Consider the following 144,179-nt stretch of genomic DNA (forward strand, 5'->3'; position numbering starts at 1 on the left):
TGCAGTCACAAAATCCTACCCAGCCAGCCTCTACACACCATCTCTATCCAACCCTACACTCCATGTGGGGATATAATCAACCCACCCATCCCTACACTCCAAGAAGTACCGAATACGGCACTAGACAGTAATTTGCAGCTGAACTGCCAGTAAATTAGGCTCGAGGCCTTTTAGTACACTTCCTCTAAACAATATCAACCCCCAACCCAATGCAATACAATATACAAATATGACATTCTATAACATGGTAACAGTACATACATTATCGGTTCAGTGAAACATCATCATGCTCGATATCATGTATACATATAAATCAATCATATAGTCATTTCATTCAATTAGGGGTATAGGTAAGCTTACCGACCCTACAGTAGTTTCACAGTCGTCTTAGGAGACCCGTGCAACCTTGGCAACAAATATAGTGAAAATTGGCTCAAACGCCCATGTTATTTGCCCGCGTAGGTCCACACATACTTGTGGCCCAAACTGACCAAATTGGCCTTAGCTGTGTGGATCTCACAACACAGCCCAGAATCCCACACGCCCATGCGGCCCATACGTCCCAAATTGGCCTTGGCCGTGTGGATCACGTGGCCTACCTGGCCATGACACAGCCATGTCTGGTGCGTACGGCCTGGCCTCGTCGATCACCCACCCGTGTTGTGGCACATGGCAGTGTGGCGTCAACAGAATGGTTTTTGGCTTTTTTTAAAACCCCGTTTTCTGCATTTTCGGGTATACACCTATTTTCAATTGAAGCTAAAATGATCCCTGAGCACTCTTGAACATATTTTTGACCATCCAAAACCAATTTCAGTTATTTAAATCGATACCAAACCTAATTATTAAGAACGGACAATCCCAAATATTTCTGACAACTCATACCTTGAACGCACAATAACAAAATCCCACTTCTTCAGCACCTATAGGAACCCACAGCCACCTAAGGGTCTCCTAAACACAAAATAATTCCATTAATTATCGATTCAAGAATACCAAAACTAAAATATGCTTACCCAACTTACCAAAACAGATGAAATCGATGTTTACACCCAAAGAGACAATTTGCAAAAATAAATAAAATAAAGAGAGGGGGAAAAAAAGAAAAAACGGTAAAAAGGTAGTGCTAACGTCAGAAATTTTGAGAGGGATAGAGGAACTAAAGTTTTGAAAAAGAAAAAAAGAGAATACACTGATAATTCCTATTTGACCAAAACTCTCTCGGCTAAACAAGCAAAAATAGACTCCCACGCTTGTGCAGGGATTCGAACCCCAGACCTCCTACACTCCATCACACACTTTAACCACCAAACCAACAAGCCCATTCTGATATGGTTTTACAAATACTTAAACTAAGCCTACTAAGCGGGGTTTAAGCTTTATTCAGAAAAATAATAGAATTTAGCCAAATACTTGGCTTGAACTTGGGACCTCCCACACACACCTAGAACAACCATTGAAGTAGATACACAGTTGTGCCAAAAATTTACAAAAGCCAAAAAATAAATTTTTGGGGCGTTACAATCAAATAAAATTTGGTTTAACAATTATGGACATCCATTTGATGCAACTCCTAATTTTTTGAAGCTGCAATAACTAAGAAAGCCTGAACAATCACCATTTTCGCTACAAGTTCGAAAGTTTCATTATAATCAATACACTTTACCTGGTGGTTACCAAAAGCAACAAGACGAGCTTTAAGTCTCTCAATACTTCTATTGGAGTTATATTTAATCTTATACACCCACTTACTACCCAATTATTTCTTTCCAAGAGGAAGTTTTTCCACAGACCAAGTGTCATTATCCTTTAGAGCACAAATCTCCTTTTGCATAGCATCACAACATCCTACATCCTTCATAGCCTCTTTAAAAGATTGTGGCTTGACCCTTGCAGTAATAATTATAAGAAAATTTAGGTGTTTCACAGTAAATTTGTCATAATTAACTTAATGCACTATAAGAAATGGAGTACCTAAGGAAGGCTTTAAAGCAAGTGATGTGAGAGATGAACTTTTCTTTAAGATAGTATAAGTGACAAAGTCTCGAAGCCTCACAGAGGGAAATTTCCCCCTATGGCTGTAACAACCCGTTTTTAGTCAAACCAGAACAGTAGTTTTGGGACCATAAATTTGAGGTCAAAATATTTATTTTATTAATATTTTAATGTCTATAGCATGTTAGTTGTGACGTATAAAAATTTCGTTAAGAAATTTAATTGTTTGAATGCTCAATTTGATAAAAAGGACTAAATTGCGTTAAGTGTAAAACTTGAGTTCTATAAGTTAAAGGGATCTAATAGCTATGAAATTAAATTATTGGAGCGTTTATGTTGTAATTATACCACTAATAGCATGAGTGGACAATTATGGACATTCTATATGTGTTTTTCAAAGGTTATAATTAAGGTTAAATTAGTAAATTAATAAAATTAACTTAAAATTAAAGGAAAAAAATATGTATCATCTTCTTCATGTTATTTTTCCACCTAAATTAGAAGGGAGAATAGCCATAGCTAGGGTTTCTTGGTTCGGCAATTTCAAGTGCTTCCATGTAAATGATTTTGAGCCCATTTTTAATGATTTCTATGTTTTTGGAGTTGTTGTAGCTTAATCTAGCTAGCCCAGTGACTAATTTGCAAAATTATTAAAGGTCTAGGGTTTTACCATTGATGAATATGTGTCTATTTTGATGTTTGATGATAGAAAATGAATAGTTGTTGTTAGATAAACAACATTTGTTAAGTGATTTTGAATGAAATTGCAAATTAGGGATTAAATTAGGAAATGTGAAAATTATGTAGTAAATGTGTGAAATAATGAAAAATATGGGCTATTATGTGTACATATATAATTCGGCTAGCATGTTTGCGGGTTAAATTATATGAATTTGTATTTTTATGAGCTAGGGACTAAATTGTAAAGATGATAAAATATAATGGGTAAAAGTGTAAAATTTCCATAATATGAATTTTGGGATTGAATTGTATAGAATGAATACTAAATCGATTGGATTTGATTCATTTAGATCAAGTTAAGCCTCGAACGAAACTAGACTGGGGGAAAGATAAAGTTTTGGAATAGTCGATCCTATAACGTCGTTTTTGTGACCGAGATAAGTTTGTATGTTTCATAAGCATTAAATTATAGGTGTTTGAATGCTTAATTTATATAATTGGGACGATATGACACTATGAAATTTCTCGACAAGTTATCGACAATGTATAAATCCCAGTTGAACCTTAGGAATCGATAGGATACAAATGATATGTCATTAGAGGTTATTGTGTTTTGGGTGCTGGTCCGTACGTTCTTGTGACAGCCCAAAATTGACCCTAGTCGGAATGTGGTTTCGGGACCACAAAACCGATGCATAAAAATAATTTAATGTTCATTTTGATGCTTACGGTATGTGTTAATTCGTGTGTGACACTTTTGATGTTTGATTTAGAGTTATAAATGTGAATTTCACTAGAAAAGACCTAGTAGAAAACTTTGAAAGTATGATGGGGAAATGTGTGATGACTAATTAAAGCATGCATGCAAAACAATGGCCTTGCATGTCAAATATCCCTCTTTTATAAGAGGTGCCGGCCATGACAAGGAGGATGGGCAAAACATGTCATAGACATGTTTTGTTGGTGCATTAGGAAGAAACATTAAACTAAGGGGTATGGGTAATAAAAAATGAAAAAAAATTGTGTGTGAAGGCTTCTCCCTCCCCATTGCCGTGTATTGAAGAAAAGAAAAGAAAAAATTGTTCATCCATTTCATTCTCTCTTGACCGAAAATACTAAAGAGGAAGGAAGGAATTTTTGCTTCATGTTTGGTTTGGAAGGGATTAGGAAGAGATTTGGCTATACTTGCATCAAGATTAAGGTATGTTTGAGGTTGTGCCATGAGATTCATGCATGTTTTTAGTTGCTAGCTTGATGTTCTTATTAGCCCATGGTTCAAATCTTTGCTATGTCATGGGAATGATATTCGCCAAAGTGGATGTGGTGTTAATGCCATTGCATGCTAAATATCAAGCTTGATAATGATACATGCGATGGGGATTGAGGACTCTTAGATTTTCTTTTAGCATTTTTGAATGAGATGCTAAGTTCTTTGTTAACCATGACCAAATTGAAATGGTATGGTGTTGTGGTGTATTCGCCATGGTATATCCATAAGTATGTTTCATGCATGTTGCATGGTAGGTAAGATTTGAGCTTTGGATATGTGTTTATATTTGGATATAAGCAACTTGAGATTCGCCCTTGCACCTACATGAATATATGTTTGCACATGATGTATTGGTATGACATATATACTATTTCAAGGTGTATATTTTCTTGTGATGATGTTTTGGTTATGAAGTAAATGAGAGATGTGTATTGAGCTACAATATGTAATGTGTTAGTTAGTAAAATGTATGCTGTTTTTTTGTGTGGTATTAAGTGTATAATTGGCCTCAACATGGACATGCATATTCGCCACATGAGGGGAGTTGGTGTGCATGCATTCGGTTAGAGGCAAGCATATTGATGCCTATTCTTGGCTTGGAAAATTCGGCTAAGGAGAGAACTAACTAATGTGTTGAATTCGATTCGTGATTTCATGCACATGTGACTCTAATGTCTAATGTATATAAGGGCTAAGTACCTTGAGCTTCACTTTGATGTTTGAATGAATTGTATTGAATTGCTTGTTGTGATTAAAAATGTGCATGACCGTTGTGTATTTGAGCTAAAGGATGGCCATATGACCATTTAAACTCCTTGTCATATTCGGCCATAAGCTATCATAATGAGATTTTAATAAGTTAAATTTGTGTGAATTAGCTCAAGAGCTTAGATGACCACATTTGGATAAGGGAAAGGAAAAAGTGATCGAATAGCCGTCGAAATCGCTCGACAACATCCAAGGTAAGTCTTCGAGTAATGACCCTACTTGAATTATATTGAAATCATGCTCCTTGTGTGTGGCTATTGAGCCGAAATTGTAAAGGTTTGATAAATATTTTGTGTTTGAGCCTTAGTAACGAAAATGAAATATGGATGTGTCGTGATTATTGATATATGTGTACATGAGCATTTGAATGATACCCGGCAAAGTCCCAAGGCATTTATGCTAGTGATTATATCCGGCTAAGACCAAGGCATTCGTATGAAGTTGTTATATCCGGTTAAGACCAAGGCAATTGTGCAAGTTACTAAATCCGGGTTAAGACCAAGGCAATTGTGCTTGTGGTTATATCCGGTTAAACTCAAGGTGCGTGACTCGAAATGAGCAATCTTGCTGTAAAAATTTCAGTTTATACACTTGTGAAAATTCCAGCAATGAGGTATGTTCGTATGTGCTTGAATTAGTTGAGTCCTTACAAGTAAGTATTCGCCGCTTGATAAACGAGCCATCGGCCTTTGGCTAAGTTGTTCTTTTGTGTATGAACATAAAGGTCGGTAATGTGAAGTAAGTATGATTATGAGAATGTGTATTAATAAAGCGATTCATTTAGTTATGTAAATGTAATACTTTAGTCAAAGCTGATTTCATTACTTGAGACTTACTAAGCATTAAAATGCTTAGCCCGTTGCTTTGGCTCTCTGTTTTATAGATTTTGCTCGTTAGCTATCGGATTCGGGATCATCAAGTCGAAGTCATCCACACTATCAAAGCCCCATTTTGGTACAATTTTGGTTGAACTTTGAAATGGCATGTATAGGACTACCCTTTTGTTGTAGGTCATGTACCTTTCGGTTTGTGTAAACTTGGATAGCCATGCGAAAATGGCTTATATACGCTTTTAGCATAGTACTATAATCGTTTGTATGTTGATCATTATGAGGTATGGAATGGTTTTGAAACGATTAGCCATTGGAATGGTTAATCATGATCACACTTTGTGCTATGTATGCAAAAAGGGCCAATTGAATCATGGAAATCATGAAATAGGTAAAGCCTACCTTAAAGGCAGATGCTGACAGCAGCAATGATGTGGATGTGAAAAATCACTAAAAATAGTAGGAATGGTATTAAATAGTGAATAAATTATGCAAATGAACCTTGATGAATCTACTTTCATATGGAAGAAACGAAACGGTCATATGAGTTATATGTTAAGAGATATTTAAGTTCTCGTGAAACAGGGCCAGAACGGTTTCTGGATCCCTTGTTCCGACTTTGGAAATTCATTGTAAATTAACCAGAGATAATTAGGAGTCATACCATATATTTATAGATTCCTCTCTGAGTCTAGTTTCTATAGAAACAAACAGCATCAGTATTGAAGCCCTGTACAGGGAGATATCCAATTCGTAATGCGTGAAGGTCAGAGTAGTCGAACCCTGGATTAGGGGAGATTTTAACTAATAAACTGTACTAATTGGCCCGACGAAAAATTCTAGAAAAAAAATATGTTGATGGATTTATGAGTCTAGTTTCAGGGAAAAATTACGAAACTGATTTTCGAGCTTTAAAACTCAAGATATGATTTTTAAGGGGACAGTGATGCAGTAACCAGCTAGTCTGGAAAATTTTTTTATGGACTGTGAAAACAATTAAGTTAAGTCTGTGTGCACCTTGTGTTCGATTCCGGTAACGGACTCGGGTATGGGGTGTTACAGTTCTACCGGTGGCTGAGTTTTTCGGCATGTGTTGAGGTTACTTGACAGCTTGTGTAAGCAGTACCATCTAGCTATGCCTTGACCGTCAGCTTTTGTGAGCAGACCTAGTGATAGCTCGAGATGAGCATTTGCATATAAGATATGAGATTGAGATGGTTTTGACCATGTATTGGCACTTAGGGTGCGAGATTCCCGAGTATCCGATATTATTCCAAATGGTTCAACGGGCATATTAATGATATGAAAAGGTAAGAGATTGATACGTATCAACCATATGAGCATTGAATTCATGAAATTTATGAGTTTCATGATTTACTATGTGGATGAATATATGTTAGCCTAGTGATTAAGTTGAGTTGTAGCATATTTTGTTTAAAATACTTAAATTTTGAGTAAATGGTAAGTTATTCTTATTAGCCATACAGGCTTACTAAGCTTAATAGCTTACTCTATTTACTTTTTCGTGTTTTATAGTGATTTCAAAGCTTGCTCAGATTGGGAGTTATCCGGGATCTCATCACACAATCCAACCGTCATTTTGGTACTTTTAACTTGTGTACTTGGTTATATGGCATTTATAGGTGTTGTAGTTAATATGGCCTATAGGTTGGTAATGTATTTAGCCAATTGATTTGGCTTGTAAATGATGTATGTTTTGGTTATGTGTATAGCCATGTGATTTGGCTCATTTTGGTAAACTTGGTTATGTATATATGTGTAAATGGCCTTTTGTTATGTGGTTTATATTGGCTTTGTGAATGCCCTATTGAGAATTGCTAATGAAGGTAACAAATGGTTGAACTTGAGAATGAATTAGCATGCTAATTATTAGGCAAAATAATGCATATTTGAAAGTGAGGTATGTTTTGAATTGGCAAATTATGATGTTATGAGCATTACGGTTGTTGGTATTGGAATAGTATGATTTTGGCTTGGTGGAGATTGGTTTGAATGCCTATTGATAATATGTTTATATCATATTTGGTATGTGTAGGTGAATACAAGTTTGGGTGAGAAAAATGGATGGGAAAATAGCCTATTTTTGTCCACACGGGCAAAGACACGGGCATGTGTCTCAGTCGTGTGTCACACACGGTTAGGTGACATGGCCGTGTGTCCCCTAGTACTTAATTAGAAACTAAGTCAGTATCTCCACATGTTCCAGCACATGGGCGTGTTACTTGGCCGTGTCGCATAAGTCAGTACACCCTCCAATTTTCACATGATCTAGCACATGGCCTGGCATATAGGCATGTAAGGCCATTTAGAAGGGTACACAGGCTAGTCACACAGACATATGGTTGGTCGTGTAACCTATGTTAGAGAGTTACACGGGGTAGGATATGGGTTGGGACATGGCCATGTGATCCCATTTCATATGTCCACATGGCCTATGACACGGGCTTGTCTTTGGCCGTGTGAGACACACAGCCTGGCCACATGGGCGTGTGTCCCCTGTACTTTGGCCCAAACCACTTCTAATGCTTGTTTTTGGCCACGAGGGCTCGTATTAGGGACTATATGATTGTATTTGAATGATGTTTGTTTGGATATGATAATTATATGATTGTTTAATTGATAAGTTTGGTAATACTCTGAAACCTTATTCTGGCGACGAATACAGGTTAGGGGTGTTACAATTGGCATGTTTCAATTTTGGTGCATCATTACCCAAAGCCCTTTATACCACCATGTCATAGGAGGAAGAAAAAGATACCACAACTGTTAGAGAACTCGCAGGTGGCGAACTCACAAGCTGTGGAGTAGTAAGTGGAGGAACTATCGCAGGTTGTAACACCTCTATTTCACCAAAATATGCATAAAAAATTACGTCTACACTCCCTTATGCCAGAGCAGCATCGTTAGGCTCAATGGTTGTAGTATTCTGATCCAAATACGGAAAAATATCCTTCAAAAATTTCACATCGTGGGACAGAAAGAACTTCTTAGAATCCAGATCATATAAATACCAAACCTTTTTGCCAAAAGTGTACAGAAAAAAGCAAACTTTCGACTAGCAAATTTATCACCCTTAAAACGTTGATTATGAGCAAAACATAAGGAACCAAACACACGAAGATCATCAAACAAAGGAGGGCTACCAAAAAACATTTCGTAAGGTGCTTTATTGTGAAGAAGAGGTGAAGGAGTTCGATTAATGAGATGAGAAATAGTCAACACACACTCTCCCAAAAAGATATATGCAAATTTCCCTGGAAACACAAAGTATGAGTTACTTTTAAAATGTATTGATGTTTCCTCTCCACTCTCCCATTTTTTTTAAGAGTACCAACACAAGATGTTTGAAAAATAATTTCATTTGCAAGAAAATAATCTTGGAGAAAGTTAATTTTGTCCCATTATCACTTCTAACACACTATATTTGTTGAGAAAATTGACAACCAACCATAGCAATGAATGACATGAAAACTTTGAAAACCATTTTTTTATTAGCCAATAGATATATCCAAATAACCCGAGAGAAATCATCAACTAATGTAAAAAAATAATGAGATCTATAAGATGGAGTGTCATAAAACCCCATAAATCACAATGAACTAAATCAAATTTACAGTGGCTTTTTGTTCGCTAATTGGGAAGTTATTTCCAGTTTGCTTAACACGATGAAAAATTTCACATACTTTATTCAAATGATCTCTAGAGTTACTAATATAAGTAAGTAACTTTAGTACTTTCTCGGAAGGATGACCCAATCTTCTATGCCAAAGTTCCAAAGAGGATAAAGCTTCAACTAAAATCGCTTTGACCATTGAAACTTGCTGGAAGCAGTAAAGTCCATCCTATTTCTCACATGCTCCAATCAGCTCCCTCAAATGAAGATCTTGAATAGCACTTATGTTAGTAGAAAGTTGGACAAAATAGTTTATATCATTATTCAACTAGGAAACTAAAATTAAATTATAGTTTAATTTAAGAACATAAAGAACGTATTTTAAGTGAATTTTCCCCTCAATTTAACCATTCCTTCTTGTGTAGCCACCATTGTTTGCCCATCAGTGAGTCCTACGGAACATGCTACAACATCTCTCACATTCGTCAAATACAGATCACCCGTAACATGATTTGAACATCCCGTATTAATACTCCAATTATTCTTGGACTTACCATTCAACCGAGTGAAAGTTGATTGTTTGTTACCGAACACCACCAGAAGAAACTGCCATTGCTCAACGATAAAACCAGGAAGTACATTGGTGGTGGTGGTGAAGGAGGAAAAGACTCGTCACAAGTCATTTAGAATGATGAAAGAAAGAAAAATTTTCAAAAACCTTGCTCATATGCCATGACAAGAATAGGGTAATCTCCTGAATTTTATTAATAGACCTTAAGATAATATCCCATAATAATATCCTATAATATCCTATTAGGAATCATATTGCTAAAAGATAATATCCCATAATAATATCATAACAATAGAACTTGAAAGCATGAAATTTTTTTTTGAAAAATTTTCTAAGAAATATGATGGAGAAGATAAGGAAAAAGCTTAGAAAATTTAGGAAATTTTTTTCCATATGCGGTGCAAAAGATGGAAAGAGCATGTATTTAGCTACCCTAATTTTTACCTTATATATTAAACTAAAGGGCAAAGTACACCAACAGTCATTGAACTTTGGTTCTAATAATAAAACAATCACTCAACTTTCAACTCAATCACTAAACTTTAGAAAAATAACAAACCAGTCACTAATGTTATTGAAAAGCGGAAAATCGTTACCCACTAACGTTTTCGGTTATAGGCCTAATAGAACAAGTGACGTTGCCAGTTAACTTGCCACGTTGGACATGGCTACAGTGGAAGCCCACCAAAGTTAAGAACCCTAGTTGGGTAGTAGAAAAATAAGAGAAGAAGTAGTAGAAGAAGAGAAGAGACTGTAAAATCCCTTTCAAACTCTCCAACGACCCAATACAACCGACCCCACAAACAAACCAACAGCACCGATGACAAGTGCTTTAGCCACCACCACTTGAAGTACCACTAAACCCACCGAATCATCCGGTATAATCACAACGGCTGCCAATGCCGCCACTAAAGCCAACAATGCAGCAGAAGCTAAAGCAAACCAAGATCCTTCACTTTATTGAAAAAGTTGAGTTTCTCTATCAATTAAAGGATGAAACCAAGCTCCTCTGCCTTCATTCAAAGCCCAGCTTTTTCGAAGTTGCTCAGAACTTTTCTCTTCTCAAGTTTCTTAAAGACAATCACTTCTATTTCTTCACTTCATTCGTAAAAAAATCTCTGCTCTAAACCATTATTTTTCACATTATGGGTTGTATTTGTTTACCTGAAAATGAATAAATAAAAGCAAATGAAAAAGAATTGATGGAAAATTTTGTTTCATTTTTTTCTTGGGAACCAAACAGGGGGTACCTTTTTTTAAGAGCCATGGAGAAAATTGTTAATGGCTTTTTGGAGGGAGAAAAAAGGTTAAATTGGGTTTTTTGGAGGAAAATAGACTTATAAGGTAAGAGACTAGAGATGGTGTAGAGACTGCCATTGATAATAAAAAAGACTTAGAGAAAAAAAAACAATGAAGAAGATTGTGGGAAAAATGGACGGCGAGGATGATTTGGATATGGATTTAGAGCAAAAATAGAGGGAAGCACCAGGATTAAGTGAGAAAGGAGTGGTAGTGGTAGCGAAGGTGACGATGGTGAAGAAGTAGTGGAGGGCTAAACTCTTCAGTGTTTGGATCTCGAGAAAATCAACAGAGAAAATGAAAGAGAAAACTCAAATCAATAGTGATATCTCCATTTCTTCTTTTTTGCTTCTTCTTCTTCCAGTAGCTAGGGTTATTAAATTAGGTTTCCACCATGGCTAGTTAACGCCTAACGTGAGTAGTTAACGTGCCACACCAGCATCTCCGTTACGGCTCTAATGGAAAATGTTTACTGTGATTGATTTGCTATTTTTCTAAAGTTTAGTGACTAAGTTAAAAGTTGAATGATTGTTTTTCTATTGAAACCAAAGTGTAGTGACTGTTGGTGTAATTTACCTTAAATTAGATTACTTGTTTTGGGCTATTTACACATCTAGTGTTTTCTTGTTTTCTTATTCAATTCAGTATTTCTTTTTAGCTAAAATTTCAAATATTAAGGATTTATTTATTATTAATATCCATCCTAATCCATCAATATTGTTTAGTATTTATTTTCATCTATTAATGTGTTTTTAATTACTAATATATTTTATTTAATAAAATTGTTTTGGTTATATTTTAAATGCTGTTATAAGATTATATATCATTTAATTATTAGAATAATGTTTATAGGATTTTGCTAGTACTTTTGCTAGTACTTTGGCAATAAATATAGTTACATCAAAAGCTTGTAGTTAATTTTTACATAAATATTAATTTAAATTTAACATGTGAAACAATTTTTTTATATTATTCTATATTAAAATAAACCATATTCTAATTTTAAAATACTAACACTAATATTTTTCATCATAATATAGATTGTTTCTAACCAAATCAATGTAGTTTTGAATATTAATTTATAATTTATTTAATTCAATTTTATATATTACTATAGTCGTTAAGTATCTATTAAAAATGTTAAAGTACTTTTAATTTATTTAAATGTTAATTATAATTATTTTGTTTCTTATTCATGCTTGTGGTTTAAGTTTTGAGTTTTGCATTCAGATTTAGGATATTAAGTTTCAATTCCAAATTCGATATTATTATATTTATTAATGTTTAATAGTTGTAATTAATAGCTTTTAACATAATTATCATTAGTATTTATCTTTTATAATAAATTTATTTGTATTTATTTTAAACTCTTCAATATTTTTTGAGTCTAGTTTCTATAGAGATAAACGGGGAGAAATGGCATCAGTATTTAAGCCCTGAACAGGGAGATATTCAAGTTGTAACGCACGAAGGTCAGTGTAGTCGACCCCTGTAACATGGGAGACTTTAACTAATAAACTGTACTAATTGGCTGGACAAAAAATTCTAGAAAAAAATATGTAGATGGACATATGAGTCTAGTTTGAGGGAAAAATTACGAAACTGATTTTTGAGTTTTGAAACTCCAGATATGATTTTTAAGGCGACAGTGATGCAAGAACTTGATTTTGTCGGAAATTTTTTATGGATGTGAAAACAATTAAGTTAAGTCTGTGTGCACCTTGTATTCGACTCCGGTAACGGACTCGGGTACGGGGTGTTACACAAACCCCTTAGTCAAATGTGTTTGGGTTGACAAAGTCTGCAAGAATTGTCTATTAATGAATCAGGATTTCTATTTTCTGGCTAATCTGATGTTGTTGCCATTCGATGAATTTAATGTGATTTTGGGTATGGATTGGCTAACGATGCGTGATGCTATAGTGAATTATAGATGAAAGACAATTGAACTGAAATTTTATAATAATGAGACTATTAGAATTGAATCTAATGATTTGAATAGTTTTCCAGTTGTATCTCGTCTATGTTAGCTTAGAGATTTGTGAGAAAGAGATATGAAGCTTATCTTGCTTATGTACTTGATACGAAAGTGACAGGAATAGAGATTGAATTAGTACTAGTTATGTGCGAGTATCGAGATGTATTTCCCGAAGATTTACCTGGTTTACCACCTATCAAAGAGGTTGAGTTTGGTATTGAATTAGTACCGGGAATAATGCCGATATCGGTAGCTCTATACAGAATGGATCCGACAGAGTTAAAAGAATTGAAAGTTCAGTTGCAAGAGTTGACAGATAGAGGTTTTTGCTAGATCGAGTTTCTCTCCTTGGGGTGCACTAGTGTTATTTGTGAAAAAGAAAGATGGCGCGATGAGAATGTGTATAGACTATCGACAGCTCAACAAAGTGACATCAAGAATAAATACCCATTGCCACGAATAGATGATTTGTTTGATCAGTTAAAAGAGGCAACAGTGTTTTCAAAAATTGATTTGAGATCGGGTTATTACCAGTTGTGAGTTAAAGACTCAGATGTGCCAAAGACTACATTTAGAACAAGGTACGAACACTACAAATTTCTTGTTATGCCTTTCGAACTATCAATTGCACCTACTTTTTTTATGGACTTGATGAACCGGATTTTCAGGCCGTACTTAGACTGATTTGTAGTTGTGTTTATTTATGACATTTTTATTTACTCTCGTGATGAATCTAAGCATGCCGAGCATTTGAAAATCATGTTACAAACTTTGACAGATAAACAATTGTTTGCAAAGTTCAACAAATGTGAGTTTTGGCTACAAGAGGTTGGGTTTCTGGGACATATAGTTTCAGTATTAGGTATCCAAGTTGACTTGAGCAAAATTTCTACGATTATGGATTGGAAGCCTCCGAGAAATGTGTCCGAAGTCCGTAGTTTTTTGGGACTAGCTAGCTATTATAGATGATTTGTGAAAGGCTTCTAGATGATTGTGACTCCGATGATATGATTGCTTCAAAAAGATGTAAAATATGAGTGGTCAGAAAAGTGTCAGCAAAGCTTCGAGCAGTTGAAAGCATTATTGACAGAGCTACTAGTGTTAGTTTAGCCTGAGTCAAGTAAAGAATTCGTAGTTATCTAAAATGCATCGTTAAAGGGCCTGGGTTGTGTTTTGATGCAAGAAGGCAAAGTTGTAGCTTATGCGTCGAGGCAGTTGAAGCCGCATGAAAAGAATTATCTGATGCACGATCTAGAGTTAGCCGTGATAGTGTTCACATTGAAGATTTGGCGTCATTACTTGTTTGGTGAGAAATGCCATATTTATACCGACCACAAAAGCTTGAAATACCTGATGACTCAAAAATATTTGAATTGGTGACAATGGAGATGGTTAGAATTGCTAAAAGACTATGAATTAGTGATTGACTATCATCAGAGGAAAGCGAACTAGTTGCTGATGCTTTGAGTCGAAAGTCCTTATTTTCTTTACATGGTTTGAACATACAATTAGCTTTGTTTGACTATGGTTTGATAGTAGCCGAGTTGAAAGCGAGACCATTATTTCTACAGCAGATTTTTTAGGCTCAAAAATTTCAGTGTGAGTCGAATTCTAATTCAGAGTTTTGAATAGGGCCTGATGGCTATTTGATGTTTCTTGATAGAATATCTGTACCAAGAAATTCTAAGCTCATTCGAAAGATTCTAAGCGAAGTACATCTGGAAAGCATGAAAATGTATAACGATTTGAAACAACTTTATTGGTGGCACGGCATAAAACGAGATATCGCAGAATTTGTTTTGAAATGTTTGATTTTTCAGCAAGTCAAAGCTAAGCATCTAGTACCTTCAGGTTTATTACAGCCTATTATGATTCCTGAGTAGAAGTGGGATAGAGTAACAATGGATTTCGTCTCGAGTTTGCCCTTATCTCTGAAAAAGAAAGATGAAATTTGGGTTGTTGTTGTTGATATATTGACGAAATTAGCTTATTTCATTCTGGTACGTACAGATTTCTCGCTTGATAAATTAGCTGAGTTGTATATTTTCAAAATGTGAATGGTGTTTCCCTATTTATTGTTTCGGATAGAGATCCAAGATTTACTTCGCGATTTTGGAAAAAATTGCAAGAAGCTTTGGGTTCAAAGCTGCATTTTAGCATTGCATTTCACCTACAAACGGACGGTCAATCTAAATGAGTTATTCAAATACTTGAGGATATGTTGCGTTGTTGCATTCTTGAGTTTAAAGTTAGCTGGGAGAAATATTTGCTGCTGATTGAATTTGCTTACAATAATAGTTTCCAACCGAGTATAAAGATGGCACCGAACGAAGCTTTATACGGTCGTAAATGTCAAACATTGTTGTACTGAGTGAACTCAGCAAAAATAAGATTCACGGGGTTGATCTGATCAAAGAGACTGAAGAAAAAGTGAAAGTAATTAGTGATAGTTTGAAAGCAGCATCGGATCCACAGAAATCGTACGCAGATTTGAAACATAAAGATATTGAATTCTAGATCGGCGATAAAGTGTTTTTTGAAAGTGTCGCCATGGAAAAAGATATTGCGGTTTGGTCAGAAAAGGGAAATTGAGTCCACGATTGAGCGGACAGTATGAGATTACTGAGCGAGTTGGGCCAATAGCATATCGACTATCTTTACCATCTAAGTTAGAGAAAATACATAATGTGTTTCATGTGTCGATACTTCGACGATACCGATCCGACCCTTCACATGTCATTTCCCCAACCGAGGTTGAATTTAGTCAGATTTATCATACAGTGAAGAACCAATTCAAATTTTAGCTCGTGAGATCAAAGAGCTAAGAAATAAGAGAATCGAATTACTGAAAGTATTATGGCATTGACACGGGAGTGAAGAAGTTACATGGGAAGCCGAGGTTGCTATGAGAAAATAAGACCCGAACCTATTCACTGGTAAGATTTTTAGGAACGAAAATCCTTAAGGGGGGAGAATTGTAACAGTCTATTTTTGGACAAGTTAGAATAGTGGTTTCAGGACCACAAATCCGATGTCAAAAAATTATTTTAATATTATTTGTGGTATTTACAGCATGTTATTTGATATGTGTGAAAATTTCGTGAGCTAATTTTATCGATTGGTTGGTTAATTTGATAAAAGGACTAAATCTCATAAAGCGTAAAACTTGTGTTCTATTAGCTAAAAGTATCTAATAGCTAATGAACCTTAAAGTTAAGGTCCTTAAGTGGTAATTAGACCAATGATTGCATGAGTGGACCATTATGGACAACCATTAACTGATTATAATAATTTTATAATAAGGTTATTTTTGGAATTTGATAATTAATGATGAATTAAATAAGACAAAGCATAAAAATTATTCTTTTATCATCATCTTTGGATGAATGAATCATGAAGAAAAGCTATTTAGGGCTTGAAAATTTCGGCTACTTCAAGATCAAATTGTAAGTCCATTTTCGTTTGGTTTTTAGTGATTTCTATGTTTTTGTCATCATTGTAGCTCAATCTAGCTAGCCCGTACCTTTATTTTTGAAACTGTTAAAGATTTTAAGAGTTTCCATTGATGAGTTTGTGCTCTTTGGTGTTTGAAGATGAAATCTGAATTTTTGATGATAGGTTTTCATGTTTTGTAAAGAGATTTTTGATGAAAATGTATAATATGGATTAAATTGTGAAATGTACAAATTGTGTGGTTGAAATGTGAAATAAATGAAAGTTTTGGGCTACTAGAGACCTATATATAATTCGGCCAAACATGGGTTTTGGTTGAGTTGTGTGAATTTTGTGTTTTGTGAAATAAGGTGTAACGTCCCGATTTTGGGCTTAGTCGGAACAGTGGTTTCAAGACCACAAATCCAATGAGAAAAATTCCATTTTTATTATAGTTTTATGGTCTGCGATTTCACGGAATGATTTCGTGAAAATTTCGTTCGAAAATTTCGACGTTTGGGCACTCAATTTAGAAAAAAGGACTAAATTGTAAAAAGTACAAAAGTTGAGTTTTATATGTTAGACGTGTCTAATTGTCACGAATTTTTAAATGGGAGGTCCTTAAATGATAATTAAACCATTTTATAACTTTTTGGACAAAAATGGCCTTGGTTGGGTAAATTTTGAAAGAATAGTAAAAAGGGCATTTTGGTCATTTAGGGGTAAAATGAATTAAAAGACAAATTTGAAACCCCCAATGTGTCCATTTCTTCTTTCTACAGCAGAATGTACCAAGAGAATAAATGTTTAGGGTTTGGCCAAGCTTCCAAGCTTAATAGTAAGTGATTCTGAGCTCCGTTTTTAATGTTTTATGTATTTTTGAAATCTCGGTAACATGATCTGCTCATTTCTATTATTTTGAGCTAAGATTTATGTTTAAAAATTTCCCCATGAATGATATACATGTATTTTGATGTTTAATGGTAGAATATGAAGCTTGAAATTGTGTTAAACAACTTTTGCTAAGCGATTTTACGTGAAAACAAGTAAAACGACATAATCGGTAAAAATACCAAATGTTCATAAGTACATGTTAGAGTGAGAATTTGATGTTGCCATACAAGGGAAAAATGATCAGCATGTCATAAAACATAAGAAAATAGGAAGAAGTTTAATTTCTGAACCTTGGGGCAAAAGTGTAAATATGCAAAATTTTAGGGGTCAAAATACAAATTTGTAAAAATATGATTTTTAGACCCATATGAATAGTGTGACTAATTAGTAGGCTAAATGTGATATTATAGATCAAGGAAATTGAGATTTGGGCTTAAATCGGGAAAATACAAGGTTATAGACTAGAATGGTAAATTGTTATTTCTGGATCCGAGGTAAGTTTGCGTGATTTAATAAGCCTATTATCCATGATATTATTGATATACATGAAATATAATTTTTTATAATTGTATTGAATTTGATGTTAATAGAAATTTGATGGGATATGATATTTAAAAGAAATTGGTGATTACCGAGAATATGAGAACTTGCATATGTTGCAATAAAGGTTGTCCCTAAAGGATAATCTTTTGATCTCATTATGAAAAGAAAATGTATGCCTTGTGTGTACAATGTGAAAAGTGGTAGCTTCGACTACCTGATCAGTGAAAAGTGGTAGCTTCGGCTACCTGATTAGTGGAAAGTAGTAGCTTCAGCTACTTGATTAGTGAAAAGCGGTAGCTTCAGCTACCTCGTCAGTGAAAAGTAGTAGCTTCGACTACCTGATTAGTGAAAAGTGGTAGCTTCGGCTACCTGATTAGTGGAAAGTAGTAGCTTCAGCTACTTGATTAGTGAAAAGCGGTAGCTTCAGCTACCTCGTCAGTGAAAAGTAGTAGCTTCGACTACCTGATTTGTGAAAAGTGGTAACTCCAGCTACATGATCAGTGAATAGGGATAGCTTTGGCTATCGAATGTGAAAAGGAAAGGTATACTTTATGTGTACCACTCAGAAAGAAACGAACACCTCAAGTGTATAATTGGAAAAGAAAAGGTCCATCAGAAATTCAATAATTCAGCGATAATGACATACATAGTGATATAAAGAAAATGGTATGATAAACTCATCTATATTTAGTTGATATTAATATGATGCATATGATTGTCCTGTTTGCATAAGTGGTTCTACTAAGAGATAGCACAGGTACGTACTCGAAACTCATGAGTACATGTTTGACATGTGAAATGAAATGGACTTGTGAAGTGCAAATGAATGAGTGATATTTATGAGAATAATTTCTATGACAAGCTTGTGATAATGATCATTATATTGTACCAAAATAGGTTTGGACAACAACATTGGTCCGACTTTGAAAATCCGCTAAAAATATTGGAAATTGATTTTGAAGTTAATAAATTATGAAATTAAATCTTAATATGTCTAGTTTCACATAAAGGAAATGGTGAAAGCAAAAGAATCATGTATCATGAGATATTTGAATTCTTGTGAGACAGAGTGGAGTGATTCCAGACTCCCCTGTCTCAAATTTGGAAAATCACTAGAAATTGTAAAAGGATAATTATGAGTTAAAATTCATATGAATGAAATCCTTAACAAGTATAATTTCAGGAGAAAGAGATGGGAACATTATCCGAGTCTTGTACTATAAGATAATTAAATTTTAGTAAAGAAAGGTCGAAGTTGTCAAACTGCAAAATAGGTGAGACTTCAAATAATAAACTGTACTTATTGGCTGGACCAAAAATTCTGAAATTTTTATGGCAGAGAGATATATGAGTCTAGTTTCTGGGAAAATTTAGAGATCTTAATTTGAAGTTCCGTAGCTCCATATATAAATGATTTTAGTGACTGTGACTTAAGAAAACAACTTAACCAGAACATGTGTAAATGTACAATTGGGATAGTTTTACAATGGAAAGCATGTTAGTAAATTGCTTATTATTTTCATGCGAGCTTACTAAGCATAAAGCTTACCCCCTCCATGCCATTTCTTTTAGTGTTGTCAGGTTAGCTCGGGATTGGAGAATCTTCGGAGGCAGCATCACATTATCAAGCCAACACCTTGAGAGTATAAACAAGTATGCTAGAATTATCAAGTGAGTGGCATGTATAGGGACCTAGTTTTATAACATGTGTTATTATAATTTGGCCAAATATATTGGTCTTTAGTGAGCTAATGATTCTGAGTTATAAATCCAGCTATTCATGTTATGTCTGATATTGGTGATGTGCATATTCTTGTTTGTCATGCATGGTTGGTAATATGTTATGTGTTGTTGTGAGAATGCCATGCTTGTGTCTTGATTGTGGATATATAATTACTCAAATATGCCATGTAAATTGCTATGAAATTGCCATGTGAATTGATTGGAAAATAGCCTTGAAATTGTCCACACGGATAGAAACATGGGTGTGTATCTAGGCCGTGTGAGACACAGGGCTTAAGCTCATAGGCGTGTGCCTTGGCCATGTGACCCTAACTTGTTCATGACCAAATGGATAGAGAGCTCAATGGGCACAGGACACGGGCATGTCCCAAGCCACACGGACGTATGTGACCACATGGCCTAATTCCACATGGGCGTGTGACTCTCCGAAGTAAGAAAATTTAGATAAGTTGCCTAAAGATTTTCAAAGTTCTTGGTTTAGTACCGAACCACCCCAATGTATGTTATAGGTTTCGAAGACCTATATAAGGGACGATATGCATGTGTTCGAGATGCTTTAATTTTTGGTGATAATTTTGTGGCCCAGTTTTGCATGTTGTGAATGTTTAAGTCTGGTAACGCCTCAAACCCTATCCTGGCATTGGATACGGGTGAGGGGCATTACATTTAGTGGTATTAGAGCTATGGTTAAGTAGGTTCTCAGACAAACCTAGCATGTGTAGAAGTCCATCTATACATGCCACCGATCCGTGATAGTGTGATGTCTTCCGACGCGTATGAGAGCCACTTTGTTTAGACAAAGGTACTCTCTAACCGAACTACATCAACCATGTTGAATGTGATTCTAAAATATTCAAGTAAAGTATAGTCATGATGAACTAAAACTTGGAAAGGTACGAATGAGGATTCATGAAATGTGTACATGGTGAAATGAGCTTATTTATGATTACTAGATAATTCCATGATGTATATGATCGGTTTATTTGAACAAATGCATGTGTTTGAGTAACTTATCAAAAATATTGATAAGGTGAATATTCATGTATATTGGTTGGGATGATTATGATTGGTAAGCTCGTATAACTTGAGTAAATGTATTAAATTGCTTGGACTGATATATATGATTGTAATGATATGCATACGATGATGTATAAAATGAAAGTTTAGACTGTGATATACTTATCCATGTTTGTTTGGCCCTTATATGATATTATGTGCTTGACTTGTCTGATTTAATGAATGGATAAGTAATATTATCTAGGAAACATGGAAATACATGTATAAGTACACTTGTTTAAATGAGATAACTGGAAAGTGAGTGTAAAATCAATATGAATGTTAGTTACTCAAAATGAATGACGTGATAGAGATATGATTTGTAATATCCTGATTTTGGGCCTAGTCGGAATAGCGGTTTCGTGACCACAAAACCTGAGATAGAAAAAATTATTTTATGATTATTTTGAGGTTTATGATATGATTGCATGATTGTGTGAAAATTTCGTGAAGAAATTTTATGCATAAAGTGCTTAAATTGAAATTAGGGACTAAATCAAATAATTTGTAAAACTTGCATTCTAGAAGTTTCTAGTATGAAATTGTTTTGAAATATTAATTAAGAGGTCTTAAATAGCAATTTTACCAATTTCTAAGTCTATGGACAAAAATTGGACATGGATGGAATTTTTGGAAAGTTTAGTAGTAAGGGCATTTTGGTCATTTAGGGGTAAAATGAATTAAAATACAAAATTAAAGGCCAATTTTGCTCATCTTCAACCCCATGGCCGAATATAGCAAGGAGAAACCATGGCTAGGGTTTTTCAAGCTTCCAAGCTCGATTGTAAGTCCGTTCTAGCCTCGTTTTAATGATTTTTACGCTTTTGGAGTCCCTAGCTCGATTAAGCTTATGCTAGCAATAATTCAACCTAGGGTTCATATTTGGAAAACTACCCATAGGTGAAATTTGTGTATTTTGGTGTTTTATGATAGAATATGAGGTTTTAAATTACGTTAGACAACTTGTACTACTCGGTTTTAAGTGGAAACGAGCAAAAGGGCTTAATCGGTAAAAATACCTAATAGTCATAAGTACATGTTAGAGGGAGAATTTGATGTTACCATAGAAGGGAAAAATGATCAGCATGTCATAAAACATAAGAAAATAGTCTGAAATTTAATTTACGAGATTTGGGGCAAAAGTGTAAATATGCGAAAGTTTAGGGGCAAAACTGTAATTTTGCCAAAATATGATTTTGGGTAAATTTGAATATTGTGAGTCCTAATTAGACTATATTTTAAATGATAGAGCAAGGAAAACTAAAATTCGGGCTAAAATGGGGAAAATACCAAGTTGTGGATGAAATGGTAAAAGTAGCCATTTTCGCATACGAGGTAAGTTCATATGTAAATGTTGGTAACATAGTTATTATTTTAAATGTTTTAATGTTATTTAAATGATATGATAATTATTATGAAATATTATACTGTGATAATTGTTTGTTAATATGTCAAATTATGTGATATACTTGGAAAATGTGAAATACTACCGAGTATCGGTAACGGCATTCCGTAGAAGATGGTTGAGACACATGATTGGGAAAAAGGTCCCGTTGAACCCTAGGAATGGATTAGGATACAAATGACATGTCACTAGGATATTTGGGCATCCGAACTCGTTGAGTTGAGTCCGAGTTCACTTATGGATGTGAATGTCCGAACTCGTTGAGTTGAGTCCATGTTCGAGAGATGTAACTAGGCATCCGAGCTCGTTAAGTTGAGTCCGAGTTCACTTATAGATGCGAACGCCCGAGCTCGTTGAGTTGAGTCCGAGTTCACTTATGGGTGGGTTACATGGTAGCTTGGCTACATATGTGGCACTTATGTGCAAACTTTCCATGTATCCGAATTATATTCCGATGTGTTCAACGGGTAAAATTCTACTCAAATGGAGGAATACTTGAGATGAAAGGGACGTATTGGTAAGTGTTGTGAAATGAATACTTTGAACAGGTATGTACTTAACCCTCAGGTTGAAAACTCGATATAACAACAATATGGTAAGATGATAAATGAAAATATGATATGAATATCTCGGTGATGATTATGCAAATGATGTTTTATGTTTGCGTATATAGTTGTGTTACTTGCTATTTGCATGTGAGCTTACTAAGCATTTATGCTTACTCCCTCCTTTTCATTCCTTGTAGTGTTGACAAGCCAGCTCGGAAATCGGGAACGGTCGGAGGCACACTCACACTATCCGTATACCATCTTGGCATAATGGCTTGTATATTTTGAGTATGGCATGTATACCATTATAATCATTTTGTATATATGGTCTTATGATATGGTTATTTAGTGGTATGGAAATTCTTGGTAATGATTAACCATTGGAATGGCTAATCATGATCATATTTGGTGTTATGTATGCTAAATTGCTAGCTAATCCATGGAAACCATGAAATAGGTAAAATTTACCATAAAATAGATTCGCAAACAACAAAATGATGTGAGTTTGAAAAATCATTACAAATAGTAGAGATACAATTAGATGATGAATAAAATATTGAATTGAAAAATTATGAGTCTATTTTCATATGGATGGAACAAAATATATATATGAGTTATATTTTATGAGATGTTTAAATTTTTGTGAAACAGGTCCAGAGCGATTTCCGGATTCCCTGTTCTGACTTTGGAAATTCACCATAAATTGTTAAAAGATAATTATAAGTTATGATTTATATGTACAGATTACTTATTGAGTCTAGTTTTATTAGAAATAAACGGCATATTCATTGAAACTCTGTACATGGAGATATCTGATTCGTAATACAGAAAGGTCAGAGCAGTCGAACCCTGAAATAGGGGAGAATTTAACTAATAAACTGTACTAATTTTCTAGACCAAAAATTCTAGAAAACAATTAGTAAATATATATATGAGTCTAGTTTTAGGGAAAATTTACGGAATTAGATTTCGAATTTTGGAACTCGAGATATGAACTTTTAAGCGACTGTGACACAGATTGCTAGCTTGACTGAAAATTTTAAAAATAAATTGTTTGAGCTGTTTAAGTAATGAATTAAGTCTGTTAACACCTCGTGTTTGACTCCGGCGACGGTCTAGGGTATGGGCCGTTACATTTGGTGGTATCAGAGCAGTTTAGTTGGTTCTCGGACTAACTTAGCATGTGTAAAAGTTTAGCTATACATGCCACTGATCTGTGATAGTGTGATGTCTTCCGACGCATATGAGTACCATCTTATTTAGACAGGGTACTCTCCAACCGAGCTGCGCTGACCATGTTCAATGTTATGTGAAGGTATTTGAGTAAAATTATGATTATGATAAGTCTCGGTTCAGAAAAGTATGAATAAAAGTTTATGATACATATGTGATAAATATCCATATTTGCTTAATGCTTATATGATGTAGTGTATATGGCTTACTTGATAAGATGAACGGAATAAATAGAAAGTAGTAGAGGTATGAATAAAAGTCATAATATTATGATACGAATGAAAATGTCCTTGTCTTGATTTGGACGTCAAATGTTGATGAATGCTAATGATATATAATTTTTATAAGATAAAGGATTATAATGAAATGAACTTATCTATGTTAAATTGTTGGATTGAATTATATGATTGTAATGATATGTACATGATGATGCACGAAACGAATGTTGTGATTGTGATGCAAATATCTATGTTTGTTTGGCCTTATATGATGTCATGAGCATGAATTAATTTAATTAAATGAATGGATAAGTAAAGCTATCTAGAAAACATAGAATGTATGCATAAGTATATTGTCTAAATGGGACAATAGGAAATTTGTGTAAGCCAACATGAATGTTGCATTGCCTGAATGAATGACATGATTTTGATGATGTTGCTATGATGATGGAAGTTGTGTCATATGTGTATGTATAAGAAAGTCGAGTCAGAGGTCCTACAACCCCTCCCCCTTATCGAAGTGGTACTTATAATGGAATTTCATGAGATTTGTATTGAATAAGTTTCCGGTTGAGAACCCAAAGAGTTCAGTGATAGAATAATTATAAGCATGATCGAGATTGAAAATGAGCTGATAAGTAAAGTCGAGTCAAGAAAGTATCGGATTGATATAAAGATTATTGGAATTATGCCTTCGTCCGAGTTAGAGAAGGAAATTCTCTTTGGTAAATCGAATTACTCGGTGCAAGGTCGAGAAAAGTGTAAATCAAAATTTATTCGAACCGACCTTCTCTAGTGAATGGTTTAATATAAAATTTGTGATGGCGAACTAGTTGGGGAAATGATATTTGAAATGTGAACTATCCGAGTGTGACAGATTATGACCGGACAGATTTAGCGATCTCTTTTGAGATGTTCTATGTGTTTACCCATTCTCAGAAATATTTCTATGGCTATTGATCTTTTGAAGAAATTCTTGTTATATGGGAATGTCTTCTAATTCTAGTGTTGGATGAAAACATTGGTACTCTGACTAGTTTATAATTTATATTGCTCTATTTCATCGGGTATTCTATTCCATTTCGTCTGATAAGAATTGATGAGAGAATACATATGATATTATGATTCTGTTTCTTCTACTTGATGCTTCATCTGATATATATGTATGGGAAGATATATTGTTCTTGTTATATTTGATTCCAGTGGGATTAAATGATGTTTTCTTTTGGACTTTCTTTCTTTGAAGAATTATCGTGGTATTCTGTATTTTCTCTATGAGTTTGGTTTTCGATTCTCGGCATAGTATCGTATCTTGGATTTCTTTATTCGGTTTTCTTGTTATCTTTGTTCTATAATTTGTCAATTATGACTCATGTTCAAGTATCGTTCTTCATTCGTGATAATCATGTCAAATATGACTATACTTCTAATTTGATCTTGGTTGGTAATGTGGTGATTTTAGTATTGGGATTTTTTTTCTAATTTCTGTGTAAGGATTTGACATCAGTAAAGGCATAGGTGATAAAAGCGCAAGTTTCAGTCGGTATGGTGAATTATTTATTTGAAAGATTTCATGTGACAATTATGTCAGGATTATTTTTCTCAAGTCTGATAATATAATTTCATTTTTTGTACTGATAAAAGAGTAAATAGTCTTAACGAGAAGTGTATATTTATTAGAAAGAGTTGGATATTAGTTAAAGTCACTACGAATGATAAGGTTTTCGTCTTGTGAAAGCTGAAAAGTTTAGTACATGTTGACAAAGTTTGGATAGATGAGAATATTGGTAACCGAAGCGTCTGAACTAGACTAGTCTACATTGAGTAAAGACTTCCTAACTTTCAGTAATGTACCGTTGTATGAATTGTGATGTGTTTCAAGACAGTGAGGTAATGTGATAGTTTAGAGCTTTCGATGTTACATAAAATCGGAGTTGTTAAAGGGGTTAAAGCCGAGCATTGGAATCTATCAAAATTATCCTTGTCAGTGTTGATATTGGGATGGAAATGAGAAGGATTATTGTTGAGGCCATATCAGAATTAATTCCATAGCAGAAAGAGGAAAATGTAATGTATCCTATTGTTAAATGTTTAGCGAGATCTATAAATCATATCTGTATTGAATGAATTCCTACTCATCAGATTCATCAAATTTTAGGTCTCTTTGATTGTTGGATTTCTTGGAATTCCGATCTCCATTAATCAAGTTTAGATCCGAGTTTTATGTCATGATATCATGGGAAACTGAGAACGGTTGAAAATTTAAGAACAGTTGAGAGTTGAGACTGTAAGCTTTCAGATCATATGAGAAATTAAAGAGATGTATTGGAGGTACAACCAAAGTGAAAGTTCTTCGGCACCGAATATGAGATTAAAAGTGAAGACCACTTTTCTGGTAAGATTTTCGGGGACGAAAATCCCTAAAGAGGGGGAGAGTTGTAATATCCTGATTTTGGGCCTAGTCGGAATAGCGGTTTCGTGACCAAAAAATCTGATATAGAAATAATTATTTTATGATTATTTTGAGGTCTATGATATGATTTCATGATTGTGTGAAAATTTCGTGAAGAAATTTTATGCATAAAGTGCTTAAATTGAAATTAGGGACTAAATCGAATAAATTGTAAAACTTGCATTCTAGAAGTTTCTAGTATGAAATTATTTTGAAATATTAATTAGGAGGTCTTAAATAGAAATTTTACCAATTTCTAAGTCTATGGACAAAAATTGGACATGGATGGAATTTTTGGAAAGTTTAGTAGTAAGGGCATTTTGGTCATTTAGGGGTAAAATGAATTAAAATACAAAATTAAAAGCCAATTTTGCTCATCTTCAACCCCATGGCCGAATATAGCAAGGAGAAACCATGGCTAGGGTTTTCAAGCTTCCAAGCTCGATTGTAAGTTCGTTCTAGCCTCGTTTTTAATGATTTTACGTTTTGGAGTCCCTAGAGCTCGATTAAGCTTATGCTAGCAATAATTCAACCTAGAGTTCATATTTGGAAAAATACCCATAGGTGAAATTTGTGTATTTTGGTGTTTTATGATAGAATATGAGGTTTTAAATTATGTTAGACAACTTGTACTACTCGGTTTTAAGTGAAAACGAGCAAAATGGATGAATCGGTAAAAATACCTAATAGTCATAAGTACATGTTAGAGCGACAATTTGATGTTACCATAGAAGGGAAAAATGATCAGCATGTCATAAAACATAAGAAAATAGGCTGAAGTTTAATTTACGAGCTTTGGGGTAAAAGTGTAAATATGTGAAAGTTTAGGGGCAAAACTGTAATTTTGCCAAAATATGATTTTGGGTCAATTTGAATAATGTGAGTCCTAATTAGACTATATTTTAAATGATAGAGCAAGGAAAACTAAAATTCGGGCTAAAATGGGGAAAATACCAAGATGTGGACGAAATGGTAAAAGTAGCCATTTTCGCATACGAGGTAAGTTCATATGTAAATGTTGGTAACATAGTTATTATTTTAAATGTTTTAATGTTATTTAAATGATATGATAATTATTATGAAATATTATACTGTGATAATTGTTTGTTAATATGTCAAATTATGTGATATACTTGGAAAATGTGAAATACTACCGAGTATCGGTAACAGCATTCCGTAGAAGATGGTTGAGACACATGATTGGGAAAAGGGTCCCATTGAACCTTAGGAATGGATTAGGATACAAGTGACATGTCACTAGGATATTTGGGCATCCGTACTCGTTGAGTTAAGTCCGGGTTCACTTATGGATGCGAATGTCCGAACTCATTGAGTGGAGTCCGAGTTCGAGAGATGTAATAAGGCATTCAAGCTCGTTGAGTTGAGTCCGAGTTCACTTACGGATGCGAACGCTCGAGCTCGTTGAGTTGAGTCTGAGTTCACTTATGGGCGGGTTACATGGTAGCTTGGCTACATATGTGGCACTTATGTGCAAACTTTCCATGTATCCGAATTATATTCCGATGTGTTCAACGGGTAAAATTCTACACAAATGGAGGAATACTCGAGATGAAAGGGACGTTTTGGTAAGTGTTGTGAAATGAATACTTTGAACAGGTATGTACTTAACCCTCGGGTTGAAAACTCGATATAACAACAATATGGTAAGATGATAAATGAAAATGTGATATGAATATCTCGGTGATGATTATGCAAATGATGTTTTATGTTTGCGTATGTAGTTGTGTTACTTGCTATTTGCTTGTGAGCTTACTAAGCATTTATGCTTACTCCCTCCTTTTCATTCCTTGTAGTGTTGACAAGCCAGCTCGGAAATCGGGAACGGTCGGAGGCACACTCACACTATCCGTATACCATCTTGGCATAATGGCTTGTATATTTTGAGTATGGCATGTATAGCATTATAATCATTTTGTATATATGGTCTTATGATATGGTTATTGAGTGGTATGGAAATTTTGGTAATGATTAGCCATTGGAATGGCTAATCATGATCATATTTGGTGTTATGTATGCTAAATTGCTAGCTAATCCATGGAAACCATGAAATAGGTAAAATTTACCATAAAATAGATTCGCAGAAAGAACAAATGATGTGAGTTTGAAAATCATTAAAAATAGTAGAGATACAATTAGATGATGAATAAATTGAATAATTATGAGTCTATTTTCATATGGATGGAACAAAACAGGTATATGAGTTATATTTTATGAGAAGTTTAAATTTTTGTGAAACAGGTCTAGAGCGATTTCTAGATCCCCTGTTCTGATTTTGGAAATTCACCATAAATTTTTCAAAGATAATTATAAGTCATGATTTATATGTACAGATTCCTTATTGAGTCTAGTTTTATTAGAAACAAACGGCATAGTCATTGAAACTCTGTACAAGGAGATATCTGATTCGTAATACAAAGAGGTCGAGCAATGAACCTCAAACAGGGAGACTTTAACTAATAAACTGTACTAATTTTCTGGACCAAAAATTCTAGAAAAAAATTAGTAAATAGATATATGAGTCTAGTTTTAGGGAAAATTTACGGAATTGGACTTCAAGTTTTGTAACTCGAGATATGAATTTTTAAGCGACTGTGATGCAGATTGCCAGCTTGACTGAAAATTTTAAAAATAAATTGTTTGAGCGGTTCAAGTCATGAATTAAGTTTGTTAACACCTCGGTTTCAACTCCGACGACGGTTTCGGGTACGGGGCGTTACATGATTGCTATGATGAAAATTGTGTTACATGTATATGTATATGAGAGTTGAGTCAGAGGCCCTACGACCTTCTTCCCTTTACCAAAGTGGTGTTTTGTAATGGAAATTCCTGAGATTTATGTTGAATGAGTTTCCAGGTGAGAAACCAAAGAGTTCAATGATGGAATGGTTATAAGCATGATTAGAGATTGAGAATGGGTTGATAAGTACAGACATGAGCTAGAAAGATATCAGACTGACCGAAAGATTGTTTAATTTTTGCAACATCACAGTTAGCGAAAATGGTTAATTTTGGTAAAACGATCTATCCTGGTATGATGTCGAGAAATGTATTGATTGAAATTCCCTCATGAATTGGTTTTCTTAATAAAGGGAATATTATGGAATTTAGGACGGCATAAATAGTTAAAGGAATCATGTTCGAATTATAAAATGTCCAAGCATGGTAATTACAGTGAACAGTTTGTGATTGTCTATTGAGATATGGTATGAGATTATCTGACACCGGAAATATTATTGAGGCTATCTAATCCGTGATGAATTCTTGTATTATGAAAATGTTCCCTGATCTTAATGTTAGACGAATGTGTTGTTAGTCTGATTGGATTATAATCTGCATGGTTTTATTTTTCTCTAGTATTTTGTTATACTTCGCTTGTTGGGAATCGATGAGAAATTGTGTATGGTGCCATGATTCTATTTCTACTGATCATTGCTCTAATTGATTTTATATATATATATATATATATATATATGAGAAGCATATAGTTCCGGTCGTATTTGTTATTAGTGATTTGGAATGATGTTATTCTGGATTTCTTTTCTTTGAAAAAAACCATTGGGGTCTTTCATATTTTTATGAGTCTGGTTCTCGGTCTTCTGATGTAGTGCTGTAAATGGGATTTCCTTATCATGGATTTCTTTATCTTGGATTTCCTTATTCTGGGCTTCTCTATTTCAGATTTCTCTATCTTTGGTTTTCTAGATATTTTATCTTGTAACTTGTTAATCATGGCTTGCATTTAGAGCATGACCTCTAGCTTGTGATTGATGTATATAAAGAACAAGTATGACTATACCTCTGAATTGATCCTAAAAATGTGGTGAAATTTCAAGTCCCAATGTGTATGGTGGATTTCCTTTCTCAAGTAAGTTAATCAGAGTTAATGTATTTAGTTGAGGTATCAGTATTACTTATGCTAATGTATTTGTTATGGTCTTCAATTGGCATGATGAATGAATTTGGAATGATGCATGTTGAATTGTTCTGTTGACTAGAAGAGAGAATTTCTTGAAATATCAATTACGGATGAATATGGTTGACTTGATTGTTTAATCTGTATGGAATATATGTTTAGAATTTAATGAGATATGCATGCTTAAGAATAAGATTTTATTTCTTCACAGGTAAAAAGATGAATAGTCTAATTAAGAGGTGAATGTTTCCTAGAAGAATCGTATGTGATAAGAAGATCTGATATTGATAATGTGAAGATAATTTGGGTATTTAAAAATGCTGAAACGATTATTGTTTATCTTTGAGTACAAATTCTTAAAATGTTGAAAATTTAAAGATGTATAGCAAGAATCATCAGAATTATTTTTGTAGTTTGGGAATTAGAATGGAAATAGAAAAGGTTAATATGGATTTTCTTGTCTGGATCATTCCTATCCTTGTTTGGGAATTGATAATGTGTAAATTATGCTGGTATACCCGAATGTCTGCTCACCAAATTTATAGAATTTCGTGTCTTTATGAATTTTCAATATCATGGAATTTTAATCTCCACTAATCGGATTGAGATCCGAGTTTCATATCATGATTTCTTTGGAAAGCCAGAAGAGGCTTGAAATAAAGAATAGTTGAAGGTTGAATTGACAAATAATTGGACTGTGTGAAATTATAAAGAGTATGAGGTTGAGATGAACTGATTAGTTTTACTATTTGAATCCAAAAAGATTCGGGTGAAAATGTATATTTAACATGATGGTATGGATCGGACTTTTGAGTACATGAGCTTTCTGGTAGAGATTAAGTTTCAGTAAAAGTATTGTAAAGTGAATATCACTTATGACTTTTGTATGTAAAATTTAAAGAGATAGGTAGTAAAAGTTTAGCCTGAGTGAAAGTTCTTTAACATCAATTATAGGGTTGAGGAATCCAAGTGAAAAACCAAAACCACTTTTCTGGTGAGATTTTTGGGGACAAAAATCCCTAAAGGGGGGAGAAATGTAACATCTCGATTTTGGGCTTAGTCAGAACAGTGGTTTTGGGACCACAAATCTGATGAGGAAAATTTCATTTTTATTATATATTTATGGTCTACGATTTCACGGAATGATTTCGTGAAAATTTTGTTCGAAAATTTCGACATTTGGGCACTCAATTAGATAAAAAGACTAAATTATAAAAAGTGCAAAAGTTGAGTTTTATATGTTAGATGTGTCTAATTGTCACGAAATTTTAAATGGGAGGTCCTTAAAAGATAATTAAACCAATGTATAACTTTTTGGACAAAAATGGCCTTGGTTGGGTAAAATTTGAAAGAATAGTAAAAAGGACATTTTGGTCATTTAGGGGTAAAATGAATTAAAAGACAAATTTTAAACCCCAAATGTGTCCCTTTCTTCTTGCTACAGTAGAATCTACCAAGAGAAGCCATGGTTAGGGTTTGGTCAAGCTTCCAAGCTTAATAGTAAATGATTCTGAGCTCCGTTTTTAATGTTCTATGTATTTTTGAAATCCCGGTAACATGATCTGCTCATTTCTACCATTATTTTGAGCTAGGATTTATGTTTAAAAATTTACCCATGAATGATATGCATGTATTTTGATGTTTAATGGTAGAATATGAAGCTTGAAATTGTGTTAAACAACTTTTGCTAAGCGATTTTACGTGAAAACAAGTAAAACGACATAATCGGTGACAATACCGAATGTTTATACGTACATGTTAGAGTGAGAATTTGATGTTTCCATAGAAGGGAAAAATGATCAGCATGTCATAAAACATAAGAAAATAGGAAGAAGTTTAATTTCCGAACCTTGGGGCAAAAGTGCAAATATGCAAAAGTTTAGGGGTCAAAATAAAAATTTGTAAAAATATGATTTTTGGACCTATATGAATAGTGTGACTAATTAGTAAGCTAAATGTGATTTTATAGATCAAGGAAATTGAGATTTGGGCTTAAATCGGGAAAAGACAAGGTTTTGAACTAGAATGGTAAATTGCCATTTCTAGATCCGAGGTAAGTTCGTGTGATTTAATAAGCCTATTACTCATGATATTATTGATATACATGAAATATAATTTGTTATAATTGTATTGAATTTGATGTTAATAGAAATTTGATGGGATATGATATTTAAAAGAAATTGGTGATTACCGAGTATATGAGATCTTGCATATGTTGCATTAAAGGTTGTCCCTAAAGGTTAATCTTTGATCTCATTATGGAAATGAAATGTACGCCTTGTGTGTACAATATGAAAAGTGGTAGCTTCGGCTACCTGATCAGTGAAAAGTGGTAGCTTCGGCTACCTGATCAGCAATAAGTAGCTTCGGCTACCTGATTAGTGAAAAGTGGTAGCTTCTGCTACCTGATCAGTGAAAAGTAGTAGCTTCGGCTACCTGACTAGTGAAAAGTGGTAGCTCAGCTATCTGATCAGTGAATAGGGATAGCTTCGGCTATGGAATGTGCAAAGGGATAACTTCAGCTATCAAATGTGAAAAGGGATAGCTTTGGCTATCGTATGTGAAAATGTTAGGTATACTTTGTGTATACCACATGAAAAGGTTATGTACACATTGTGTGTACACTTGAAAAGGAAAGGTATACTTTGTATATACCATATAAAAAGGAAATGTATACTTTGTGTATACCATATGAAAAGGAAGGGTATACTCTGTGTATACCATATGAAAAGGAAAGGTATACTTTGTGTGTACCACTCAGAAAGAAACGTACACCTCAAGTGTACAATCGAAAAAAGAAAAGGTCCATCAGATATTCAAAAATTCAGCAGTAATGACATACATAGTGATATAAAGAAAAATGGTATGGTAAACTCATCTATACTTAGTTGATACTAATATGATGCATATGATTGTCCTATTTGCAGGAGTGGTTGTACTAAGAGATAGCACAGGTACGTACTCGAAAATCATGAGTACATGTTTGACATGTGAAATGAAATGGACTTGTGAAGAGAGTGCAAACGAGTGAGTGATATTTATGAGTATAATTTCTTTGATAAGCTTGTGAGAATGATCATTATATTGTACCAAAATAGATTTGGACAGCAGCATTGGTTCGACTTTGAAAATACACTAAAAATAGTGGAAATTGAGTTAGAAGCTTAATAAATTATGAAATTAAATCTAAATGAGTCTAGTTTCACATAAAGGAAACGGTGAAAGAAAAGAATTATGAATCATGAGATATTTGAATTCTTGTGAGATAGAGTCGGAGTGATTCTAGACTCCCTTGTCACAACTTTGGAAAATCACTAGAAATTGTAAAAAAATAATTATGAGTTAAAATTAATATGAATGAAATCCTTAACAAGTATAATTTCAGGAGAAAGAAATGGGAACATTATCTGAGTCTTGTTCTATAAGATAATTAAATTTTAGTAAAGAAAGATTGAAGCTGTCAAACTGCAAAATAGGGGAGACTGCAAATAATAAACTCTACTTATTGGCTGGACCAAAAATTCTGAAAAATTTATGGAGGAAAGATATATGAGTCTATTTTTTGGAAATATTTATGGATCTTAATTTAAAGTTTCGTAGCTCTAGATATAAATGATTTTAGTGACTATGACTCGAAAAGCAGCTTAACCAGAACATGTGTAAATGTACAATTGGGATAGTTTTACTATGGAAAGCATGTTAGTAAATTGCTTATTATTTTTATGCGAGATTACTAAGCGTAAATCTTACCCCCTCCTTTCCATTTCTTTTAGTGTTGTCAGGTTAGCTCGGGGTTGGAGAATCATCGGAGGAAGCATCACACTATCAAGCCAACACCTTGAGAGTATAAACAAATATGCTAGAATTATCAAGTGAGTGGCATGTATAGGGACCTAGTTTTATAACATGTGTTATTATAATTTAGCCAAGTATATTGGTCTTTAGTGAGATAATGATTCTGACTTATAAATCTAGCTATTCATGTTATGTCAGATATTGGTGATGTGCATATGCTTGTTTGCAACGCATGGTTGGTAATATGTTATGTGTTGTTGTGAGAATGCCATGCTTGTGTCTTGATTGTGGATATATAATTACTCAAATATGCCATGTCAATTGCTATGAAAATGTATAAGTGTATGTAGGTAATTAAGGGTGACAATTGGCTTGGAAAATAGCCTTGAAATTGTCCATACGGATAGAAACACGGGTGTGTATCTAGGCCGTGTGAGACACACGGCTTAAGCTCACGGGTGTATGCCTTGGCCGTGTGAACCTAGCTTGTTCATGACCAAATGGACAGAGAGCTCCATGGGCACAGGACACAGGCATGTCCCAATCCACACAGACGTGTGTGACTACATGGCCCAATTCCACACGGGCGTGTGACTCTCCGAAGTAAGAAAATTTAGTTAAGTTGCCCAAAGATTTTCAAAGTTCTTGCTTTAGTACCGAACCACCCCAATGTATGTTATAGGTTTCGAAGACCTATATAAGGGACGATATGCATGTGTTTGAGATGTTTTAATTTTTAGTGGTGATTTTGTGGCCCGATTTTGCATGTTGTGAATGTTTAAGTCTAGTATCGCCTCAAACCCTGTCCCGGCATTGGATACGGGTGAAGGGCGTTACATAAGGACTAAATTGCTAAAAGTGTAAAATTTTAGGGGCTAATGTGCAAATAGGCCTAAATATATGTTTTGGACTAAATTGAATGAATAGATGATTAAATAAGTTAATTTTAAATATATTTAGATCAAGAAAGGAGAAATACAGATTTGGATCGAGGTAAGTTTGTATGTTATAATTTTATTTCAAATGTATTTTATGTACTTTGATATAGCATGAATTGTGATTATGTGATTACGGACAAGTTCGAAAATGATTCGACAAAGATTCGACAGTTGGAATCTCAGTTGAGCCTTAGGAATAGTTTAGGATACTAGTGACATGTCATTAGAGATACCTTGAGTTGGCTTCAGGCCATGATTTAGCACTTGGGGTGCAAGAGATACCGATTTGACTTCGAGCCATGCATATCGGCTAATTTGGCTTCCGGCAATGATATCAGGATTTCAGATAAGTTAACTTGATTTGGATTTGGGCCATGATATAGGTACTTATTGTGTGAGACCCTTGAGTATCCGACTTCTATTCTAAATGGTTCAGTGAGTAAATGAAAGATGGGCACGTATATAAGATTGGTAAGAGATGGTACAGGTATGTGAATAAACCATATTAGCTTTGAATTGAAGAAATGATTATGAAAGTATATAGTTTTGTGAATGAGTACTTGAAAGGTTTGATAGCTAATGAATGTTACATATTGATTTATGATTATGTGATTGCATTAAAGTTTTCTCATACGAGCGTACTAAGCTTAATAGCTTACTTTTTTTTAATTTTTCCCGTGTTTTATAGTGATATCAAGCTAGCTTGGATTCAGGTATCATCAGAGATTGCATCACATTATCTACCTATCACTTGGTACCTTTGAACTTTAGTATCTTAAGTATATGACATGTATAGGGACATTGAATCATGTTGTTTATGTTTTGGTAATGATGTTGGCCAAATGAATTGGCATTGTAAATGTTTATATTTTGGTTTGTATATATAGCTATGAGTGATGGCTTAATTTTAGTATACTTGGTATGTTTGAATCATGTGCATATATATATGTTTATATCTTTTATATTGAGTTGGTTGTGATGATTGATGGTAATAGGTCTCATTAGTGTTAAATGATTGATTAGTGAATGTTAGTATGTTTGTGAAATGAGGCCAAATAATGTACAATTGGGTTTGGTTATAAAGTTGCTTGAAGCAGTTAGCATTGAGTATGTTTTGAATGAGTAAAACATGAGTTTATAAGTATGTCTATGGTTGATATTGAAATGGTACATTTAGACTTAATTTGGTTGATTTGGATGGTATATTATGTTCTGGTTTGATGTCATTTGTATAGGTGAAGTGTATACCAAATGAGGTGGCACAATGGCCAGGTAAATAGCCTATTTTTGTCCTCATGGGCGTGTCTCTCATCCGCGTGTGACACACGGTCATGTTACACAGCTGTGTATCCCCTAGTGTTGAAATTGAATTGAAGTCAGTTTGCTCCACACGATCTCACACACGAGCCTGTGACTGACCGTGTAGTACAAGTCACTATAACCCCTAATTGGCACATGGCCTAGCACGCGGTCATGTGAGTTGGCCGTGTTGCATAAGTCAGTATGCCCTACAGGTTTGACACGGCCTAGCACACGAGCGTATGTGGCCACTTCAAAGGGCATACGGGCATGTTGTTGGTCATGTAACCCAAGTCAACATGTATGCCCTGTTTCAAAGGCCTGAGACACGGGCGTGTCTGGAGCCGTGTGAGACACACGGCCTGCTCATACGGGCGTGTAACCCCTGTATAGTTGAAATTTTTCTAAGATTCCCAAAATTTTCATATGTTATCGGTTTAGTCCCGAACCACTTCTAAAGCATGTTTGAGGCCTCGTAGGCTCGTTTAAGGGACACTATGATTGGTTGTGATTAAATTTTATTTGAAGTGATGAATTATATTTGAAATGTGTATTTAAAAGTGTTGTAAGTCTGGTAATGCTCTGTAACCCTATTCCTGCGTTGAATACGGGTAAGGGGTGTTACATTATCACTCAAAAAATCCTCTATTTTTTTCCATGAAAAAGACCATTGTCTCCTTATATATCTTTCTTGTGTAAGTGTCTTTTACTTTTGTTTTTCTCTTTCTTTCTTTTTTTTTGTAGTTTATTTACTAATTCAAATTTGGAATTTTGTTGTTAATTTATTGATTAAAACAATATTTTTTAGCCCTAAAACACTCACCTTAAGCCATCCTAGATAGCCCTAAATTGCCATTGTGGGGGTGTTTTGGTGCCCCTAAAACCCTCTTATGTGGATGCCGATTAGTAACCTTTAAAATGTTGTTTTTATGCTATTTTCCAACCCTTTTTCTTCCTCTTTTTTTCAAGCCTAAAACAATTCCTCAACAACCCCTTAAACCCTTCCTTATGTCACAATAAAACAACCCCTATTTGTGCCGTCCACGGTGGTGTGCCGCCCCTTTTAAGATCAGTTTGGGTTGCTGTATTATCACATTCGTAGCCCTTTCTAGAAAATAAAATTTTTTGTTTCACTCTTCTAATCAACCTTAAATGGTGTTGTTTTTAGGTGTGTTTGATCCTTTCCTGTTCGATAATCTGGAAGTAGCTAGTGGGTAGTGTAAGTGCCGAAATTAGTGAAAACTAGTGTCGTATTGTTTTCGCTTAAAGTTGTTGTTTTGGTTGAGTTTTCCTAAGGGCTTTTAAAAATTTTTAATTATTTATTTTTGGTATAAAATCGATCATAGGTGTTGATCGTAATATATCAGACCAATAGTAAAATCAAAATTTACTCGCACTCTTGTTCGGTGTTGTTTCAATGTAAGATTGTTTGATTTAGCGAATTTGGAAATTTTTTTTATTGAAACATTTAGGGGTGTTTAAAGGCTGATCCTAAGTGTAAAATTAACATTTTAATGTTGTTTTTGGATAAGCGACCGTTTCCAGTTGAAGGTGCGAAAGTGTAGTTTCTTTTTACAGTGTAGTGCTGTGAGTTACGAAATAAGGTGCGAGTTTAACTAAATAAAGTTTGAATAATAATACAATTATGAGTATTATATATTATAACATGCACTAAAATGTGATTAATTATGTACTATGAGTGTCCTTGGTGATAAAAAAATTCCTTAAATGGATTATTACAAAGTAAGTAATTCTGATCTGTTAAACCCATAATGTCACCAATATGTTTGAGTGTTGTATTATGTTGGGTGAAATTGTATGTTTGACCTGACTCTCATGATATGTGATCATATGACAATTTGTGATTTAGTAAATCTGATTTTATGATGAAACATGTCTATTGTTCTGTTATTTTCTATTTTGATAAGAATGTGAATAAAATCCATGCCTATTATTTCTTTTAACACAAAAATCTGATTTGCATGTTAAGCATGCCCATTGTATTGTATCTGTAATAAAATCTGATCGCATGTTAAACATGCCCTCTGAAATTTTTCTGTTTCAGTATGTGTAAACTCTAAATTATATAGTTTCTTTTCTAGTAGTTTTTACCACCTTTTTACTTGAAAAATAATACTAATCCCAAGTATTTGTTAATTAGTTAAATGATTTTTACTTATATTCTGACAATGGACATGAATTTATAGAATATACAAATTTGTGCTTTATTATGTTAATTTTGTGCATAAATTAGATTATTTCATGTTATTTATCAATGTGTTATATTTAATTAATGAAGTGGGACCATGAAGTTGATTTAATAAAGAGCTTATTATTATTTTTTCATGGGCATGAGGAATTTTTCTTTCACTTAGTTCGGTCCAACACAAAGGGGTTCGGCATTTACGTCCATATATGACATTATAATGTGCCATTTTAATGCTCGATTGGAAGATATTGTTGTAGGCAAATTCAACTAAGGGTAAATGTTCTTCCCAACTACCTTGAAATTCGAAAATACAACCTCTTAACATATCTTCCTATATTTGAATCACCTACTTGGATTACTCGTCAGACTGGAGATGGAAAGCCGTGCTTGTAACATCCCGAATTAAGGCCTAGTCAGAACAGTGATTTTGAGAATAGAAAATCCGAAATAGAAATAATTATTTTATGATTGTTATAAGTTTTATAATATGTGTGTATGATTGTGTGAAAATTTCATGAAGAAATTTTATGTGAAAAGTGCTTAATTTGACTTTATGGGCTAAATTGAATAAATTGTAAAACTTGAATTCTAGAAGTTTTTAGTATGAAATTGAATTGGATATTTAATTAGAGGTCCTTAAATAGTAATTTGACCAAGTTCTAAAAATTTGGACAAAAATGGACATGCATGGTAAAATTCCAAAGAAAGGCTTTAGGGGTAATTTGGTCATTCAGTGATTAAATGGACTAAAAGACAAATTAAAAGCCACAATTTGTCCATCTTTTACCCCATGGCCCTGTGAACCAAGGAGAACACCATCGCTAGGGTTTTCACGCTTCCAAGCTAAATAATAAGTGTTTCCAAGCCCCTTTTTTAATATTCTTTGCATTTTTGAAGTCCCCGTGTCATGATCTACTCATTTTGACCCATACTTTTAGCTAGGGTTCATGTTTAAAATTTTACCCATGCATGACATGTTAGTATGCTGAATATTAATGGAAGAATATGAAAGATTGAAATATGTTTAATAACTTTTACTAGGTGATTTTTCATGAAAACACCTGAAAAGGACAAAAATGTAAAATTTGTAAAATGGGTAGTAAATGTGTGAAATGAAAGAGAAATGTAGGCTACTACAAGAGTAATAAAGGTTCAGCTAGGCTTAAAGTACAAGAAAAATGAACACATTTCATTTTACGAGCCAGGGCTAAATTGTAAATATGTGAAAGTTTAAGGGTAAAAATGAAATTTGTAAAAGTATGATTTTTGGGTCAATTTGAATAATATGAGTAATAAATAAGCTATATTTGAAATGTTAGATCAAGAAAACTGAGATTCGGGCTTAAATTAGGAAAGTACGAGATTATGGACTAAAATGGAATAATTAGTTGTACTCGGTTTTGAGCTAAGTTCGTATGTCAAAAATAATGCGGTGTTATACTTGAATGTTAATGGTTGATATTACTTGAATTGTAAGTACATGTGTGAATAATGTGACAGTGTGGTATGTTATGTTGTGTTAACATTATGTGATAATTATTTTATTACTTATTATGTATTCTATGCCTAATGGTAACTTTGTAAGTATGAATGATATTGGTTGTTATCCACGACATCACAAGTAAGTACGACAACGTACGCCTTATGCGAGTGAGGAAAATCTCGTTTGAACCTTAGGAATAGTCTAGGATACAAGTGACAAGTCACTAGGAATTTAAAAATCCGAGCTCGTTGAGTTGGTCTGGGTTTGTGATATGTATGAGGCATCCGAGCTCACTGAGTTGGTCTGAGTTCATTATGGATGCGAGCATCTGAGCTCGTTTGAGTTGGTCCGAGTTCATTATGATGCGATACATGTAATTAGGTTCTGGGCAATGGTCTTGTGTGTCCTACCGATGGCTAGGTAATCCTTAAGTTGGTCGGATACCTGACAGCTTCTGTGAGCAGCCCGTACACCTTGACTGATAGCTTTTATGAGCAAGCCCGTAAGTAGCTCCTTTACGAGTGTTACATCTTATGAGGTAGTTTTGGCTACGTATGTATATGTGGCACTTATGTTCAAGTTTTTTGCGTATCCAATAGTATTCTGAGTGTTCAACGGATAGTTCAAAGAATTATTTGATGATAGTCCCAAAAGGATATGTCAAAGACAAGAATGAATATGTGAAAAATGTTGAAAGGGTACAGGTATGTACATTAAGCTTATGGTTATTGAGATTTTGAAATGTCGAGACCTTGGTGAGCTAAGATGTATGAATTATGATTATGAATTTTGTTGCAATATCATGCTAACTTACATTGTGTAATTGAACATGGAATCTATGAAATGGTGAGTTCATGAGTAGTTGAAAATGAACTTATGATAGTTATCATCATATTGCACTAAAACAGTTTTGGACAACAGTAGTGGTCCGACTTTGAAAATCCACCAAATATTGTGGAAATCGAATTATAGACAAAATAAGATATGAAATTAAAAATTATTTAGTCTACTTTCACATAAAGGAAATGGTGTAAGCAAAAGAATTTCATATCATGAAATATCTGAATTTTTGTGAGATTGCGTCAGAGTGATTTCGAGCTCCCTTATCTTATCTTTGGAAAATCAATAAAAATTTTACAAAAATAATTATGGATTAGAATTCATATGATGAAATTCTTAATGAGCCTAATTTCAAGAGAAACTGATGAAAACATTATCCAAATCTGTACTATGAGATAATTAATTTTTAGTAAAGAAAGGTCAAAGCTGTCAAATAGCATAACAGGGGTAACTTTAAAGAATAAACTGTACTTATTGGCTTGACCAAAAATTCTAGAAATTCTATGTTAAGAAGATATGTGAGTCTAGTTTCAGGGAACATTAGCGGATCAATATTTAGAGCTTCGTAGCTCAAGTTATAAATAATTTTGTGACTATGACTTGAGTAGACAACTTGACTGGAATATGAGCAAATAGTGGAATTATGTGCAATTTCAAATGTGTTGCCATGAGAACATGTTGTAAGAATTTGGCAAACGCACGTTAATAAATTGCTTATTATTATTTTCGTACGAGCTTACTAAGCTATAAAGCTTACCCCTCTCCTTTCCATTTCTTTTAGTGTTGTCAGGTTAGCTCGAGGTTGAAGATCGTCAGAGACAACGTCACACTATCAAATTATCAATCCTGGGTATTAATAAATCTTAAGTGTTTTCAAATGAGTGGCATGTATAGAGACTTAGTACTTTATGATGTGTGTTTCATGATTTGGCCAATTGAGTTGGGTTATAATGATTCATTTGTATAGAGCCATGAGATATGGCTTATATTTGATCATTGGGTTGTAAACCTAATTGATTTTGCATGACTATTCTAATGTCTTGATGATGTGCATGTTATGATGGCTTGTTATCGATGGATGTATGATATGGTATGCATATTTGATGGATGAACTTTGACCAATAGATGTGACCATATGCTTAGTATAAAAGTGTAAATTTAGAGTAAGTTAATGATGATAATAAAGATGACAAGGCCAAATGAATATGGTTTGGCATGTCTAGACTTGATATAGAATGAGTATGAGAAACACAAGTATGATGACACGCAAATGTTATGTTTGTAACTTAATTGAGGATGTTTAATCACTAAATAGATGCCATGTTATGTGCCTTTGATGTTGTATAAGTGTGTAAGGGATTAAGGTTGACCAAGGCTTGGAAAATAGCCCAAGTGTTAACCACATGGGCAGAGACACGGCCGTGTGTCTTAGCCGTGTAGGGGACACGGCCGTAGTACACGGGCATGTGACTTGGTCGTGTGACCCTAAACGTTCGCTGATGTCATAAATAGAGAGTTACACGAGTTGAAGACACAGGCATGTTCTAAGCCACACAGGCATGTGTGAGACTACACAGCCTACCCACACGGGTGTGTGGCTCTCCAAAACTAGAAAATTTCCTAAGAGTTGTAAAAAGTTTGTAAGTCTCGATTTAGTCTCGAACCACCCCCGATGTATGTTATGGGCCTTGTAGGCTCGTATAAGGGACAATATGCATGTGTTTGAATGTTTTTGAAATTGTTGAAATTTTATGGCCTGGTTTCACATGTATGTGTACATTTAAGTCCGATAATGCCTCGTATCCTGTCTTGGCATCAGACACGGGTAAGGGGTGTTACAGTGCTAAAATCCAAGTGGCTTCCTAACAACACTCAAAACTTTTTCCAAAATCAAGATGTGAAACGGGAATCTTGATATGAAATAATCGATATAAGCACCCCGTGCAACCTCACTATCTCCGAAAGGTATAACTTACCCTACTTTTATAATGAGTAATACTTACAGATAGGTAAGAAGTGTGCAAACTTAGTGAGCCAGTCTACTATCACCCAAATTGAATCTTTCTTAGTGGGTGTTAAGGATAACCCACTAACAAAGTCCATTGTTATTTGTTGCCACTTTCACTACTGTATTTTGATTAGTTGCAATAATCCAGAAGGGAACTGGTGTTCAACTTTTACTTGCTGACACGTTAAGCACTTGGCCACAAATTCAGTTACATATCATTTCAATCCTAGCCAGCAGTACGATTCCTTTAGATCTCGATACATCTTGTTTCCTTAAGGATGCATGGCATAATGGCTAGCATGCACTTCCTAAAGTACAGTTTGTCTGAATTCATTATTATTCGACACACAAAACTTCCCTTGAAAACATAAGATGTCATCATTAAACTCAAAATCTTTAATCTTTTCCTCTTTCACTTGCTTAATTTGGAGTAACAGAGTTATATCTAAAGGTTGTTTAGCTTTCATCTCATTGGCTAGGGTAGGTTTCACTTGAAGTTCTACTAACAAGCTTCTATCATCCACTAAACTTAACCGAGCAAACATCAACATTAAATCAGTCATCTATTTTTTGCTTAGCGTGTCTGCTATAACGTTGGCTTTCCCAAGGTGGTATACAATTACACAATCAAAGTATTTTAGTAGCTCATTCCACCTTCGTTGCCTAAGGCTAAATTCTTTTTGGGTGAAAAGGTATGTAAGACTTTTATGATTAGTGTAGATGTAACACTTCTTCTTATACAAGTAGTGTCTCCATATCTTTAGTGCAAAAAACTACTGCAGCCAACTCTAAGTCATGAGTTGGGTAGTTGCACTCATGCTGCTTCAACTGACTGAAAGCATAAGCTATAACCTTACCTGTCACACCCCAGTTTAGATGGGTTCAAGGATAAGGTGTATAGTAGTGAAGGAATCTATGTTTGGCGGGTTGGAATTCACCCATTTGCTTTTTATGGCATATATTTGTGGGTGTATAGTATACGCCGACTAATTCAATGGATATTTTATTTTGGATTACTTTGATTAGTTAAAGTGGAAAGGCCTCAACTAGACAAAAAGAAAAATTATGATATGATTTAACGCAATGTATAGTACCCCCAATTTTCTTTAGTATTGTTCTAGTTGGGTTGTGAAGTGATTGGTTAAGAATTAATTGAATTGATTGTCGTAATATTTATTATGTAGGATTTTAATTGTGTTTCTTTCGAAGTTTGTAGGCCAATAAAAGAGACAAACAATAACTCAAGTGACACCTGTTGAATTTCTGTAAGGGACATTGGATCATATTTATGAGATAAGAGTTCTAAGAGGAGTTTTCTTTGGGTTTTAAAATGTTACTCTTTGATTCTTTTCTGGAACCAATTTCATTTCTTCTTTCTTGCATTGGAAACTTAAATTTTTGGATTAACAAGTGCTTATTCTATCTTTGGGTAAGTATTACAACTCTGCATGTTAAATTCTAAAAGAGAAAGTCTGTAAGGAATGTGTGAATAGTAAGATGTAAGTATAATGTTTTTCATGGGGGTTATAAGTGCTTGAGATGATGGTAAGTTGTATATGAATAAGTTTTTAATGGTTTTTCTATGTTCTATAAGTAATGGTTATTACTACTGGTTCGAAAGAGATGTCTGAGTTTGGAGTTGAGAACTCCAGAAGATGAGTTATGGTGAGTCTTCATTTTCACTCTTTATTTTAAATTCTTCAAATCAGAAGTATGTTTATTTACATACATCAATGGGGTAATAATATTTACAAAAATTGGTAAGGTATGAGTATAGAAAAGATGAGAGAAGTGTCATAAAAAAATATAAAGTTTAGTTAAAAGAATGATGTTTGATAAGCAGACAAGTAAGGTCTGGTATGTGAGGTGTATGAGCTAATAGAAAGGCAATCTTTTGGATAACTGAATGTTGAGTTCAAATTTTATCGTAAAGCCTCTGGTAGGGTAATTTTAGTGCTAACTAGATTGTCATATCATAGTATGAAATCGAGCATAAGGCCACGAGGTAGATGCCCATGGTAGCTTGGTATGATTTAGAAACTTTCATGGTGTAGCCATCAGTAAGAGGAAGGCTAGATTTGTAGAACATGATACATGAACGCACATAAGACCATGTGGTTAAGACCTATGGCACAATATGAAATGATTGTATGTATGTTCATGGTGTAGCCATCGATAATGTATAAATTGAAATGGCATATCATGATACATAAAACTCTGTATAAGCCGATGAGGTAGAAACCCATGACACTTTCTGTGAAGTCTACTGGGACAGTAAACACGAGATTTTGTATGATGCCTTTATGGCGTATTTTGTTTGACCCTTGATGGGTGGTCTATCTTGTGTGTTTAGTAAGCTGTGTATATCCGTCTTTATAGTGAAATGTGAATAAATTATGTTAGTTCCATAAAAAGTTTGGCTGAGGTTAGGTATTGATAAGTTATGATTTAGGAGTTGAGTAAGATTTGTGAAATAATTGAATAAGTGCTTGCAAAGAACTGTGTAGCTGTATGATAATGAAGGTTTCCGTCATGAAGACTTGACAGTGCTAGATATGGTTATATTTGTAGTTATGAGCGATTTAAGAATTTGTCAATGTGAGATCGTCTGTGTTATGAAATGATTGAAACAAAGTTACTTGGAATCAATCATATCGGGTTTATGTTTTGATTGTAATGATATTTTATGTAATCAAATGAAGTCTTAGTTACGGGTATTCTGAGTATCCATGGTTTTGAAAGCAAATAATGATGTGAATATCAACAAATAAATCTATGAAGTAAGTTATCAGTATGGGTTGTATGGTATCGAATCAGGGTCTGATTTGCATAATGGCTTGGTGGTACTTGGATCTACATAAGTATTCACCACATGTGTATGTGTCCTCCTATGAATAATGATATCAAACAACTATTTTGAGTTAAGAGCAAGTATTAGAAAATGGGTTGTATTAGTTGGATTTTTTAAGGTATGTTCTGTTAAGAAGTGCAAATGTGAACGAGAGAATTAAGGAAGAAGTCTTCAGTTAATTAACAAAGAAATAATGTATATTTATAGAGTATATAATTGACATAAATGTATGTATTACCACTATAATGGTATGCACCAGATAGAAGTGGTTCAGATAGATAGTTGAAGCAAATATGTTATTTCAAGAATATAAAGTGTCTGCCAAGGTAATTTTGTGATAAGGCTTACTAAGTTCTCTTGATCTTACTATGTTAATTGTTGTTTTAGGTATTCGGCACGGGTTTGCACTAAGAGGGATGATACCAGGAGTACGCCAAGGTAGATGTGTAGAGGGCTATTATGCATATAGTGAAAAAGATGGTGTACTCTAGGATTGCACCTTTTGTGTCTGTCTTTAATAAACTACTAAATTATAAAGATCTACCTCAAGTCTGTTGTAACAAGTTATTTTATAATATTTCCCTTATTTTCATATGATAAGTTTTTCAATAAAGTGTTAAATAATATAATTTGAGAAATGAGAAACTGTTAACTGTTTGATAAATTGTTAATTAATGTGGGTGGTACACCCAATATCTAGACCTAGTGATTCGAGCCAGGTTGAGGATGTTCCATTACCGCCTTGCATCAACACACATCTGAGGCCGTTATGGGATGCATCACTGCACACCATTTAGTTTTTCCTCGATTCAAGTTGAATTGAAATAGGAGCTTGGGTTAACACCGCTTAAGCTTTCCAAAGCTAGATTGTTGCTCATCTGTCCACCTAAATGGGACATCCTTTCTTAGAAAATTGGTTAATGCAACTATTAAGAAAACCCTTCAACAAATTTACGATAATACCTAGCCATCCCCAGAAACAGTTTTAGGTTGTTTCCATTCAAGGACCGTTTCAATCTTCTTTGGATCTACTCAGATACTCTTTGCGGATACAACATGGCCCATAAACATAACTTCCTTGAGCCACAATTCACATTTACTCAACTTGGTGTAAAGATTCTTTTCACGGAGGATTTGTAAAACCTACCTAAGGTGCTCATCATGTTCATGTTTGGTTTTAGAATAAATTAGGATATCAATAATAAACACTACAATGAACTGATCAAAGAAACATTGAAACACTTGGTTCATTAGATCCATCAAAGCGACAGGAGTGTTGGTTAAGCCAAATGACATTATGAGGAACTCATAGTGGCCACAACGAGTTCTAAAAGCAGGTTTAGGCACATCAGCCTTTGTTACCTTCAGTTGGTAATACTTCAATCTTAGATATATTTTGGAAAACATAGTTGTACCCCTAAATTGATTGAACAAATCAGCTATTCTAGGAAGAGGATATTTATTTTTGATAGTCAACTTGCTAATCTGTTGATAGTCTAGACATAACCTTAGGGAACCATATTTCTTTTTCACGAATAGGACCAAAACTCCCCATAGAGAAATGTTGGGTCTAATAAACCCACAATACAAAAGCTCCTAAAGTTAGAGTTTTGGTTCTTGCAATTATTTTGGTGCCATGAGATAAGGAGCATTAGACGCTAGAGCGGTTCCTAGCAACAATTCAATGTCGAATTCTACCTCACAATCTGAGGGTAATCATGGTAACTCCTTGGGAAACATATTTGGGAATTCCCTAACAATTCAGATACTATCTAAGGTAGTATTATTGATATTCCCATCCATTACATAAGTCAGGTATGCTTCACGTCCCTTGCGAACTAACTTCTCGGCGACTATAGCAAAAATTACATTTGACAGATAGTCCGTACATTCTCCAACCATAACAATCACTTATCCTCAGTTGTTTCCAAAGCTACCCTATTAGAGGCACAATCTAAGCTAACTTGATGTTCAACTAACCAGTCCATGCTCAGAATTAAATCGAACTCCCCAAATGGTAATTCCATTAAATTTATGGAAAACACTACCCCTTGAACCTCCAATGGGCATCTCTTATACATTTTATTTACAACAATAGATTGTCTTAAATGGCTTACTACAATTACATCAGTAGTGGTTTCCTTTACTCCAATACCCAATTCTTTAGATATGTTACAAGAAACGTAAGAGTGGGTGGATCCTATATCAACTAAGGCAAAGTATGGGACAAAATTAATGGTAAAGATACCTATAATAACATCAGAAGCATCCTTCTCTTCATGACCCCTAACGACATAGACTAGGGTATGCTATTTAGCCTCGGTTCAATTTGTGCCTATTGCAACTGTATTTGAAGTCCTATTCTACCCTCAACCTCTTAGAGGTAACTAGCTCGCCCTCTGGTTTTAGGCTTGGTTTTGGGCCAGAGCATGAGTCTCTTCTATTTATCGAGGACAATCTTTTAGAAAATGCTCCATCAACCCACATTTCAGATAGGTGCCCTTCTTTTTTCAACACTCACCCCAGTGGGGCCATCTACAAATGTTATAGTGGTAAACCTCATCCCTAGTGTTTGCCACTATACCTCTTTGTTGCGATCTACCCTCTCTAGCTCGTTTTACAGGACGAGAGTTCCAACCAGCGGAACTCGGATATATTTTAATCGGGACTTTAATTTTCTCTCGTTACTCAGGATTTGGTTGTTTGCTTTCCTCTACAATCTTAGCTTTCTTCACTAGGTTTTCAAATACTCATTGTTTGTGTAGAGCAACTAGTATCTTAAGGTCAAATTGCAGCCCATTTTCGAATCGTACACACTTGTCTTGTTCCTTGGCTACCATCCATCAAGCATATCTACTAAGCTTCAAGAATTTAGCCTCATATTTCACCACAGACTTGTCACATTACTTTAGCTTGATAAACTCGAGCTTGCGACCTCTGCATATCTCGTGCCCACGTACTTCTTCTAGAACGGCTTTTAAAAATATTGTGAGTGATCTACTCAGCCTATGTACCTCTTACCACAGACTACCACCATCAATAAGCCTCCTCCCTAAGCAATGACACAGTGCCCATCAACTTCTGCTCTAGAGTATAGTCTAAATCCTCTAGAATCCTTTCTATCGATTCCATCCAATACTTAGCTACAACGGGATTCGTACCAAAAATTCCCTTAAAGCTTTCTACCCCATTTGGTCGAAGTCTCTCCGCAACAGATCCACAGCTCCCCAATCCAATTTGGGCTCCAACAACCCTTTGCAAAACTCACAACATCGCCTAAGTCATTGTGTCACCACCGTTTTCGTAACCTTCGCCACTATTTGTAAGATCTTGATTTTTGAATTTATTCGCGATTTTCAATATTTTGTAAAGATTTTAAAATTTTGTATTTGGATGTGAAATTAATATTTTTGAGTAGGTAAATGGGCTTATAGAAGGCCCATGTGTTGGCCAAAACGCGGTTGGATTTTTGAATTTTGGACTTAAAAAGGGTAGGGGGTTCTGGCTAAGTGGCCCTTAAGTGGAGTGATGGGTAAATTGCATCACAAATGAGCCTCTGGTAAAGTGGCAAGGGTGACGCCACTAGGCTCCTAGAAAAGTGGCGTGTATAGCATTGGGGAAGGCATGGGATCGATTCCCTGTGTTGGCAAATAGATGCATTTATTTTTAAGTGCAGGAGGGGTAAGTGTTGGAGTCCAAGTGGATTCTGCTAAAGGAAAGTTTGAATCAGTCCAGATGCTTGAATTAAAGAGTGATAAGGGGAGAGATTTAAGAGATTGGGTGAGAGACTGGGAGTTGGCCGAATTTAGGGAATTGAAGAGGGAAAATTCGGCAGAGGGTTTAGGTTAATATTTTGGCACTTAGGGCTTTGTAAGGTGCCGTTTTCTTCTGCTCAGGCACCACAAGGGTTTTCTTTTTCTCTCTTTTCCTCTCTAGTCAAACTTTTACCTATCCTCGTTCTTCTTTCTCTACTTCCTTCTCCGGCCGTCCATCAAACTCGCTATTCATCAGCACCTTTGCGAAGTCGCAAAGCCGAAATCTGTGATCCTTTGCTTGTGCCGATTTCTTCAAAGCCAGGTCCTTCTATGTTCTTTTGTTTTTATTAATCTACGATTATCTTTTCTTAATCCTAGATACCTGACGACAATTCTACTTCAAGGTCATAGCCTCATATCGTCATCTCCTTCACCACCCAAAAGCTGAAAGTACCATTGGTTTAGGGGCTTATAGCCGAAACTTCTTCAACCCCTGGATTTGGGTTTTACCATTGTTCTAAGGATAAATCTGCACCGGATTGCGTGGAAATCAAGTAGGAGTAAGGGGTAAGTTCTTATCATCTCAGATCTGTTCTTATTTTACGATGTTAGGAAAAGCCGAAGTCCCTAAAAATTAGGGAGGCTGTCGATTTGAGCATAATGCTTTAAGGGTTTGTAACTGATGTTTTCCTTCGGTGATTAGAGTCTTCTTAAGCGTTGGATCAAAAGCGTGAATCATTGGAACAATCGGATTCGGAGCTAACTATCAATTTTGGCAAAAAGGTAAGGGTTCAAAGGATTTTTAGGAACATGGGTCGACTTTGGTTGAGCAAGTTTTGGGTTTGGTGATTACGGTTTGTAAATAAGAACTGTGCTAATCAATTGTAGGACATCGAAAGGGACCTCAGTAGCAGTCGTCGCGAATCAGGTGTGTACCGGACACCCTTTCTTAGTTCAATTCGGCAAAAGCCGAAATGCCGAAATTTCAGCATTTCATGGGCTTGTGAGTGTGCGAATGCTCTCAAAGACATAGAGTAATTGTTAGATCTAGCACCGCAAGGTGGTAAGTAAGTTTGTGTGACGTCTTAACGTACTTCGGAAAAAGAGGGCCTCGATGGGCCAAAACTGGGCCCAATGGGCTTACGGACCAATATGGGTAAGAGATGGGCAAAGTAGCATGTTAGTTAGATGGTGGAACCAAATTGCATAAAACGGCTAAAAATTTCTGAAATAACTTGTGTAGTTGCGTAAGTACGAAATTACCCCTAAAGAGCATAATTACTAAAATACCCCTAGGGTTTAAATTAGCTAAACTGCATGATTGATTAATACTGTATTGTACATGATATGCTTTATTAATATCTGTTGCATGGGATTGGGGTATTGATGGAGGAAGTATTGAAAGTGGTTCATCCACGCATCGCAGCTTTGGCTCAACTTATTGATATTTGAGCGGCGTTCTTTGCAGCTGTGGAGTGTAAGGGTGGGTGGGTTGAGATATTCCCACATGGAGTGTAGCTACCTGGTGCATGGTGTAGCGGTTGGTGGGTTGAGTAGTCTCCCAGATGGGTTTGCATGCATTACTACTATTATTACCTATGTTATTGAATCGGGCCTATGGGCCACATGTTATGTAAAAAGGGCTAAGGCCTTGCTCTCGTATTCGAAAAGGGCTTGGTCCATGTGTATCGTTATCTGAATGGGGCTTAGGCCCAATGGGCTCGAGCTGATTTGGGCTTTGGATGGGTTTCTGTATACACTGAGTTTTCCCAAACTCACCTCTTTTTTCTTTCATCCTTGCAAGTGAGCCCTAGTTGGTGGACTTGGCGCTGGGCGGGATTCGGAGTGGCCACACGTTTTCTGCAAATTTGTTTTCTTCTGGTGAACTAGATTTTCCATATTTTCGTTTATGGTTATGGGTTTTTCTTTTTTGTAATAAGGCCGCTAATTATTTTTATGGTTTGGGTTGTTTCTTTATTATTTAATTCTATTATGATAAAATTGATCTATGATAACTAACGAAATAGATTAGCTCTAGGACGCGTTTTAAAAAACATTAAGTGATTTCAAAATAACACGAATACGAGTAAGACTTCCGCTAAGCAAACGTTTTCAACCTTAATCATTTTCTTAAGATGGACCTAACTAAACGGTTTTCTCAAAATTATACGAGATGTTAGAGTGTGGCAATGGCGGTGTGCATGTCTAGGGTTGGATCCGAAGGGAGCTTGGTACTTAAGCAGTCCGATGGACTCACCTCTTCTTCTTCCTGGTTTCCTACCTGGTGCACAGCTTCCATTCACTTTAACCTATTTTTAAAAGTGTCTTTTACAACACCAACTAAGCTTTTCCAAGCTAAGTAATACGAAATGTTTTGAACGCTTCGATGTGGCGCATCAGATCCGGTCATAACGTCTAGGCCGGGTTTGGGGGTTATATTTAGTGGTATCAGAGCCTAGTTGCAACAACTCGGCTATGGATTGGGTCCAAAAATCTTTTCAAAAAAAAAGGGGGGTTTTTTCTATAAGTTTTCCAAGATGTTCAAAGTTTTTCTATTGAATGAGGTTAAATCAATAGTTTTAAAATAAAAGTGTTTTCAAATGAAATCTTTTTATTTTCGGTAAACAAAAACATGGGTTTTTTATGGACTGATAAAGAAGTGGCACACTGAATCCCCGGCACCAAGTCTGTAAGTGTTCTTTTTCTGCTTTAAATATTTATATGGAACTGGACTAGAAATAATACTATAGATAGTACTGAGCCTTAGAGATAGTGCTATTGATAAGGTAGTATTAGGGCTACAAAACTGGGACCGTAGCTAAATTGTGATTGCACGAAAATAACTCTAAAACTCTATCTGTTCATAGGACATTCTGTAATAAACAGTGGAACCAGTAAACTAATGTCATAAAAGTCGTAATCAAATAAATCGTTATAAGTACAAGGGTTACTCGGGGAAGAGGCCATGGTCGAGGCCGAGGTAGCACTCAAGCTGGATCTGCATTGTAACACCCCTAACTCATGACCGACGCCGGTGTCGGACACGAGGGGTTAACGAGACAAATCCTCTTAAAGTACCGACCAATTTGGCATTTCTGGACAGGCTGGAAAACTGCGTCACCGTCGCCTTAAAAATCATATCTCGAGTTCCAAAACTCGGAAACTGGTTTCGTAAATTTTCCCTGAATGTAGACTCATATACTCATCCATGAATTTATTTTTAGAATTTTTGGTTGGGCCAATTGGTACAGTTTATTAGTTAAAGTCACCCATGTTACAGGGACCGACTGCTCTGACCTCCGCGCGTTACAACTTGAATATCTTTCTGTACAGGGCTTTAATACTGGTACCGTTTGTTTCTAATGAAACTAGACTCAAAATGGAATCTGTACATATAAGGCATGACTCCTAATTCTTTCTGGATAATTTATGGTAAATTTTCAAATTCGCGACAGGGGACCCAGAAATCGTTCTGGCCCTGTCTCACGAGAACTTTAATATCTCCCAGTATACTGCTCATATGGTCGTTTCGTTTCGTCCATATAAAATAGATTCATCAAGGATCAGTTCCATAATTTACTCACTATTTAATTCTACTTCTACTATTTTTAGTGATTTTTCAATCTCATCTCACTGCTGCTGTCCGCAACAGTTACTGCAGTAGACTATGCCAATTTCATGAATTTTTCCTTGGCCTTAATCATCCATCATACATGACACAAATTATGGCCACCTTAACAAAATTTGAGTTTCTAAGACTCGTGGCTATAGGTTCTAGCATCCCACTCGACGACCACATAGGCTATTTTCACATGGCTTAAAGTTTACAACCCACAATTCGACAAAATATAATAGCCTATACATGCCAAATGTTCTTCAACAACAAAAAAACAATACCACAAGATTTCAGCCGGTGTGATGACTTCAACGACGGTTCCGAGCACGCAACAATACGAGTCCAAGAGACCTAAAATGGGTGACAAGAAAACACCGAGTGAGTTTACAACTCAGTAAGTCATAAGCATTCGTCAATCCACTGATAAAGTTACTACTACATGTACAACAAATGAGGCTAGGTACTCGTCCATATCGAATCTATACCATAATACCTCGGACCTTTCGGTCCAATCTCGTACCAATTCATACATCCACATTTCATATTCTACACAACAAGATAATCGAAGCATTTTTTTACACATTAACTCATTTTCCAGCACAACCATACAATTTCAATCATCACATAGATTTAAGGCTTACCAAATTCAACCCCAAGCATGAACGTATTACCTATTCGTCATGAGCTCAAGGTACTTACCCGATCCGCTGTCCATACTCACTCGATGGAGACACACCCTCCATATAATTGTTCGATTGGAGATATTTATATATATATATAGAGTACGCACACACACAGTGCTTAATACTCGATTTCGCACACTTAGTGCCATGCGATTTAAGCCGCACACACAGTGCCATGCCCTTCGAGCTCGCACACTTAGTGCCATATATTTCCAGCATGCACACTTAGTGCCATATATTTCCAGCACGCACACTTAGTGCCAATCTCGTCACCGCACACACGTATTGCCAAGACACTTAGTGCCGAAAGCAAACTTTCTACACATTTCACTATTTCTTTTACATTCAACAATTGTCATCACTCCATACACATACATTTTCATTTATATATATATATCATCCCATTAAACGCAATTGCATAAATTTTACAATCATTTAAGCAATATCAAATACGTGCTTAATGACTTACCTCGTGTTGGGTAAAATAGTTCCAAGTCGGCTACTCGATGACCTTCGTCTTTCCCTTGCTTGATTCTCCTTCTTTAACTCCTTGAGCTTAATCAATAAATCACTAGTTTAACCATCTTGCTAAACATTCATAATTCAACTACACATGCATATGTATGCTTGTATATTCGCAACCATTCTTACTAATCGCCCATTTGGTCGATTATACACCTAACCGAATATGCACCAAAAACTTGATTCAACATTACCTACATACTCACTTTAATGGCCGAATATATATATATGTACAATGTCAACTAACATCTTTTAATCACCTAATTTCATCTCATGAACATTTAATCAAATTTTCCCAATCTAGCATATATTTTCACATCCATTTGTAACATCATGTACAAACACATATACACATATATCAAAACACAAATTTTACCTATCATGCAACAAGCATAAATCGCACTTATGAGCATGCCATGGCCGAATACATCCCACACCATCCCCCTTTCAATTTTTGGTCATGGTTAAACAAAGAAAACTCCATGTCTTACTCAAGAATGCTAAAAGAAATTTCAAGAGTAGTCAATCCATCATTACATGTATCATCAACAAGCTTCACATTTAGCATGCAATGGCTTTAACACAATATCAACCTTGGCCAAATACCATTTCCATGGCATAACAAGGATTTGAACCATGGGCTAACATGAACATCAAGTTAGCAACTAAAACATGCATGAATCTCATGACACAACCTCAAACATACCTTAATCTTGACACAAGTATGACCAAATCTCCTTCTAGTTCTCTTCTAAACCAAGCATGAAGCAAAAATCCTTCCTTTTTCCCTTAGTATTTTCAGCCAAGATTTTGAGAATGGATGAACAATTTTTTTCCTTTCTTTTTCCTCTACTCACGGCAACAAAGGGGGGCATCCATGCTCATTTTTTTCATTTCTTTATTTTTTCTACATAATCCACTAACTAAACATGTTGGAAACATGTTCCTTGCCCATATTCTTGTCATGGCCGCCACTCACCTTAGGAAGTGGGTTATTTGACATGCAAGGACAACTATTTTCCCACATGTATTAATAGGCCACCTTACAATTGCCTAGCACATTTCTAAATTTTCTCACATAAGTCCTATTTGATAAAAATTCACTTACTATTAACAAAATCCAAACACGAAATTTTCACACATGCATATATACATATAATGAGCATCAATTATGATGGTTAATTATTATTATGACTCGGTTTGGTGGTCCCAAAACCACTTTCCGACTAGGGTCGATTTAGGGATGTCACAACTCTCCCCACTTAGAAATTTTCGTCCCGAAAATCTTACCGTAAATAGGCTCGGGTATCGCTCTTTCATAGAGTCCTCAAGTTCCCAAGTGGCTTCTTCCATTCCGTGTTTATGCCACAACACCTTCACTAACGGGATTTTCCTATTGCGCAACTCTTTTACTTCACGCCTCATAATGCGAACCGGTTCCTCTTCATAGCTCAAATTAGGTGAATCTCAATCTCGGATGGAGCAATTACGTGCGATGGATCGACCTATATCGTCAAGCATCGAGACATGAAAAACGCTAGAATCCTTTCGAGCTCAGAGGGCAAAATTAATCGATATGCGATCGCCCAACTCGTTCGGATACTTCATATGGCCCGATAAACCTCGGACTCAATTTGCCCTTACGACCAAATCTAAGCACCTTCTTCCAAGGTGAAACTTTGAGAAAGACCTTGTCTCCAACCCGATATTCAATATCTTTTCTTTTCAAATCCGCATACGACTTTTGGCGATCCAAGCGACTTTCAAACTTTCATGAATTACTCGAACTTTTGCTCGGCATCCTTAACCAAATCAGCCTCAAGAATTTACCTTCACTAAGTTCACCGAATAATGGGGTATGGCATTTACGATCGTATAAAGCCTCGTAAGGCGCCATCTTAATACTTGATTGAAAGCTATTGTTGTAGGCGAATTCAATCAAAGGTAAATACCGCTCCCATGAACCACTAAACTCAAGGATGCAACATCTCAACATATCCTCAAGTATTTGAATTATCCGTTTGGATTGACCATCGGTTTGGAGATGAAAAGCGGTGCTAAAATGCGACTTGGTACCCAAAGCATCTTGCAATTTCTTCCAAAATCGCGACGTAAATCTTGGGTCTCTATCCGACACGATAGAAATAGGCACCCGTGTAATCTCACAATCGAGAAACGTACAATTCCGCTAATTTGTCCATTGAAAAATCCGTGACGACGGGATAAAGTGAGCCGACTTAGTTAGTCTATCGACAACGACCCAAATCGCATCCTTCTTACTCACCGACAATGGCGGTCCGGATACAAAGTCCATTGTGACTCGATCCCATTTCCATTCGGTATCATGATCGGTCAAGTAATCTCGATGGCACTTGATGTTCCGCTTTCACTTGTTGACATATCGACACCTTGAAACAAATTGAAATGTCTCGTTTCATACCGCCACCAAAATTGGCTTTTGGTCATTGTACATTTTAGTACTACCCGGGTGGATTGACATTCGACTACAATGGGCTTCATTTAGAATTATCGAAATAAGTTCAATTCTTTGGAACACACAGACGACTTCGAACCTCAAACAATCGTCATCATCAATTTGAAACTCGATTCCTTGTTCGTAACACACTCGGCCCGTTTTGCAAGCAACTCCTCATCAACTTTCGAGCTTCCCGAATTTGATGAGCCAACAATGGTTTGGCCTTTAATTCGCTACTAACACATTGTCGGGTAGAATAGACAAGTGTACATTCATCGTCGTAAAGCAAAAAAGTGATTTCACTTAAGGCATCCGCAACCATATTGGCCTTTCCGGGTGATAATCAATAACGAGTTCATAATCTTTTAACAACTCGAGCCATCGTCTTTGTCGCAGATTTAAGTCTCTTTGAGTCATCAAATATTTGAGACTTTTGTGATCCGAATACACTTGGCACTTCTCACCAAATAAGTAATGTCGCCATATCTTTAAGGCGAATACGATGGCGACCAGTTCGAGGTCATGGGTTGGATAATTTTTCTCATGTGGCTTTAATTGTCTCGACGATAGGCCACAACTCGACCTTCTTGCATCAATACGCAACCTAACCCAAGTAGGGAGGCATCACTATAGATGACAAACTCTTTGCCGATTCGGCAGTATACTAGAACGGAGCTTTAGTCAAATGGGTTTTCAATTGGTCGAAACTTTTCGACACTTTTCCGTCCATTCAAATTTGACATCTTTTCAAGCGGTTTTGTCATGGGTGTGGCTATCATCGAGAATCCTTTCACAAACCGTCGGTAGTAACCGCAAGCCCCAAAAGCTCCTAACTTCGGTAACATTCCTTGGAGGTTTCCAATCGACTATGGCCAAAATTTTGTTCAGTCCACCGACACCGATCGCGACACCACGTGCCCCAAAAAGCCAACCTCTTTCAACCAAAATTCACATTTATCGAACTTTGCGATAATCGCTTATCTCGTAAGATTTGCAACACTAGCCTCGGTGTTCAAAGATGTTCGGTTTCATCTTCGAATAGACCAAAATGTCATCGATAAATACAACTACGAACCGATCCAAGTATGGCCTGAAAATTCTATTCATTAAATCCATAAACACCGTAGGGCATTAGTGAGCCCAAACGGCATCACCAAGAATTCAGAGTGACCGTACCTCGCTCTAAAAGCGGTTTTGGTATGTCCGATTCTCGGACCCTCAACCGATAGTACCCGACCTCAAATCTATCTTTGAAAACACCGAGGCTCCCTTTAATTGATCAAACAAATCGTCAATTCGTGGCAATGGATATTTATTCTTTATCGTCACTTTATTGAGTTGACGATAGTCGATGCACAACCTCATGGTTCCGTCCTTCTTCTTCACAAACAATACAAAAGCGCCCCATGGAGAAAAACTCGTCGAGCGAAACCTCTATCCGTCAATTCTTGCAATTGTACCTTCAATTCCTTTAATTCCGTTAATGCCATACGACACGGGCTATTGAAATCGGCGTAGTACCGGTACAACTTCGATGTCAATTCCACTTCTCGAACCGGTGGCAATCCCAGAACTCCTCGGGAAAAACATCCGAATACTCACAAACCACGGTACCGATTCGAGTTTCCTTTCCGTCTCTTTACTCCCAAACACATACGCAAGGTATGTTTCACACCCTTTTCACATATCTTCGAGCGGTCATAGAAGATATTATTGTCGGCACTCCTTTTAAATCAAGAGACTCGACTCGGACTACCTCATTATTTGCACTCCTCAAATTAATGGTTTTCCTTTTGCGATCCACTTGCATCATGTACGGTCACCAATCCATACCAAGAATAACATCGAATTCATGAAATGGTAGAAGCATCGGATCGGTAGGAAAACAGATTCTCGAATTATTAGGGGCATCTCTTGCACACTTTATCAACAAGCACGTATTGACCCAAAGGGTTTGACACTGATTACGAACTCAAGAGACTCAACGGTAGAGTCTTCATGGATGCTAAGGTTTCACATACATATGAGTGAGTAGAGCCGGGTCAATCAATGCAATCACAATAGTATCAAAGAGAGTAAAAGTACCGGTGATAACGTCGGGGAGGATGCCTCCTCTCGTGCGCGGATGGCATATGCTCTAGCAGAGCACGGGTCTCGGATCGGACGGCAGATTAGAGGCTCCTCTCGATTACCACCCCTACCTCCAGAGATTCTCGGGGCCTACCTCCACCGTCGCTCCACTAGGTCTTGTACCTTGCGTCTTATTCCTCTCATCTAGCTCGTGCAATCTCTAATGAAGTGGTCCTTGAACCGCATCCATAACAGCCCTATTAATGACTTACCCCAACATTCACCTAGGTGTCGTCTTCCACATTGGGGGCATTCAGTCTCTCTTGACGATTATTGCCCACACTAGCTATCAAGTAGCTCGAGTCCGTCAATGGTCGGGCTCTAATGGAAATTCCCGATCGTCCTCGACTTCATGGTGTCCTCCCCGAACCTCTTTACAGCCGAGAACGGAGCTTTACTCGTCGATCTTTTACGGTAATCTCTTGCTTCAAATTCAGCCTTCTTCTTCTCCCTCCCAAGTTCTTCCGCTTTGCGTGCTCGTTCGACTAGTGTCACGAACTCCTTTATCTCCAAAATTCCCACTAGTAACTTTAACTCTTCATTCAATCCTTCTTCAAATCTTTTGCACATCGCAACCTCATCAGCCACACACTCCCGAGCGCATCGACTAAGTCTTACGAACTCATGTTCAGATTCGAGATCTGATCATCCGGCCTTGCTTGAGTTCCAAGAATTCCTTACGCTTCGATCGATGAACCGTTGACTAATGTATTTCTTTGAAATTGGATTGGAAGAAATCCCAAGTAACTCGCTCATTTGGGACTATGGAAATTAAAGTCCTCCACCAATAGTAAGTCGAGTCTCATAACAAGGATATAGCACACTTAAGACATTCGTCGGTGTGCATGACACTCATCTAACACTCTAATGGTGTTATCGAGCGTAACTCGGCCTTTTCGGCATCATCAAGAACTATGGCCTTGAACTCCTCGCCCCACGCTTCCTAATCAAGTCCACGGTGGTTTACTCACCTCACAGATCAAGAATCGGAGGCATTGCGGGCTCTTGGGGTGGAGTATTTAAATTCGGAATGGTTGGACAGCCGGGTTGGTTCGCATATTGCGCGACCCACTCATTCATCATAGTGAAGAAGGCTTGTTTCGCCTTCATTTTGATTATTCGCGGATGACCGAGGCTCAACAGGCGGTGTCCCTTGCGCAGAGCAGCCGCTACACTTTCAACGTCATCCGCCAAGGGTCTCTCTACCCGGGTTCCATCGCTAATCAAAACAAAAATTTCAACCGTCAAGTCATCACATTATTAAGCACTATCAATTTGGCATGTATAGCTAGACTCACACGCGCTATGGTAGTCCTAGAACCGACTAAACCATAGCTCTGATACCAATAAAATTGTAACACCCCTAACTCATGACCGACGCCGGTGTCGGACACGAGGGGTTAACGAGACAAATCCTCTTAAAGTACCGACCAATTTGGCATTTCTGGACAGGCTGGAAAACTGCGTCACCGTCGCCTTAAAAATCATATCTCGAGTTCCAAAACTCGGAAACTGGTTTCGTAAATTTTCCCTGAATTTAGACTCATATACTCATCCATGGATTTATTTTTAGAATTTTTGGTTGGGCCAATTGGTACAGTTTATTAGTTAAAGTCACCCATGTTACAGGGACCGACTGCTCTGACCTCCGCGCGTTACAACTTGAATATCTTTCTGTACAGGGCTTTAATACTGGTGCCGTTTGTTTCTAATGAAACTAGACTCAAAATGGAATCTGTACATATAAGGCATGACTCCTAATTCTTTCTGGATAATTTATGGTAAATTTTCAAATTCGCGACAGGGGACCCAGAAATCGTTCTGGCCCTGTCTCACGAGAACTTTAATATCTCCCAGTATACTGCTCATATGGTCGTTTCGTTTCGTCCATATAAAAATAGATTCATCAAGGATCAGTTCCATAATTTACTCACTATTTAATTCTACTTCTACTATTTTTAGTGATTTTCAATCTCATCTCACTGCTGCTGTCCGCAACAGTTACTGCAGTAGACTATGCCAATTTCATGAATTTTTCCTTGGCCTTAATCATCCATCATACATGACACAAATTATGGCCACCTTAACAAAATTTGAGTTTCTAAGACTCGTGGCTATAGGTTCTAGCATCCCACTCGACGCACCACATAGGCTATTTTCACATGGCTTAAAGTTTACAACCCACAATTCGACAAAATATAATAGCCTATACATGCCAAATGTTCTTCAACAACAAAAAACAATACCACAAGATTTCAGCCGGTGTGATGACTTCAACGACGGTTCCGAGCACGCAACAATACGAGTCCAAGAGACCTAAAATGGGTGACAAGAAAACACCGAGTGAGTTTACAACTCAGTAAGTCATAAGCATTCGTCAATCCACTGATAAAGTTACTACTACATGTACAACAAATGAGGCTAGGTACTCGTCCATATCGAATCTATACCATAATACCTCGGACCTTTCGGTCCAATCTCGCACCAATTCATACATCCACATTTCATATTCTACACAACAAGATAATCAAGCATTTTTTTACACATTAACTCATTTTCCAGCACAACCATACAATTTCAATCATCACATAGATTTAAGGCTTACCAAATTCAACCCCAAGCATGAACGTATTACCTATTCGTCATGAGCTCAAGGTACTTACCCGATCCGCTGTCCATACTCACTCGATGGAGACACACCCTCCATATAATTGTTCGATTGGAGATATTTATATATATATATAGAGTACGCACACAAATTGCTTAATACTCGATTTCGCACACTTAGTGCCATGCGATTTAAGCCCGCACACACACAGTGCCATGCCCTTCGAGCTCGCACACTTAGTGCCATATATTTCCAGCATGCACACTTAGTGCCATATATTTCCAGCACGCACACTTAGTGCCAATCTAAATCACCGTACACACGTATTGTTCAAGACACTTAGTGCCGAAAGCAAACTTTCTACACATTTCACTATTTCTTTTACATTCAACAATTGTCATCACTCCATACACATACATTTTCATTTATATATATATATCATCCCATTAAACGCAATTGCATAAATTTTACAATCATTTAAGCAATATCAAATACGTGCTTAATGACTTACCTCGTGTTGGGTAAAATAGTTCCAAGTCGGCTACTCGATGACCTTCGTCTTTCCCTTGCTTGATTCTCCTTCTTTAACTCCTTGAGCTTAATCAATAAATCACTAGTTTAACCATCTTGCTAAACATTCATAATTCAACTACACATGCATATGTATGCTTGTATATTCGGCAACCATTCTTACTAATCGCCCATTTGGTCGATTATACACCTAACCGAATATGCACCAAAAACTTGATTCAACATTACCTACATACTCACTTTAATGGCGAATATATATATATGTACAATGTCAACTAACATCTTTTAATCACCTAATTTCATCTCATGAACATTTAATCAAATTTTCCCAATCTAGCATATATTTTCACATCCATTTGTAACATCATGTACAAACACATATACACATATATCAAAACACAAATTTTACCTATCATGCAACAAGCATAAATCGCACTTATGAGCATGCCATGGCCGAATACATCCCACACCATCCCCCTTTCAATTTTTGGTCATGGTTAAACAAAGAAAACTCCATGTCTTACTCAAGAATGCTAAAAGAAATTTCAAGAGTAGTCAATCCATCATTACATGTATCATCAACAAGCTTCACATTTAGCATGCAATGGCTTTAACACAATATCAACCTTGGCCAAATACCATTTCCATGGCATAACAAGGATTTGAACCATGGGCTAACATGAACATCAAGTTAGCAACTAAAACATGCATGAATCTCATGACACAACCTCAAACATACCTTAATCTTGACACAAGTATGACCAAATCTCCTTCTAGTTCTCTTCTAAACCAAGCATGAAGCAAAAATCCTTCCTTTTCCCTTAGTATTTTCAGCCAAGATTTTGAGAATGGATGAACAATTTTTTTCCTTTCTTTTCCTCTACTCACGGCAACAAAGGGGGGCATCCATGCTCATTTTTTTCATTTCTTTATTTTTTCTACATAATCCACTAACTAAACATGTTGGAAACATGTTCCCTTGCCCATATTCTTGTCATGGCCGCCACTCACCTTAGGAAGTGGGTTATTTGACATGCAAGGACAACTATTTTCCCACATGTATTAATAGGCCACCTTACAATTGCCTAGCACATTTCTAAATTTTCTCACATAAGTCCTATTTGATAAAAATTCACTTACTATTAACAAAATCCAAACACGAAATTTTCACGCATGCATATATACATATAATGAGCATCAATTATGATGGTTAATTATTATTATGACTCGGTTTGGTGGTCCCGAAACCACTTTCCGACTAGGGTCGATTTAGGGATGTCACATGCGTCATCTGAACACATACCAGCTGGCGAGGTACGTCCACCACCGGTTAATGAAAATGGGCCGTATGACTGGGCCGCAGGGGATGACGCTCTGTCTTAGGCCATGTTGAGGGTTTTGGAAAGGGTGGCCGAAGCTAACATCGGGCCCATGAATAGGGGGTCCATTTCTGAACGCCTTCGGGCCAACGGAGCTGAGATTTTTAGGGGCGTATCTGAAGTGGCCCCAAATGTGGCTGAGTACTGGTTGGAAGCCACAAAGCGGATCATGGATGACCTAGACTGCTCAGTAGAATAGAAGTTGAAAGGGGCGGTGTCGTTGCTGCGGGATGAAGCGTATCAGTGGTGGATTACTGTGAGAGAGGGTTCCCCAGCTGAGAGGGTAACATGGGAGCTGTTTAAACAGACTTTTAAGGCAAAATATGTTGGAGCTAGCTATGTGGACGCACGCAGAAAGGAGTTCTTGAATCTGACTCAGGGAAATAAGACCATTGCTGAATATGAGGCGGATTTTCTACGATTGAGTCAGTATGCTAATGGCATCGTTTCCACTGAATACGAGTGCAGCGTTCGTTTTGAAGATGGCCTCAAAGATGAGTTAAGGGTGCTCATAGCTCCGCAGAGAGAGCGAGATTTTGCTGCACTGGTAGAGAAGGCTAAGATAGCCGAGGAGGTGAAACAAACCGAACGGAGAAATTGGGATAAGGATCGGAATCGGTTCAGGAGGGATGCTGGACCAGTGGGTGCTGCAAATCGAAATGTTAAGAGAGCTAGGATGGAGGAACCGGTTTTGAGCGCCCGGTGAACACAGTAGACCGCAAGCTTGTGGGGATTGCGGCGAGAATGCATCAAGGAGAGTCTTGGAAGCGTTAGGGCTTGTCTTCGTTGGGTCTAAGGAGCATAGGATTAAGGATTGTCCTAGGAGGGCCACTCGGGCTCGGGGGCGAACAAGAGGTCAGGCTGACCGCTCAACCTATGAGGGATGGACCGCCCGCCAAGAGGTCGTGGACAAGGTCGCGGGGTAATGGCCGTGGACGTGGGGCACCTGGCGGGGTATTGGTAACGCAGATGCTCGTCAGCCAGCTTTGGTGTATCTTGCTCGTCGCCATGAGGAGGGTGACGACCGATCTCATAAATCGTACGTTTTTATCTATGGTGTACCTTATATCGCTCCGATTGATGTGGGATCAACCCATTCATATGTGGCATATAACATTTTCGGGGCCTTTGGGTGTGCACTTCGAGGAGACGTGTGGGGTGTCCGTGATAAGTCCTTTAGGTCATTCGGTTAAGGTAGAGAAACTCTTCAAGGAGGTGCCTTTGGAGATTCAAGGCGGGGTTTTCTGTGCGGATTTGATGGAGTTACCGCTTGAAGAATTCGATTTGATACTAGGGATGGATTGGTTGACCAAGCATAAGGCAACTTTGGATTGTGCAGCTAAGACGATGGTGTTAAGGACTGGCAATGATGAAGAGGTAATGATTATTGGAGAACAAAGGGATTACTTATCTAATGTAGTATCGGCCTTGAGGGCTGAGAAACTGATGCGCAAGGGGTGCAAGGCATATCTGGCTTTGGTAAGCCAAGCTGAAACGGAGGATCTGACTGTGGAGACCATCAGAACTATTAGGGAATTCCGGGATGTTTTTCCGGAAGAGCTTCCTAGATTACCTCCGAATCGGGAAGTTGAGTTTGGAATCGATTTGTTGCCTGGAATAGCTCCAGTATCTATTGCACCCTATAGGATGGCACCGAAGGAGTTAGTGGAACTGAAGGCTCAAAATCAAGAGTTGTTGATAGAGGCTTCATTAGGCCTAGTGTGTCTCCTTGGGGAGCACCGGTCTTGTTTGTGAAGAAAAAGGACGGAACGATGCGCATGTGCATCGATTATCGCCAGTTGAACAAACTGACGATTAAGAATAAGTATCCACTACCAAGGATTGACGATCTGTTCGATCAACTTAGGGAGCTTCGGTATTCTCCAAAATCGATCTTCGCTCGGATACCATCGCCTAAGGGTAAAAGAAGGATATTCATAAAAAAAGATTTCAAACTCGATATGGACATTATGAGTTTGTGGTCATGCTGTTTGGGCTGACGAACGCACCTGCAGCTTTTATGGATCTGATGAACTGAGTATTCCAAACTTACTTGGATCGGTTCATAATCGTCTTTATCGACGATATCCTGGTATACTCTGAAACGGAGGCGAAGCATGAGGAGCATCTCCGTATTGTGCTGCAAGTGTTAAGGGAAAAGGAGCTCTACGCGAAATTCAGCAAGTGTGAATTCTGGTTGAGGGAGGTAACTTTCCTAGGGCATGTGGTCTCTACCGGGGGGATTAAGGTGGATCCTCGTAAAATTGAAGCAATTTTGCAATGGAAGCCACCTAGGTCAGTATCGGAAATTCGGAGTTTCCTAGGGTTGGCAGGTTACTACAGAAGGTTTGTGGAGGGTTTCTCGGTAATGGCGGCACCCTTGACAAAACTCATAAGGAAAGGAGTACCATTTGTGCGGGTGAGAAACAAAGAAAAGCTATTGATCGGTTGAAAAAGGTATTGACCAAGCGCCGGTGTTGATTCAACGGTGTCGGAAGGACTTTATCAGATATCTGACGATTCGTCGCATGTGGGGTTAGGTTTGCGATCGATGCAAGAGGGCAAGGTGGTCGCTATGTAACACCCTTACCCGTTACCGTCAGCGGAACAGGATACAAGGTATTACCGAACATAATACCTACCATTAAACATAATCGAAATATAAATATGTCTTGAACAATATTAGCCAACTTTAATGGCTTGTACAAATTAGCTGGTCGAAATCGTAACTAATATTTTAAACCTAGACAAATATGACACGTAACAAAATAATTAAGCCTACTATACATGCCATAATTCAAAACGTTTAGTTCAAATACCCTAAAGTAGGATAGTGCGGATAGATCTTCACGATCCTTAACTCCCGAGCAAGCGGAGAACACTATAAGACAAAAGAGAGAAACAAAGTAAGCTTATAGCTTAGTAAGTAAGTATGTAAATACTAATAAAAAAAAATCTAACATGTTTACACAACAATTCAAGTACATCTACTTTAACTTCACTATTCATTCCACTTTGATTAAGTTGTCTCACTGCGTCATATTCACTAAATAAATCATAACTCGAGTTACCAAACTCAAATTCAAATCCGTAAAATTTCCTGAATCTAGACTCATAAAGCTTTTTGCTAATTTTTTCTATAATTTTTGGTTCAGCCTTAGTACAGTTTATTAGTTAAAGTTTCCCTGTTACACATTTCGATCGATCGACCTCATTCACTACAAATTGAATTTCTCTCAGTACACAATTCAAACAACCCTGATGTCTGTTTCATTTAAAACTAGTCTCAATAAGGAATTTAGGCATGTAAACTATATTTCTTAATTTGCTTTGTACAATTTTTAATGATTTTTCAAAGTTGGAACAGGGATCACGTATTCATCTGAGCAAGTCACATACAATTATAAATATCTCAAAATATAGAATTCCTTTGCTTGCTCTGTTTCTTTTATATGAAAGTAGACTCATTAAACTTTAATTTCACATCTCATTCAACCTCTAATTATATTCCTCCTATTTTTGGTGATTTTTAAAATCACGTCATCGCTACCATCTAAAAACAGTTTTAATGCTAATTTCACTCTTTCACAAATTCTTTATGCTAACCTCATTTTATCTTATATATGTATATACCACAAATCATTTTCACCACATTTCATTCACCATAAGTGTAGGTCCAAACCACAATATCACCACAAAACCATCCCGTTGAACAATTCGGATCAATCCTCGATATTTAATGGTTTCAAAGACACCCCACCATCATACTTCGCTTAGTTCGGCTCTCTTGTACACATGGTGAACACTTAGTACCACTCATGCGACCTAGCCGATTTGTCTCGTAGCTCTCTTGTCTACATGGTGTCCGTCACTTGGAATCACGCATGCGACCAGCTACATTTATCTTTCACGTAGCTCTCTTGTCTACATGGTGTCCTTCACTTGGAATCACGCATGCGACCTAGCTACATTTATCTTTCACGTAGCTCTCTTGTCTACATGGGATACATCTCGTATCACACATGTGACCTAGCTACTACAGGTGTCTCGTAGCTTTCTTGTACACATGATGTGCACTCGGCATCATACATGTGACCTAGCTACGCTCCATCTATTTTATTCGATTTTTCCGAATGTTCAACCGGATCTCTCTCTATTATTTATTTCCATTCTTCCAATAGTCGATTTATACTTCAACATCAGCTAGTATATACATATAATAGGCTGAAATATAAGAATGTACATGAAATTATTGTAATATTTACATACAAACTTACCTTGGTGCAAAATGTGGAAATTTTGCAATTTAATCCAAAACTTTTTCCTTCCCCTGCTCGAGATCAATTCGCGTCTTTCTTGATCTATAATAACACATTTAGCTCATTTAATACTCATACTATTTATTTCAATCCAAAATCACATCATGGAAAAATTACATTTTGCCCCTAACTTTACAAAATTACATTTTGCCCCTAGGCTCGGAATTAATTTCAGCCCTTATTCTTATGTTTTATGATATGCTGAACATTTTCTCTTCTACAACCACATCAAATTCTCACTCTATCATATAGTTATGAACAATAGGTATTTTTACCGATTATCTTGCTTTTACTCGCTTTCACTTAAAACCGAGTAGCACAAGTTATTTAACATAATTTAAAACCTCATATTCTATCATAAAACATCAAAATACACAAATTTCACCTATGGGTATTTTTCCAAATATGAACCCTAGGTTAAATTATTACTAGCATAAGCTTAATCGAGCTTCCGGATTCCAAAACGTAAAGAACATTAAAAGCGGGCTTGGAATCACTTACTATGGAGCTTGAAAATTGAAGAAACCCTAGCTATGGAGAGAGGAGAATTCGGCAGCAACTAAGGAGGATAATGACCAATTTTGTGTTATTTTTCCCATTTTATTTCATTTAATATCCAAATGACCAAAATGCCCCTCCTTACTAAACTTTCAAAATTCCTTCCATGTCCTAATTTTGTCCATGAACTTAAAATTGGTCAAATTGCTATTTAAGACCTCCTAATTAATATTCCAAAACAATTTCATACTAAAACTTCGGGATGCAAATTTTGCAACTTATTCGATTTAGTCCCTACTTTCAATTTAAGCACTTTAGGCATAGAATTTCATCACGAATTTTCACACAATCATGCAATCATATCATAAACCCCAAAATAATTATAAAACAATTATTTCTATCTCGGATTTGTGGTCACGAAACCACTATTCCGATTAGGCCCTAATTCGGGTTGTCACAGCTTATGCATCGCGACAGCTTAAGGCTCATGAGGTGAATTACCCTACGCATGATTTGGAGCTAGCAGCGGTGATTTTTGCGTTAAAAATTTGGAGACACTACTTATATGGGGAAAAGTGCATCATATACACAGATCATAAGAGCCTAAAGTATTTGTTGACTCAGAAGGAGTTGAACCTTAGGCAACGAAGATGGGTGGAGTTTCTTAAAGACTACGACTGTTCGATAGAGTACCACCCAGGAAAGGCTAATATGGTGGCGGATGCATTGAGTCGAAGGGTTGTTACTGATTTGAGAGCCTTGTTCGCACGATTAAGTCTGTACGACGATGGAAGCTTGTTGGCAGAACTGCAGGTAAGGCCTACTTGGACTGAGTAGATTAAGGAAAAACAGTTGAAGGACGATTCATTAGCTCTCCGGTTCCAGCAAGTTAAGAGTGGTGAGAACAAGGATTTTGGGTTGAACTTGAAGGAGTTTCGTGCTTCCGTGGAAGGGTTTGTATTCCAAAGGACCACGAATTGAGGCGATTAATTCTAAAAGAGGCTCATGGTGGACTCGTGCCATGCATCCTAGAGGGAATAAGTTATATCGAGACTTGCGAGAAGTGTCTTTGGTGGCGGATTAAAACGAGAGGTGATTGAATTTGTTGGGAAATGTCGACGTGCGGCGAGGTTATGGTGAGCACCAGTTGCCTTTGGGATTACTGCAACCTGTGAAAATTCCGCTATGGAAGTGGGAAGAGTAACAATGGACTTTGTAAGTGGGTTACTTTTGACACCCACCAAGAAAGATTCTGTGTGGGTGGTTGTGGATAGGTTAACAAAATCTGCTCATTTCATACCTGTTCGTACCGACTACTCACTGCAAAAGTTGGCCAAGTTATATGTGGCGGAGGTAGTGCGACTGCATGGGGTGCCAGTGTTGATAATTTCTGATTGAGACCCTAGGTTTACATCTCGGTTTTGGCGGATGTTGCAGGAAGCGTTGGGTACACGATTGGATTTTAGCACTGTTTTCACCCACAAACAGATGGACAGTCAGAAAGGGTTATTCAGGTTCTGGAGGATATGTTGAGAGGTTGTATCATTGATTTTCGTGGAAGTTGGGAGGACTACTTGCCATTGGAGGAGTTTGCCTACAATAACAGCTATCAAGCAAGTATTCAGATGGCACCATATGAAGCGCTTTATGGGCGAAGATGTCGTATGCCGACGTGTTAGACAGAGTTGGGTGAACGACGAGTACTTGGACCGGAATTGGTGGCAGACACTGAAAGCAAGGTTAGGTTGATAAGGGATCGGTTAAAGGAGGCATCCGATAGACAGAAGTCGTATGCGGATCTGAAACGCAAGGAGATTGAGTTCGCTGTTGGGGATATGGTTTTCTTGAAGGTTTCCCCTTGGAAGAAAATTTTGAGATTTGGTAAGAAGGGTAAGTTGAGCCCACGGTTTATTGGGACTTACCGAATTGTTAAGCGGGTTGGACCGGTGGCTTATCACCTAGAGTTGCCACGAATCGCATCGTATCCACGACGTTTTCATGTATCCATGCCGAGGCGGTATTGATCGACCCAACTCATATCATACCATTGCGTAAATCAAATACAATCGATTTAACCTTCAAGAGGAACTCGTGCAAATACTTGATCGTGACGTCAAGGTGTTGAGAAGGAAATCAGTTCCACTAGTGAAAGTACTTTGGAGAAACCATGGCAAGGAAGAAGCTACTTGGGAGACTGAGGAGGCTATGCGTCAACAGTATCCTCAACTGTTCGAATAAGGTAAAATTTCGAGGTCGAAATTTCTTTAAAGAGGGTAGAGTTGTAACATCCTGATTTTCGGATTTATTCGCGATTTTCAATATTTTGTAAAGATTTTAAAATTTTGTATTTGGATGTGAAATTAATATTTTTGAGTAGGTAAATGGGCTTATAGAAGGCCCATGTGTTGGCCAAAACCCGGTTGGATTTTTGAATTTTGGACTTAAAAAGGGTAGGGGGTTCTGGCTAAGTGGCCCTTAAGTGGAGTGATGGGTTAATTGCATCACAACTGAGCCTCTGGTAAAGTGGCAAGAGTGACACCACTTTGCTCCTAAAAAAGTGGCGTGTGGAGCATTGGGGAAGGCATGGGATCGATTCCCTGTGTTGGCAAATAGATGCATTTATTTTTAAGTGCAGGAGGGGTAAGTGTTAGAGTCCAAGTGGATTCTGCTAAAGGAAAGTTTGAATCAGTCCAGATGCTTGAATTAAGGAGTGATAAGGGGAGAGATTTAAGGGATTGGGTGAGAGACTGGGAGTTGGCCGAATTTAGGGAATTGAAGAGGGAAAATTCGGCAGAGGGTTTAGGTTAATATTTCGGCACCTAGGGCTTTGTGAGGTGTCGTTTTTTCGCTTCAGCACCACAAGGGTTTTTTTTTTCTCTTTTCCTCTCTAGTCAAACTTTCACCTATCCTGTTCTTCTTCTCTACTTCCATCTCCAAAGCCGTCCATCAAACTCGCTATTCATCAAGACATTTGTCAAGTCGCAAAAGCCGAAATCCTGTGATCACTGCTTATGCCGATTTCTTCAAAGCTAGGTCCTTCTATGTTCTTTTGTTTTTATTAATCTATGATTACCTTTTCTTAATCCTAGATACCTGACGGCAATTCTACTTCAAGGTCATAGCCTCATATCGTCATCTCCTTCACCACCCAAAAGCCGAAAGTACCATTGGTTTAGGGGCTTATAGCTGAAACTTCTTCAACCCTTGGATTCGGGTTTTACCATTGTTCTAAGGATAAATCTGCACCGGATTGCATGGAAATCAAGTAGGAGTAAGGGGTAAGTACTTATCATCTCAGATCTGTTCTTATTTTACGATGTTAGAAAAGTCAAGTCCCTAAAAATTAGGGAGGTCATCGATTTGAGCATAAGGCTTTAAGGGTCTCAGAATCGATGTTTTCTTTCGGTGATTAGAGTCTTCTTAAGCGTTGGATCAAAAGCGTGAATCATTGGAACAATCGGATTCGGAGCTAGCTATCAATTTTGGCAAAAAGGTAAGGGTTCAAAGGCTTTTTAGGAACATGGGTCGACTTTGGTTGAGCAAGTTTTGGGTTTGGTGATTACGGTTTGTAAATAAGAACTGTGCTAATCAATTGTAGGACATCGAAAGGGATCTCAGTAGTAGTCGTCGCGAATCAGGTGTGTACCGAACACCCTTTCTTAGTTCAATTCAGCAAAAGCCGAAATGCCGAAATTCCGGCATTTCATGGGCTTGTGAGTGTGCGAATGCTCTCAAAGAAGTAGAGTAATTGTTAGATCTAGCACCGCAAGGTGGTAAGTAAGTTTGTGTGACGTCTTAACATACTTCGGAAAAAGAGGGCCTCGATGGGCCAAAACTGGGCCCAATGGGCTTACGGACCAATATGGGTAAGAGATGGGCAAAGTAGCATGTTAGTTAGATGGTGGAACCAAATTGCATAAAATGGCTAAAAATTTCTGAAATAACTTGTGTAGTTGCGTAAATACGAAATTACCCCTAAAGAGTATAATTACCGAAATACCCCTAGGGTTTAAATTAGCTAAACTGCATGATTGATTAATACTGTATTGTACATGATATGCTTTATTAATATCTATTGCATGGGATTGGGGTATTGATGGAGGAAGTATTGAAAGTGGTTCATCCACGTACTGGAGGCTTTGCCTCAACTTACTGATATTTGAGCAGCGTTGCTGCAACTGTGGAGTGTAGGGTTGGGTGGGTTGAGATATTCCCCACATGGAGTGTAGGGCTGGTACGGGGGCAGTGTAGCGGTTGGTGGGTTGAGTAGTCTCCTGGATGGGTTTGCATACATTACTACTATTGTTACCTATGTTATCGAACGGGCCTATGGGCCACACTGTTATGTAAAAAGGGCTAAGGCCTTGCTATCTGATTCTAAAAGGGCTTGGTCCATTGTAATCGTTATCTGAATGGGGCTTAGGCCCAATGGGCTTGAGCTGATTTGGGCTTTGGATGGGTTTCTGTATACACTGAGTTTTCCCAAACTCACCTCTTTTTTCTTCCATCCTTGCAGGTGAGCTCTTGTTGGTGGACTTGGAGCTGGGCGGGATTCAGAGTGGCCACACGTTTTTTGCAAATTCGTTTTCTTCTGGTGAACTAGATTTTCCATATTTTCGTTTATGGTTATGGGTTTTTCTTTTTTGTAATAAGGCCGCTAATTATTTTTATGGTTTGGGTTGTTTCTTTATTATTTAATTCTATTATGATAAAACTGATCTATGATAACTAACGAAATAGATTAGCTCTAGGACGCGTTTTCAAAAACATTAAGTGATTTCAAAATAACACGAATACGAGTAAGACTTCCGCTAAGCAAACGTTTTCAACCTTAATCATTTTCTTAAGATGGACCTAACCAAACGGTTTTCTCAAAATTATACAAGATGTTAGAGTGTGGCAATGGCGGTGTGCATGTCTAGGATTGGATCCGAAGGGAGCTTGGTACTTAAGCAGACTGACGGACTCACCTCCTCTTCTTCCTGGTTTCCTACCTGGTGCACAGCTTCCATTCACTTTAACCTATTTTTAAAAGTGTCTTTTACAACACCAACTAAGCTTTTCCAAGCTAAGTAATACGGAATGTTTTGAACGCCTCGATGTGGCGCATCAGATCCGGTCATAACGTCTAGGCCGGGTTTGGGGTGTTACACCATTGGTGGTGGAGCTTTCAACATAGTCCTCTCACTTCTCTCCTTGGACAGTGGGTAACTCTACAGTTACTACCCTACAAGGCCTACCCCTACCACGTCTGCCTTGAGTATTCATAATAATTGTGAAAGTCTAAGAAGTTTATCTACAGTTTTCATGCAAAAGTTTAAACATTAGTCTTTATTCATAATCCAGAGTATATTGTATGTCTACAATTATAATAGTAGCTAAAGTAGGACCGGCGTTGGAGTCTCAGAGATAATTTCCTATAGAAAATAAAAATTTTAAAAGAATTTTGTGGCATGGTTTTTCCCAGAACACCCTTTTATACATGCTGCGAATTTATAAAAAATTTTACGGTCTGAGTTTAGAAAACCATAGCTTTGATACAGTAGGACTGAATTGTCACACCTCAAGTCTGGCGGGTCTAATATTAAGGTGTATAATAGTAAAATAATCTATTTTCCAAAGTATAATCTACCAAATTGCCTATTTTGGCATATACGTGTGAGCCTATAGTAACTATCGTGTGTGAATATGATATGCGAATTGTGCAAATATACAGGTCAGATCAAGTAATAAAGTTATAAGTAAGATCATCACCACAGGGATTGGGTTAGGTATGAGAGTGATCATGTTATTATAATGAACTATGATTACTATTATGGAAAAAAAAACATAAGTATGCAGTGGTAATTTATAGGGATAATAATGTGTGCTAAATGTGTACTACCTAATAGTGGAAAATGCTCAGGCAAATCAAGAGTAAAAATGTAATGACAAATACGAGAATAACTATGAGTTTAATATGTAACGAACAAGTAAATAACTAAATATGTTATGGCAAGATGCTACGACAAAGGATAGAGGATATATGATGTTGATTTGGAAGGATGGACTACTAAGAATCTATCCTTCCTATCAATAATGCCTCAGCAAAATCATACTCAATCTACTGCTCAGAAGAGTTCTAAAGTGGTCTGCTTCTTTCGAGAGCAAAACCTCAAGTGTTATATGTCTATACACCTTTAGCGTGGTATCCTACACTGTTTTGTTTTCTTTCCATATGAACGTTGCTCTATTTCTAGAGTCTACCACAAGTATCGATTGAGTACTTGCTTATATCATTACCTTTTTACTCCAAATAATCCAATCTTTTTAGAATTAGATTAGTTTATGGACATGTTGTTCAGTCGTCGATGTCTAGGGATTGCATGCATACAATTTAGAAATAAAAACAATTGAATGAAATAGTAAATGAATTCAGATCTATGCTTCAACCATTAAAGAAAAGAAAGGTTTCATCATGTAATCCTGACCCTACGAGATTTAGTTCATGGGCTGGAAAGTAAAATTCAAAACCAAAATATCATCCAACATCGTTCCAATCAAATCAATTCATGGGAGAATAGATTAAGAAAGAATGGAAGAACTTTGGGAAAATGGCTTTCACCAAACCAATCCACAATTCAGCAACACAGTGTTCTGTGGTGGCTGAAGGGTATTACTTTCAGTTGCCTCTTTTCGTCTCTACTCAACCGTTACCCTCTAGTTTTGCCTATAGATCTCCAACTATTTAGGTTTCCTCCATTGGCTTTTTATAAGTTGTTCGTCCTAGGGTAAATCTAACAGTCCATGATATCTTCTCCTATTTTTTATTTAGATTTTTCTGGTACAAGTAGATTTGGGCTGAGCTTGGTATGCATTGAGTGTCGACTCGGTTCTCTTCCTAGAATTTCCACGGCATAGAAGGTGGCAAACTATCCAACCTTTTACCCCAACAAATCTTCATTCCTTTATTTCTGTCTCCACATCCTGCACCTGTCAAACCAGCAAACACAACCCTTCCATACGCAATTAAAAGTACCTAGCATTATTGTTCAAAAAAAAAAAGTACCTAGCATTTAAACATAGTCCAAGCTCCTAATGCAATGATAAAAATACTGATGAAATGTCCCAAAATTCCACTAAATATACCCAAGTACAAGCAATTAGCTAGGTTTAAAGGTATGAAATATAACGCTTTACACAGTTATCACACCTCCAAACTTGAGTTATTGCATGTCCTCAGGTCGTGTAACTCACTGACTTAAAGCACTAGGATTTTACGAATGACACACGATCATGTAACCAGGCCGTGTGCGTCACACGGTTGTGTGTGTAACACCCCTCACCCGTATCCAATGTCGGGATAGGGTTCGAGGCGTTAACGAACTTAAACATTCACAACAACACATAACATATTTCCAACCATGCATGGCAAACAAGCATATACACATCACCAATATCAAACATAACATAAATAGGTAAATTTATAAGTCAGAATCATTAGCTCACTAAAGACCAATATATTTGGCCAAATTATAATAACACATGTTATAAAACTAGGTCCCTATACATGCCACTCACTTGATAATTCTAGCATATGTGATTATACTATCAAGGTGTTGGCTTGATAGTCTGATGCTGCCTCTGACGATCTCCAACCTTGAGCTAACCTGACAGCACTAAAAGAAATGGAAAGGAGGGGGTAAGCTTTACGCTTAGTGAGCTTGCATGAAATAATAATAAGCAATTTACTAACATGCTTTCCATAGTAAAACTAACCCAATTGTACATTTACACATGTTCTGGTTAAGCTACTTTCTTGAGTCACAGTCACTAAATCATTTATATCTGGAGTTACAGAACTCCAAATTAAGATCCGTAAATTTTTCCAGAAACTAGACTCATATATATTTCCACCATAAAATATTTAGATTTTTTAGATTAGCCAATAAGTACAGTTTATTATTCAAATTCTCTCCTGTTTTGCTGTTTGACAGCTTTAACCTTTCGTCACTAAAATTTATTTATCTCATAGTATGAGACTTGGATAATGTTTCCGTTTGTTTCTATTACAAGTAGGCTCATAAAAGATTCTAAGAATATAAATTATAACTCATAATTATTTTTCTACAATTTTTAACAATTTTTCCAAGTCAGAACAGGGGATCTCGAATTCATTCTGACACTGTTCGCAAAAATTAAAATATCACATAATATACAACTCTTTTGCTCCCCCTGTTTATTGTATATGAAAATATACTTATGAAGATTTAATTACATTATTTATTTGAAATTTAATTCAACTTACACAATGTTTGGTGAATTTTCAAAGTTTCACAAATGCTGTTGTCCAACACTATTTTACTACTAAAATTCACTCTTACATAATTTCACTTATTCCATTTTGTCTTATTGAAGTTCACTCAAATATCGAGCATATTGCTCAAAATTTTCTTAAACATATACCTGCACTTATTCATCATATAATCATGTTCACATGTATTTTTACTTAATCGATTTTCCGTTGAACTCTTGAATAATAAGCGATACTCGCTGTTCGCACATATTTTCACACTTGTAGCCAAAGCTATCTGCTATGCATATTAGCCTGCACTTAGTACTACACATGCGACCAATTATCTGGTACACGTAGTAGCCTGAACTTAGTACTACACACGTGACCCAACCATCTGATACACGTAGTAGCCTGCACTTAGTACTACACACGTGATCGAAGTTATCGGGTAGGCATAGTAGCCTACACATAGTACTACACATGCGACCAATTATCCGGTACACGTAGTAGCCTGCACTTAGTACTACACACGTGACCTCACAATAGATCATTCGTATCGTTTCTATTCCGAAGGCTCAACTAGGAAATTCCTCACTTTCCAACATGTTACAATTTTTTCATAGTCATTTTTCAATTTGCAATTTACAACAAATAATCATTCTATAGGCAGCCACATTTCATATGATAACAAAATATAATAAAATAAAATAAATCGATAAATTATTTATGTACAAACTTACCTCAGATCCAGAAATGACAATTTACCATTCTAGTCCATAACCTTGTATTTTCCCGATTTAAGCCCAAATCTCAATTTCCTTGATCTATAATATCACATTTAGCCTACTAATTAGTCAAATTATTCATATGGGTCTAAAATTCATATTTTTACAAATTTGCATTTTGACCCCTAAATTTTTACATATTTAAACTTTTGCCCCACGATTCAGAAATTAAACTTCTTCCTTTTTTCTTATGTTTTATGACATGCTGATCATTTTTTTCCTTCTATGGCAACATCAAATTCTCACTCTAACATGTACTTATGAACATTAGGTATTTTTACCGATTATACTGTTTTACTCGTTTTCACGTAAAATCGCTTAGCAAAAGTCGTTTAACACAATTTCAAGCTTCATATTCTACCAGTAAACATCAAAATACATGCATATCATTAATGGGTAAATTTTTAAACATAAATCCTAGCTCAAAATAATGGTAGAGATGAGCAGATCATGTTACCGGGATTTCAAAAATACATAGAACATTAAAAACGGAGCTCGGAATCACATACTATTAAGCTTGGAAGCTTGGCCAAACCCTAACCATGGCTGCTCTTGGTACATTCTGCTGTATCAAGAAGAAAGGGACACATTTGGAGTTTAAAATTTGTCTTTTAATTCATTTTACTCCTAAATGACCAAAATGCCCTTTTTACTATTCTTTCAAATTTTACCCAATCAAGGCCATTTTTGTCCAAAAAGTTATAAAATGGTTTAATTATCATTTAAGGACCTCCCATTTAAAATTTCATAACAATTTGATACCTCTAACACGTAGAACTCAACTTTTGCACTTTTTACAATTTAGTCCTTTTTATTAAATTGAGTGCCCAAATGTCGAAATTTTAGAACGAAATTTTCACGAAATCATTTTGTGAAATCGTAGACCATAAAAATATAATAAAAATGAAATTTTTCTCGTCAAATTTGTGATCCCGAAACCACTGTTCCGACTAAGCCCAAAATCAGGATGTTACATTTCTCCCCCCTTTAGGGATTTTCGTCCTCGAAAATCTTACCAGAAAAGTGGTTTTGGTTTTTCACTTGGATTCCTTAATCCTATAATCAATGTCAAAGAGCTTTCACTCAGGCTAAACTTTTACTACCTTATCTCTTTAAATTTTACATACAAAAATCATAAGTGGTATTCACTTTACAATACTTTTACTGAAACTTAATCTCTACTAAAAAGCTCATATACTCAAAAGTCCGATCCATACCATCATGTTACATATACATTTGCACCCGAATCCTTTCGGATTTGAATAGTAAAACTAGTAAGTTTATCTCAACCTCATACTCTTTATAATTCCACACAGTCCAATTATTTGTCAATTCAACCCTCAGCTACTTTTTATTTCAAGCCTCTTCTGGCTTTCCAAAGAAATCATGATATGAAACTCAGTTCTCAATCGGATTAGTGGAGATTAAAATTCCATGATATCCAAAATTCATAAAGACACAAAATTCTATGAATCTGGTGAGTAGACATTCGGGTATACCAGCATAATTTACACATCTCATAACGTTTAGCTACATATCACTTTCCTCTTTCAAGGACAGGAATGATCCAGACAAGAAAATCCATATTAACCTTTTCTATTTCCATCCTAATTCCGAAACGGCAAAAATAATTCTGATGATTCTTGCTATACATCTTTAAACATTCAACATTTCAAGAATTTGTACTCAAAGATAAACAATGATCGTTTCAACATTTTTTTAATACCCAGATTATCTTCACATTATCAATATCAGATCTTCTTATTGTATACGATTCTTCTAGAAAACATACACTTCTTAATTAGACTATTCGTCTTTTTACCTATGAAGAAATAAAATCTTATTCTCAAGTATGCACATCTCATTAAATTCTAGACATATATTCCATACAGATTGAACAATCAAGTCGATCTTATTCATCTATAATTGATATTTCAAGAAATTCTCTCTTCTAGTCAACAGAACGATTCAACTGCATCATTCCAAATTTACTCATCATACCAATCGAATACCTTAACAAATGCATTAGCATAAGTAATACTGATACCTCAACTGAATACATTAACTCTGATTAACTTTCTTGAGAAAGGAAATCCACCATACACAATTTCTCATCGATTCTCAATAGGCAGAATATAACAAAATACCAGAGAAAAATAGAACTATGCAGATCATAACCCAATCAAACTGACAATATATTCGTCTAACGTTAAGATCAAGGAACATTTTAATAATATAAGAATTCATCAGGGATTAGATAGCCCCAATAATATTTCCAGTATTAGGTAATCTCGTACAATATCTCAATAAAGACAATCACAAACTGTTCACTATAATTACCATGCTTGAACATTTCATATTTCAAAAATTTTTCCTTTAAGTATTTCTGTCGTCCCAAATTCCATAATATTCCCTTTACTAAGAAAACCAATTCATGAGGGAATTTTAATCAATACATTTCTCGACATCATACTAGGATAGATCGTTTTACCAAAATTAACCTTTTTTGCTAACTGCGATATTGCGAAAATTAAACAATCTTTCGGTCAATCCGATATCTTTCTAGCTCATGTCTGTACTTATCAACCCATTCTCAATCTCTAATCATGCTTATAACCATTCCATCATTGAAATCTTTGGTTTCTCACCTGGAAACTCATTCAACATAAATCTCAGGAATTTCCCTTATAAAACACCACTTTGGTAAGGAGAAGGGGTCGTAGGGCCTCTGACTCAACTCTCATATACATGTAACATAGTTTTCATCATAGCAATCATATTTCAATCATGTCATTCATTTAGAGTAACTAACATTCATATTGATTTTATACTCACTTTCAAGTTATCCGATTTAAACAAGTGTACTTATACATGTATTTCAATGCTTCCTAGATAATATTACTAATCCATTCATTAAATCAGACAAGTCAAGCAGATAATATCATATAAGGGCCAAACAAACATGGATAAGTATATCACAGTCTAAACTTTCATCTTACACATCACCATATACATATCATTACAATCATATATATCAGTTTAAGCAATTTAATATATTTACTCAAGTTATACGAGCTTACCAATCCTAATCGTCCCAACCAATATACATGAATATTCATCTTATCAATATTTTTTGATAAGTTACTCAAACACAAGCACTTGTTCAATAAATCAATCATATACATCATGGAATTATCTATTAATCATAGATAAGCTCATTTCACCATGTACACATTTCATGAATCCTCATTCGTACCTTTCCAAGTTTCAGTTCATCATGACTATACTTTACTCGAATATTTTAGCATCACATTCTACATGGTCAGTGTAGCTCGGTTGGAGAGTACCTTTGTCTAAACAAATTGGTTCTCATACGCGTCGGGAGACTTCACACTATCACAGAACGGTGGCATGTATAGTTGGACTTTTACATATGCTAGGTTAGTTCGAGAACCGACTAAACCATAGCTCTGATACCACTAAATGTAACACCCCTCACCCATATCCAACTTTCAGATAGGGTTCGAGGCGTTAACAGACTTAAACATTCACAACAACACATAACATATTACCAACCATGCATGGCAAACAAGCATATACACATCACCAATATCAAACATAACATCAATAGCTAGATTTATAAGTTAGAATCATTAGCTCACTAAAGACCAATATATTTGGCCAAATTATAATAACACATGTTATAAAACTAGCTCCCTATACATGCCACTCACTTGATAATTCTAGCATATGTGTTTATATTGTTAAGATGTTGGCTTGATAGTGTGATGCTGCCTCTGACGATCTCCAACCCTGAGCTAACCTGACAACACTAAAAGAAATGGAAAGGAAGGGGTAAGCTTTACGCTTAGTAAGCTCGCATGAAATAATAATAAGCAATTTACTAACATGCTTTCTATAGTAAAACTAACCCAATTGTACATTTACACATGTTCTGGTTAAGCTACTTTCTTGAGTCACAGTCACTAAATCATTTATATCTGGAGTTACAGAACTCCAAATTAAGATCCGTAAACTTTTCCAAAAACTAGACTCATATATATTTCCACCATAAAATATTTATAAATTTTTATTTATCCAATAAGTACAGTTTATTATTCAAATTCTCCCCTATTTTGCTGTTTAACAGCTTCAATCTTTCTTCACTAAAATTTACTTATCTCATAGTATGAGACTTGGATAATATTTCTGTTTGTTTCTATTAAAAATAGACTCATAAAAAATTCTAAGCATATAAATTATAACCCATAATTATTTGTTTACAATTTTTAACAATTTTTCAAAGTCAGAATATGGGATCTCGAATTCATTCTGACACTATCTCACAAAAATTAAAATATCACATAATATACAACTCTTTTTCTCCCCCTATTTATTTTATATGAAAATATACTTATTAGATTTAATTATATAATTTATTTGAAATTTAATTCAACTTACACAATTTTTGGTGAATTCTCAAAGTCTCACAAATGCTGCTGTCTAACACTATTTTATTACTAAAATTCACTCTTACATAATTTCACTTAATCCATTTTGTCTTATTGAAGTTCACTCAAATATCGAGCATATTGCTCAAAATTTTCTTAAACATATACCTGCACTTATTCATCATATAATCATGTTCACATGTATTTTTACTTAATCAATTTTCCCGTTGAACTCTTCGGAAAAATAACTGATACTCAGTTGCCTGCACATATTTTCACACTTGTAGCCAAAGCTATCTGGTACGCATAGTAGCCTGCACTTAGTACTACACATGCGACCAATTATCTAATACACGTAGTAGCATGCACTTAGTACTACATACGTGACCTAACCATCTGATACACGTAGTAGCCTACACTTAGTACTACACACGTGATCGAAGTTATTGGGTACGCATAGTAGCCTGTACTTAGTACTACACATGCGACCAATTATCTGGTACACGTAGTAGCCTGCACTTAGTACTACACACGTGACCTAACAATAGATCATTCGTATCGTTTCTATTCCGAAGGCTCAACCAGGAAATTCCTCACTTTACAACATGTTACAATTTATTCATAGTCCTTTCTCAATTTGGAATTTACAACAAATAATCATTCTATAGGCAGCCACATTTCATATGACAACAAAATATAATAAAATAAAATAAATCGATAAATTATTTATGTACAAACTTACCTCGGATTCAGAAATGACAATTTACCATTCTAGTCCACAACCTTGTATTTTCCCGATTTAAGCCCAAAACTCGATTTCCTTGATCTATAATATCATACTTAGCCTACTAATTAGTCACACAATTCATATGGGTCTAAAATTCATATTTTTACAAATTTGCATTTTGACCCCTAAATTTTTGCATATTTGCACTTTTGCCCTAAGGTTCGGAAATTAGACTTCTTCCTATTTTCTTATGTTTTATGACATGCTGATCATTTTTTCCTCCTACGGCAACATCAAATTCTCACTCTAACATGTACTTATGAATATTAGGTATTTTTACCGATTATACCGTTTTACTCGTTTTCACGTAAAATCGCTTAGCAAAAGTTGTTTAACACAATTTCAAGCTTTATTTTCTGCCATTAAAGATCAAAATACATGTATATCATTAATGGGTAAATTTTTAAACATAAATATTAGCTCAAAATAATGGTAGAAATGAGCAGATCATGTTACCGAGATTTCAAAAATACATAGAACATTAAAAACGGAGCTCGGAATCACTTAATATTAAGCTTGGAAGCTTGGCCAAACCCTAACCATGACTGCTCTTGGTACATTCTGCTGTAGCAAGAAGAAAAGGACACATTTGGAGTTTAAAATTTGTCTTTTAATTCATTTTACCCCTAAATGACCAAAATGCCCTTTTTACTATTCTTTCAAATTTTACCCAATCAAGGCCATTTTTGTCCAAAAAGTTATAAAATGGTTTAATTATCATTTAAGGACCTCCCATGTAAAATTTCATAACGATTTGATACTCTAACATGTAGAACTCAACTTTTGCACTTTTTACAATTTAGTCCTTTTTATTAAATTGAGTGTCCAAATGTCCAAATTTTTCGAACGAAATTTTCACGACATCATTTTGTGAAATCGTAGACCATAAAAATATAATAAAAATGAAATTTTTCTCATCGAATTTGTGGTCCCGAAACCACTGTTCCGACTAAGCCCAAAATCAGGATGTTACAATATGACAGCCCATGTCCCCGGCTGTGTGATCCATAAATTAGCTCTAAATCCAAGCCATTTATGGCCAAATCATACCTATCCAACCTTTCCATTTGTGCAGACATTCAAGAGACTTAAACATCATTCAAACACATCTAAACATATCATTTCAATCATTCTATTCCATCTAACCAATATGTCATTCAAAGGCACCACATTTATACTATAACATCATTAACCACACAATTCAATATATCTATACTTCAAGCACAAAACCTAGTTCATTTTTTTGACAAATGATATCACATATGAACATTTATATGTCACCACAAACATACCAAAAAGAGTCTTATATTTCAAGTACCTAAAAGTGGCAAAAAATGACCTAGCTTGACAAGGCATTAAAAGTCCATTAAACCAAACATGAACATCAAAATCAAATGCATACCAAATTGACCATTAACATATCCAAAAACTACCAATACACAAAGTCCTATACATGCCAAATAATAATATCAAACATATCACACAATTATCTTCTTTCTACACATATGAGGGCATACATAGTTACTAACATCTCATATGAATACACATAATGTGACAGCCCTAATTTGACCCCAGTCGGAAAGTGGTTTCGGGACCACAAAACTGGGTCATAAAAATAATTAAATGTTATATTCTATGCTTATTATATGTGAAAGTATCGTGTCTTAACTTTGTCATTTGAATGTGGAATTAGCTAAAAAGGACTTGTGTGTTAAAATTTAAAAATGTGATAGGAAGAATTTAGGGGGCTGAATAATGCATGGCATATTACATGGAGGACTTGCATGTCAAATGGACCACTATTAAATTAGTGGACGGCAATGATGATTGTTGATAAGTAAAATATGTATTTTCTATTATAAAATAATAACCTAATGAATATTATATGATTCCATGTTAGCATCATAATATTTAATGATACTGTAAGAGGAATTATATAAATTAATAAAAGAAAATAGGTGAGAAAAACAAAGTTTTCATCCATTCTTCTTTCATTTTTCCGAAATTTAAAGAACAAGTAAAACAAAAGGTTCTTGGATATTCAGCCTTGGTGTTTCTAATTGGAGGTATGTTTGTTTTTATTTCTTGATAATTTATGTGAATTTGAGTTAATTGCTAAGCTCCTTTCATAGCCCATGAATTAATTTTTGTTATTGGTTTGAAATGATGCATTTGGTTATAGGTTGTTTGGGTGTCTTTGAAGGTGTTATATGTTTTGAAAATGGTTTTATAATGATGATAGTTATGAGGTATAATCGGTCATGTAATTAGCTCAATTTGAAAATTTTGTTTAATGTGTAGTGCGTGAGATACTTGGGTAAATGAATCGGTTTGAGTAATGCTTTAGTTGGGAATGTGTTTTTGCTAAAATGCAAAAATATATATTCCAGTGGGTACTAATTATTATGAAATGGATAATATTGAGTAATGTATGTGCTTTAAAATGATGGAATGGAGTGGATGCTTTAAATGTGTTATGAACAATTATAAGTTAAATTAAGGTTTGCTAAATTACCATTGTCATTGCCGAATATGTGCTTAATTAAAGAAGAATTTGTTGTTGAATGTTTTAAATGATTTAGATAGTTATAAATTAAGTCGAAGCTTGGTAAAATTGAATAATTGTGGCTTAATTGTTTAATGGCAATTGACGATTATGGTGAAATGCAATGTTAATTTTTAGTTGCTAGTGTTTATATGTGTGTTAGCCGAATTTGAACTTGAATAATGATTTGACCACGATGTGTTGTATTGAGATTATGCTTAAGTGAAATTATAGATATATGTGATGAAATTGATTGGTGATATACATGTTTAAATAATATGAATGCAAAGAGTTGTGAAAGAGTAAATTGTAGTAAATCTGCTTGGGACAGCAGCTGTAATGTGGATTTGGAAAACTGACCATAAATTGTGGGAGTAAAGTTAGAATCTGAATAAATTATGTAATTAAAGCTTAATGAGTCTAGTTTCAAATGAAATCAACGAGAAAATATTTTGACTTCTGTACAATTAGAAATTTGATTCGTAGTAAAGGGTGGTCAGATTAGTCAAACAGTGAACAGGGGAAACTTTAAGAAAAATCTGGTATTGTTTGGCCAAACTAAAAATTCTGAAAATTTTATGGATAAAAGATATATGAGTCTATTTTCAGGGAAATTTTACAGCAATTGATTTGGAGTTTCGTAGCTCCAGTTATAAATAATTTAGTGACTGTTGCTCAGGAAGACAGCTTATTGTGAATTTGTGATTATGTGGTAAACATTGATAAAAATTTGTTAATGAGTTGCTTAATGTTTTCTTATAAACTTACTATGATCTATATGTGTGAAAGTCGAATATATATATTATATTTCTGAAGTAATGCTTGAATAGTCGAATAATGACTAGTTTAAAATTTTTGAATTTGAGCTCAACAGCAAAGAGGGTCGAAGTTGGATAGGGGAAAAGAGAAAGTAATTGAGTAGCCTTTCCGCAATCGTTCAAGTATATCCAAGGTAAGTTTTGAATAGTCACATTTAGTACGTAATTGATAATGTCTTGATATGTGTATGATAACTATACTACATCTATTGATTCTATTTGAATATAGTTGAGTGACAAATAATTTATGTTTAAGGCTTAAAGCAGAATAGACATTAGAAGTTAAGCTTGGAAAGTAAAATGGACATATATTCTTATGTATGTTATTGAGCCAAAAGTTATATGAATGGTTCCCATGTTATGCTATTATTCGAAGGGAATAAATGAACTATGATTGTGAGATGTTATGTGAATTGAATTTTCTTGCGAATAAGTATGTGTGACATCCAGTGATGTTTATTCGGACTTAGAGTCCACAGGCTATGTGCTGGAATTATATCCGGACTTAGAGTCCGCAGGCTATGTGATGGAATTATATCTGGACTTAAGGTCCGTAGGCTATGTGCTGGAATTATAACCGGACTTAAGGTCGGCAGGCTACGTGCTGAAAATATGTCCAGGCTAAAGTCCCACAGGCTTCGAGCTGGTATTCTACCAGGTTTAAATTCCCACAGGCTTGTGTTGGTAATTGGTTTCAAGTCCTAAGACCTGACAGGCTTAATGCCAGTAAGTTAACTAAGATTACGATATTGAATGTTCGCAGTAAACCATCGTCGAGTAAGTACTATACGTTTAAGATGTTCAGGTACGTATTACTTACTCATCGATGAATTGATTTCGAAGTGAATCATTATCATCAAAGAAGAATGTATATATAAATATGATTGATGGTTTTGTTTGCGAATATGAGAATGATTTAATCGGTCATGGTATATTTGTATATGAATTATATGTTAAAATTTCTTTATGTACTCATGTGCATTCAGTCAATGATTTTGTGAATTATTAGTATTAAAGAATGACACTTAAGTGTGAATGATTGTTATATCTACGAGTAAAACAATGACCTATTCGGTCAAATGTTGTTAAGATATGAGATTATTTGATTTAAATGCATCGTATGAACTTTAAGTAGAAGAAAAATATGTGCTGAGAAATCTATGTATATGTTTATGTGTATTCGGCCATGAAGTAATTTGAATTGAGAATAAGTCTGTTTAAATGAATGTTTCAATTTTTGATAAGTCTTTAATTGTTTGTGATGCTTAAAACTTACTAAGCTTTGAAAGCTTACTCTGTTCTTTATTTCTCTATTTTATAGATTGTTGATTTTGGCAGTTCATCACACTATCGATCTTTTTGGTACAGTTATATTTTGGACTCGATATGGCATGTATAGTTTAGGCTGATGATAACGATGTTTTGAAATTATAAATATTTTGGCCATACGAAAATGGCGTATAACGTAAATATCAGTATGTATTTCAGCTCAATCTCTGTTTATGTTTATTGACAATGTGAATGAGATAATTAAATGTTTAGTTCGGTAATACCTCTTAGCCTTAATCCGGCAATCGGATTCGGGTTAGGGGTGTTACAATTTTATTGGTATCAGAGCTACGGTTTAGTCGATTCTAGGACTAACGTAGCGTATATGAGTCTAGCTATACATGCCATATAGTGTTAATATGATAGTGTGATGATTTCTGACAGTTAAAAATTTGTTTTTCTATAGTAATGGGTCCTAATCCCGATCGAATGGTAGCTGATGATGTAGAGAGTGTATCGCCTACTCCCGCACACGGGACAGTGCCGATGGACTCTCAACCTATTGCGAGCAATCAAAATGACGAGGCTAGATAAGCCTTTTATAATGTGATGAATGATTGGTTTAACAAATAGATTCAAACAAATGCGGCTGCTCCACAACCCCCACTTCCGACAAATACACCCCCTGCACCCACGATACCCCCGGTAATTGATCAGATGAGGTTGAATAAGCCCCCGGTTGACTGAATTCGAAAGCACGGGGCTACTAAATTTAAAGCTACAGACAGTGATGATGCTGAGCAAGTGAATTTTGGTTGGACAACACTATTTGAGTACTTGATGAACTATCTTGCACACCCGATGAATGCCTGAAATGTGCTATATCTTTGCTACGTGATTCTGCCTATTATTGGTGATTGGTTTCTGTTGTACCCAGAGAGCGGGTGACGTGGGAGTTCTTCCAAACTGAATTTTGGAAAAAGTATATCAGTCAAAGGTTCATTGATTAGAAACAGAAAGAATTTCTTGAACTTAAATAGGGTTTCATGTCAGTTACTGATTATGAACGGAAAGTCGTCAGACTTAGTAGATACGCTCGGGAATGTGTATCGTCTGAGGCTATATGTGTAAACACTTTGAGGGTGGGCTAATAAAGATATTAAAATGTTTGTTGGCATTCTTGAAATCAGAGAGTTCGTAGTACTTGTTGAGCGAGCTTGCGAAGCTGAGGAGCTTAGTATAGAGAAAAGGAAAGCTGATGTTGAAGCTGGAGAGTTTCGTAAAAGATCTTCCGGAAAGCCTTTTCAGTAGTCATCAAAGAAATTTCGAGATGATTCAGGCCGATCTAAGAACACTTCAGGCTTTTCCAGACGAGACCGTGATCGACCTCCTATGAGTACGCGAGCAACTTCAGTTGCCAGTGTTGGAAATGATCGTCGGGATAGGACCGAGTGCAAGTTTTACGGAAAATAGCATTCGGGGAGTTATAGATTTCATGATCACTCCTGTTATAGATGCGGATCATCCGACCACTTCATCAAAGACTGCCCGAGATTGTCAGAGCAAAATGTGAATCAGAGTGGGAAATCGAGTACTACTACAGCTCGAGGTAGACCACCTAGGAATGCGAGAAATGCTAGTGGCAGTCAGATAGGGTCTAGAGATGCTACGACCATATTTGAGGCTCGTGCTCCTGCTAGAGCTTATGCTATAAGCGCACGCGAGGATGCTTCTTTGCCTGATGTTATTACTGGTACTTTCACTCTCTTTGATACTGATGTGATTGCATTGATTGACCCTAGTTCTACTCATTCATATGTATGTGAGACTTTATCATCCAGTAAGACTCTACCTGTTGAGCCCACTGAGTTCGTGATTCGAGTGTCGAATCCCTTGGGTCGATATGCGCTAGTCGACAAAGTGTACAGGAAATGTCCCCTGATAATCTGAGGTTCATGTTTTCTGGCTGATTTGATGCTTTTACCGTTTGATGAATTTGATGTTATTCTCGGTATGGATTGGTTGACCGTACATGATGCAGTTGTGAATTGCAAAAGAAATACTATTGATTTGAGATGTGCAAATGATGAGATAATCTGAGTTGAGTCTACTGATTTGAACGGGTTACCAGCAGTAATATCCTCGATGTTGGCTCAGAAATATGTAAAAAAGGAGTGTGAAGCATATCTTGCGTATGTACTTGATAGTAAAGAGTCAGAAAAGAAATTTGAATCAGTGCCAGTGGTTTGTGAGTATTCGGACGTTTTTCCTGAGGAGTTACCGGGATTACCACCTGTTCGAGAGGTAGAGTTTGGCATTGAACTTGTACCTGGGACTACACCAATTTCGATAGCTCCGTATCGTATGGAACCAACTGAATTGAAGGAATTGAAAGCTCAGTTGCAAGAGTTGACGGATAGAGGTTTCGCTCGACCGAGTTTCTCACCTTGGGGTGCACCAGTATTGTTTGTGAAAAAGAAAGACGGAAACATGAGAAGGTGCATCGACCATCGTCAATTAAATAAAGTGACAATAAAGAACAAATACCCGTTACCGCGTATTGATGATTTGTTTGATCAGCTGAAGGGAGCCTTAGTGCTTTCAAAGATAGATTTGAGATCGGGTTATTATCAGTTGCGAGTTCGAGACTCAGAAGTGCCTAAACTGCTTTTAGAACGAGATATGGTCACTACGAGTTCTTAGTGATGCCATTTGGGATCACTAATACCCCTGCGGTATTTAAGGACTTGATGAATTGGATCTTCAGACAGTATTTGGACCAGTTTTTAGTTGTGTTTATAGACGACATTTTGATCTATTCGCGAGATGAAACCGAACATGCCGAGCACCTGAGATTAGTGTTGCAGATTTTACGGGACAAGCAGTTATATGCTAAGTTTAGTAAATGTGAGTTCTGGTTAAGAGAAGTTAGCTTTTTGGGGCATGTGGTATCCGCATTGGGTGTTCGTGTTGATCCGAGTAAAATATCAGGCATACTTGATTGGAAGCCACATAGAAATGTTACTGAAGTTCAGAGCTTTTTGGGACTTGGCGGTTACTACAGACAATTTGTAAAGGGTTTCTCGATGATAGCCACACCAATGACGAAGCTACTTTAGAAAGATGTTAAGTTCGAATGGTCAGAAACGTGCCAGAAAAGTTTCGACCAACTGAAAACCTATTTGACTGAAGCTCCAGTGTTAGTGCAGCCAGAATCCGGTAAAAAGAGTTTTTCATTTACAGTGATGCGTCCTTACATAGGCTGGGTTGTGTATTGATGCAAGAAGGTCAAGTTGTAGCTTACGCTTCGAGGCAATTGAATCCACATGAGAAAAACTATCCGACCCATGATCTTGAATTAGCTGCCATCGTATTTTCTTTGAAAATATGACGACACTACATGTTTGGAGAGAGGTGTCATGTATATTCGGATCACAAAAGCCTCAAATATTTGATGACTCAAAGAGATTTGAATCTGAGACAAAGACGTTGGCTTGAATTGTTGAAAGATTACGAGCTTGTCATTGACTATCACCCGGGAAAGGCTAAAGTGGTTGCCGATGCTTTAAGTCGCAAGTCACTGTTTACTTTGCGAACGATAAATGTAGACTTGTCCGTTTCATTCAATAATGTGTTAGTAGCAGAATTAAAGCCAAACCATTATTGATTCATCAAATATGTGAAACTCAGAAAGTCGATGATGAATTGTTTGCTAAACGAGATGAATGTATTTTGAATATAGATTCAGAGTTTCAAATTGACAACAATGATTGTTTGAAGTTCAAAAGTCGATTGTGTGTTCCTAGAAATTCGGAACTTATTTCGATGATTTTGAGTTAGGCTCATAGCAGCCGAATGTCAGTTCACCCGAGTAGTACGAAAATGTACAACGATCTGAAATGTCAGTATTGTTGGCATGGTATGAAACGAGACATTTCTGATTATGTCTCGAAGTGTTTGATACGTCAACAAGTGAAAGCGGAACATCAAGTGCCTTCGGGATTACTTCAGCCAATCGTGATACCCGAATGGAAATGGGATCGAGTCATGATGGATTTTGTATCTGGGTTGCCATTAAGCAAGAAAGATGCGATCTGGGTTGTTATTGATAGATTGACAAAGTCATCTCATTTTATTCTCGTACGTATAGATTATTCACTTGACAAGTTAGCCGAACTGTATGTTTCTCAGATTGTAAGGTTACACGGGGTACCTACTTCTATTGTGTCGGATAGAGATCCGAGATTCACATCGCGATTTTGGAAGAAATTGCAAGAAGCATTGGGTACCAAGTTGCATTTTAGCACCGCTTTTCATCCCCAAACTGATGGTCAATCCGAGCTGATAATTCAGATACTCGAGGATATGTTGAGATGTTGCATCCTTGAGTTTAGTGGTTCATGGGAATGGTATTTGCCTTTGATTGAGTTCACTTACAACAATAGTTTTCAATCAAGCATTAAGATGGCACCTTACGAGGCTTTGTACGGTCGTAAATGCCGTACACCATTGTTTTGGACCGAGCTCAGTGAAAGTAAAATCTTCGAGGTTGATTTGATTAAAGATGCTGAATAGAAATTAAAAGTGATCCGTGAAAGTCTCAAAGCAGCTTCAGATCGTCAGAAGTCGTATGTGGATTTAAAACGAAAAGCCATTGAGTATCAGGTCGGAGACAAAGTATTTCTTAAAGTTTCACCTTGGAAAAAGGTGCTCAGATTTCGTCATAAGGGCAAATTGAGTCCGAGGTTCATCGGGCTGTATGAAATATCCGAACGAGTTGGGCCGGTAGCATACAGATTGATTTTTCCCTTGAACTTGAAAAGATTCACAAAGTTTTTCATGTTTCGATGCTTCGACGTTATAGATCTGATCCATCGCATGTAATTAGTCCATCAAAGGTTGAGATTTGATCTGATTTGAGTTACGAAGAAGAACCGATTCGTATTTTGACTCGTGAAGCAAAAGAACTACAAAATAAGAAATTCTCATTAGTGAAAGTACTGTGGCTCAAACACGGGGTTGAAGAAGCGACTTGGGAGCCAGAAGACTCAATGGAAGAATGTTATCCTAACCTTTTAGCTGGTAATATTTTCGGGGACGAAAATTTCTAAGAGAGGAGAGTTGTGACAACCCTAATTTGACCCCAGTCAAAAAGTGGTTTCGGGACCATAAAACCGAGTCATAAAAATAATTAAATGTTATATTCTATGCTTATTATATGTGAAAGTGTATGTGTGAAAGTATCGTGTCTTAACTTTTTCATTTGAATGTGGAATTAGCTAAAAAGGACTTGTGTGTTAAAACTTAAAAATGTGATAGGAAGAATTTAGAGGGCCGAATAATGCATGGTATATTACATGGAGGAATTGCATGTCAAATGAACCACTATTAAATTAGTGGACGGCAATGATGATTGGTGATAAGTAAAATATGTATTTTGTATTATAAAATAATAACCTAATGAATATTAATGATTCCATGTTAACATCATAATATTTAATGATACTATAAGAGGAATTATATAAATTAATAAAAGAAAATAGGTGAGAAAAACAAAGTTTTCATCCATTCTTCTTTCATTTTGCCGAAATTTAAAGAACAAGTAAAACAAAAGGTTCTTAGATATTCAGCCTTGGTGTTTCTAATTGGAGGTATGTTTGTTTTTATTTCTTGATAATTTATGTGAATTTGAGTTAATTGCTAAGCTCATTTCATAGCCCATGAATTAATTTTTATTATTGGTTTGAAATGATGCATTCGGTTATAGGTTGTTTGGGTGTCTTTGAAGGTGTTATTTGCTTTGGAAATGGTTTTATAATGATGATAGTTATGAGGTATAATCGGTCATGTAATTAGCTCAATTTGAAAATTTTGTTTAATGTGTAGTGCGTGAGATACTTGGGTAAATGAATCGGTTTGAGTAATGCTTTAGTTGGGAATGTGTTTTTGCTAAAATGCAAAAATATATATTCGAGTGGGTACTAATTATTATGAAATGGATAATATTGAGTAATGTATGTGCTTTAAAATGATGGAATGGAGTGGGTGCTTTAAATGTGTTATGAACAATTATAAGTTAAATTAAGGTTTGCTAAATTACCATTGTCATTGCCGAATATGTGCTTAATTAAAGAAGAATTTGTTGTTGAATGTTTTAAATGATTTAGATAGTTATAAATTAAGTCGAAGCTTGGTAAAATTGAATAATTGTGGCTTAATTGTTTAATGGCAATTGACGATTATGGTGAAATGCAATGTTAATTTTTAGTTGCTAGTGTTTATATGCGTGTTAGCCAAATTTGAACTTGAATAATGATTTGAGCATGATGTGTTGTATTGAGATTATGCTTAAGTGAAATTATAGATATATGTGATGAAATTGATCGGTGATATACATGTTTGAATAATATGAATGCAAAGAGTTGTGAAAGAGTAAATTGTAGTAAATTTGCTTGGGACAGCAGCTGTAACATGAATTTGGAAAAATCACCATAATTTGTGGGAGTAAAGTTAGAAGCTGAATAAATTATGTAATTAAATCTTAATGAGTCTAGTTTCAAATGGAATCAACGAGAACATATTTTGACTTCTGTACGATTAGAAATTTGATTCGTAGTAAAGGGAGGTGAGATTAGTCAAATAGTGAAACAGGGGAAACTTTAAGAAAATCTGGTATTGTTTGGCCAAACTAAAAATTCTGAAAATTTTATGGATAAAAGATATATGAGTCTCTTTTCAGGGAAATTTTACGGCAATTGATTTGGAGTTTCGTAGCTCCAGTTATAAATAATTTAGTGATTGTTGCTCAGGAAGACAACTTATTATGAATTTGTGATTATGTGGTAAACATTGATAAAAATTTGTTAATGAGTTGCTTAATGTTTTCTTATAAACTTACTATGATCTATATGTGTGAAATTCAAATATATATATTATATTTCTGAAGTAATGCTTGAATAGTCGAATAATGACTAGTTTAAAATTTTTGAATTTGAGCTTAAGAGCAAAGAGGATCGAAGTTGGATAGGGGAAAAGAGAAAGTAATTGAGTAGCCTTTCCGCAACCGTTCAAGTATATCTGAGGTAAGTTTTGAATAGTCACATTTAGTACGTAATTGATAATGTCTTGATATGTGTATGATAACTGTACTACGATCTATTGATTCAATTTGAATATAGTTGAGTGACAAATAATTTATGTTTCAGGCTTAAAGCCGAATAGACATTAGAAGTTAAGCTTGGAAACTAAAATGGACATATATTCTTATGTATGTTATTGACCAAAAGTTATATGAATGGTGCCCATGTTATGCTATTATTCGAAGGGAATAAATGAACTATGATTGTGAGATGTTATGTGAATTGAATTTTCTTGTGAATAAGTATGCATGACATTCAGTGATGTTTATCTGGACTTAGAGTCCGCAGGCTATGTGCTAGAATTATATCTGGACTTAGAGTCTACAGGGTATGTGCTGGAATTATATCCGGACTTAAGGTCCGCAGGCTATGTGCTGGAATTATGACTGGACTTAAGGTCCGCAAGCTACGTGCTGGAAATATGTCCAGGCTAAAGTCCCGCAAGCTACGAGCTGGTATTATACCGGGTTTAAATTCCCGCAGGCTTGTGCTGGTAATTGGTTTCAAGTCCTAAGACCTGACATGCTTAATGCCAGTAAGTTAAGTAAGATTACGATATTGAATGTTCGCAGTAAGCCATCGTCGAGTAAGTACTATACATTTAAGATGTTCAGGTACGTATTACTTACTCATCAGTGAATTGATTTCGAAGTGAATCATTATCACCGAAGAAGAATATATATATAAATATGATTGATGGTTATATTTGCAAATATGAGAATGATTTAATCGGTCATGGTATATTTGTATATGAATTATATGTTAAAATTTCTTTATGTACTCATGTGCATTCAGTCAATGATTTTGTGAATTATTAGTATTAAAGAATGATACTTAAGTGTGAATCATTGTTATATCTACGAGTAAAACAATGACCTATTCGGTCAAATGTTGTTAAGATATGAGATTATTTGATTTAAATGCATCGTATGAACTTTAAGTAGAAGAAAAATATGTGCTAAGAAATCTATGTATATGTTTATGTGTATTCAGCCATGAAGTAATTTGAATTGAGAATAATTATGTTTAAATGAATGTTTCAATTTTTGATAAGTCTTTAATTGTTTGTGATGCTTAAAACTTACTAAGATTTGAAAGCTTACTCTGTTCTTTATTTCTCTGTTTTATAGATTGTTGATTTTGGCCACCGACTCGGGGATCATCAGCAGTTCATCACACTATCGATCTTTTTGGTACAGTTATATTTTGGACTCGATATGGCATGTATAGGTTAGGCTGATGATAACGATGTTTTGAAATTATAAATATTTTGGCCATACAAAAATGGCGTATAACTTAAATATCAGTACGTATTTCAGCTCGATCTCTGTTTATGTTTATTGACAATGTGAATGAGATAATTAAATGTTTAGTTCGGTAATACCTCTTAGCCTTAATCCAACGATCGGATTCGGGTTAGGGGTGTTACACATAATTTAAGCTTTGATTGAAAGATATGAAAATGAATGAACTTAGCACCATTTAAAAACTAACCAATTACCAAAACTACACTTATAACTCTATTACATGCCATTTATAACCATTAACCAAAATAACTAAAAATACAAATATGATGAATAGATAGTGTGACGATACTTTTACAAGATTCCAATAGGCTAAGCTTTTCGATAATCTACAAGATAGAGGAAACAATTACGTAAGAATTTAATGCTCAGTAAATTCGCATGGGCAAAACATAACTTACCAATCATATTAAATTAAACAACCAAACCTACTCTCATCAAGTCATATTCCAAACTTCCTTTCCTATACACATCACCCCATAAGGTTAGTAAATATATCATTACATATAAATCCCAGAAAACTCATGCCATATACATGATAAACATTTAGGCTTTATCCATAATCCATAATCTATACAAATATCCTTTACACATACTTTCCATTGAAATCATATGATTAATAGATAGTAAGTAAACAATAAATCTATAAACATAACATATATTAATAAATAAATTCCATGCATATTTTATCCATCACTCGATAAATTTTCTACCATTCCCAAATTGTATATGCATAATCACTTTTTTTTTCTTTCATATGAACATTAGTAACATTAAATTTTTATATATGCCTTTCCATTAACCTTTACTTACCTATTGAACCATATAGAATAACATTGCATACTTGGGAATGCTCATACATAGTGTGTCTTTTCATGTAACTGTAACATTTCCTTTCCATTAATGCTCACTAGAGTTGTGAAATGGGCCTTCTTACACAAGCTGAGGGTCAGAATGTTAACTACAAGATGCTGCTCACACAAGCTGTGGAGTATCCTCAACAAATGCAGGACCTCAGCCATCGGTACAACATCCAAAACCAGCATCCAAAATCGTATAGCCCTAATGACATGCCATTCATATCCTAAGTATTCACAAGGTTCAAAAGGGACTTTTACATCTCAAATCCTTTATTTCAATCACTTTATAGCATTTCTATATACCATCTTGAGTTTCACAAGTACAAATTTCAACCTTAAATCAACTAAGCTTCCAACAATATTCATAATATCATTAATCAAATCAAGATTATACTTCACATAATTATACATAGTAATTCATCCAGAACATGAAATATATAATTTAATATCTATACGAAATTACCTATACCAACATGATTCCCTAACATGATCCAACAACTAATCCGCTATATTGGCTTTCCCGCAATTAGTGTCTGTTTGATTGGTTTCTTGATCATGCATCAAAAATCATCTTGGTCGAAAGTTTTTCCCCACCTACTATTTGGTTATGAAAAGAAAAAATGAAAAAGATGATCATTTTTCTTAGGTTTATTTTAGTTTAAATTATTTAATTCCTAATGTAACCTTTAAAATTCATGAAATTTACCATGCAACCTATCAATGAATATCCACCAACTTCAAATATGGTATAATTACCATTCAAGTCCATTAATTCACCTTTTCACAGCTATTTGATCCATTTAACTAATAGAATTCAACTTTTATAGCTTTTATAATTTAGTCCTTTCCAATTAATTAACTATCTAAACATTAAAATTTCTTAACCAATTTTTAATATAACCCTAATAACACTTTATAAATATTTTATTAAATATTTACGTGCTCGATTTGTAGAAACAAGGTCTCGATACCTCATTTTCTAAAACCACTTGACTTTAGGGATATACCACTTGAACGTAATTATTCTTTCATTTAACATAAATCATTAAATCAGATTTTATTATTACATTATATTTGACTCGTAAATATTAAGTAATAATATTTACGGAGTTACTTGTTTGATTTGTGGCCTCAAAACCACTATTTATGACACCACTAAAAAACGAGTTGTTATAATTGGAGTGCTTATTGTCCTTTATTTAATAATACCAAGGTAATATGACTGAATTTGGCTTCTAAAAGTCCCTAAGTTCATCAGAAGATACTCACTATAATCCAAAAAAAAAAAAAAAGAAAAACTAAGTATAAGACATTTCATTTTTAGAAATGAATTTTCAAGCAACCAATCCTAATCTAAATTCACTTAATCCACTGTCACATGTTCTAGGTGCATTAAAGAATCTAAGCTCATCATCGAACATCATAAATGCAGATTGTACTCCTCATAGGCAAACAAAACTTGATAGTTACATTGTAGTTGAAAAACAAATTTAACTACACTAAAATGATCATACATACTAAATATAAAATGCAGCCTAAATGAACAACGCACCCCCAAACCTAAGGGATGCATTGACTTCAATGCATGACCAAATATATAAGAGAACAACAAAAAGAGAAATTTTTACAACAAACGTCATGGCAAAAGAAATGAAATGCAAGATGCATGAATGAAATAGAAAACTTAGCTGGCTTGGACTAGCATGTAGGTACTTCATTCTACTTGACGAGTGGATTTATGGGCACTAACTTTATATCTCCACTTCCTCTTTTTGGAGTTCATTTCTTCCCCCTCCTTATCAGTTTCCATGAGCTCATTGATCGCACGATCAATGTCATGGTCCTGTGCAGTTACGGAAGCCCGAGGCGAAGGTGGAACAGGGTCCTTACCTTTGGTGGTGGCAGTAGTGGTAGTGTCATCTTTTTCTTCTTCATCATCCTTGTCAATATTTAGGGATGTCATCTTTTTAGGCTCTTCAATAGCAGTTTGAGTGGGCTCCCTGACAGCAGTTTGAGTGTCCTTCTCAGCAACATAAGAGAATGGGAGCAAAGTGGCAAGGAATATAGGAGATTCTGACATTGGCTTTGTAAAATTATTTTTGTAGGCATCTCCCGATAGCCAAATCCATACTCCTCAAATAAGTCCAATATTGAGCTTGTTGCTGTTAGGCCTAAACCATATCTTCAGCTAGGTGAAACTGCTAAATTTCAAAAAGGGACATCCTCTACTCCAACTGCTTTAAAGAGTGCAACATTTACTGTTCGAGGGAGCTACTACAAACTAAAGGTGCTGTCATAGGAGAATGCGCAGCAGTAGAAGTGGTGGCCCGACTATGCTAAGTTGCCTTGGCAGCATCAATGCCTTGGATCTTGGCAAAGATGGTCTTGGACAGTCCACCCTTGTTAGAGGTGATATCCTCATCTGTATTAAGGACTCGAGCGGTTCGACATAGAGCAGTAATAAGAGAGTGGAAGTTAAAGCTACTAGCATTCTTCTCGGCACACCGGTGTACCTCCTGAAAAATGATCCTACCGACATTAGTTCTTCTCCCTTTTATATGGAGTGTAGTAAAAGCATCCTCTTCTTTGAAACAGTTGTATTGTGCATAGATGTCATAAGTCTGCTCTTCAGAAAATGATACTGTACTTTCCTAAAAGGCTTCAAATAGGCCCTCTCAGTAGTATAACACTCTTGGCTAGAAACAATCCATTATGGACCCTCAATACATAAATCATCTAATACCTGGGTTAAACCCTCAAGAGTGATATTGTCAGAAAACAATGTGTGTTCATCTTGCACACCAGCAATACCAAACTATGCATTAATATGATCTTTATTGAAAGGAACATAAGTGCCCCTTACGTAGATAAAAGGAGAATCTAGAGAACTGATAGTGATATAAAATTCTCAAACAATTTTCCTCAAAACTCCTTGTGGTGCAACTAGAAAATACTCCACCTGTGCTTTTCTACTATGGAAGACACAGATTCGTCATATCCCTTGTATGGTTTGTCATTGAACAAGAGCTCTTACTCAAAACAAAAAAATGCACTTTGCAATGTTGTTATTTTATTTTGTGGCTGTGGCACTGTTAAACAAAAAGCCCTTGATGGTTCAATAGTTTTAGAGGCAGTTCTGACATGAGCTATTGAAGAAGAATGGAAGAAATCTTGGAGAATGTAGTGGAAGAAATGATAGGAAAGATTGAAGAGAAAGAATAGTAAAAATGAAAATTTTAGGAGAAATTTAAGAGACGTGAGCAATTGAGAAGAGGAAAATAAGGGAGATATTGATGATAGTTCAGCAAAACTGAAACATGCTAATGAAGCTGCATGACATGGAGGAGGAAAGGAAGAAATTAATAATATTTTGGAGGGAGGAATGTGAAGTGACCTAGTCTTAAAAAAAGTTTAACATCTCTTCTATGGGCTCGCCATGTAACACCCCGAACCCGTGACCGTCGCCGGTGTCGGACACGAGGGGTTAACGGGCCAAATCCTCTCAAAGTACCAACCAATTTGGCATTTCCCGACAGGCTGGAAAACTGCGTCACTGTTGCCTTAAAAATCATATCTCGAGTTCCAAAACTTGGAAACTGATTCCGTAAATTTTCCCTGAATTTAGACTCATATATCCATCCATGGATTTATTTCTAGAATTTTTGGTCGGGCCAATTGGTACAGTTTATTAGTTAAAGTCACCCATGTTACAGGGGTCGACTACACTGACCTTCGCGCGTTACAACTTGAATATCTCTCTGTACAGGGCTTTAATACTGGTGCCGATTGTTTCTAATGAAACTAGACTCAAAATGGAATCTGCACATATAAGGAATGACTTCTAATTCTTTCTTGATAATTTATAGTAAATTTTTAAAGTCGCGACAGGGGACCCAGAAACCGTTCCGGCCCTGTCCCACGAGAACTTTAATATCTCTCAGTATACTGCTCATATGGTCGTTTCGTTTCGTCCATATAAAAATAGATTCATCAAGGTTAAATTTCATAATTTATTCACTATTTAACTCTACTTCTACTATTTTTAGTGATTTTTCAATCTTATCTCACTGCTGCTGTCCGCAACAGTTACTGCAGAGACTATGCCAATTTCATGAATCTTTCCTTGGCCTTAATCATCCATCATACATGACACAAATTATGGCCACCTTATCAAAATTAAAGTTTCTAAGACTCGTAGCTATAGGTTCTAGCATCCCACTCGACGACAACATAGGCCATTTTCACATGGCTTAAAGTTTACAACCCACAGTTCAACAAAACATAACAGCCTATATATGCCAAATGTTCTTCAACAACGAAGACAATACCAAAAGATTTCCAGCCGGTGTGATGACTTCAACGACGGTTCCGAGCACGCAACAATACGAGTCCAAGAGACCTAAAATGGGTGACAAGAAAACACCGAGTGAGTTTATAACTCAGTAAGTCATAAGCATTCATCAACCACCCATTGATAAAGTTATCACAACATGAAACAATAAACGTGGCTAGGTACTCATCCATATCGAAACTATACCATAGTTCCTCGGACCTTTCGGTTCAATCTCATACCAAGTCATACATCCACATTTCATATTTATACAATACGATATTTGAGGCACTTTATACCCCAACTCATTCACAACACAATCATACAATTGCAATCATCGCATAGATCTAAGGCTTACCAAGTTTAGCCCCGAGCATGAACGTATTTCCTATTCGTCATGAGCTCAAGGTACTTACCCGATCCGCTGTCCATACTCAACTCGATGGAGACACACCTCCATATAATTGTTCGATCGAGATATATATATATATATATATATATATAGAGTATGCACACACAGTGCTTATTACTCGATTTCGCACACTTAGTGCCATGCAATTTAAGCCCGCACACATAGTGCCATACCTTCGAGCTCGCACACCCAAAGGTCAGATATTTCCAGCATGCACACTTAGTGCCATATATTTCCAGCATGCACACTTAGTGCCAATCTCGTCACCGCACACACACGTATTGCCCGACACTTAGTGCCGAAAGCAAACTTTCTACACATTTCACTATTTCTTTTACATTCAACAAATGTCATCACTCCATACACATACATTTTCATTTATATATATATATCATCCCATTAAACACAATTGCATAAATTTTACAATCATTTAAGCAATATCAAATACGTGCTTAATGACTTACCTTGTGTTAGGTAAAACGGTTCCAACTCGGCTACTCGACGTTCTTCCCTTTGCTTTTGCTTGATTCGCCTCCTCTAACTCCTTGAGCTAAATCAATAAATTAACTAGTTTAACCATCTTGCCCAATATTAATATCAAAATACTAATGATTTCATAGCATAGGAGACACATGGCAAATTTATATCTTTCTACCTTATGATCTTAAGCTATTCGACTTATAGCCAATTATCTAAGTCAAGATAAAAATCATCGATTTGCCTAACTATAGCCGAATGTGCAACATCAATCTATCATTTCCACTTCATTTAACACTTAACATTTACCACATATCAATTAACCAAACTCTTCATCTAATCATGCTCTCATATTCGGTCATCCATAGCTATACTAACCATATAGCAAATTGATTCTAAGTCTAACACAAGTACCACATTTTTAACACCATGGTCAAGACTTCATGTCTCATCCACAACATCAAAACACCAACCGAATCCTTCCTATCACCGAGACTAAAATTCACACCTTGGGCTTCCTACATTCTTTTCATAACATTCATAGTTCATTCGGCCATTCATCACTCAACCAACAAAATTTTCTAGCAAACTCTTATGACCAAGCACACACATATACTTACATTTCAAACTCAAAATACCCAAAATCACATATTAACTAAGTCATCCTAAACAATGCCGAATCCTTAAGTGATTAAACATCAATCTCTTTTCTTTTTTTTCAATTCCAAACATATAAACAACATTTACTCATGACATCAAGCATCTTTATTTTTGGCTATTACTAGTATAAACATTAACCATTCATCATCAAGGTTTTGACATGGCTAAGTAGGAAACTTAGTAGCTAGCTTAAAGTATGCTAACCTTTCAAGAACCAACATGAACTCACTTACCTTAATTCAAGCTCAAGGGTGACCAAACCTTCTCTTCCTTTCTCCTTCAATTCGGCCAAGCATGAACCAAGGATGAACACTTTCTTCTTTCTTTTTTTTTTTTTAACTCACGGCAACAAAGGGGGGGGCATGCATGAGACCATTTCTCTTTGTTCATCATTTCCCCCTTTTTCCATTTCTTTAATGCTAGCTTTTTTTTTTTTTTTTATTTAATAGTTTCCTACATACACTATTAACATAACATGTTGGAGACATGTTTTCCACCCATAGCATGGCCGGCCACTACTAATTGGGGGGGGAAATTGACATGCAAGTCCCCCCCTTTTCTTACATGCATTAATTGGCCACTTTAACATTAGCCTATCATCTATTTAAATCCTTTCACATGAGTCCTTTTTCTTTCAATTCACAATTAAATTAACTAAATCAAAGAACTCAAAATTCACACATGCATTTTCACATATTCTAGACAATAAATATTACGTTTGAACATGTCGGTGACTCGGTTTAGCGGTCCGAAACCACTTCCGACTATGGTCAATTTTGGGATGTCACAACTCTCCCCCACTTAAGAAATTTTCGTCCCCGAAAATCTTACTTGTGAATAGGCTCGGGTATCGCTCTTTCATAGAGTCCTCAAGCTCCCAAGTGGCTTCTTCCATTCCGTGTTTATGCCACAACACCTTCACTAACGGTATTTTCCTATTGCGCAACTCTTTTACTTCACGCCTCATAATGCGAACGGTTCCTCTTCATAGCTCAAATTAGGTGAATCTCAATCTCGATGGAGCAATTACGTGCGATGGATCGACCTATATCGTCAAAGCATCGAGACATGAAAAACATTGTGAATCTTTTCGAGCTCGGGGCAAAATCAAACGATACGCGATCGACCGACTCGTTCGGATATCTCATATGGCCCGATGAACCTCGAGCTCAATTTGCCCTACTACCGAATCTGAGTATCTTCTTCCAAGGCGAAACTTTAAGAAACACTTTATCTCCCACTTGATACTCAATGTCTTTTCGTTTTAGATCCGCGCACGACTTGAGACGATCGGAGGCTATCTTGATTTTCACGGATTACTTTTACTTTACATTCAGCATCTTTAATCAAATCCACTCCAAAAATTTTGTTCTCACCGAGCTCGGTCCAAAACAATGGTGTACGGCATTTACGCCCGTACAAGGCCTCGTAAGGCGCCATATTAATACTTGATTGAAAACTATTGTTATAAGCGAATTCAATCAAAGGCAAATATCTTTCCCATGAACCACTAAACTCAAGGATGCAACATCTCAACATATCCTCCAGGATTTGAATTACCCGTTCGGATTGACCATCGGTTTGGGGATGAAAAGCAGTGCTAAAATGCAGCTTGGTACCCAAAGCCTCTTGCAACTTCTTCCAAAATCGCAAGGTAAATCTCGGATCTCTATCCGACACGATGGAAATAGGCACCCCGTGTAGTCTCACAATCGAGAAACGTACAATTCGCTAGTTTGTCCATTGAAAAATCCGTGCGACGGGGACAAAGTGAGCCGACTTAGTCAATCTATCTACAACGACCCAAATCGCATCCTTCTTACTTGCTGACAATGGCAGTCCGGATACAAAGTCCATTGTGACTCGATCCCATTTCCACTCGGGTATCGTGATCGGCTGAAGTAATCCCGATGGCACTTGATGTTCCGCTTTCACTTGTTGACATATTAAACATTTCGAAACAAAATCAGAGATGTCTCGTTTCATACCATGCCACCAAAACCGACGTTTCAAATCGTTGTACATCTTCGTACTCCCCGGGTGGATTGCCATTCGGCTACAATTGGCTTTATTTAGAATTATCGAAATAAGTTTCGAATTCTTTGGAACACACAGACGACTTCGAAACCTCAAACAATCGTCATCATCAATTTGAAACTCTGATTCCTTGTTCAGAACACACTCAGCCCGTTTTGCAAGCAACTCCTCATCAACTTTCGAGCTTCCGAATTTGATGAGCCAACAATGGTTTGGCCTTTAATTGGCTACTAACACATTGTCGGGTAGGATAGACAAGTGTACATTCATTGCTCGTAAAGCAAACAGTGATTTCCGACTTAAGGCATCCGCAACCACATTAGCCTTTCCCGGGTGATAATCAATGACGAGTTCATAATCTTTTAACAACTCGAGCCATCGTCTTTGTCACAGATTTAAGTCTCTCGAGTCATCAAATATTTGAGACTTTTGTGATCCGAATACACATGGCACTTCTCACCAAATAAGTAATGTCGCCATATCTTTAAGGCGAATACGATGGCAACGATTCGAGATCATGGGTTGGATAATTTTTCTCATGTGGCTTTAATTGTCTCGACGATAGGCCACAACTCGACCTTCTTGCATCAATACGCAACCTAACCCAAGTAGGGAGGCATCACTATAGATGACAAACTCTTTGCCGATTCGGCTGTACTAGAACCTGGAGCTTTCGTCAAATGGGTTTTCAATTGGTCGAAACTTTTTCGACACTTTTCCGTCCATTCAAATTTGACATCTTTTGAAGCGCTTTGTCATGGGTGTGGCTATCATCGAGAATCCTTTTACAAACCGTCGGTAGTAACGGCAAGCCCCAAAAAGCTCCTAACTTCGGTAACATTCCTTGGAGGTTTCCAATTGACTATGGTCGAAATTTTGTTCGGGTCCACCCGACACCGATGCGGACACCACGTGCCCCAAAAGCTAACCTCTTTCAACCAAAATTCACATTTCTTGAACTTTATATAATCGCTTATCTCGTAAGATTTGCAACACTAGCCTTAGGTGTTCAAAGATGTTCGGTTTCATCTCGAATAGACCAAAATGTCATCGATAAATACAACTACGAACCGATCCAAGTATGGCCTGAAAATTCTATTCATTAAATCCATAAACACCGCGAGGGCATTAGTGAGCCCAAACGGAATCACCAAGAATTCAGTAGTGACCGTACCTTGTTCTAAAAGCGGTTTTGGGTATGTCCGATTCTCGGACCCTCAACCGATAGTATCCCAACCTCAAATCTATCTTTGAAAACACCGAGGCTCCCTTTAATTGATCAAACAAATCGTCAATTCGTGGCAACGGATATTTATTCTTTATCGTCACTTTATTGAGTTGACGGTAGTCGATGCACAACCTCATGCTTCCGTCCTTCTTTTTCACAAACAATCTTGGTGCGCGCCCATGGAGAAAAACTCGGTCGAGCGAAACCTCTATCCGTCAATTCTTGCAATTGAACCTTCAATTCCTTTAACTCCGTTAATGCCATACGACACGGAGCTATTGAGATCGGCGTAGTGCGGTACAACCGATGCGAATTCCACTTCTCGAACCGGTGGCAATCCGGTAACTCCTCCGAAAAACATCCGAATACTCACAAACCATCGATACCGATTCGAGTTTCTTTTCCGTCTCTTTACTTTCCAACACATACGCAAGGTATGTTTCACACCCTTTTCACATATCTTCGAGCGGTCATAGAAGATATTATCACTGCACTCCTTTTAAATCGATGAGACTCGACTCGGACTACCTCATTATTTGCACTCCTCAAATCAATGGTTTTCCTTTGCAGTCCACCTTTGCATCATGTACGGTCACCAATCCATACCAAGAATAACATCGAATTCATCAAATGGTAGAGGCATCGGATCGGTAGGAAACAGATTCTCGAATTATTAGGGGCATCTCTTGCACACTTTATCAACGAAAGTACGTATTGACCCAAAGGGTTTGACACTCGAATTACGAACTCGAGAGACTCAACAGTAGAGTCTTCTTGGATGCTAAAGTTTCACATACATATGAATGAGTAGAGCGGGGTCAATCAATGCAATCACACTAGTATCAAAGAGAGTAAAAGTACCGGTGATAACGTCGGGGAGGATACCTCCTCTCGTCTTGCGGATGGCATATGCTCTAGCAGAGCTCGGGTCTCGGATCGAACAGCCGTGTCGGTGGCTCCCCTCGATTACCACCCCTACCTCCTGAAACCCTCGGGGTCTACCTCTAGCTGTCGCCCCACTAGATCTCGCACCTTGCATCTTATTCTTCTCATCTAGCTCCGTGCAATCCCTAATGAAGTGGTCCTTGAACCACATCCGTGTGAGCAGGTTAATGACTTACCCCAACATTCACCTAGGTGTCGTCTTCCACATTGGGGACATTCAGGTCTCTCTTGACGATTATTGCCCACACTAGCTCTTGATGTAGCTCAGAGTCCGTCAATGGTGGGGCTCTAATGGAAATTCCCGATGCGCCCTCGACTTCTTGGTGTCCTCCACGAACCTCTTTACAATGAGAACGGAGCTTTACTCGTTGATCTTTTACGGTAATCTCTTGCTTCAAATTCAGCCTTCTTCTTCTCCTTCCCAAGTTCTTCCGCCTTGCGAGCTCGTTCGACTAGTGTCACAAACTCCTTTATCTCCAAAATTCCCACTAGTAACTTTAACTCTTCATTCAATCCTTCTTCAAATCTTTTGCACATAGCAACCTCATCAGCCACACACTCCCGAGTATACCGACTAAGTCTTACGAACTCATGTTCAGTATTCGAGATCTGATCATACGGCCTTGCTTGAGTTCCAAGAACTCCTTACGCTTCGATCGATGAACTGTTGACTAATGTATTTCTTTCAAATTGGATTGAAAGAAATCCCAAGTAACTCGTTCATTTGGGACTATGGAAATTAAAGTCCTCCACCAATAGTAAGCTGAGTCTTGCAACAAGGATATAACACACTTAAGACATTCATCGGTGTGCATGACAGTTCATCTAACACTCGAATGGTGTTATCGAGCGAAATCGGCTCTTTCAAAGATCATCGTGACTATGGCCTTGAACTCCTCGGCCCGCTTCCTAATCAAGTCTCATGGTGGTTTGCTTAGCCTTACAGGATCAGAACCGGAGGCATTGCGGACTCTTGGGGCGGAGTATTTAAATTCGGGAATGGTTGGACAGTAGGGTTGGTTCGGGCATATTATGCAACCCACTCATTCATCATGGTGAAGAAGGCTTGTTTCGCCTTCATTTTGATTATTCGCGGATGACCGAGGCTCAACAGCGGTGTCCCTTGCGCGGGAGCAGCCGCTACACTTTCGATGTCATCCGCCAAGGGTCTCTCTACCCCGGGTTCCATCGCTAATCAAAACAAAAATTTCAACCGTCAGAAGTCATCACATTATTAAGCACTAACAATTTGGCATGTATAGCTAGACTCACACGCTCTATGGTAGTCCTAGAACCGACAAAACCATGGCTCTGATACCAATTAAATGTAACACCCCGAACCCGTGACCGTCGCCGGTGTCGGACACGAGGGGTTAACGGGCCAAATCCTCTCAAAGTACCAACCAATTTGGCATTTCCCGACAGGCTGGAAAACTGCGTCACTGTTGCCTTAAAAATCATATCTCGAGTTCCAAAACTTGGAAACTGATTCCGTAAATTTTCCCTGAATTTAGACTCATATATCCATCCATGGATTTATTTCTAGAATTTTTGGTCGGGCCAATTGGTACAGTTTATTAGTTAAAGTCACCCATGTTACAGGGGTCGACTACACTGACCTTCGCGCGTTACAACTTGAATATCTCTCTGTACAGGGCTTTAATACTGGTGCCGATTGTTTCTAATGAAACTAGACTCAAAATGGAATCTGCACATATAAGGAATGACTTCTAATTCTTTCTTGATAATTTATAGTAAATTTTTAAAGTCGCGACAGGGGACCCAGAAACCGTTCCGGCCCTGTCCCACGAGAACTTTAATATCTCTCAGTATACTGCTCATATGGTCGTTTCGTTTCGTCCATATAAAATAGATTCATCAAGGTTAAATTTCATAATTTATTCACTATTTAACTCTACTTCTACTATTTTTAGTGATTTTTCAATCTTATCTCACTGCTGCTGTCCGCAACAGTTACTGCAGTAGACTATGCCAATTTCATGAATCTTTCCTTGGCCTTAATCATCCATCATACATGACACAAATTATGGCCACCTTATCAAAATTAAAGTTTCTAAGACTCGTAGCTATAGGTTCTAGCATCCCACTCGGCGACAACATAGGCCATTTTCACATGGCTTAAAGTTTACAACCCACAGTTCAACAAAACATAACAGCCTATATATGCCAAATGTTCTTCAACAACGAAGACAATACCAAAAGATTTCCAGCCGGTGTGATGACTTCAACGACGGTTCCGAGCACGCAACAACAACGAGTCCAAGAGACCTAAAATGGGTGACAAGAAAACACCGAGTGAGTTTATAACTCAGTAAGTCATAAGCATTCATCAACCACCCATTGATAAAGTTATCACAACATGAAACAATAAACGTGGCTAGGTACTCATCCATATCGAAACTATACCATAGTTCCTCGGACCTTTCGGTTCAATCTCATACCAAGTCATACATCCACATTTCATATTTATACAATACGATATTTGAGGCACTTTATACCCCAACTCATTCACAACACAATCATACAATTGCAATCATCGCATAGATCTAAGGCTTACCAAGTTTAGCCCCGAGCATGAACGTATTTCCTATTCGTCATGAGCTCAAGGTACTTACCCGATCCGCTGTCCATACTCAACTCGATGGAGACACACCCTCCATATAATTGTTCGATCGGAGATATATATATATATATATACATATATATAGAGTACGCACACACAGTGCTTATTACTCGATTTCGCACACTTAGTGCCATGCAATTTAAGCCCGCACACATAGTGCCATACCCTTCGAGCTCGCACACCCAAAGGTCAGATATTTCCAGCATGCACACTTAGTGCCATATATTTCCAGCATGCACACTTAGTGCCAATCTCGTCACCGTACACACGTATTGCCAAGACACTTAGTGCCGAAAGCAAACTTTCTACACATTTCACTATTTCTTTTACATTCAACAAATGTCATCACTCCATACACATACATTTTCATTTATATATATATATCATCCCATTAAACACAATTGCATAAATTTTACAATCATTTAAGCAATATCAAATACGTGCTTAATGACTTACCTTGTGTTAGGTAAAACGGTTCCAACTCGGCTACTCGACGTTCTTCCCTTTGCTTTTGCTTGATTCGCCTCCTCTAACTCCTTGAGCTAAATCAATAAATTAACTAGTTTAACCATCTTGCCCAATATTAATATCAAAATACTAATGATTTCATAGCATAGGAGACACATGGCAAATTTATATCTTTCTACCTTATGATCTTAAGCTATTCGACTTATAGCCAATTATCTAAGTCAAGATAAAATCATCGATTTGCCTAACTATAGCCGAATGTGCAACATCAATCTATCATTTCCACTTCATTTAACACTTAACATTTACCACATATCAATTAACCAAACTCTTCATCTAATCATGCTCTCATATTCGGTCATCCATAGCTATACTAACCATATAGCAAATTGATTCTAAGTCTAACACAAGTACCACATTTTTAACACCATGGTCAAGACTTCATGTCTCATCCACAACATCAAAACACCAACCGAATCCTTCCTATCACCGAGACTAAAATTCACACCTTGGGCTTCCTACATTCTTTTCATAACATTCATAGTTCATTCGGCCATTCATCACTCAACCAACAAAATTTTCTAGCAAACTCTTATGACCAAGCACACACATATACTTACATTTCAAACTCAAAATACCCAAAATCACATATTAACTAAGTCATCCTAAACAATGCCGAATCCTTAAGTGATTAAACATCAATCTCTTTTCTTTTTTTCAATTCCAAACATATAAACAACATTTACTCATGACATCAAGCATCTTTATTTCGGCTATTACTAGTATAAACATTAACCATTCATCATCAAGGTTTTGACATGGCTAAGTAGGAAACTTAGTAGCTAGCTTAAAGTATGCTAACCTTTCAAGAACCAACATGAACTCACTTACCTTAATTCAAGCTCAAGGGTGACCAAACCTTCTCTTCCTTTCTCCTTCAATTCGGCCAAGCATGAACCAAGGATGAACACTTTCTTCTTTCTTTTTTTTTTTAACTCACGGCAACAAAGGGGGGGGCATGCATGAGACCATTTCTCTTTGTTCATCATTTCCCCCTTTTTCCATTTCTTTAATGCTAGCTTTTTTTTTTTTTTTTTTATTTAATAGTTTCCTACATACACTATTAACATAACATGTTGGAGACATGTTTTCCACCCATAGCATGGCCGGCCACTACTAATTGGGGGGGGAAATTGACATGCAAGTCCCCCCCTTTTCTTACATGCATTAATTGGCCACTTTAACATTAGCCTATCATCTATTTAAATCCTTTCACATGAGTCCTTTTTCTTTCAATTCACAATTAAATTAACTAAATCAAAGAACTCAAAATTCACACATGCATTTTCACATATTCTAGACAATAAATATTACGTTTGAACATGTCGGTGACTCGGTTTAGCGGTCCCGAAACCACTTCCCGACTATGGTCAATTTTGGGATGTCACACGCCAAGTAACAAAATTGGCCTAGCTACCAAAAAACAAATCTCTCCCTTGGACTTTTTTGCTTGGTCAACCCATATTACCTCATACCACGTTATCCATTTACCCAGTTTACCGTAATGCTAGGGCAAACTCCTCTTAATATCATGACTACTAAGTTCACGTTCTTTATTCTATCTCTGGAAATCATAGAAAACTACTCAAAAATAAAAATAGAAATGGAAAAAATATTAAATAAATAAAATAAATAAAATTAAAGTAATTAAAGAAAAGAAAGACAAAAGAAATTGTTAGCTTAAACATTTCAGAGGTCAATGGAGTACTTGTCTCGATCCACATAGGCACCCGAATAGTGCTTTAGGTGTTGTCTATTAACTTCAAATGTGACCTCCGTTTTCAAGCCTTTGATATTAACAACTCCATGAGGATATACTTGGGCTACTTAGAAAGCACCTGACCAACGAGATTTTAATTTACATGGGAATAATTTGAGCCTAGAGTTGAATAACAATATATGTTGTCCAAATTCAAATTACCTTGGAAAGTTTCCTTTATCGTGCCTACTTAGAGAGCATTCTCATATGCTTGTTCTTGAAACTCCTCCATTTCATCCAATTTTAATAACCTTTTATGGCTAGTAGCGACCCAACCTATGTTCATCTTTTTAATAGCCCAAAATGCTTTGTGCTCAAGTTCAACAGCAAGGTGACATGGCTTGCCATAGACAAGCTTAAAAGGTGACATCCCCAATAGTGTTTTGTATGTGGTATCATACACCCACAAAGCTTCATCCAATCTGGTAGACCAATCCATACGAGTGGGATTCACCAGTTTTTCTATAATTTTTTAATTTCTCTGTTAGAAATTTCAACTTGTCCATTTGTTTGGAGGTGATATGCTGTGGAAATCTTATGTTTCACCCCATATCAATGCAAAGCGTTAGCTACCAACTTGCAATCAAAATAAGACCCTTCAACACTAATAACAACTCTAGGTTTACCAAATCTTGTGAAAATGTTCTTGTGATAAAACTTCATTAGTGACCTTGCATCATTAGTAGGAAGGGCAATGGACTAAACCCACTTAGAGACATAGTCCACTGCTAACAGTATGTACAATTGGCCCACTTATGGTTGAAATGGACCTATAAAGTCTATTCCCTATACATCAAACAACTCAATCTCTAGTATACTTTGTAATGGCATTTCGTATCTCCTAGATAGATTTCCTATTCATTGACAACAGCTGTATGACAGTTAGAATTCATTAGCATCCTTGAACATACTTGGCCAATAAAATCCTGACTAAAGTACTTGGGTACAATTCTTATCCCTCTAAAATGTCCTCCACACGGAGCTAAAAGACAATACTGCAAAATGCTACGTATTTCATCATCAAGAACACACTTCCTAATTATTTGATCAGCACAATGTTTAAATAAGAAAGGTTCATCCCAATAATAGTGCTTGGCATCATGAAGAAATTTTCATCTTCTTTGACTGTTGAGATCGGGTGGCAACACACCACTTACTAAAAAGTTCACTATATAGGCATGCTAAGGTAATGCCGCGGCAACTAATAGTTGTTCCTTTGAAGATTCTTCTTTAATAAATGTGTCATGATGATATTCATTTCTAGATTCTAACCTCGACAAGTGATCAGCCACTTGATTCTCAGCTCCTTTTCGATCTCTAATTTCCAAGCTAAACTTTTGTAGCAAAAGTATCCACCTAATTAACATCAGCTTAGCATCTTTCTTGCTCATTAGATACGTAATAGCAGAGTGATCTGTGTAGACTATGACCTTTATACCAACTAGATAATAATGAAATTCATCGAATACGGACACCACAACCAATAATTCATTTTTTATAGTGTTGTAATTAAGTTGCGCGTCTAATAAAGTTTTGGTAGCATAATATATTGCACATAGTATTTTGCCTTTCCTTTACCCAACATGGCTCCTATAGCGTAATTGTTGGCGTCACACATAAGTTCAAAAGGCAGTGTCCATTCTGGAGCTACTACAATTGGTGCTGAAATAAGTTTTTTCTTTTAACTCTTCGAAGGCTACGAAACAATGTTCATCAAAATTGAAAGTTCTATTTTGCTCCAAAAAAATGAACAAGGTTTTAGATATCCTCGAAAAATCCTTAATGAATCTTCTATAAAACTTGCATGACCTAAGAAACTTATAATACGCTTAACATTAATGGGAGGTGGGAATTTTTCTATCACGTCAATTTTTGCTCTGTCAACTTCAATTCCGCTTTGTGATATCTTATGCCCCAAAATAATTCCTTCACGAACCATGAAGTTGCATTTTTCCCAATTTAAAATAGGATTCGTTTCTTAACATAGACAGAAAACTAATTCTAGATTTTTCAAACAATCCTCAAAATCATTGCCAAACACAGATAAATCCTGTATAAAGACTTCAAGAAACTTTTCCTGTAACACCCCTTACCTGTATCTGAGGCCAAGACAGGGTTCGAGGTGTTACCAAAATCAAAGATTCACTAACATGCAAAACCGAGTCATAAAATTTCGTTCAAATTTAAAACTTCTCAATTTCTATCTTAAAGTACCTTATATGGGCCTACGAGGCTTTAAACGAGCTTTGAAAGTAGTTAGGGACTAAACTGGGAACTTTGGAAAGTTCAGGAAAATTTATAAAATTTTTCCCTGAAGCAGAGTCACACGCCCGCATGGACACAGGGACACACCCGTGTGCCCTCACACACCCGTGTCCTTAGGCTGTGTAACTCTCTGACTATGACGTCATCATGAACCACACAGCCAAGCCACACGCCCGTGTGCTAGGCCGTGTCCTCCACAAGGCTAAGACACATGGCCGTGTCTCTACCCGTGTGGCCAACACTTAGGCTATTTTCCAAGCCTTTTGTTGTCCTTAATTCTCTCCCATACTTAAACATATCATGGGCACAATTATAACATCAATTTAATGGTTAATCATTATTTAGTGAAATTCAATTAAAGGATTTGCATGTTATCATACAAGTGTTTATCACATATACTCATGTTACACCAAGTTGGGCTTACCAATTCACACTCAATAGTCTTATCATATTGATGACCATTTTTACCAATTAACCATAATATTTTACACAAAACTTAATATCTACTTATTCAATAATGTTCATGTTCAATCATTATCAACTTATTACCATGCCACACATTTATTCCATGGCCATGACCACCTCGAATGGTCCTAGGGCATTCATCGTGTACATATGCCATACACTACCCATTCATAATAATACGTATAATCACATCACAAGGTATTAACTCATTGTATGGATAAATAGGCTTACAAGCCATAACCATTATAAGCCACATCTCATGGCTATATACAATGAATCGATATATGCCAATACATTTGGCTAATTTCTAGTAGCATCTATCATAAAAACTAAGTCCCTATACATGCCATTCACTTGTGTACACTTAACTTATACATATTAACACTCTAAAGGTGATGGCTTGATAGTGTGATGCTACCTCTGACGATCTCCAAACCCGAGCAAACCTGACAACACTAAAGAAATGAAAAGGTGGGAGTAAGCTTTATGCTTAGCAAGTCCATATGAAAATAATAAGCAATATACCAACATGCTTCTCAAGATCATACAATCATAATTATACTTTTACTTGTATTCTTGTCATGCTGTTTTCTCGAGTCATAGTTACCAATTTATTTATATCTAGAGCTATAGAAATCCAAATTAAGATCTACTAATTTTTACTGAAATTGGACTCACATATCTTCTTACCATAAAATTTTTAAAATTTTTGGTCTAGCCAATAAGTACAGTTTATTCTTTAAAGTCTCCCCTATTTCGCTGTTTGACAGCTTCTACCTTTCTTCACTAAAATTAATTTATCTCTTAGTACGGGATTCGGATAATGTTCCTGTCTGTTTCTCTTGAAAATAGATAATTAAGGACTTAGTCATATGAATTCTAACCCATAATTATTTTTGTACAATTTCTAGTGATTTTCCCAAGTCAGAATAGGGGATTCCAAACTCATTTTGACCCTATCTCACAAAAATTAAAATATCTCATAATATGAAATTCCTTTGCTTACAATGTTTCCTTTATATGAAACTAAACTCAATAAGATTTAACTTCATATTTAATTCAACCTCTAGTTCGATTTCCACCATTTTTGGTGGATCTTCAAAGTCGGATGACTACTACTGTCCAAAACTATTTTAGTGCAATATAATGATCACTATCATAAGATCATTTTCAACTAGTCATGAACTCACCATTTCATGGATCCCATACTCGATTACACAGTAGAGCTTAATATGAACATCGTTAATTCTCATGGCATATATACTTAATCATACAAGTTAGTCACATAACAATACATGATAATAATGGTCATAGATGTTCTCATCATTACAAGCATTCCAATTCCATTTCTCATATTAATCCCATAGAATTCCTCGGATTCTCGATGGATATTCCTTAGTACACTTATAACATACTAAATTATTTATTGTCAATTCATATTAGTAACCTTTTCAACGAGCACACTCCCGTGAACCTCAATCCTTACGGTGGGATTACCAGTCCAAGCTAAATCCCCCGTAGTATAAACTCATAGAGCAATGTCGGGGTTACCAGTCCAGGCTAAATCCCTTGCAACGATAATTACTCTAATGAGCTCAGATCTGAATTACTAGTCCAGGTTAAATTTAAATCCTGGTCGAATTACCCGTCTGGGATAAATCCATTTAAACACATATTCTCCGGGATGCTAGATCACCTAAGGAATGCCCGTCTAGGCTAGATCCTTTTACCGTCAATTCCTTTTTAGGAAAATCCATTAGACATCCTTTTCATTCAACCGAGACTTTTAGTCCTCTTTTCATCATTTCATTCATATATCATGAATTATTATACCATGACTATCAAAATCTCGTAACATCAAAGAGCATACATTATAAGATTTAAAAGTATACATTCAAGTTACACGAACTTTGTAACATCCCAAAATAGGGCCTAGTCAAAATAGTGGTTTCGAGACCACAAATCTGACGTTGAAATATTTTTTTTATGATTATTATGAGGTCTAGAATATGAAAATATGCATGTGCTAGAGTTTAATGAGGAAATTCTATGAGTAAGGTGTCCAATTGGAAAATAAGGACCAAATTGAATTAAGTGCAAAACTTGGATTCTAAAAGCAATTTGCATGAAATTGCTTTAGATTATTAATTAGTAGACCTTAAAGAGTAATTTTCCCAATTTTTAAGTTTTTGGACACAAATGGGCATGTATGGATAAAATTTGAAAGAAAGGGCTTAAGGGCATTTTGGTCATTTGGCTAATTAATGAAATAAAATGGGAAAATAAGCCAAAAAATCTACCCATTCTCTCCATGTTGCTGCCAAAAATTGGGGTTCTCCATGGCTAGGGTTTTCAAGCTTTACAAGCTCATTAGTAAGTGCTTTCTAGCCCCATTTTTAATGTTCTTTGTATTTTTGAAATCCCGGTAACTTACTCTCTCCATTTCTACCCATAGTTTGAGTTAGGGTTCATGTATGTAAAGTGAACCATGTGTGACATGTTTATTCTTTGATGTTTTATGGATGAATATGAAAGTTGGGTGTGTGTTAAACATCTTTTTCTAGGTGATTTTCATGAAAAACCCCTAAAAGGACCTTTTTGCAAAAGGTGTAAAATATGTGGTAGAAATGTGAAATAATGGAAAAATGTGGGCTGCCATAAGAGGAAAGGACAGTCGCCAAGGCTTGGGTAATGTATAAAATTCATGCATTTCATTTTACAAGCCTAGGGACTAAGTCGTAAATAATGTGAAAGGTTAGGGGCAAAACGGTCATTTTGTTCAGGGGAGAAATTTGGGCCCGAGAAGAATAATATGAAATATTGATGATTTATTTTTATTGTTATAGACCCTGAGGAACAAATTTCGGAGGTCGATTAAGGAAAACAAATGTGACAGCCCAAAATTGACCCTAGTCGGAATGTGGTTTCGGGACCACAAAACCGAGGCATAAAAATAATTAAAAAATTTATTTTGATGCCTATGATATGTGTTAAATTGTGTATGACATTTTGATGTTTCAATTTAGAATTATAAATATGAATTTCACTAGAAAGGACCTAGTAGTAAACTTTGAAAGTATGATGGGGAAATGTGTGATGACTAGTTGAGCATGCATGCAAAAATAAGGGATTTGCATGTCAAATTTCCCCAAGGATGGTATAGTGGCCGGCCATGACAAGGGAATATGGGCAAGGAAGATATGTTATGACATGTTTTGTTAATGCATGATGTGATAAATGATAAAAAATTAAGCATGTAGGAAGAGAAACAAAAATCAAAATTTGCTCATCCTTCCCCCTTTTGCCGTGAGTGAAAGAGAAGCAAAGAAAAAAATTTTTCACCTATTTTCTCTTCTTTGGCGAAAATACTAATGAAGAAGGAAGGATTTTTGCTTCATTTTCTTTGTTTAGAAGAGATCTAGAAGGAAATTTGGCTAAACTTGCAACAAGAGTAAGGTATGTATGAGGTTGTGTTGGGAGTTTCATGCATGTTTTGGTTGCTAATTTGATGTGCATGTTAGCTATGGCTCAAATCTTTGTTATGCCATGGAAATGGCATTTGGCCAAAGTTGTTATGGTGATAAAGCCATTGCATGCTAAGTGTGAAGCTTGATGATGATGCATGCAATGATGGATTGTCTACTCTTGAGTAAGATTTTGAGCTTTCCTTTTGTTTTATCATGATTGAAGTTAAAAGGAGCATGATTGTCATATTCGCCATGATGCATTCTTGAGCATGATTCATGCTTCTTGCATGTTAGTTAAAATTTGTGTTTTGGATGGCTATGGACACCTTGAAATTGCCATGCTCATATATGCATATATATGATTGCACATTATGTTTTGGTTATGAACTAAGTGATGAATATATTGGTTTAAAGAAGAAGATGTGGAAGAATGCTTGTGAAATTGCAAGCACAATTCGCCTAGCACACATATAAGTGCTTGATGCTATATTATAAGTTTTTAATACAATGTGCAAAGCATTAATTAGTAAATTGCATGCTGTTTTTGTGAGGTATTAAGTGCAAAATTGACCTCAACATGTACATGAATATTCGGCCTTGGGTAGCCTATTGAAGGCCTTAGCATTTCCTTGATGCTCGAATAAATTGTATTGAATTGCTTGATGTAGTATAAAATGTGCATGACCATTGTGTATTCAAGCTAAAGGGTGGCCATATGACCATTTAAACTCCTTGTCATATTCGCCAAAAGCTAGCACAATGAGGTTTTAATAAATTGAATTTGTTTGAATTAGCTCAAGAGCTTAGAGGGCCACAATTGGACAAGGGGAAGGAGAAAGTGATCGAATAGCCGAAAAAAGCCGTTCGACAACATCCGAGGTAAGTCCTCAAGAAGTGACCCTACTTGAATTATGTGAAATAAAGTATGGATGTGTATTGATTATTGATTATGTATGCATGAGTATTTGAATTCTACCCGGGCTAAGTCCCGAAGGCGAATATGCTTGTGACTATAATTGCGTTTGAGCCTTAGTAACGAAAATGAATTATGTATGTCCAATGATAATTGATGTATGTGTTCATGGGAAATTGAATGATATCCGGCTAAACTGAAGACAATTATGCTGGAAATTTTATCCGGTTAAGACCAAGGCAATTGTGCTAGTGGCTACATCCGGGCTAAGACCAAGGCATTCGTGCGAGACATTCTATCCGGCTAAGACCAAGGCATTTGTGCACATGGTTATATCCGGTTATGTTCCGAAGAATCTTGGGCTGGAGGTGAGTGTTGGCTGCTGTAATAAATTCAATGAGTACACTCAAAAAGCCCAAAGAATGAGGTACGCTTATATGTGCATTGGAAAGTCGACATGTTTGAGCAACATTCGCTCAATCGACTATTGAATTTCAGTTATTGAATTGATTGATACTTTGTGAAATTATATAATGATGAAGTGTGAAGTAAGAATGTGTATTAATGAAATGATGCATTTGGTTATGTGAATGTATTGCTGTAATTAGAGTTGATTATATTCCTTGAGACTTACTAAGCATAAAATGCTTACCCCGTTGCTTTGGCTCTCGTTTTCTAGATTTCGCTCAAGCAATCGGATTTGGGATCGTTGAAGTCAAGTCATCCACACTATCAAGCCTCCATTTTGGTATAAATTTTGGTTGAACTTGAGATGGCATGTATAGGACTACCCCTTGTTTGTTAAATATGTTGTAATGTAAGTATGTACGGCCATGCGAAAATGGCTCTAAAAGGAAGCATGAACTTAGACTAATTGTGGTTTGTGTGTATATATTTGGTGTCATGATGTGGCTATGGCTTGGAAATGGGAATGTTGGTCATATGATCAGCCATTGGCATGGTTAAAATGATCATATATGAACCTATGTATGGCAAGACTAGTTGATTCATGGAGACTTCCAAATAGGTAAGACCTACCTTAAAAACAGATGCTGCCAGCTGCAGTGGCGTGAATGTGAAAAATCACCAAAATTCATAGGAATGGAATTAAATAGTGAATAGGCTATTTAAATGAACCTTGATGAGTCTATTTTCATATGGAAGAAACGAAATGGTCATAGGAGTTACAGGTTAAGAGATATTAAAGCTATTGTGAGACAGGGCCAGAATGGTTTCTGGGTTCCCTGTCGCAACTTTAAAAATTCACTATAAATTATCCAAAAATACTTAGGAGACATACCTTATATGTACAGATTCAATTTTGAGTCTAGTTTCATTAGAAACAAACGACACCAGCATTAAAGCCCTGTACAGAGAGATATTCAAGTTATACCGCGCGAAGGTCAGAGCAGTCGATCCCTGTAACATGGGTGACTTTAACTAATAAACTGTACCAATTGGCCCGACCAAAAATCCTAGAAATAAATACATGGAAGGATATAGGAGTCTAAATTCAGGGAAAATTTACGAAACCAGTTTCCGAGTTTTGAAACTCGAGATATTATTTTTAAGGCGACAGTGATGCAGTTTTCCAGCCTGACTGGAAATGTCAAATTGGTGGGCAAAACATGTGAACTTGGATTGTTAACCCCTCGGGTCTGACACTGGCGATGGTCTCGGGTTTGGGGTGTTACAACAAAAGGTTTTGGGATAACCGAAACGCGAAACCGAAATGAATACCAGGTAAGTGTGAATAACTTTAAGTAAACAATTAATATGCCTAATTGCATGTGCTACGAATGTATAATAATTGGTTATAATGATGGCATGAAAATCCATGAAATATGTTAATAATAATGATATGATAATAAATGTCCCAACTGAAGTAAAAGGGAAATTCGATGGATAAACCACGACTTACATGATTTGAGAACCTGCATGTGTTGTAGAAAAAGGATTTAGCCTAGACGGGTAATCCGTTGATCTCAAATAAAGAAAAGATCTAGTCCAGATGAGTGTTCCTTGAGTGATCGAGCCTCCCGAAGAATATATGTTCATTGTGGATTTAGCCCAGACGGGTAATCCGACTAGAGTTTGAATTTAGCCTGCACTGGTAGTTCAGATCTGAGCTAATTACGGGTGTTTGTCGCTACAAGGGATTTAACCTGGACTGGTAATCCCGACATCACCCTATGAGTTGATATTACGGGGGATTTAGCCTAGACTCGTAATCCCGCCGTAAGATGTGAGGTTCGCGGGAGTGCGTACTTAAGATAATCGCTCTTATGACTTGACAGTAAATGGATAATCCATCGAGACTTCTAAGATACTCAACGGGATTAATATGAGATATAAAAATGAAAATGTTGGATGATGAGTTCATCTAAGACAAATTACATGGTGTATTGTTATGGAACTAACTTGTCGATTGAGTGCATGTGATAGGGAAACTATTTCATGCTTGTTGGTTTTATTGCCTAATATGGATGCATGCTAATTAATCGGTAAGTTTACTTTCCAGTCATTCGGGCTTACTAAGGATGTAAATGCTTACCCCTCTCTTTTCCCTGTCTTACAGAGCTCGAGGACTCGTAAAGATTGGAAGATAGTTGGAGAATCAACACACTATCATCTTGTCTAGCTTTGGTATATAGATAATTTTATTTTTTTCAATGGCATGTATAGGGCTTTTGTTATTTTGTTATATGTGTCATTTGATTAGCCAATAGGAAGGCTTATATAAGTATACATTTTCACTTGTATATGGCAATGGGAATTGGCTCATTTTGATGTAGGTTATGACCTACAAATTTGTGCATGTTTATGTCCAAATGTCCTTGTGATAATTAATTATGGCATATCACAATTAAGAATATGTAATGTGATCAAATCACAAGGGGTGGCTAGGTTATAATTGGCAATGAGTCAAGGTAATGAGCCAATCATAATTGTATTGTAAGACATAGAAATCCTTAATATAAAGGGGAATAACCTAGCATGTATAAAACCGATGAGATGAGGTTTACATGCATTGAGATATATCAAGGTCATATGGGATGGATAATTAGGCCTTGTTATGTATTATGATAATCCATAAGAGTATGAGGATGATAGAGGGTGACCAAAGGCTTGGAAAATAGCCTAACAAGGTCCACATGGGTAGACACATGGGCGTGTGTCTAGGCAATGTGTGACACTCGGACTGCCCCATGGTTGTGTGATGTAACACCCTTAGCTAGTAACCATCACCGGATTAGGCTACGAGACGTTACCGATCATATCACAGCTCGGGCAAATAAGCATTTCACTTTACAGTTTGAATTTACACTTTATGCATATACATAACATATGTCACATCATTAACCGTATATTAGACTTTAATATATATATTTATTTACATCCATTCGAAAATATGTAATTATTCAACGGTTTAATAAATAACTAGCATATAATAGATGTAACATGTTTCACCAACTCAACTTACTAATTTTTGGACATAATGACAACTCAATATCAAAACATGTGAAATTTACTATATTTTCGATCTGACATTTAAGCATGTATAACTACACATGTTTAGGCTTATAACAAACCAATTGTAACATATTACATAATTTAATATGCAATCACGCATACATATCTAATACATTATAACTTGGTCAAATGTGCTATTAATGCAAATATAATGGTATGCATTTTACCCTAAAAATAAAAACTACACATAACATTAATTACATATTAAGCAACCGACCAATATGTTCATACAATACATGCTACGCCTACTATTTAACAACCGAATAATTTAAGCTAGCATACATTTAACCATCACTTTATTTATCACATTACATTTTTCCATTATTAACTAACTAATATACCAAGTATATATACATATAAAGTCATATAAAAGCTCATCAACATGTCATGGCTGAATATTTAAGCACGCCTATTCTTATCATCACCAAACTCCTCATTAATCTAGTCTATTCGCCTATCATGGATCATTTGTACCTATTTGCAAACTTATAAGCAACTTGCAAGTATAAAAATACAGCCACACACATATTTACATATATACATATCATCCATAATATAATCACCTTATACACCAGTAAAGTCTAAATAAAACTTCAACTAAATCAATGTGGCCGAATATCACATATACACATGTTCTAGTATAAATTATAATGGTCCTCAATTTATTGCCAGCATACGACATAATTTTTACTTAACAAACACATGGCAATCCTAGCATAATTAACATCCATTATAAACATATGGCCGAACCACAAAATACCTTTGCAAGCTATATACATTCAAATACACTTTCAAAATAACATAAAGATTTTAAACAACCATAACATATAGCTTATTTATCAAAAAGACTTAAGTAGTAATTCAACCCAAATCGAATTCAAGCCTAAAAATAAAGCCATTTTCATTACAAAAAATACTTACCACAAATCAAACCATAATCAAGCATAATTGTAATGCCCCAATTTTCGGGTTTTCTGTGTTTCTGTGATTTTTAAAATTTGTGTGTGTTCTGGTTGGTTAAAATATATATATTTTAGTAGGTTAGTGGGCCTTTGGAAGGCCCAAACTTAAGTTAAATCCGTGGTAGTCTCCGAAATTTTATTTTTATGAACAGGTGATGCAATTGGCGTTTGGGCTTTTAAGAGTAAAAGGGTAAAAGATGACACAAAAAGGAGTGTGGTGTAGTGGCAAGGTGGCGCCACTTAGGGGACAAGGAAGTGACGCCATAGAGGAAGCAAGGGGTCCAAGGTTCAAGTCTTGGCTCTTGCAATATATTTTGGTTTTTCTTTTCAATAAATCTGGAAGCAAGTAGGTGCGCTTTAAAGTTTAATGTGTTGGATTTATGACACAAATGAGTTCATGGCCTAGTGGTGGTGGCGTGAGTTGGCATGTGAGAGGACTTTGGTTCGAATCCCTTGGCACGCAAAGGTTGATTATTTTGCTATGTTGGGACGGCAAGAGTTGGTGTTGGTTTTAAACTCTGGTGATGAAGGGATCTCACATCGGGAAGCTAACATAAGAGTAGATGGAGAGCTGGCTTTAAATAGAGCAAACCATGAAGAGAGTAGGCATACCCTTCTTGGCTGATCCCTTTCGCTTTGTGACGTGTTCGTTTGGGTTGGGCGTCAGCTAAGAGTGTTTGGAGCGCGGATTAATTGCAGTCTCCTAACAGGTGTGTATTTCTCATTACTCTAGTAGTAGGACGGCTATTTCGGGCCGCGATGGGCTAAAATAGGCCATGTGGTCCCAATGGGTCCGTAGGCCCAAGTGGATAAGTTGTAGAATTACCAAAATACCCCTATAAGGTAGAATTACCAAAATACCCCTATAGGGTAGAATTACCAAAATACCCCTGTAGGATAGAATTACCGAAATACCCTTGTAGGGTAGAAATACCGAAATACCTTTGTAGGGTAAAATTACAGAGATACCCTTGTGGGGTAAAATTACCATTTTGCCCCTAGGGTGTTAAATGACTATTTTGCCCCTCGTGCGTAAATGACTAACTTGTGTGATGATTGGGTTAGTTGATGTGGATTTATGTTAGTTATCATTAATTCGTAAGTCTAAAGTGTTAGTGATCGATTTTTGTGACAGCCCAAAATTGACCCTAGTCGGAATGTGGTTTCGGGACCACAAAACCGAGGCATAAAAATAATTTAAAATTTATTTTGATGCCTATAATATGTGTATGCTCATGTATGACATTTTTTGATGATTGATTTAGTGTTATAAAGGTGAATTCCACTAGAAAGGACTTAGTAGTGAACTTTGAAAGTACGATAGGGAAATGTGTGATGACTAATTAAAGCATGCATGCAAAATAATGGACTTGCATGTCAAATTCCCCTTTATAGGTGGTGGCGGCCATGACATGGGTTATGGGCAAAGAAAACATGTTGAAACATGTTTTGTTAATGGAGCATGAAAGAAATGATTAATAATTAGATGTGGGAAGAGAAACAAAAAAAAATGTGTGTGAGAGTGTAGCATTCCCCCATTGCAGTGCAACTAAGAAGGAAAACAAAAATTTTTGTTCATCCTTGTTCTCTCCTTTTGGCCGAAAATACTAAGGGAAGAAGAGATTTTTGCTTCATTTTATTTGTTTAGAAGAGATCTAGAAGGAGATTTGGCTAAACTTGCACCAAGATTAAGGTATGTATGAGGTTGTGTCATGAGATTCATGCATGTTTTAGTTGCCAACTTGATGTTCATGTTAGCCATGGTTCAAATCCTTGTTATGCCATGGAAGTGGTATTTGGTCAAAGTTGATATTGTGATAAAGCCATTGCATGCTAAGTGTGAAGCTTGATGATGATGCATGCAATGATGGATTGTCTACTCTTGAAATTTCTTTGTAGCCATCTTGAGTAAGACATTGAGTTTTCTTTTTGTTTAACCATGATTGAAGTTGAAAGGGGCATGATTGTGATGTATTCGGCCATGATGCATTCATGAGCATGGTTCATGCTTCTTGCATGTTAGTTAAAATTTGTGTTTTGGATGGCTAGGGACACCTTGAAATTCGGCCATGCACATATATGTATATATATATGTTTGCACATGATGTTTTGGTTATGAAGTAAGTGATGAATATGTTTGTTTAAAGAAGAAAATGTTGAAGAATGCTTGTGAAATTGCAAGTACATTCGGCCTAGTACACATATGATGTGGAAATCTTGGAATTTATTGTTGAATTGGTGCAAGTATGACTAAGTATATTCGGCCTTAGGTAGCCTATTGATGGCCTTAGCTTTTCCTTGATGCTTGAATGAATTGTATTGAATTGCTTGATGTAGTATAAAATGTGCATGACCATTGTGTATTCAAGCTAAAGGGTGGCCATATGACCATTTAAACTCCTTGTCATATTCGCCATAAGCTAGCATAATGAGGTTTTAATAAATTGAATTTGTTTGAATTTGCTCAAGAGCTTAGAGGGCCACAATTGGACAAGGGAAGGAAAAAGTGATCGAATAGCCGTAAAAGCCGTTCGACAACATCCGAGGTAAGTCCTCAAGAAGTGACCCTACTTGAATTATGTGAAATGAAATATGGATGTGTTGATTATTGATTTATGTGTGTATGAGTATTTGAATGATACCGGGCTAAGTCCCAAGGCGATTATGCTAGTGATTACATTTGTGTTTGAGCCTTAGTAACGAAAATGAAACATGAATGTCTAATGATTATTGATGTATGTGTGCATGAGCAATTGAATGATATCCGGGCTAAGTCCCGACGACATTTATGCTGGAAATTATATCCGGTTAAGACCAAGGCAATTGTGCTAGTGGCTACATCCGGCTAAGACCAAGGCATTCGTGCACGTGGTTATATCCGGTTGTATTCAAGAAGCTTGGGCTGGAGGTGAGTGTTGGCTGCTGTAATAAATTCCATTAGTACGCTCGAAAAGCCCAAAGAATAAGGTATGATTATATGTGCATTGGAAAAGTCGACATGCTTGAGCAACATTCGCTCAATCGACTAACGAATTTCAGCTATTGAATTGGTTGATACCTTGTGAAAGTATATAATGATGAAGTGTGAAGTAAGAATGATTATGTGAATGTGTATTAATGAAATGATGCATTTGGCTATGTGAATGTATTGCTTTAATTAAAGCTGATTTTATTCCTTGAGACTTACTAAGCATAAAAATGCTTACCCCGTTGCTTTGGCTCTCTGTTTTATAGATTTTGCTCGATATATCATTAAAGTCGAAGTCATCTACACTATCAAAGCCTCCATTTTGGTATAAATTTTTGGTTGAACTTTGAAATGGCATGTATAGGACTACCCCTTGTTGGTTCAAATATGTTGTGATGTATATGTGTACGGCCATGCGAAAATGGCTCGTAAAAGTGAAGTACGAACTTAGACTATTTGCGGTTTGTATATATATATATGGTGTCATGATGTGATTATGGATTGGAAATGGGAGTGTTGGTCACATGATCAGCCATTGGTATGGTTAAAATGATCATATGTGAACCTATGTATGGCAAGACTAGTTGGTTCATGGAGACTACAAAATAGGTAAGACCTACCTTAAAAACAGATGCTGCCAGCTGCAGTGATGTGAATGTGAAAAATCACCAAAATTTGTAGGAATGGTATTAAATAGTGAATAAACTATGTAAATGAACCTTGATGAGTCTACTTTCATATGGAAGAAACGAAACGGTCATAGGAGTCACATGTTAAGAGATATTAAAGCTATTGTGAGACAGGGCCAGAACGGTTTCTGGGTCCCCTGTCGCAACTTTAAAAATTTACTATAAATTATCCAGAAATAATTAGGAGTCATGCCTTATATGTACAGATTCCATTTTGAGTCTAGTTTCATTAGAAACAAACGGCACCAGTATTAAAGCCCTGTACAGAGAGATATTCAAGTTGTAACGCGCGGAGGTCAGAGCAGTCGATCCCTGTAACATGGGTGACTTTAACTAATAAACTGTACTAATTGGCCTGACCAAAAATTCTAGAAATAAATCCATGGATGGATATATGAGTCTAAATTCATGGAAAATTTACGAAACCAGTTTCCGAGATTTGAAACTCGATATATGATTTTTAAGGCGACGGTGACGCAGTCTTCCAGCCTGACTGGAAATGTCAATTGGTAGGCGAAATATGTGGATTTGGCTTGTTAACCCCTCGTGTCCGACACCGGCGATGGTCTCGGGTTCGGGGTGTTACAATTTTAGGATTATCGTGTGGGAGATATCGTCATCAATCGTCATCAACCAGGTGTGTAAACGACACCCTCCCTTAGACTGAATCGGTAAAAGCTGAAATACCGAGACGTTGGTATTTTGTGAACTCGCGAGCGTGCGAGCACTCATGAGACAGTTATTAATGAATATGGTGCATTTTGGTGATTAGAGTGTAGAGTGTGCATTTTCGTGCACAATGGTAGTTTTGGGCTTAATGGGCTGAAAACGGGCCAATGGGCCAACGGGCCCACTTTGGTAAAAAGACGAGGTAAGTACTTCTGATTACTTGGTAAACGTTAGAATGAGCATGAAACCTTAGTAATAGGTAATAATTACTGAAATACCCTTATGCATGCAAAATTACAATTTTACCCCTAGGGTTATTTTTTTTCTTAAAGCATGATGTTCTGTTTCTGTATACGTATGCCATGACAAATCATTTCTGTTGCATGGGACATGGGTCTATATTGATGGAGGAAGCGTTCTGGCAGCCTCGCTGCAATCTGATGGCCTCACCACATATATCTGTTCTGGTGACTTCGTCACAATATCTGGCAACCTCACTGCAATCTAGTGGCTTCGCCTATATATATATATATATATATATATATATATATATATATATATATATCTGTTCTGGTGGCCTAGCCACAATATCTATATCTGGTGACTTCGTCACAATATCTAGCAGCCTCGCTGCAATGTCTGTGGTGTGTAGCGGTTGGGTGGGTCGAGTAGTCTCGCCACATGGTGTAAGGCTGGTACGGGGGTGTTATGGATGGCTCTGGGTTGGGATTTCTTCATTCATGATATATTTGTTCTGTATCTGCTATGGGCCTATGGGTTTCATTCTGATTTCTGTACTGGGCCAAGGCCCAGATAAGTCTAACTCTAAGGTTTGATCTGTTTTGGGCTATGGTTGGGTTATGTTACACACTGAGTTTACCGAACTCACCCTTTATTTTCATCTCTAGAGGAAATCCCCAACCATAGTCGGCTTGGAGCTGTGAGGGATTCGGAGTGGCCACATCATCTGCAAAGTTTGTTTTTCTAAGTTAGTTTATTTTTATTATTTTATATTCTAATTTAATTTTGGGTTTTAAGCTGTAATAAGGTCGCTATTTAAATTTCTTTTTCCGCTATGGTTTTATTTTCTGATTATATTTATACTAGGCTACGCAGGTTTTCAAAATTGATGTACGTTTTCCAAGACTCAACAAGCACAAAAAATGGATAGCCTGAAGATTGATAAACTAGCTTTTCATTCAACCGCTGTTTTTACAAAGACCACCCCAATCACTTAAACCAACGAATGCATACTAAGTCATAAGTCCATGTGACACGTCAGATCTGGCAATAACGTCTGGGCCAGGTTTGGGGTGTTACAATAATCGCATATATCAAACCAAGATCATGAACATTATAACTAGGTACACATAAAATCAAATCTAAACATAAATAACAAGCCATTTTCGCATGGCTTTTAATACATAACCAAAATCAACACTTCAAAAATATATGTTCCAGCCTATACATGCCATAATTTAAGTTTAGCTAATAAGATACCAAAACAGTAGATAGTGTGATGAGCTTGGCTGACAGTCCCTGAGCTTGTAGCTTGACTTAAAAATCTATATAACAGAGTAACATAATACACAGAGTAAGTGACCACAGCTTAGTAATTCATAAGCAAATAAACAATTTAATAATATTAACTATTCAACCAAACTAAATCAAATTATATCAATACTACCATATTCAATCACAAACATATGAATTTCATTATTAGTATATTTTCATACATAAAAGAAATCACTTTAGCCAAATATCCATGTGGTCAAATTAGTATTTTAACCTTTAATTTTCCAAGTCAATAAACATTGTAAAAACCTAATTCACATAACCTCCAATATTTGAACTCATATATCACAACAAAATTTTTATACCTAAGCTTGATATGTGACCGAATATACATGGTCTCATATGTGTACATAGTTTGGCATCATTTCAATAATATTCAATTAACTTAGTCAAAAGGCCGAATACACATAGCAATTTCCCATTGATTCAACATATGCATAATCCATGGCTTGAGGCAAATATCGAGCTATATACTTACTGTTTTGCTAGTAACCAACAAGCTAATTCATACCAGGCCATTTAGCTTGTTTTCACACATCCGTACACAATTTACCTTTTCCCGATGAACCATTCCAAATTGGATAGGACACTCGGATAATCACATAAATTGTACAATGCCAACGTCCCAGACGTGGTCTTACATGTAGCCACATATCGATGCCACTGTCCCAGACAGGGTCTTACTCATAAACACATATCAGAATCACAAATCGATGCCATGGTCTTACTTGCACACATATATCAGAATCCTATGTCATGACATATGTTCCTAGCTATTCCTAAGGTTCATACGGGGCTTTCGAACGTCGTAACTCGATCAGAATGAATGTACTTACATGATTACGAAGCTTATACATATTCGAAAATTGCATTTATAATATCATATATTTCAATTCAGCATCGATACTTTACATTTAATTAAAATGAAGTACGTCTATTTGCTTATAAACTTACCTCGGACAACGAAAAATCAGTACAGATTGGCTAGTCGAAAACTTTCATTTTTCCCCGATCCAAATCTGATTTCTTTGGTTCTTGATCTAAACATATTCAAATTAAGCTCATTCAAACATATTTTCATTCAATTTAGTCCAAAAACACATAAATGAGAAAATTACCATTTTACCCCTGACATTTACAATTTTTACAATTTAGTCCCTATTACACAAAACACAAAATATACAAAATTTTCTTATACCCATGTGTGGTTGAATCTTACCCATTACCATAAAAGTCCATATATTTCATTAATTTCACATTTTAGTCCCTCAAATTATTATTTTTGTAATTAAGTCCTAATTACTCAAAATCATCAAAAACTCCAATACAAAACATGTTAATCTAAAACATACCTTTCATTTTTCATCATCAAACAACAAAAATCACAAGCTATCAACAATGGCACAACTCAAAATATTCATCAAAATAAAAAATTCAAGCATGGGTTTTGTAGTACTCGAAGCAACGATCTCAAAAACATAGAAATGATCAAAAATTGAACAAAAAATGAACCTTGATTGAGCTAAATAGATGGCCGAACCCTAGCTTGTTATTCTTCTCTTTTGCTTCGGCAATCAGGAAATAAGAATGATGAACATGGTTTTCTTATTATGTTATAATATGATATATTATAACATTTTATTTCATTTCCTATTTTAACCTTAATGAAATAATAATGGAATTATATAATATATGTCCATTAACGTCCAACTAACATGAAAGTAGGTTATTTACCACATAAAGGTTCTCACTTAAAAAGCCATTAACAAATAAGTCCATTTTAGAAATAACCACCAAATTTTTATTTTACGCAATTAAACCCTTTTATTTAATCGAACACCTAAACGATAAAATTAAATCACGAAAATTTCACAGATATAAATTCACACAAAATAAACACAGTAAATAATTTTAAAATATTTTTCTGACTCAGATTCATGGTCCCGAACCACCGTTCCAATTAGGGTCTAAATCGGGCTGTTACAACTCTCCCCTTTAGGGATTTTAGTCCCCAAAAATTTTACCGGTGAATAGGTTCGGATAGCATTCTCTCATTGCATCCTCTAGTTCCTACGTTGCTTCCTCAATACCGTGTTTATGCCACAATACTTTAACCAACAGAATCTTCTTATTTCGTAACTCTTTAATCTCGTGAGCCAGAATATGAATCGGTTCTTCCTCGTACGTCATATCAGGTTTAATCTCAATCTCAGACGGACTAATCACATGTGAAGGATCAGATCAGTATCTATGAAGCATTGAAACATGAAATATATTGTGGATCTTTTCTAACTCAGATGGTAACAATAGTCTATAAGCAACCAGCCCGATACGCTCTATAACCTCATACGGCTCAATAAGCCTCAGACTCAATTTGCCTTTACGATCGAATTTGAGTATTTTCTTCCACGGTGAAACTTTCAAGAAGACTTTATCTCCTATCTAAAACTCTATATCTTTACGTTTCAAGTCCGCATAAGATTTCTAACGATCTGACGCTGCTTCCAAACTTTCACAGATTACTTTCACTTTCTATTCAGTTTCTCTGATCAAGTCAACCCTATGTATCTTATTTTCACTTAGCTCAATCCAGTACAATGGCGTATGACATTTACAACCATACAAAGCTTCATAAGGTGCCATTTTGATACTCAATTGGTAGCTATTATTATACGCAAATTCAATCTGAGGTAGGTATCGTTCCCATGTACCTTCACACTCAAGAATGAAACATCTCAACATATTCTGAAGTATCTAAATAATTCTCAGACTGGCCATCTGTTTGCGGATGTAAAGCAGTACTGAAATGTAATTTTGTACCTTGTGCATCTTGCAGTTACTTCCAAAACCGTGATGCAAACCTCGGATCTTTATCCGAAACAATAGATATAGGCACACCATGTAATCTCACAATCTGAGAAACATACAATTCAGCCAGCTTATCCAGTGAGTAGTCCGTACGTATCGAAACAAAATGAGTCAATTTAGTCAATCTATCCACAACAACCCAAATTGCAACCTTCTTGCTCGGTGTCAACGGCAAACCAGATACAAAATTCATTTTGACTCTATCCCACTTTCATTCAGGTATCATGATAGGTTGAAGTAATCCTGAAGGCACCTGATGTTTAGCTTTTACTTGTTGACAGACTAAACATCTTACAACAAAGTCAGAAATGTCTCGTTTCATACCATGCCACCAATAAAGTTGTTTCAGATCATTATACATCTTTGTACTACCTGGGTGAACAGATAGCTGACTGCTATGAGCTTCATTCAAAATCATCTGAATCAACACTGAATTCCTTGGAACACATATTCGATTTCTAAATCTCAAACAGTCACTAGCATCAACTCTGAATTCTGAATCAGCGTCCGTCTCACACTAAGCTCATTTTGCGATCAATTTATTATCAACATTCTGGGCATCACAAATTTTTTGAATAAATAATGGTCTTGCTTTCAGTTCAGCTACTATTGAACCATCATCTATCATGGCCATATGCATATTCATTGCTCGCAAAGCAAACAGTGATTTTTGGCTTAAAGTATCAGCAACAATATTAGCCTTTCCCGAGTGGTAATCAATCACAAGCTCGTAGTCTTTTAGCAATGCTAACCATCGACGTTGTCTCAAATTCAAATCTTTCTGAGTCATCAAGTATTTCAAGCTCTTGTGATCAGAATAAACATGACATTTCTCATCGAACAAATAGTGGGGCCATATCTTTAATGCAAACACAATAGCTACCAATTCTAAGTCGTGTGTCGGATAGTTTCTCTCATATGGCTTCAACTGTCTCAAGGAATAAGCTATTACTCTGCCTTCCTGCATCAATACACAGCCGAAACCATTTAAGGATGCATCACTATAAATAAAAAATTCTTTACTCGATTCTGGTTGAACTAGCACTGGAGCTTCGATCAAAAGTGCTTTCAACTGATCAAAACTTTTCTGGCACTTCTCTAAGCACTCGAATTTAACATCTTTCTGTAATAGCTTCGTCATCTAAGCTACAATCATAGAGAAACCTTTCATGAACCATCTATAATAACCAGTAAGTCCTAAGAAACTTCAGACTTTAGAAACATTCCTCGAAGGTTTCCAATCAAGTATAGTTGAAATTTTGCTCGAATCAACTTGAATGCCCGATGCTGATACCACATGACCCAGAAAACAGACTTCACTTAACCAGAACTCACATTTACTGAATTTCGCATACAACTGCCTATCTCGAAAAGTCTGCAACACAAGTCTCAAATGTTCAGCAACACAAGTCTCAAATGTTCAGCATGTTCAGCTTCATCACTGGAGCAAATCAAAATGTCATCTATAAACACAACCACAAACTGGTTTAGATACGGTCTAAAGATCCGATTCATCAAATCCATGAAAACAGCAGGTGCATTAGTGAGTCTGAAAGGCATAACCAAAAACCCTTAGTGTTTGTACCTCGTTCAGAAAGCAGTCTTTGGTATGTCTGAATCTTTAACCCGCAACTGATAGTAGCCTAATCTCAAAACTATCTTCGAAAACACTATAGCCCCTTTCAGTTGATCAAACAAATCATCAATCCGTGGCAATAGATACTTATTCTTTATAGTCACCTTATTGAGCTGTCTATAATCATTGCACATTCTCATAGTTCCATCTTTCTTTTTCACAAACAATACTAGTGCACCCCAAGGAGAGTAACTCAGTCGTACAAAACCTCTATATGTCAACTCTTGTAACTGAGCTTTCAATTCTTTTAATTCTATAGGTGCCATTCTGTACGGAGCTATAGATATTGGAGTCGTCCCAGGCATTAACTCAATACCAAACTCTACTTCCCGAATAGGTGGCAAACCTAGTAATTCTTCAAGAAACACATCTTGATACTCGCATACAACAGGTACTGATTCAATGTTTCTTTTAGCCACTTTACTGTCAAGCACGTAGACAAAATAAGCTTCACACTCTTTTCTCACATTTTTTTGAGCTAGCATCGAAGAAATTACTGCAGGTAAACCATATAAACCACTATATTCAATCCAAATAAGCTCATCATTCTAACTCCGAAGATCAATGGTCTTTCTCTTACAGTTCACGACAGCATAATGTAAAGTCAACTAGTCCATACCCAGAATTATGTCAAACTTATCAAATGGAAGCAACATCAAATCAGTCGAAAAGCAAAGATCTCGAACCATCAAGGGACAATTCTTACATACTTTGTCAACCATAACATACCGGCCTAAGGGGTTTGACACTCTAATCACAAACTCAGTAGACTCAACAGGTAGAGTCTTGCTGAATACTAATGTCTCACACACGTAACAATGAGTAGAACCAGGATCAATCAATGCAATTACATTAGTATCATAAAGAGTGAATGTACCAGTAATAACATCTTGGGATGAAGCCTCCTCTTGCGCACGGATGGCATAGGCTCTGGCAGGTGCATGAGCCTCAGATCTAACTGTTGTATCTTTGTTTCCTCTCTGACTGCCACTCATATTACCCGCATTTCTCAGTGGTCTACCCCGAGCTGCAGTATTACCCGATCTCGTGTTTTGCACTGGATTCTCTTCGGCTAACCCTGGGCAATCTCGAATATAATGATCTGTCGATCCATAATTAAAATAGGCTCGATCATGTAATCTAAAACTGTCGGGATGTCATTTACCATAGTGTTTACACTCGGGCTGATTTGATCTGACATTACCCACACTAGCTACTGAGGTAGCTCTCGAACTCACTGGTGGTCTGTTCTGGTCTCATCGAGAATAACCCGAAGTGGCTTTTGAATGACTGAAATCATCTCAGAACTTCTTTGGTGCCAACTGGATTGACCTGCTGAATGATCTCTTACATGAGTCTCTAGCTTTAAAATCAGCTTTCTTTTTCTCTTTCTCGAGCTCCTCAGCGTTGCAGGCTCACTCAACAAGTACCACAAACTCTTTTATCTCAAGTATGCCAACTAACAATTTAATGTCTTCGTTCAGTCCATCTTCAAATCTTTTACACATTATGGCTTCGGTAGAAACATACTCTCGGGCATACCGACTGAGTCTCACGAATTTCCACTCATACTCTGTTATAGTCATCCGACCCTGTTTCAGCTCTAGAAATTCTTTACGCTTCTGATCAATAAATCTCTGGCTAATATATTTCTTATGGAACTCAGTCTGAAAGAATTCCCAAGTCACCCATTCTCTCGGAACCACTGATACTAGGGTATTCCACCAGTGATATGTTGTGTCTCGAAGCAAAGATATGGCACATTTCAAACATTCATCAGAGGTACAGGACAGCTCATCAAACACAGGATAGTATTATCAAGCCAGAACTCAGCCCACTCAGCATCATCATCATCCGTAGCTTTAAACTCTTCAGCCCTATGTTTTCTGATTTTATCAATAGGTGGCTTATACAATCACAACGGATCACTTACTTGAGGTACAGCAGGCATTGGAAGATGGATCAATTAGGGGTGGAGGTTGTTGTGTAGCCAGGTTAGTCCGAATATATTGAGTAAACCAGCCATTCATCATTTGATAGAAGGCTTGTTTAGCCTCATTTTCTTGATTACTCAGAATCGGTCGAGAATCAACTGGCGCTGTCCCTTGCGCTGGAGCAGGCGCTACACTCTTGCCATCATCAGCTACAGCTCTGTTGGGATCCATTTGCTATATGAAAACACATTTCAAATGTCAGAAGTCATCACACTATGGCAGTATATAATTATGGCATGTATAGCTAAACTCACACATTCTACGTTAGTCATAGAACCGACTAAACCGTAGCACTGATACCAATAAAATGGAACACCCCTACCAGTATCTGTCGCTGGATTAGGCTATGAAACATTACCGATCATATCACAGCTTGGACAAATAAGCATTTCTCTTTACAGTTTGAATTTACACTTTATGCATATACATAACATATATTACATCATTAACCGTATATTAGACTTTAATATATATTTTTATTTACATCTACTCGAAAATATGTAATTATTCAATGGTTTAATAAATAACCAGCATATAATGATGTAACATGTTTCACCAACTCAACTTACTAATTTTCGGACATAATGACAACTCAATATCGAACATGTGAAATTCACTATATTTTCAATCTGACATTTAAGCATGTATAACTACACCTGTTTAGGCTTATAACAAACCAATTGTAACATATTACATAATTTAATATGCAATCACGCATACATATCTAATACATTATAACTTAGCCGAATATGCTATTAATGCATATATACATGGTGCGCATTTTACCCTAAAAATAAAAACTACACATAGCATTAATTACATATTAAGCAACCGACCAATATGTTCATGCAATACATGCTACGCCTACTATTGAACAACTGAATAATTTAAGCTAGCCTACATTTAACCATCACTTTATTTATCACATTACATTTTTCCATTATTAACTAACTAATATACCAAGTATATATACATATAAAGTCATATAAAAGCTCATCAACATGTCATGGCTGAATATTTAAGCTCGCCTATTCTTATCATCACCGAACTCCTCATTAATCTAGTCTATGTGCCTATCATGGATCATTTGTAACTATTTGCAAACTTATAAGCAACTTGTAAGTTTAAAATATAGCCAGACGCATAATTACATATATACATATCATCCATAATATAATCACCTTATACGCAAGTAAAGTATAAATAAAATTTCAACTAAATCAATGTGGTCGAATATCACATATACACATGTTCTAGTATAAATTACAAGGGTCATTAATTTATTGCTAGCATATGACATAAGTTTTACTTAACAAACACATGGCAATCCTAGCATAATTAACATCCATTATAAAGATATGGCCAAACCACAAAATACCTTTGCAAGCTATATATACTCAAATACACTTTCAAAATAACACAAAGATTTTAAACAACCATAACATATAACTTATTTATCAAAAAGGCTTAAGCAATAATTCAACCCAAACTGAATTCAAGCCAAAAAATAAAGCCATTTTCATTACACAAAAAACTTACCACAAATCAAAACATAATCAAGCATAATCGCATATATCAAACCAATATCGTGAACATTATAACTAAGCACACATAAAATAAAATCTAAACATAAATTTCAAGCCATTTTCACATAGCGTTTAATGCATAACCAAAATCAACACTTCAAAAATATATGTTCCAGCCTATACATGCCATAATTTAAGTTTAGCTAATAAGATACCAAAACAGTAGATAGTGTGATGAGCTTGGCTGACAGTCCCTGAGCTTGTAGCTTGACTTAAAAATCTATATAACAGAGTAACATAATACACAGAGTAAGTGACCACAGCTTAGTAAGTCATAAGCAAATAAACAATTTAATAATATTAACTATTCAACCAAACTAAATCAAATTATATCAATACTACCATATTCAATCACAAACATAAGAATTTCATTATTAATATATTTTTATACATAAAAGAAATCATTTTAGCCGAATATCCATGTGGTCAAATTAGCATTTTAACTTTTAATTTTCCAAGTCAATAAACATTGTAAAAACCTAATTCACATAACCTACAATATTTGAACTCATATATCACAATAAACTTTTTATACCTAAGCTTGATATGTGACCGAATATACATGGTCTCATATGTGTACATAGTTTGGCATCATTTCAATAATATTCAATTCACTTATTCATAAGGCTGAATACACATAGCAATTTCCCATTGATTCAACATATGCATAATACATGACTTGTAGCAAATATCAAGCTATATACTTACTCTTTTACTAGTAACCAACAAGCTAATTCATACCTAGCCATTTAGCTCATTTTTATTCATCTGTACACGATTTGTAACACCCCTTACCCATACCCGTGGCCGGGATAAGGTACGAGGCATTACCGGAAAAACATACAAACATTAAACTAAAATACGGGCCATAAAATTTCATTCATATTTCAAAACGTTCATTCACTTACACATAGTCCCTTATTTTAGTCTACGGAGCCCAAAACATACTTTAGAAAGGGTTCGGGACTAAACCTAGAACTTACAAAAATCTTGGAAATTTCATGCTTTAAGGCTCCACACGCCCGTGTCCCAAAGTCGTGTTCCATACATGGCTGAGACACATGGTCGTGTCTCTGCCTATGTGGAATATACCTAGGCTATTTTCTATGCTTTGGTCAACCTTAATCTCTTACACACTTACACATTTATACCAAGATTATCATCTTACCAAATATCTTCAGGTTAATCATCAAGCATTCATATTTAAAGCTAGATCATATCTTTATAAAATACCACAATTCAGATGCGTAGAATAACATGTTTGCCTGAAACATTACAGTTCAACTCCATACCCAACAAGCATTACATTGAGACTAGTCATATATATATATACACATGTCATGATACATATCATTCTCTTTCTGTTTTCTTATAAACACATACCATTTATTTCATTATATCAATATTTCATATACCATAGTTTCCATGTATTCCACATATATTTATTTTCCTCCTCCTCCTCTTCATTCCACATCCTTAATGTATATAGCATTCTTGTAAGTACGATTTCACAATTTACTAATAAATGTTCACATCAAACTGCCCACACGAGTCATAGTCACTTACTTATTTATAATTTGAGCTACAGAGCTCCAAATTAATATCCATAAATTTCCTCTAAAACTAGACTCACATATCTTTCCATCATAAAATTTTCATAATTTTTGGCTTTGCCAATTAGTATAGTTTATTCCTTAAAATTTCACCTATTTCACTTTCTGACAGTTCTGACCTCTCTTCACTAAAAATTAAGTATCTCATAGTACAGAACTCGGATAATGTTCTTGTTGATTTATCTTGAAAATAGACTCATTAGGGATTTTAAAAATATAAGTTTGAGCCTCTAATTATTTTTCTCCAAATTGTTATGATTTTATAAAAATCAGAACAGGGGATCACGTAATCATTCTGAACCAGTCTCACAAAAACATAAATATCTCAAAGCTATAGAACTCCTTTGCTTGCTATGTTTCTTTTATATGAAAATAGACTCATTAATCTTTAATTTGATATCTTATTCAGTCTCTGATTCAATTTCTACTATTTTTGGTGATTTTTTAAAATCACATCACTACTGCTGTCCAAAACAGTTTTATTGCTAATTCACTCTTTCACACTTTCTTTGTATTAACCTCATTTTAACATACATATCACAAATCATTTTCACCACATTTCATACATCACAAGTATAGGCCCATGATCACAAGGTCACCATAAAATCATCCTCACATATAACTTACTTGTTTATAACCTTACCACATCCGGGTCACTTAATGTACACATCATTCACATAACCAAGTTCCTGCACTTATTCATCACAAAACTCACAAAGCAATAGATAGAGAGTCTCCCGTTGAACACTTCGAATCAATCCTCGATACTTGGTGGTTTCAGAACATAGCTCCACCCATCATATAGTTCGGCTCTCTTGTACACATTGTGAACACTTAGTACCACCCATGTGACCTAGCCAGTTTCTCTTGTAACTCTCTTGTCTACATGGTGTCTTTCACCTGGAATCACGCATGCGACCTAGCTACATATATCCCGTAGCTCTCTTATCTACATGGTGTACACATAGTATCACCCATGCGACCTAGCTACATCATAATGTCTTGTAGCTCTCTTGTACACATGAAGTGCACTCAGCACCATACATGTGACCTAGCTACATACCATCTGTATCATTCAATCTTTCCGAAGGTTCAACCGGGATTTCTCTCTCTTTTTCAACAATTTCACCAATCAAGTAATTATCAACAAACATATTTCCAATATTATTATAAAATATCATAATACAAGTAAAATTGATGTATTACTTACATACAAACTTACATCTCATTTAATATCAAGGCAATAACATTCAATTATACATTGCCTTATTAAAAATCATATGAACTTACAATTTCCCATAATAACCATAATCATAGAAATCACATTTATGTATGATAATTCAATGCACTTCATGTACCATAGACATATTTTTAAATCAATTCATAAACTGGGCACCATAAACATTTAATTTAACATAATTCAATTAATTCACTAAATTTAACTTTCAAATATAAATTACAACATTATTCTTTGTATTATTATCACACCAACTTACATACTTTCAACACCTCAGAAATTTTAGTAAATATATCAATTTTACATTGAAACATGCATAAATTAATGCTTATTATACATATGAACTTACCTCGATACTAAAATGGCCATTTTACCAACTTTCCCAATTTTCGATTTTTCTTTCATTCTAGGTTCAAATCTCATTTTTCGGGATCTAAAACATCATATTTTACTTATTTAATTAATTTACTATTCAAAACAGTCCTTAATTCAAAATTTTGAAAAATTACAATTTTGCCCCTAAAATTTTGCATATTTACACTTTTGCCCCTAGGCTTGGGAATTAAACTTCATCCCTTATTCTTATGTTTTATGACATTCTGATCACTTTTCCCTTCTATGGCAACATCAAATTCTCACTCTAACATATACTTATGACTATTAGGTATTTTTATCGATTAAGCCCTTTTGCTCGTTTTCACTCAAAACCAAGTACACAAGTTGTCTAACATAATTTAAAACCTCTTATTCTATCATAAAACATCAAAATAAACACATTTCACCTATGGGTATTTTTCCAAATATGAACTCTAGCTTAAATTATTGCTAGAATAAGCTTAATCAAATTATCGGGATTCCAAAAATGTAAAGAACTTGAAAAACGGGGTTAGAACAGACTTACTATTGAGCTTGGAAAGCTTGAAAACCCTAGCCATGGCTTCCCCCATACTAATTTCAGCCTCTATGAAAAAGATGAGTCAATTTTGGCTTTAATTTTCCTTTTTATTTCTTTTAATTACCAAATGACCAAAATGCCCTTCCTTACTAAACTTTCAAAAATTCCATCCATGTCCAATTTTTGTCCATAACTTAGAAATTGGTCAAATTTCTATTTAAGACCTCCTAATTAATATTTCAAAACAATTTCATACTAGAAACTTCTAGAATGCAAGTTTTGCAACTTATTCAATTTAGTCCCTAACTTCAAATTAAGCACTTTATGCATAGAATTTCTTCACGAAATTTTCACACAATCATGCAATCATATCATAGACCTCAAAATAATCATAAAATAATTATTTCTATCTCGAATTTTGTGGTCCCGAAACCTCTGTTCCAACTAGACCCAATTTTGGGCTATTATAACTCTCCCCCTTTTAGAGATTTTCGTCCTCGAAAATATTACCGGAGTGAGGTTTAGTATCTTTCTCATAATTTCCAGCATTACTAACTAATTGTTTTCAAGATGATACTTTCAGAAACACTCTGTCATCAATTTGAATCCCAAGATAACTCAGTCAACTCTGATATTTCTCTAACTCTGTCCTTCACTTGTCAACCATTCTCAGTCTCTGGTCATATCTATAATTATTTTATCACTGAACTCTTTGATTCCATACTTAGGAACTTAGTCAACATGATTCTCATGAATTTCTGTTATATACACCTCATCGGTAAGGGGGTGAGGTCGTACAGTCTCTAACTCAATTCTGACATATATCTATATGACACATTTTCTTTTTCATTATCCACATATGTCATTATAATCATACTATCCACTTCAAACAATTTATTATTCATATCTGTCTTACATAAAATTTTGAATTATCTCATTTCATACAAGTGCACTCACTCATACATTCTATGAATTTTGAATAACTTTAGTCATCATGTTTACTAATCAATTTAGTCAAGCATGCAACAGTACATGAAGGCCAAACAAATATGAATAAATATATCACTATGTAAACTTTCATCTCACATATTATCACATATACATAAATCACGAATTCTTATTCATACCTTTCCGAGTTTAACACATCATAGCTACACTTATTTCAAATACTTCAATATTACTATCAAATGGTCAGATGTAGCTCGGTTGGAGAATACTTCATTTTAAACAAAATGGTCCTCATTAGTGTCGGGACACATAACACTATCACATATTCGTGGCATGTATAACTAAACTCTCACACTTACTATGTTAGTCCAAGAATCAACTAAACCTACTCTGATACCACAAAATGTAACACCCCTTACCCGTACCTATGGCCGGGATAAGGTACAAGGCGTTACCGAAAAAACATACAAACATTAAACTAAAATACGGGCCATAAAATTTCATTCATATCCCTTATTTTAGTCTACGGGGCCCAAAACATACTTTAGAAAGGGTTCAAGACTAAACCGAGAACTTACAAAAATCTTGGAAATTTCATGCTTTAATGCTCCACATGCCCGTATCCCAAAGTTGTGTTCCATACATTGCTGAGACACATGGTTGTGTCTTTGCCTATGTGGAATATACATAGGCTATTTTCCAAGCTTTGGTCAACCTTAATCTCTTACACATTTATACATTTATACCAAGATTATCATCTTATCAAATATCTTCAGCTTAATCATCAAGCATTCAGTATTTAAAGCTAGATCATATCTTTATAAAATACCACAATTCAGATCTGTGAGAATAACATGTTTGCTGAAACATTTTAATTCAACTCCATACCCAACAAGCATTACATTGAGACTAGTCATATATATATATATATACACATGTCATGATACATATCATTCTCTTTCTGTTTTCTTATAAACACATACCATTTATTTCATTATATCAATATTTCATATACCATAGTTTCTATGTATTCCACATATATTTATTTTTCTCCTCCTCCTCTCCATTTGACATCCTTAATGTATATAGCATTCTTGTAAGTACGATTTCACAATTTACTAATAAATGCTCACATCAAACTGTCCACACTAGTCATAGTCACTTACTTATTTATAATTTGAGCTACAGAGCTCCAAATTAAGATCCGTAAATTTCCCCTGAAACTAGACTCACATATCCTTCCAACATAAAATTTCATAATTTTTGGTTTAGCCAATTAGTACAGTTTATTCATTAAATTTTCCCCTATTTCACTTTCTGACAGTTCTGACCTCTTTTCACTAAAAATTAATTATCTCATAGTACAGAACTCTGATAATGTTCTTGTTGATTTATCTTGAAAATAGACTCACTAGGTATTTTAAAAATATAAGTTTGAGCCTTTAATTATTTTTCTCCAAATTTTCATGATTTTCCAAAATTAGAACAGGGGATCACGTAATCATTCTGAACCAGTCTCACAAAAACATAAATATCTCAAAAATATAGAACTCCTTTACTGCTCTATTTCTTTTATATGAAAATAGACTCATTAATATTTAATTTGATATCTCATTCAGTCTCTGATTCGATTTCTACTATTTTTGGTGATTTTTTAAAATCACGTTAGTCGTACTGTCCAAAACAGTTTTATTACTAATTCACTGTTTCACACTTTCTTTGTATTAACCTCATTTTAACATACATATCACAAATCATTTTCACCACATTTCATACATCACAAGTATAGGCCCATGATCACAAGGTCACCATAAAATCATCCTCACGTATAACTTACTTGTTTATAACCTTACCACATCTCGGTTACTTAATGTACACATCATTCACATAACCAAGTTCATGCACTTATTCATCACAAAACTCACAAAGCAATACATAGAGAGTCTCCCGTTGAACACTTCAGATCAATCCTCGATATTTAGTGGTTTCAGAACATAGCTCCACCCATCATATAGTTCAGCTCTCTTGTACACATGGTGAACACTTAGTACCAACCATGTGACCTAGCCAGCTTATCTCGTAGCTCTCTTGTCTACATGGTGTCCTTCACCTGGAATCACACATGCGACCTAGCTATATATATCCCGTAGCTCTCTTGACTACATGGTGTACACATAGTATCACCCATGCGACCTAGCTACATCATAATGTCTTGTAG

This window comes from Gossypium arboreum, chromosome 13 (assembly GCF_025698485.1).
Source record: "Gossypium arboreum isolate Shixiya-1 chromosome 13, ASM2569848v2, whole genome shotgun sequence".
Classification (NCBI taxonomy): domain Eukaryota; kingdom Viridiplantae; phylum Streptophyta; class Magnoliopsida; order Malvales; family Malvaceae; genus Gossypium; species Gossypium arboreum.